Source organism: Bidens hawaiensis, unplaced genomic scaffold (genome assembly GCF_021521415.1).
Source record: "Bidens hawaiensis isolate Kalapana, Puna unplaced genomic scaffold, B.hawaiensis_p1.1 tig00017051_1, whole genome shotgun sequence".
NCBI lineage: Eukaryota > Viridiplantae > Streptophyta > Magnoliopsida > Asterales > Asteraceae > Bidens > Bidens hawaiensis.
Genome location: NW_027492582.1, coordinates 26395 through 170573, shown reverse-complemented (window position 1 = coordinate 170573; position 144179 = coordinate 26395). Strand labels below are relative to the sequence as shown.

The window sequence follows — 144179 nt, the reverse complement described above, 5'->3', positions numbered from 1 at the left end:
GAATGGATTTATGAAAGAATTCTGTGCAGAAAAGGGTATACTACAACAATTCTCAGCTCCTAGAACTCCTGAACAAAATGGTGTAGCAGAAAGAAGAAATAGAACCTTGATTGAAGCTGCAAGAACCATGTTAGCTGATGCCAATTTGCCTGTCACTTTTTAGGCTGAAGCCATAAATACAGTCTGTTATGTTCAGAACAGGGTACTTGTCAACAAAAGGCATAACAAAACTCCATATGAAATATTTCACAACAGAAAGCCTTACATCAAGTTTTTTAAGCCCTTTGGATGCAAATGTTTTGTACTGAACACAAGAGACTATTTGAACAAGTTTCAAACAAAGTTCCTGGATTGTTTCTTTGTTGGATATTCTACACACTCAAAGGCTTACAGAGTTTATGTGAAAGACCACTTAAGTGTTATAGAATCATCTGATATTATATTTAATGAGAACCAATTCAATACAGTTGATGGTGCATCATGGCTGTTTGATCATGAAAAGTTAATAAGGTCTTTCAAGATTTATCCTGAAGACTTTGATGAATCTTTCTACAAGACCAGTGAAATTGAAGAGAAAAAGAAGAAATCATTGGACTTGGAAAAATTATGGAAAAAGGTTGCTAGAAAAGAAAAGGAGTATACTTTTGTGAAGAATTCCTCATGTGATATTTGTGAACCTGATCAAGAAAACAATCACAATGTTGAACATGATCCTACTGAGAACAATCAAGACAATCAAGATGTACAGAATGATCAAGTTCAGAATGAGGGTGACACAAGCAACCAAGCAAGTGGAGAAGAAACTGCATCTACAACAAGATTTCAAGATCTATTTCAAAGATTGAACTTAGAAAACAATGGTGCATCTACTTCAGGACAACATAATGATGAAGCACCAGAATTTCATGATGCAGAAGCTGATTTGATCATTGAAGAACCAGAGCTCAATGAAACAAATCTTGACACAAATTTATCTACAAATATGATTATACAAACTCCTTATGTGGAAAAGAATCATCCTTCTGAAAACATCATTAGTGATTTGCATGAAAGAGTTACAAGAAGTCATTCTAAAATTGCAAACATCTTTCTTTGCTCCTGCTTTTGATCCCAAATAGAGCCAAAGAACATTGCTCAAGCACTAAAAGACAATAGTTGGGTAGAAGCAATGCAAGAGGAACTGGCACAGTTCAGAGACCTACATGTGTGGGATCTTGTTGATCGGCCAAAAGACAGATATGCAATAGGAACCAAATGGGTTTTTAGAAACAAAAGGGATGAAAGGGGGTTGGTAATTTAGAACAAATCTAGACTTGTAGCACTGGGATGTCTTCAAGAAGAAGGAATAGACTTTGAGGAAGTCTTTGCTCCTGTTGCAAGACTTGAAGCAATCCGGATTTTTCTTGCATATGCTGCCTCAAAGAACATTAGAGTGTTCCAGCTTGATGTTAAGTCTGCATTTCTTAATGGAAAGATTGATGAAGAGGTGTATGTAGCTCAACCTCCAGGTTTTGAGGATCCAATGTATCCAAACAGGGTGTTTAAACTAAATAAAGCCTTTTATGGATTGCATCAGGCCCCTAGAGCATGGTATGATGAGCTGTCAAATCATCTTCTTGAAAATGGTTTCAAAAGAGGAGCCATTGACAAGACACTCTTCTACAAAAGAAAGGGATCAGACTTGCTTCTGTTACAAGTGTATATGGATGACATCATTTTTGGATCCACAAATGAACAAATGTGCATGGAGTTTGAAGGGGTAATGAAGTCCAAATACAGCATGAGTTCTATGGGAGAAATGAACTTCTTTCTTGGATTGCAAGTTCAACAGAAAGCTGAAGGGATCTTCATTCACCAAAACAAATATGTGCAGGACATCTTGAACAAGTTCAACTGTCATGAGTACAAGACTGCTTCAACTCCAAGGGACACCAAAGAAAAGATGATTGCAGATGAAAAGGGGGAGCCTGTAGATGAATATGAATATAGAGCCAAAATTGGATCTCTGATATATCTGACTGCAACAAGACCAGATATCATGTTTGTTGTATGTGTGTGTGCAAGATTCCAATCAAGTCCAAAAGTCTCCCACATGAATGCTGTTAAAAGAAAATTCAGATATTTGAAGGGAAGACCAGACTTAGGGATTTGGTATCCAAAGAACCAAGCTTTTGATCTGATTGCATATACAGACAGTGATTATGATGGCTGCAACATGAGAAGAAAGTCAACCTCAGGAGGATGCCAATTTTTGGGTGAAAGGCTAGTGTCATGGCAATGCAAAAAGCATACTACAGTCTCAATCTCTACTGCTGAAGCTGAATATGTTGCTGCATCTGCCTGCTGTGCACAAGTTCTATGGATTCAAAATCAGTTGCTGGACTATGGTTTGAATTTTCTGAACACCCCTATTCTTATTGACAATACTGCTACATATTTTACTGTTAAGAATCCAGTTCAACATTCTAAAACTAAGCACATTGAAATCAGACATCACTTCATTAGAGACTGCAGTGAAAAAGGTTTGATTGAAATGCAAAGAGTTGATACAAGTGACAATTTGGCTGACCTATTCACCAAACCACTTGATAAAACCAGGTTTAACTTTCTTCTGAAAGCCCTGGGAATGATCAACTCTGATGAAATCTGATTAAGGATGTGTGCCTAACTGTGTCTCTCTCTGTGTTAACTGATTATGTTGTTAGAGATTACACATATTGAATGTTTAGTGAATATGCTTGATTATGTTGCTTAATTATGTTACTTGAGTATGCTACTAAAAATGTTAACTGCTTTGTGCTTTGACTGATTATGTGTGAAAAAATTGAAATGATTAAATGAATTTATATGTTTGCATGTTTATCAGTTAATGTGCATTTGTGATGTCAGGATAAGTGTTCTTGTTATGAATTACTTGTTGATTTAAACTTATTTGATATCATTGCTTAATTTCTTGAATATGTGCTTTATCTGATCTTCTGATGTTATTAAGATAAGTTAGAATTTGATTGTTAGTACTGTCTACTTGTCTTGATGATTTCATGTTTGATTAAGATTTGAATATGTTACAACTGTTTGTGTCAAAATGTGTTTTATGTCAAAATTAAATGATGAAATGAAGATTTTCCAATGAATTTTACATAAATACTCTATTTTGGTCAAAACATGAGCAAGTTGTTTAATGGTGTAGAGATATGATAAGATTATTCAGTTCAAGCATTAAAAGAAGCTTAAAAGAAGGATTCTTAAAGAGAAGTCTCAAGAAGTTGTTTTTGCTGAAAATTATGTCATTTGCCCAGTTGGAAGGACATGCACGTGTGTATGTTTGGTCCTTAATGTAGGTTCCTAGTCGGATCTACACGGAAATATCTCGTATTACGTAGGTGCGGAATCCCTACGTAAGGCGATACGAGTGTTAGACGCGATATACGTTAAACCCAAGTACAAAGACACGTTACAATACTCAATAGACACGTTGTATTGCAACTCCTTTAACACGTGATAGCCAAAATCACAATTACACGTACTGAACGACCACTTCAATACAAGCCGTAAGCCAAGCTTATATGGTTATCGACAACTTCGCATAACAGACTAGGCGAAGTTGTTGATAACTTCGCTTGTCCACAAGTTCGCTTATATCAGGCGAACTTGTGAAACAAGTTAACTAAAACACAAAACAAAACCAACTAACACGATTACAGACACTAGATATTGAACTACTGGCATCATGTACCAACAGACTCCCCCTTGGCAGTAGCTTCATATCTCATCTTCAATCACGTGTCTTGTAATCCCAAAAATCGAGTCACCTGTCTTCAAGCATGTACGCCTTCTCTGACACAAACCGTAACTACTCGCTGATATTTCTTGGCTTCTTCTTTCCAAGCAGGAATATAAAATATCTTTTTCTCGTTCAGCATCTGCAAATCAGCGTGAGACAAGTTCACCAAGTGCATTGGATCATACACTCTCAGCAACTCTTGTTCATCTTCATCCTCCATGACCGCTTCAGCTGTTTCACTATCGACATACCACCATTTCAGATTCTTTAGGACATCCTTGGGCATTTGTTTCATCGGCACTTCTTTTAAACACCGGATCGGCTTATACTTCATTATCATCCAGGGCTTGCCATCAGCTCTCATACCTCTGTCTTTATCTTCAACGAGCTTTCCTTTCTGCGGCTTTAAAAACTCGAACTTTTTCTCCTTGATGCTTTCTTTCCACACGATCTTTCCAATAATCCTAGCCATATTGTCATCACTCCTGTTTATCAACCCCAACTTGGCTAAATCCTTCACCTCACACTCCGGCAAGGTATTCAACGATCTCAACAACCTCTTGAAATACTGAACTCCGTCAAAACGTTTAATCACAAACAGCCTCAACTGCTCATCATATAACCAGCAAATAATCCCCTTCTTCGATTCAGCATATCCTTTGATGTTGTAACTCTTCTTGAACATAGTAGGAACCGCTGGTTTCTTTGTCTTTACGAACCATTGAGCGTAGCCTTCTTTCCATCTTGGCTGCTCTTCCCATTCCGTCTCATCGCTTCCCATATCTTGACCCATATCTGACTTATCAACTTCGGGAATTTCATGCTCAACGTTTTCTTCCATAATCTCTCCCTCTTCAATCTCACTATCAATTACAATATCATCCCCTATATTCTCAATCTCTTCACTCGGTAACACATCGTCATCACCTTCGTCCTCAACATCCAACACCTCCTCAGCATCCACTACCACCACATCATCACCCCCCGATTCACCAGTTGCACCAGCAGACTCCCCCTGAGATGTGGAAGTCCCAAGAGCTTGTTCAGTTCTTGGCAACTCACCACCTGCACCTTTAGACGCATTGGGATCATCGTCTCGATCGTTACTCTTCTTCATCCTCAGCTCATCACCCTTACAGCTCGTCTCCCCCTGAGATGCCAAGAACTGTTTCAAGGCATCAAATAGTTTACCATGCTCAATCAGGAGAGACGACTGAATCTGATGCTCTGCAACAAGGCGCTGAATAGCGTGAGTCTGGATCAGATTTATTCTCGACTGTTCTGCCACGACCCTTTCAAGAGCTGCTATTCTTTCCGAGTCAGATAAGGTTGCATCAAAATCAAACCTCATATTTGAAATGTCTTGAGCGTACGGAGGAGGGATTCCCAAGGTAACCGGCACATCAGAAACAGGCGTAAAAGTAACCACAGGTGGTATCGTAACAGACAACCCTGCAGTGGCAACCAGTGTCGACTCAACAAATCTTGCAACGACCTCCGATGGAGTAAGAGTTGGAGGTGGCAAGGACACAATTTCTGGAGCCGAGAGCTGAAATGTAGTGGGTGGTATGCCAAAGGAGGATGAGGTAGTCAACACGGCAACACCCGAGGTGATCGGTCCTGTAACTGTCAACGATGTAGGGACCATAGTCATACCAGACAGTGCGGGTGGAGAAAAACGAACCACCCCCGAGCTCTCACCAGCTCCCGATCCTTCACCCGTTCTTGCCCTTCTCGCTCGACGAACCAACCGATGCAAATCCTCCTCAAAGTCTGATTCACTGTCATCTGTGTCTTTCTTTCTCTTCCAATGAATTCTTTCTTGAGTAATCAGAATCTGACTTGCTTCAGCAACATCATCATCTGAGGAATCAGAATCAGTTCTTTCAGACTCAGCCACAGTCATAGCTGCCATCGACACATCCACACTAGAAACCTGTGCAGCCGAGACCTGTACCTCTTCCTCTGGATCAACACGTTCCATATCGAAAAATCCTTGACCGCCGAAAGCAGCTTCAAGGTCGCTGTGTTCCTCCGGTGCCACAACAGGAGCAGCAGGAAGAGATTGCTGTACCACAGGTGGTGGTTGAGGTGCTCCAGCCTGTTGCGGTGCCGGATCCCGAAACTCGTCCCCACGAGCTGCAACATACTCCGGGTTGATCAAGTACCCAAATAACGGAGTATGTCGAGGACGGAGCTCTGGTTTACTTCTAGCACTTGATGATCTACATTGGGCGAAGATTCTCTTGCTGACACTCTCCACATACCGAATCGGACGGCGCTGAGGTAACGTGGGAGCCACGTGATTCAAGATCATTTGTAGGAATCTTGGATACATCAAGAATCTCTCACGCGCCACCACTCGTCTCTGACGGTCTATCTCATAGAACACCATCTGACTGAAGCTATAACGCTTGTTGTAAGTCAGTGCTGTCATTGCCGACTGCATGGTCGCACCCATTCCATCCATACCAGCCTTTCTACCTGACATGCACACGATCATCACGTGCATGAGAAAGCGCCATTGGTCTAATAAATATCCCTTGCGTCTCTGAGTATCCCCCAATGGACCAGAATAGCCCATTCTTAAAAAAGCACCATCTCTGAATGGAGCCACGAAGTCTGTAGGATCATCTCTCGTTTCATCCCCAAACTGCAAAGCAACTCGTATCTGTTCTGACGAGAACTGCACTTCTTGATTGTTAACCGTTGCACGCATAACTGGGGGCTCGACTCTGCAATCATACTCAACTGTCTGCCAGAAATCTTCTATGTTTGGTAAAGAGATGGGCAGAGTTGTAGTAATAGCGTGGAAGATACGAGAGCGGATAAGAAAAGAGATGATCTCGCGATAATCATCAACACCGCTCGCATCCGGGTCCAAAGTGATGTACATATTATGCCGCGGGAAAAACTGACGATTGTTATCTCCTCCTTCGTCACCACCAGCACCACCGGCTCTCGCTACAGCTGCCATATCTGCACCACAAACGGTCTAAGTTAGAGAATCGTCAAAGCCGAGCATAACTTCGCCTATTACCATGAGTGAAGTTAAGATAAACTTTAGTGTACAGGCGAAGTTAGATATTGGGCGAAGTTGAGCACAACTTCGCCTATACAATAACTTCGCCTGACAATAGATTAATCTTTTAAATAAAGTAAAGCTTCAGGCGAAGTTAAGTCCAAGGCGAAGTTAAGGATAACTTCGCCTAATCATAACTTCGCCCCTTGAACAACTTCGCCCCTGATTAATTAAAAATATAAAGTAACAGGCGAAGTTAAGCCTTAGGCGAAGTTGTTCTCAACTTCGCCTAAACTATAACTTCGCCTGAACTGAAACGGCAAAGGTTTAGACGGCCAAACGATGTGAATTTGGTGAATTTGGTGATTGTGGACTCAAACAAACATGTTTTTATGGAGATTTCGACGATCAAGTTGGTTACGACCACGTAAAAACGAGTTTAAAAGAGGTTGTGTAATGGTTTGCATAAACAAGGTCTCAAATCGGACCGAAACGACATTTGATTAACACCATTAATACGAAGTATAAGTCACTCGACCTTACACACCTTTATCACGGATTAAAAACGGAGATAAACAACTAGTTTGAATCGAGATTTAACTTCGCCGAGGGTTTAATGATAAGTTCACCTGTATTTTTGAGAATATGAAAGGTTTGACCAAAAAGTTTCATTATGTAGTGTTTATATTATACAGGCGAAGTTAGGGTTAACTTCGCTTACCCCTTAACTTCGCCTGTTAAACAAGTTCGCCTTTAAAATCTGTTAAAACAAACTCACTCAAAATTTACATAACAAACCCTTAAAAATTTAGCATTATGCTATTAACTTATGAAACTTCCTTTAAAGAGTTAAATGTTACGATCAAAGACCAAGTAACCAAGTTTTCAACCATAAAACAAAATATGCAATGAAAATTTTAGAAGTAAAATACATGGGATCAAATTTCAGTCTTGACAGGGACTAACATGTTTTAGAAAAGATCCGAATAGGAATCATACTAATTAGATGGCTGTCACATAGATCCATGTTCAGCTATATTATGACATAAAGAAACAGGTTGTAAGCAGGTAAACAACTTAGTATGGTTTTCATCGCTTCTGTGATACGAGTTAGGTTCATTTAAGCTCAAAATATAAATGGACACCACATCAGAGATTGTGGTGCCTCCTATCTATTCTCAAAGCGTATTTGGCTTTCCCCAAGTCACCCCGAGTTGACCTCGACCCGTAGTGTCTGATTAAGCTGTAAATACATCTTGATCTTTTAGAGTCTTCGTCTCGTTCTCATTCTTGCCTCTTGATTGATAAGTATAACATAATAGACTTCAGAAGGCTTAAATTTTATTTTATTTTATTTTTTTTTAAATAACGATTTACATAGCTTCAAAACAGTAGACTACTGCAAGTCCCGAATCTGGATCACTGCAGTCTCTTGACAAACTATCTTCTCGGGAATCAGAACACTCACGGGCTCGTGTATGACTGGGTAATCACTTTTCTGCCTATCATTCGGAAAGATATATATGAAGACATACACAACTCTTAATGAGTTGTCCCTTTAAATCGAGAAGATTTAGTTAGTATCACTTCTACTTTTACGCACCATAAAACGCTACCGTAACATACAATGACTGTTCTAGAGTCTTTTAGGCCTAATAACTTCACTAGTTAAGCACACAGAAATAGTTTAAGTATCACTTTCCAAGGTTGGATCAATTTTCTTAGAAACATTGTATAGAAACTTCTTACAAAGTTGTAGACTTGAAAAAAAATTATATCATCTCCCTTAAAAATACTTTAAATTCTATCGCCCCGATCAAGTCAAAGTCATCAGGTAAACGGCTATCCTGAAGATCCAATGGATCAGCTGGACCGACCACATACGAATATGTGTCCTTCTAACTAAGTATGAACGACTAAGTTTCAGCGAAAGAATAAAAACACATCATAAACCGCCGCGGTCACTTTCAGTCAGTTGGTTAATGGCTATCCTCACAATATACTGGTAGAAGTGAGGACCAAACACATCCGAAGATATGTCCTTCAAACTGAAGCAACCGACATACTTCTAAGCGATAGTGACGTTTTATTTATTTATTTATTTTTTTTAAGTAAAAACGAAAAATACGGTTACTCGGGATTGATCATCTCATTAAGCTCAACAAGGTTTTGAAAACGAGTTCTGTCAAACGCTTTAGTAAACAAATCAGCGAAATTATCTAACGAATCAACCTTTTCGAGCACTATTAATTTCTTCTCAGCACAATCCCGTATGAAATGATGACGAATGTCAATGTGTTAGTTTTTCTATGCTTTACGGGATTGTTAGTTACTGAGATTGCAGCAGTGTTATCTACACAAATAGGAGTTTGAGTGAAATTCATACCGTAATCGCGCAATTGCTGTTGTATCCAAAGAACCTGGGAGCAGCAGTTCGATGCTGCCATGTACTCTGCTTCACAGGTAGAAATGGCAACTGAGGTCTGCTTCTTGCACTGCCATGACACTAATCTGCCTCCAAGAAACTGGCATCCACCTGTTGTCGACTTCCTGTTCTGATTGCACCCTCCATAGTCAGAATCCGTGTAAGCGACCAAATCCAAGTCTCCCCCTTTCGTGTACCACAATCCCAGCTTGGGCTTGCCTTTGAGATACCGCAGTATTCTCTTCACTCCCTTCATGTGAGATTCCTTTGGGCTTGCCTGAAATTGAGCACATAGACAAACTGCAAACATAATATCAGGTCTAGATGCAGTTAAGTACATTAAAGAACCTATGATTGCTCGATATTGGGTGGGGTCCACGTCTGCATCACTGTCTGAATCAGCACCCAGTTTGTGGTTGACGCAAACTAGAGTATCAAATGGAGTGCTGTCCTCCATCTTGAAGCGTTTAAGAACGTCTTCGACATATTTAGTTTGATGGATGAACATCCCATCTTTCTTCTGATCAACCTGCAATCCTAAAAAGAAAGTTAATTCACCCATTGCACTCATTTCAAACCTCTTTTTCATGACTTCTTCAAATTCCTGACACATGGCTAGTTTTGATGCAGCAAAGATGATGTCGTCCACGTAGACTTGAACCAGAAGAAAGTCTCCCCCTTTTCTCTTAACAAACAGTGTGCTGTCGATCTTTCCTCTTTCAAACCCATTCTCAAACAAGTAATCAGATAAAGTTGCATACCAGGCACGAGGGGCCTGATGTAATCCGTATAGAGTTTTACTTAGTTTGTACACGTGATCGGGAAAATCTGAGTCAGGAAAACCTGGAGGCTGCTCAACATACACAACCTCATCGACTGTACCATTAAGAAACGCACTTTTTACGTCTAACTGGAACACCTTCATCTCATTGTGTGCAGCAAATGCCAAAAACAGTCGAATCGCTTCCAATCTTGCCACAGGAGCAAACACTTCATTGTAGTCGATCCCTTCTTGTTGATTAAAACCTTTTACAACCAGCCTCGCCTTGTTCCTGATGATTATTCCTTTTTCATCTCTCTTACATTTGAAAACCCATTTGGTGCCAATCGCATGCACACTCTTCGGTTTTGCAACCAATTTCCATACCTCCATCTTCTCGAACTGGGCTAACTCTTCTTGCATGGCTTCGACCCACGAGCTGTCTTTTAGAGCCATTTGATAGTTCTTTGGTTCAATCTGGCTGATGAAGCAGGTGTACAAGCACTCGTTAATGATACCAGTTTCTTTAATGCTTGCGTAAATACAAGTGTGCTCATTCAAGCTTCGTCTTGTTTGTACACCGTTGGACAGATCACCTATCACGTTCTCCAAAGGGTGATTTTTGTGAACTCCAGTAGTCGGAACCGAACTGACTTGCAGATTGTCTTCCAGGTTCGAAGATAGTTCATCAATGGGCGATTGTTGTTGAGAGTGAAAAGGATTGAAGAATTCATCTTCTGTAGAGGCAGCAGGGGTATCAGCAGCACTTGACGAGGAAGGTTGGCCTTCGTCATACTGCGGTCGTTGCACAAAATTTTCTTCCTCATCATAAAGAATTTGCGTAGCAATTTTCTCATCAACTTCTGCACAATCCAAGTAAGGCATATTAAAAAGATTTAAAAAGCTTATCATAGTCGAAAGCCTCGGCGGGTCCCGTTCTTGGTTTTGGTGATTTGTAACTTGTGATGTCAGTGTTACACACCACCTCAACCTTGCTGGTCGATAGATTAAAGACTCGTCTGTTGGGTGTCCCAACAACATATCCGACTAAAATACCTTCGTCGGCTTTCTCACCAAATTTTGAGTTCGTCTTTAATATCGAACACGGGGACCCGAATGGTTCGAGACCATTCAAGTTAGGCTTTCTACCATGCATAAGTTCATAACATGTTTTATTCAATCTTTTAACAGTTAAAACTCGATTAAGGATATAACAGGCTGTTGCAACAGCTTCAGCCCAGAACACCACAGGAAGTTTAGCATCAGCCAGCATGGTTCTGGCTCTTTCAATTAGCGTCCTGTTCTTCCTCTCAGCCACCCCATTTTGTTGCGGAGTATACGGGGCGCTGTACTGGTGGTCTATCCCTTTCTGTAAGCAAAACATCTCCATCTGATAGTTTTTGAACTCTGTCCCATTATCACTCCTGATGTACTTGACCTTTCTCCCCACAATATTTTCAACCTTGGTAATCAAGTTAATTACCAACTGAACCGTCTCATCTTTTGTCTTTAGAAAGTATACCCAAGAATATCGAGAGTAATCATCAGTTATTAACAAGCAGTATGATGTTCCACCTAGACTCTTTACATTCACGGGCCGAAGAGATCCATGTGAAGTAGGTCTAGGGTACTGAATTAACCTTCTTGGTGTGATGAGATTTCTTGTGTTGCTTTCCCTTCTTGCACGATAGGCATTGGTCTTCAAAGTTGAAATTCTTCAAGGGAACACCAAGAACCAGCCCATTCTTGACAATGTAGTTCATTTTTCGAAGATGTATATGCCCCATTCTTCGATGCCATAGCTCGGACTCCGATTCAGTTGCTTTTGGCAGAAGACATGATTCTTCTGTTGCCATCTCAGTCGACCTCATATCCATTACGTATGTATTCTTTTCCCTTGGAGCCTTCATCACTATCCATGTCTCTGGTATCTTGAAACCAGGATACAGTACAATCGCTTCATTTTTGGTTAAGTGCACAGTGTAATCTTTGTCACAGATCTGAGACACACTCAGCAAATTATGCTTCAGCTTTTCAACAAAATTCACCTTTTCTAACTTCATTTTACCATTAGTCACCGTCCCAATCCCAGTAATTCTACCACCACTCTCTCCAGCAAAACTTATTCTACCTCCCTGAACAGGTTTCCATTCGTGTAACAAATTCTTGTTACCAGTCATGTACCGGGAACAGCCGCTATCCACAACCCATAGATTGTTTGCAGCCCTGTTCAACTGTTCCTGCCCGATTAAAGAAAAGATTAAAATCTTTGGACGCAAGACCTATTGGTCTTGGGTCGATTAAATCTGTTAAATTGCACCCTGTACTTTGGTTGTCCAAAGTCAGTTTGAGGTTGATTCCTGTAAGTCCTGAAAGGGAACCTTCTTGAGGATTGATTATGAGGCCTTCCAAACCTTAGAGAATTAACAAAATTATAACTGTAGGTTTGGTTGTTAACTGGGAAAAACTAAGACTGGTTTCTCTGAAATCTGGGTTTAGTCCAATGTCTGAGCATTGATGAGTTTGCATTCTTACCATTATAACGATTACTGTTAGGTATATTCTCAGTTTTAGGAGGCCTCATACCTCTGAATCTCTGATTAAGAGGACAATCAGCAATCAGGTGTCCTATTTGGTTGCATCTGAAACAACTCCTGAGTTCAACTTTCGTCTCAACAGTTGTTTCTGATGTTGAGGTTGCATTACTACCCGTTTGTCTAACATATGGTGGGACATACGGGTTTAGAGGGGTATTCTTTTCAGTAGGTTTATATTCCTCCCCATGTCTTAGTAACAGTACCTCTTCTTTTGTCTCACTAGATTCGGATGTCTTGTCCGAATTTGATGAGACAGAACTTGGAACATAAATCTTAACATTCGAAACAGGCTTACTCGTTTCTTTTTTACTCAATTCAGGTTTTTTAATTGAAACTTTGACAGGAACTGTCTGACTAATCTCAACATCAACAGATTTCTGATTACTAGGATCATATGTATAGTTATGATTATAAGGTGGTGGAACTTCAGAATATCCAATTCCTCCCTTTTTAACTGGGGAACGTTGATCACTTACGAGGTGATCAAGCATTGTAGAAGAATTTCTAAACTGCTCAAGTTTTCTGTTTAGTTCCACCACTTTCACCTGGTAGTCAGCTATATGTTTATCCCTTTCAGCAATTAGTTTGGTTTTCTCTTCTAACACTTCATAGCTAAGATCAATTACTTGTATTTTTTCAGCTAGACTTGCTTTAAGACTTCTGATATCTTTTTCACTAGCCTTAATCTTTACTGAATAACTATTTTCTCTAGTTTTAGTGTAATGATGATCTTCTTTTAACGTTTTAAATTGAGTGTCCAAACTAACAAACTGATCAGTTAATGTTTTCAATTGTTCAGACAAATTTTCACATTGCATACAAGGGAGTTCAGAACTTACCTCAGAGAGCTGATCATTCACCTCTGCCATATAAGCTTGATCTTCTCTTGTCTCTCTGTCGCTTCCTTCAGTTTCGATGTTAACCAGGTTGGCCTGTTCGAACAATTCCTCAACTTGCAGATTCCAATTGTATCCCCCGTTCTGTCTGGATACCATCGCCCTATTCTCATTACTTCCCCCATTCGGTTGTGTTTTCCTGTTCTGACTCCGTTCTACTCTTTCATTTGTGCATTCTTTAGCAAAGTGGCCATTCTGTTGACAGTTATAACACCGAACCTTTGACTTATCAAACCCTGGTCTTTCGCCAACGAACTTTCTACCAGTTTTCTTCATAAACCTATTAACTCTTCTTACTATCATTGGCATCTGCCACTGCAGATCCATCTCTTCCAGATCATCAGCATCGATCTGATCATAGTCTTCGTCTAAAGTTGCAGGGTCGACAATTTTACCTTTGATGTAATTTTCGTAAGAAGCAATGAAAGATGCATAGAGAGCAAACTGCTGTTCAGCAGATTTAACACTCATGGGCATCTGAGAATAGTTGTTGTTCGGAACATTTGAGGAAAAACTACCAGTTGTTGCTTGAGGTTTAGAAGAATTTGTTCCACCAGCTACAAAACACACATCACCATCCATGTTGAGAGTTACATGACCATCATGAGTTGAGTTAGAGCTCGAGTCTCCCTTTGAGTAGTAAGCAGATGATTCTGACTTTGAACTTGAACTTGAAGTAACTTTCGCACCATACATTCCCGGATCCTGAACCTGATCAGTTGGTGTCTCTTTTCGAACCATGTTAAGTTCAAAAGTTCGTAGTTTATTGACTGCTGTTTCCAAGTCGATGTTTGCAAACTCTTTATCTTCTCTCATCAGGACAGTGTACATTTCCCATTTCGGTGGGAGAGCATCAAGAAGTTTTTCTATGATCTAATCTTCTTTATAGTCAATTGAATAGTTTCTGAGTTCGGTCATCAAATGGTAATACCTTGTGATGATATCATCAAGTGACTCATTCTTCAAATACTTGAACACCAAGAATTGGGTTTTGAGTAGCTTAATCTTGGATGCACGTATCCCCACATTACCTTCATATCGATTTTCAAGCGCTTCCCATAGCTCTCTGGCGGTTTTGTATTTCCTGAAGGTGTGGAGAATCTCTTGTGGAAGAGCCATTGTTATCGCAGCATGAGCTTTGCTTTCTGCCTCATACATCTTCTTTTCTTCCTCTTCCATCTTATTGTACTTCTTAATTTGTTCACGACCCTCAAACATAGCCGTTGGTGGAATGTATCCATCTTGAATGCACACCCACATCTTAGCATCTTGATATTTAACATATTGTTCAAACCGATCTTTCCAAGCAACGAAATCGGTACCCTTAAGCATTTTCGGAGCCTTAGTAGCTGAACCGGCTTCCACCTCCATTTTCACCAGTTCCATAATATTTATAGAAGTCATCTTTGGAAGAAATACGAACGAACACTCAAAGAAACCAAAAAATTTTTTTATTATTCTGAACAGTACCAGTAGGCGAAGTTATTCTTAACTTCGCTTAAGAGTAACTTCACTTGAATACTCAACTTCGCTGAAACTCTTAACTTCGCTTTCTTCTCAACTTCGCCTGATGTTAACTTCGCTTGATGACAACTTCGCTTAAGATAAGCGAACTTGTGAGGTAGGCGAAGTTAATGATAACTTCGCTTAATCTTATATCTTCGCCTAAACCCTACAAACTGTGGCGGCAACTTCGCCTGATGAACACAACGTTTTTGCAGGTTTGATTTTGACGTATTGCGAGGTATCCAAAGGTGTAATGGGTTGTTTTTGATGGAGGGAGGTGAGTAGGACACAAAAACTCGGTATTTCAACGTAAACTCGTCCCGCGAATAGTCGAACGGAACGATTTCTACACCCGTGTGATAATCCCGAACCACACAATCACGAGCAAATTCTTTGATACCAATTGTAGGTTCCTAGCCGGATCTACACGAAAATATCTCGTATTACGTAGGTGCGGAATCCCTACGTAAGGCGATACGAGTGTTAGACGCAATATACGTTAAACCCAAATACAGAGACACATTACAATACTCAATAGACACGTTGTATTGCAACTCCTTTAACACGTGATAGCCAAAATCAAAATTACACGTACTGAACGACCACTTCAATACAAGCCGTAAGCCAAGCTTATATGGTTATCGACAACTTCGCCTAACAGACTAGGCGAAGTTGTTGATAACTTCGCTTGTCCACAAGTTCGCTTATATCAGGCGAACTTGTGAAACAAGTTAACTAAAACACAAAACAAAACCAACTAACACGATTACAGACACTAGATACTGAACTACTGGCATCATGTACCAACACTTAAATCTCTACAGATTCAAAGGATAGCCATTGACCTGAAAACTGAATGCATTTGGCGCAATTATGACTTGTTTCTTATTCCTTCACTTAAAACCATGTCAATAGCTCTGACTTTGAAAGGACATATATTCACATGTATGTTTGGTCCTGCTGACCACTGTTGGTCAAACAGGATAGCCATTAACCTGACAATGAATATTAAACTGTTTTTGTATGGTAAATGATAGTACATTGACTGCTTAGCCAATCATATGGATTTAATAGGCTAAAAGGACCATAGTATAGTCATTAACATGTATGATTGCTTTGTTGGAATTGATCTGCCCAAGACATATATTAGAGTTGATGTGGCTAGTACGTATTGATCCAAGTCGGGTCATATCCAATAACAAGCTAGACAAACACCGAGAATATTTGTTTATGTATGATATGATCATAAGTAAATGAATATTGACACTTGAGTTATTTGGAAAAGGGTTTCTAAATAAAAATGTTCTTGTGTAATAAACAAATCATATGGATGATTTATGTTTTATGAGAGAACATTACATGTTGTTAATTAAGTTGGTTAAATAACAATATGTGAATAATGGTTACTAAGCATGTCACCCAACATGTAATAAGTTTTGTTATATCTTATAAATATATATATATATATGGATATATATTTATGTTATAAAACAAAATTAATAATATTAATAATGTAAAGGAATCTCTTACACTTGATATTATTTTATTATTAAAGTTGAGGTAGTGGAGACATGCAATGGATATCATTGGTGGAGAGAAAGATGCTTTTGAATAAAACCAAGTCTTTCTCTTTTCTTCTTTCATAACACATAATTAATTATACACAAGTAACAAAGGTTTCTCTCTTCTCTTTTCTTCTTGGATTTTCGGCCAAGGAAGAAAGGCAAGGAAGAAAGGGTTATCAAGTGTTCAAATCCTAGCTAGAAGTGGTGTCTTGTTGGATCTTGGGGTATACTAGCTTGAGGAGCTTCCATATTCAAGTTCTTGCCTTTCAATCATCATCCTTTTCACACTTCTTTGGTTACTTGAAAGGTAGTTTAACATGCATGAACTTATAGTAACATGCATGTGTTTGATAGTGTGTAATTCGTATTTGGATCCGGGTTTGGGTTTTGCATGTATTGAATTGGTTCTATACACTAAAACTAACAAGATTTAAAACTTATATCCGCTGCGTTTTTGGTAAAAATAAGGATTTTATCACTTTGATAATCTTGTTAAAACCCAACAATGGCATCAAGAGCCGCTTATACGAATGCATGCTTCATTAGACCCAAAATTTTTCGGTTTTATGGTGGGTTTCACCATTTGGCAGAAAATTTTAGGGGTTTTGGTTACCCCATGGTTTTTCAAGGTTATACTTTACATGCATGTGGTAATCTTGAAAAACCAAGTCATTTGGATGATTGTTTAGTTTGTTTGGACAAAACCCGAAACTTTTGGTTTGCTTAAGCTTGGCCGAAAGTTTTGAGGCAAAAAGGGGAACCATTTTGGTCTTGTATTATTGCATATTTGGATGTGTTGTAACACCCCGTAACCGCAGCGGAAACGTACACGGGATGCAACAGACACATCTGATATCAACAGCATTGCTTATAAAGAAAACACCACTACATTAATTTAACGAATTACATTGTTCCGAGTTTCGTTACTATCTAGGTGTTATCACATAAGTTTTACCGATAGTACATTAACATATTTAATGCAAAATATAGATCCTTAATCTTCCACAAATAGCACACATCATCAAGCACGTATCACTCATTCCAATTTGGGGGTACCTAGAAAGCATGTAAAGAAAACGGGTCAACTACGAATAGTTGGTGAGTTTCACTGATTTAAATAAACATTGACAATTTATTATAATAAATCATATATTAACGATGTAATTATGCTGAGCCCACAAGTGAAACCTCTGACTATCACACACAATCCCCGTGGCATATCCCCCGCCCACGGTCCCGTGACATATCCCCCGTCCACGGAACTGCCCCAAACCGCTATGTCTAACATTACATAGCAAAATATATATAACACCCAAAATAGACATGTGCAACTGGCTGGGAAACATCAGCAAATCCATGCCGGACCAGTTGGGTTTGTCAGACCAATAGTACTATTCACACTCTACCGGCTTTTAGCTAATCACTCGTGTTGCGGGGCCTTACAATGTTAGCAACTCAGACAATTACCATCTTAGTACATTTCCGTACGATTCCCGTACAATAAAACATATATAAATACATTCATTTCCATGCGATCGGCATGTACTTAAACATTTTGATATAAACATGCTTTCCGCCCCGGGAAAATATTTAAAACAGTTCAGTAAAAGGGGCTCGTGAAACTCACCTTTTGTGAGCAAAGATGTAATACTGTGCACGGCTACCTGTCCGGATCTGTAATACGATCCCTAAGTCGTTACTACACAATTTCTATTAATATAACTTAAATTCGTGTTAACCGGTACGTCCGGGGACACTGTTAACCCAGTACCGTACACGATCCGGGGACAATGTTAACCCCGATACACTTCTCAGGACTTAGATTGTGATATCACTTAGAGTTCTTTAGTCAAAACTACCATTAGTTTGTTTTCTCGTTTTGCGTGCCTAGCACGGTTATTCGTCTTTATGTTTTCAAAAATGAGTTTGGCCACATACGACCCGAAAATAGTTGTTATTGATATTTTAATTAAAGTGGTGAAATTAGAGCTCGGTTTAGACACCCCGTTTGGCCGCGGGGCCCGTTTCCGTCTTTAATATACCGGAAACGACTAAATCGGGTAAAGTTACCCAAATCATCCGAATTATTTTCGGATGATTTATTTTTACTTGACTAACTTAGTTTCATGAAAATAGTCCATTTTTAAGGTTTTTATACACCAGTCAGCTCGCTTAGGCGAACTTTGCCGGTTTACACGTTTTAAGCTTTAAAAGTTTGTTTTTAAGTTCCATTTAGCACAAATAAATATCCGTTTAGTCTCGGATCTTGAAATTTTGCACAAATCAGTTTTTGACAGTAAGGAATTTTATAAAAATATTTCCAGAATTAATTTTTATATTTAACATTTATTTATCTATTTTTAAACGTTATTTAAACACCAAATATGCCGAAAATACCAAACGACCTTAGAAAAATCCCAAATTTTTCTGGGATGACTCCTGCCATCCACATAGTTCCTAGTAATTTTTACAGAACCAAAAACTCATTTTTCATGCCATTTTCACCAAAACCGAGCTAGAAAACCCTAGAACTCGTTTTACCGAAAAGCCTACTTAGACTTCTCCAATGGACCTGAAATTTTGTGTGTGACTTTTATATGTTATAAAAAGTTTATCTAAATTTTTCCAGAATTTTCATGATGTTTAGCTATTTTTCACCATTTTTAGCCAAAACCGAGCATTAAATTCACCAAATATTCATCCTTTATCCAAAAATTACCAACATTTCACAGATCTCATATTTTCATGTGTAGATCATCTATGTGAAATTTCATGACTCAACTCTAAGTCTACCACAATCTGTCCAAATCTTACAAATCATACGAAAAACCGAACTACCTTGTGTTTCTAGCTTTAGATCGCAAAGATCTTGCTTTCTAGCCTTTGCTAGCAACTAGATACAACACCTACAAGCACAACAACACCACACCAAGCAAGTTATACCCACAATCAAGCCATTTCTTTCATGGTTTCGGTTAAGGCATCAAAACAAAGATTTTAACCGTAAAAATTCGTTTTTGACTCTTTTAAATCCTTTCTTGGACCAAGATCCCTTGTATAACTTGTATACATCACTTGATCACGCAAGAATCGGTTTCATCTCGGGTTTTCACCCATTTTTCACTTGAAACTTCATTCTCTTGCAAACAACTTAAGATCATGGAATCAAAACTATGAATCAACCATTAAAACCATGTTTTTACCTTATAATTCTTGTTAAAAATCAAGGATTTGGATGAAGGTTGAAGAGTGTTGAGAGGATTTTGGAGTTGGGGTGTTAGAAAAAAAGAAAATGGATTGTGTGTGTGCACCACATGGACCGATCGGTCCATGTATGGTGTGGGGGGGCCCACATCTCCAACCATGGCCACACATTTGGATTGTGTAATCCGGATAATGTTGTGGATAATCTGGTTCAGTTCGTTTTTCGGTTAAACACTTAATTCGGCTTAAAACGAGGCTAAAACGGTCGTTTTTCGGCTTAAAATTTAAATTTATATAAAACCGATTTAAAAACTTTAAAAACTTAAACCATGACATTTATTGACTTAACACCTCATATTGTCGGTAATTGTGCATCTTTTTCGGCTTGATCGATCGTCTCTTGCTTGGTTTGATGTTAAAGGTTTCGTTTATCGTACCGACGTACTAATAAATCGAAATCCTTTTTCTGTGCTATAATTCACTTATCCCGAAGCTTTAATACTTCGTACACATCACTAAACATTATATATTTCGTCTATAATGTAATCCCCGATTCGTTCGGGTTTCAATAATCGTTCATCGATTAATCGTAATTTCAATACGACTAGCTGTATATTCGAGTATAATTCGTACTGTGAATCTTATATACTCGTATAAACACATTATAATTCATATACTCAGTATTGAATAACACGTAAATAGTATATTCCGGCTAGGGTATACCTGAATTTGCCGGAATCGTTACATTCTCCCCCCGTTATAGAAATTTCGTCCTCGAAATTTTACGCGTCAACTACTTCCTTTTGAGGAAATAGGTGGGGGTATTTCTTCCGAAATTCGTCTTTTCGTTCCCATGTATATTCTGGGCCTCGTTGCGAGTTCCATCTAACTTTGACCAACGAGATCTTATTGTGTCTAAGTTGCTTGATTTTCCCGTCTACTATTTCTATGGGCTCCTCTACAATGTTAAGCTTATCATTTATTTGGACACCCTCTAAAGGTAACACCGATGTCTCATCCGACAGACACCTTTTCAAGTTCGACACGTGAAACACGTTGTGAAAACTGCACTCAGTTCATCAGGCAGTTCTAATCGGTATGCTACATGACCGATTTTTGCAGTAATGTCGAATGGTCCAATGTATCTAGGGGCTAACTTCCCCGCCTTTCCAAATCTGACTACTCCTTTCCAAGGTGATACTTTCAAATACACTTTATCACCTTTCTCAAATGATAACGGTTTTCTACGGGTATCGGCATAACTCTTCTGCCGATCCCGTGCGGCCTTCAGATTGTTCTTAATTTCAAGGACTTTGCTGGTCGTTTCCTGGACCAGATCTGATCTAATAACATGTGTGTCGCCCACTTCAGTCCAGCAGAGTGGTGATCGGCACTTCCGTCCATACAATGCTTCATACGGTGCTGCTTTTATACTGCTATGGTAACTGTTATTATAGGAAAATTCAACGAGCGGGAGATGTTGATCCCAATTTCCCTTAAAATCCAGTACGCATGCACGAAGCAAATCCTCCAGGGTTTGAATGGTCCTCTCAGACTGACCGTCGGTCTGAGGGTGGTAAGCTGTGCTTAGATTAATACGCGTTCCCAGCGCTTCTTGCACAGCTTGCCAAAGCTTGGAGGTGAAATGGCTATCCCGATCGGAGATGATTGAGATGGGTATCCCATGACGAGACACAATTTCATTTATATAAATCTGCGCAACTCTCTCGGTGTTATAATTATTTCTAATCGGAATAAAATGTGCCGATTTGGTTAATCGATCCAAGACTACCCAAATTGCATCATGTCCTCGGGACGTCTTGGGGAGATGTGTCACAAAATCCATCGTGATCTGCTCCCACTTCCATTCAGGAATTTCCGGTTGTTGTAACATTCCCGAAGGTTTCTGGTGCTCCGCCTTAACCCTCGCACACGTCGTACACTTGCCGACGTATGTGGCTATATCCTTTTTCATACCCGGCCACCAGTAGAACTCCTTCACATCCTTGTACATCTTATCCGATCCCGGATGTATGGAATATTTCGATTTATGCGCTTCGTCCATGATTAATTCACGAAGGTCATGGAGGGTCGGGATCCAAATCCGATTTTTGAAATAGAGAATTTCGTCCATACGCTGTTCGAAATTCTTCTCGTTATCGTAAAGTCCTTCTTTTTCCATTTGCTCCTCTTTCAATGCCTCGCGTTGAGCGACTCGAATTAAATCCGAAAGGTTCGACTGGACTATCATCCCCAACGCTCGCACTCGCAATGGTTTAACCCGATCCTTCCTACTCAAGGCATCTGCTACGACGTTAGCTTTGCCGGGGTGATAACGGATGTCACAGTCATAGTCGCTTAATAACACGACCCATCTTCGTTGCCTCATATTCAGTTCTTTCTGATCGAATATGTGTTGCAAACTTTTATGACCGGTGAAGATGGTGCACTTTGTACCGTAGAGATAATGTCTCCAGATTTTAAGTGCAAAGATAACTGCTCCCAGTTCTAAGTCATGAGTGGTGTAATTTTTCTCGTGTATTTTTAACTGTCGAGAAGCATAGGCTATGACCTTATTATTTTGCATCAACACGCATCCTAACCCTCTCCGGGATGCGTCACAATACACGACAAAACCATCGTCTCCGTCGGGGAGACTTAAGATCGGCGCTTGGCACAATCTTTGTTTTAGCGTTTGAAACGCCGTTTCCTGCTCTTCACCCCATTCATACTTTCGATCTTTTTGGGTCAGAAGGGTTAAAGGTTGGGCAATGCTGGAAAAGTTTTCTATAAATCGACGATAATATCCAGCTAAGCCTAAGAATTGGCGGATTTCCTTTGGCGATTTAGGCGCTTGCCAATTCTTAACTGCTTCAACCTTACTTGGATCAACGTGTATTCCTTGATGGTTTATAACGTGACCAAGGAATTGCACTTCTTGTAACCAGAAGTTACACTTGGAGAATTTTGCATACAACTTCTCCTGATTTAGAAGCTCTAAAATTAATCTTAAGTGTTGCTCGTGCTCTCCTTTACTCTTCGAGTATATCAAAATATCGTCAATAAACACGATGACGAATTTATCGAGGTAGGGTTTACAGACTCGATTCATGAGATCCATGAATACTGCTGGTGCATTTTTTAGCCCGAAAGGCATAACTAAGAACTTGTAATGGCCGTAGCGAGTCCGGAATGCGGTTTTTGGGATATCCTCCTCCTGAATTCTAACCTGATGGTATCCCGATCTAAGATCAATTTTTGAGAAATAGCTCGCACCTTGCAGTTGGTCGAACAGGTCATCAATTCGGGGAAGAGGATACCTATTTTTGATTGTCAACTTGTTCAGCTCCCTGTAATCAATGCACATTCTAAGGCTTCCGTCCTTCTTTTTCACGAATAGTACCGGTGCACCCCACGGGGAATAACTAGGACGTATAAATCCTTTATCCAACAATTCTTGCAATCGGTTGGATAATTCTTGCATCTCTGATGGTGCAAGTCGGTAGGGTGCCTTAGCAACAGGGTCAGCTTGAGGTAATAGATCGATTCTGAATTCGACCTGTCGGGTTGGCGGTAATCCAGGAAGTTCTTCTGGGAAGACTTGTGGAAATTCGCGCACCACTGGAATATCATCCACCCGTTTCTCCTCATAATCAGTGGCTGTCAAGCTTGCTAGATACGCCACGCATCCTTGGCGTATGTATTTTAACACCTTGAGGTGGGATATAAATGGTATCATGGTGCCTGACTTTTCTCCTTGCACTAATATCTCTTCGTCATCGACACCCGGATCTTGACGATTTTCTTTTCACAGTTTATTTCTACTTTGTTACGTGCTAACCAATCCATTCCCACTATCACGTCAAAACTACCCAATTCTACCGGTAACAAGTCAATCGGAAGGGATTGATCGTTCAGAATAAAAGGGCAATTCCGAACTATCTGATTAACTATCATGGTTTTACCGTTAGCGACTTCTACGGTGTATTGTTCTATGGTTTCACCAATTGGGAGGTTTGCTATCGACCGGAATCTAACGGAGACAAAACTTCTATCGGCGCCCGTATCAAATAATACAGAAGCGTAATGATCAGAGACGAGGAATGTACCTGTCACTACGCTGGGGTCCTGGCGTGCTTCGTTCGCCCCCATCACGAATGCTCGGCCTCGCGCCGGATTGGACGACGATGCCTGACCCGCGGTTTGCCGCCCATTTCCTCCCTGGTTCAGCTTCGGACAGTTTCTCTTGAAGTGATCTGTGCTACCGCATTCATAGCAAGCACGGCTGGTGGTCACCATTTGGTTTCCTTGCGGGTTTTGTTGTCGGGCTGATTGGGTCCTAAATGGCTGCGCACGGATAGGTTGCGGTTGCCGGTTCAAGTTGTTCAGGTTTGTCCTACAACTCGGTGCGTAGTGCCCAATCCTGCCGCACCGGTGGCACACCACTTCTTTGCACATGCCACCATGGTGGTAACCGCATTTCCCACACTTAGGAAACGTTCCCTTCTGCGGTTCTTGCCTTCCGCCTGAACTAGTCATGGCGTAGTTCTGGGCAGTGGGCCTAGCACGTTTACCTTGCTACTTCTCCTGGATCCTATGGTCATGTGTACCCCGCTTTCCCCCAGCGGACTCTCCCGCCACCTTCAGTGACCCGCTCCTTACGAAATCATACGTGACGATACCAGCTTGCGTCACCGCACCCTCATACGTCTGGTGTCCCCCAGAATTGACTATACTCCTTACAACTGGAGTTAGCCCCCAAATATAACGCTCAACCCTCTTCGACTCTGGGGTGACCAACCATGGTACCAATCGCGACAACTCATTAAACCGGTTCGTATAACCCAAATGGTCTGCCCCCTGCATCTGCAGGTTCCACAATTCATTTTCTAATTTTTGCAATTCGTTTTTCGGGCAGAAATGTTCCAGTACAAGAGCCTTGAGCTCTGTCCAGGTCATGCGGTTTGTCGCCGCCTGACCCCGGGTCTGCACTATCGTGTTCCACCATGTCAAGGCATGGTCCGTGAATGTGCAGGTAGCATACTTAACAACACAATCCTCGGGGCAGTTGCTGATATTCACAACCGATTCTATTTTCTCCATCCACTTAACCAACCCATTTGGTCCTTCAGACCCGCTAAACTCTAGAGGTTTGCACAACATAAAGTCTTTGATCGAACATCCCCTGGATGCACGAATCGGTTCAGTACGGTTCGTCTCTACCGTAGGTATAGGGCCATTACTGTCTGTAACGACCACCCTAGGCGGTGCGTCATTACTCGGAATCGTGTTATCATTCTGTGGAGGATTAACATTTTGTTCCCCGTCATTATTGGTGGTCGTTTGTGTAACGATTCCGACGAAACCAAGTATACCCTAACCGGTAGATGTTAGTTACGTCATATGTAATGTCGGGTACATGAGTTACCATGGTAATTATACGAGAATACATGGTTCATTGTATTGATTGTACGTGAATATATAATTCACCGTATTGATTATGCGATCAAACGATCGATATTTATTGAAACCCGAACGACTCGGGGATTACATTATAGACGAATTATATGATGTTTAGTAATGACTACGAAGTATTAAAGCTTCGGGATAAGTGATTTACGGCACAGAAAAAGAATTTCGATTTAATGGTACGTCGGTACCTTAAACGAAACCTTTAATACCAAACCGAGCAAGAGACGATCGATCAAGCCGAAAAAGATGCACAATTATTAATAATATGATGTTTCAAGTTAATAAATGTCATGGTTTAAGTTTTTAAAGTTTTTAAATCGGTTTTATATAAATTTTATTTTTAAGCCGAAAAACGACCGTTTAGACCTCGTTTTGAGCGGAATTAAACGTTTAACTGAAAAACGAACTGAACCAGATTATCCTCAACATTATCCGGATTGCGTAATCTGAATGTGTGGCCAAGATTGAACATGTGGGTCCCACCCCACACATCCAATAGTCCGATCGGACTACCCTTCATCCAACAACAATTCATTTTTTTCTTTTTTCACAACTCTCTAGCTCAAATCCTCTCCATTCTCTCCAATCCTCATCCAAAAACCCGAGATTTTAGCAAGAACAACGAGGTAAAGACCGAGTTATAATCGTTTTCATAGTTCTTTCTCGAGTTAGTTACAAGAAAATGAGGTTTCAAATGAAAAATGGGTGAAAACCCGAGATGAAACCGATTCTTGCATGATCAAGTGATGTATACAAGTTATACAAGGGATCTTGGTCCAAGAAAGGAGTTAAAAGAGTCAAAAAAGAATTTTAACGGTTAAATCTTTGTTTTAGTATCATAACCGTAACCATGAATGAAATGGCTTGATCGTGAGGGTAACTTGCTTGGTATTGTGGTATGTTGTTTGTAGGCTCTGTATTTAGTGGTAGATAAGGCGGAAAGATGAGTTTGTAGCTTGTAGTGGCGGAAAACGAAAGGTATATTCGGTTTTTGTCGGTGTATGTGTTTTTGGACAGATTGTTGGTCGTTTAGAGTTAGGTCATGAAATTTCACAGAGGTGTTAAACACGTGAAAATATGAGTTCTGTGAATTTTTGGTATTTTTTGGATAAAAGATGAATATTTGGTGAATTTAATGCTCGGTTTTGGCCAAAAATGGTGAAAAATAGTTAAAAATTCTGGAAAATTTCAGATAAGCTTTTCATATCATGTATAAGTCACACACAAAATTTGAGGTCCGTTGGAGAAGTCTAAGTAGGCTTTTCGGTTAAACGAGTTCTAGGGATTTCTAGCTCGGTTTTGGAAAAAGGGCATGTAAAAGAAAAATTTGGTTCTGGAAAAATTACAGGGGATTATGTGGATGGTAGGGGACATCCAGGAAAAATTTGGGATTTTTCTAAGGTCGTTTGGTATTTACGACATATTTAGTGTTTAAATGGTGTTTAAAAATGGATAAATAAATTTTAAATATAAGAATTAATTCTGGAAATATTTTTATAAAATTCCCCACTATTAAAAAGTGATTTTTGCAAAATTTCAAGATCCGAGAGTAAACGGATAATTAATCGTGCTAATTATCAAACTTTTAAAGTTAAAACGCGTAAACCGGTGAAGTTCGCTTAAGCGAGCTGACTGGTGTGTAAAAACCTTAAAAATGGACTATTTCCATATAACTGAGTTAAACAAGTAAAAATGAATCATCCGAAAATAATTCGGATGATTTGGGTATTTTTAACCGATTTAACAGTTTCCGTAACGCCAAAGACGGAAACGGGTCCCGCGGCCAATCGGGACGTCTAAACCGAGCTATAATTTCACATTTTAAATTAAATTATCAGACAACCACTATTTTCGGGTCGTGTGTGACCAAACTCATTTTTGAAACATAAAACGGATATTCGTGCTAGGCACGCAAAACGAGAAAACGATTAATAGAAATTTTGACCATGGAACTCTAAATGACATCACAATCTGAGTCCGGAGAAGTATTTCTGGGTTAACATTGCCCCCGGAACAGGTACAGTACTGGGTTAACAGTGTCCCCAGATGTACCGATTGATAAGGTTAAAGTTTATATAAACAATAATTGTATAATAACGATCGTAGGGATCATATTACAGATTGGACGTGTTAATTGATAATGATTGTTGTTACCTGCTTGCATGTGCTAAGGTGAGTTTTCACGAGCCCCTTTTACTGAACTGTTTTAAATATTTTCCCGGGGCGGAAAGCATGTTTCTATCAAAATGATTAAGTACATGCTGAACGCATGGAAATGAATGTATTTATATAATGTTTATTGTACGGGAATCGTACGGTAATGTATTAAAATGGTAATTGTTTGAGTGTTAATATTGTAAGGCCCGAAACAGTGTTCTGGGTTAACAGTGTCCCCAGAGGTTATTAAATGTGTTTCTGGGGTAACAGAGCTCCCAGAGGTTATTGGAAGTGTTCTGGGTTAACAGTGTCCCCAGAGGTTATTAAATGTGTTTCTGGGGTAACAGAGTTCCCAGAGGTTATTGGAAGTGTTCTGGGTTAACAGTGTCCCCAGAGGTTATTAAATGTGTTTCTGGGGTAACAGAGTTCCCAGAGGTTATTGGAAGTGTTCTGGGTTAACAGTGTCCCCAGAGGTTATTAAATGTGTTTCTGGGGTAACACAGTTCCCAGAGGTTATTGGAAGTGTTTTGGGTTAACAGTGTCCCCAGGGGTTATTTGATATGTTTCGGGGTTAATAGTGTTTTTCACTTGTGGACTCAGCATAATTACATCACTTATTTATGATTATTATAAAGATTTATCATGGTTCACTCAAATTGTGAAACTCACCAACTATTCGTAGTTGACCCGTTTTCTCACATGCTTTTCAGGTACAATTAAGATGAAGTAATTGCTTACGTGCTAAGTGCTTGATGTGTGTAAGATTTGCGTGCAGGATGTTAGGATACATTATAACAAATAGAGTTATGTATCGTATGGTATGATGTGTGTATCACCTAGACGGTAATGAAATACGAGATAATGTAATTTTGAAGTATATTAATGCATTCAGTTTTCTTTATAAACAATGTGGTTGATATCAGAGGTGTCTGTCGCATCCCGTTTACGTTTCCGTTGCGGTTGCGGGGTGTTACAGAACTTGGTATCAGAGCCATTGGTTATAAAAGAATTAGGATGTCTTTAAAAGATACCTAAAATATAACCAGTAGCTCAAGTATTATAGGATCTGAATATCAACTAATAATTTATAGTGACGAGGTCTGGATGAACTTGGATGGACAAGTGAGTTGTTATGGTCCGGAACATAATAACAGACTTGTCCGCACGAGGGAATTCAGGGGAAGTCACGGGGTACATTAATAGGTAAAAATGGCAACATATGTGTAAAGTATATAATATTATTTATACGTGCTAATGTGTACATATATATATATGTGTACATATCTTGTGGGTACATGTATTGAGAAATGGGACCCGGATAAGGAACCGGGGGATGAAATAATAAAAGTACCGAGGATGCTGAAATTTCTAAGAGCATCGGTTGATGATGAGTCTGACTTATCGGGTTATAGTTATGATGGTACCAAATCAAATCTCCCGTTTGACATTAACCAGAAATGTCTAGTAACCGTCACTCCCAACCAAAAATTGATAAATCCCATACCCTACCAACACCGGTACCGCCAATTCTAATAACTTCCTATGTTATCCTTACATCCGTTAGATGTTTACACCCATGTATGCTCGAATAGAATGATTACCTATACACAAAGAAGTGTTGGAATCATTATGGCATAGTTGGTTGTTCGTTCGTAGGAGGTATACTGTGTATGCCGGATATACGAATAGACACGGATATTATAACTCCGTGGTACGTAATCGTTCGGTGCTCACGGTGAGCATGTATCGGTTATGCTGACATGCAAAAGGATATTGAAATCAAGCATATTAAACATTGATCTTTGTTGAGAAAGGTCTATATGTCAGTTGGTGACAAGGGTTATGAAACATATTTAAACGTTAACCGATGTCAGGTTAAGTCCATATGTTATTATATTTGTGGGACATATATACTAGATGCCGGTATGTGTAATATATGTGATAATATTTGGTGTGTATGTGTACCTGTTGTTATGATTGAGCTGGTAACGAGTTATATGGTGAGATTAGTATTGATTACTGCGTACGGGATGAGTACGGCAGAATGACATAAAAAGAGTAACTCCAATGATGGAGATTGATATGATTCAGTTTATTGCTCGAAGATAGCAGATGATGATACCGAATGTCGTATCACTGTTCACTGCTAGTGTTGATGCAAATGTGATCGCGGAATTATAGATCGAGCAATCACATGATTATGAATATTTCAACTCTTAATGTAATTACTAAGAGTGAAAATGTTACACCGAATGCTATTATAACTACAAGTATTAGTTATAAACTAAACATGAATAGTAGTCGTAATGAATTAGATCCGGTATGAAGGATATGTTTGTTGTTTGTGGTAAGGAAATTATTAATAGTTTACTGATGGTAAAGGGAGGAATAGATTAGAGAGTGGATGGAAAAGATCGAAATGGTTAAGGATATTGGTAAGAGTCTAGAATATTGTGTATTGAAATATGCTACAGATATGTTGGTAGATTATGTTGTATCGTGATGGAACACGATGGTACAAAAATTATAGTTGGAAAATTATTACTCAGATGATATGGTCAGGATTTAAAATTCTTGTGCTAGAGCATTTTTATTCGAGTAATTAAACTCAGAGATTGGAAACTGAGCTATGAAAGATAGAAATGTTGTGTGCTGATCACTTAGAACACGCAAATCGTTTGAAGGAATTGTCATGTCTGGTAACATGGCTAATTACTCCTGAAACAAAGCAAAGTGAGTGCTAGATTGGGGACTAACTCCATCGGTAAGGAGTATAGCCAACCCTGTAAAATATATACAACCTTTGGAAGGGTTGTGGCACAAGCCAGCATTGATATATTTGACTTTATGGGAAGCGGAATGGAAGGACGTTAGGTGAGACGTCGAGTGTTAAAGAAGGGAAATGATAAAGGTATAGTGCAAGATAGACTTGTGAATAAGTAGGTATGTCCTACCACCCAGAATTATACTAAGACTAGTTCTGGTGTGAAACCATGAACCGCATAAAGGGTCCTTCCCTGAATGTGGAAAATATATGGTTATCGGCAGGAAGAAGAATGTCGGGTGATAGTAGGCCACAGGTATGGTAAAGATGGACGTAATGCCCCATTCGTAGAACCAACTGAAGCCATGAGAACCGGCAACCCCAACCCATTCATGTACAACCACTCCGAGCCCAACAACTTCAATAACAATCCATCCGAAGAAATCAAATTATGCCAAACAGTTGTACTTGCTATGAACGTGGCAGTGAAGATGAACCTCATGACAAGCATCAACCTCTGATCAAGCAAGGAGCCGTGCTTCTGTGAGTAATTCAAATAAAGCACGTCATGATCCAAAAGTGGTGTTAAGTACGTTGTAGTTTTAAATCAATAGGCTTCAGTGATATTTTTACGGTCGTCGATAGAAGTTAGTTCCTGCTAACCTCCTACCCTTTGGAAAGATACCGATTAGTGAAACTATAGAACCCTATGCTGTAGAATCGCTAACGGTAAATCCCTAATGGTTAACTAAATTGTACGGAATTGTCCTATTATTCTGAACGATTAAACTTTCCTTATTGACCTACGACCAGTAAAGCAAAGAATTTTTGACGTAATGGTTAGCATGGATTGGCTAACTCAACATGAAGTAGAAATCAAATATGAAAAGAAGATGATTAGAAGGAGAAACACATATATATAGAAATATATATGTGTTGGGTACAGAAAAATATATAACATACAGAGAAAAGTGTACGGTATTATGTTGCCACTCAAATCTCATCTTGAGATGTTATAATATTTACGACAAGAAGACGTGGTGTATTTGACAAACGTGATTGCCAAAGTATTTAAAAGAAAACATATAGAAGATATCCCGGTGGTGCGCAAATTTCCACAAGTTTTCCCAGAAGAACTCCCTGGATTACCGCCAACCCGACAGGTCGAATTCAGAATCGATTTAACGTCTCAAGCTGGCCCTGTTGCTAAAGCATCCTGCCGACTTGCACCGTCTGAGATGCAAGAATTATCCAATCAGTTACAAGAATTGCTGGATAAGATTTTATACGACCTAGTTAGTCACCAGGGGGTGCACCAGTTTTAATTGGGAAATGAAGGACGGAAGTGTTAGGATATGTGTTGATTGGGGAGAATTGAATAAAGTGACGATCAAGAGTAGGTGCTCACTTCTTCGAAGTGAATGATCTGTTTAACCAACAGCAAGGGACGATTTATTTTTAGAAAAAAATTGATCGTGGATATAGTTATCACCAAATGAGAGATCCAAGAGGAAGACGTTGCAACAACAGTGTTTCGGACTCGCTACGGCCATTATGAATTCTTAGTTATGCCTTTCGGGCTAACAAATGCGCCGGCAGCATTCATGGAACTCATGAACCGAGTCTGTAACTTTATTTTGACAAATTTGTCATAACATTCATTGATGATATTTTAATATATTCGCAACGTAGAGAAGAGCACGAGCGATGGATAAGGAAAATTGTGGAAATGTTAACGCAAGAGGAGTTGTACGCGAAATTTTTGAAATGTGATTTTGAATAAAGAATGCATAATCCCTTGGTCATGTTGTAAAGCAACAAGGATTTCACATAGAACCAAATAAGATAGAAACCATTAAAATTGTGCCAAGCGCCGATTTTAAGTCTCCCCGATAGAGACGATGGTTTTGTCGCGTATTGTGACGCATCGCGTAAAGGGTTAGGATGCGTGTTGACGCAGTATATTAAGGTTATAGCCTATGCTTCCCGACAGTTAAAAGTACACGAGTAAAATTACACTACTCACGACTTAGAACTGGGAGCGATTATCTATGCACTTAAAATGTGGAGACATTGTCTCTACGATACGAAGTGCACCATCTTCACTGATCATAAAAGTGTGCATCACATATTCGATCAGAAAGAACTAAATATGAGGCAACGAAGATGGGTTGAGTTGTTAAACAATTAAGACTGTGACATCCGTTACCACCCGGCAAGGCTAACGTCGTAACCGATACCTTGAGTAGGAAAGATCGGGTTAAGCCATTGCGAATGAGGGCGTTGGGGATGATAGTCCAGTTGAACCTTCGAACCTGATTCGAGTCGCTCAACGTGAGGTGTTGAAAGAGGAACAATTGGAAAAGAAGGAACTTTACGGCAATGAGAAAAGTTCGAACAGTGCATGGACGAAATTCTATATTTCAAAAATCGGGTTTGGATCCCGACCCTCCATGACTTTCGTGAATTAATCATGGACGAAGCGCATAGATCGAAATATTCCATACATCCGAGATCGGATTAGACTATTGATGATACGAATATCTGAAAGGATTTTGTTAATGACCGAGTGTGGAGAAAGATATGGTTACGTATGTTGGTAAAAATTTAAGTTATGCAAGAGATAAGGCCGCATACCGAAAACCCTTGGGAACGCCACAACGACAGAAAATTCGCTAATGATAGTGGGAATAAATTACAATGAATTCTCGCCCAAATTCATGATGTTGAAATGGTAACTCGTCGTGGAGTACCATTTTCAATTATCTCAGATTGAAATAGTCATCCTACTTCCATTATTGGAAGGAGGGGAAGGAAGCATCGAGAGCTTGAAGCTTTCTATGGGTGAGGCAGTTATCTCCAATTTGTTAAATTGAAAATGGGCGTCGATCGAGCCATAAGATTTGAATTGACCCGAGAAACAATCAATCGGATTTATAGTATTTAAGGTAAGTTGAAAGCAGCGCGAGATTGGCAAAGGATTTATGCCAACATTCAAAGGAAACCATTGTCACTGGAAAGAGGTGACAAGGTATTTTTAAGGCATCACCTTAGAGAGGTGATATGAGGTTTGGCAAAACCGAAAATAACTCCGTAATATATTGGACCTCATGAAAGTATTTCCATGATTGGTCATTTAGTTTATCGATTAAAGTACTCCAGGGGATAAGTACTATACATGATGTTTTGCCATGTATACGGATTGAAAAGTGCCTAAGCAATGAGGCAACGAAAGTACTAGTAATAGAGGTACTCATAGAAGACATGTTTGATATCATAACTAATTCCGTAGAGGTAGTAGACGGGAAAACTAAACAGTTTGGACATACCAAGCTTTATTAATTAAGATTAAGTGGAATTCACAGTGAGGACCAGATTATACTTGGTAACGCGAGGGTGAATTCTGAAGGAACCCCCCCCCCACCTTTCTCTCGAAAGGAGATAGTGGGCGTGTAAAATTTCGAGGACGAAATTTCTTAACGGGGGGAGAATGTAACGATTCCGACGAAACCAAGTATACCCTAACCGGTAGATGTTAGTTACGTCATATGTAATGTCGGGTACATGAGTTACCATGGTAATTATACGAGAATACATGGTTCATTGTATTGATTGTACGTGAATATATAATTCACCGTATTGATTATGCGATCAAACGATCGATATTTATTGAAACCCGAACGACTCGGGGATTACATTATAGACGAATTATATGATGTTTAGTAATGACTACGAAGTATTAAAGCTTCGGGATAAGTGATTTACGGCACAGAAAAAGAATTTCGATTTAATGGTACGTCGGTACCTTAAACGAAACCTTTAATACCAAACCGAGCAAGAGACGATCGATCAAGCCGAAAAAGATGCACAATTATTAATAATATGATGTTTCAAGTTAATAAATGTCATGGTTTAAGTTTTTAAAGTTTTTAAATCGGTTTTATATAAATTTTATTTTTAAGCCGAAAAACGACCGTTTAGACCTCGTTTTGAGCGGAATTAAACGTTTAACTGAAAAACGAACTGAACCAGATTATCCTCAACATTATCCGGATTGCGTAATCTGAATGTGTGGCCAAGATTGAACATGTGGGTCCCACCCCACACATCCAATAGTCCGATCGGACTACCCTTCATCCAACAACAATTCATTTTTTCTTTTTTCACAACTCTCTAGCTCAAATCCTCTCCATTCTCTCCAATCCTCATCCAAAAACCCGAGATTTTATCAAGAACAACGAGGTAAAGACCGAGTTATAATCGTTTTCATAGTTCTTTCTCGAGTTAGTTACAAGAAAATGAGGTTTCAAATGAAAAATGGGTGAAAACCCGAGATGAAACCGATTCTTGCATGATCAAGTGATGTATACAAGTTATACAAGGGATCTTGGTCCAAGAAAGGAGTTAAAAGAGTCAAAAACGAATTTTTACGGTTAAATCTTTGTTTTAGTATCATAACCGTAACCATGAATGAAATGGCTTGATCGTGAGTGTAACTTGCTTGGTATTATGGTATGTTGTTTGTAGGCTCTGTATTTAGTGGTAGATAAGGCGGAAAGATGAGTTTGTAGCTTGTAGTGGCGGAAAACGAAAGGTATATTCGGTTTTTGTCGGTGTATGTGTTTTTGGACAGATTGTTGGTCGTTTAGAGTTAGGTCATGAAATTTCACAGAGGTGTTAAACACATGAAAATATGATTTCTGTGAATTTTTGGTATTTTTTGGATAAAGGATGAATATTTGGTGAATTTAATGCTCGGTTTTGGCCAAAAATGGTGAAAAATAGTTAAATATCATGAAAAATTCTGGAAAATTTCAGATAAGCTTTTCATATCATGTATAAGTCACACACAAAATTTGAGGTCCGTTGGAGAAGTCTAAGTAGGCTTTTCGGTTAAACGAGTTCTAGGGATTTCTAGCTCGGTTTTGGAAAAAGGGCATGTAAAAGAAGATTTTGGTTCTGGAAAAATTACAGGGGATTATGTGGATGGTAGGGGACATCCAGGAAAAATTTGGGATTTTTCTAAGGTCGTTTGTTATTTACGACATATTTAGTGTTTAAATGGTGTTTAAAAATGGATAAATAAATTTTAAATATAAGAATTAATTCTGGAAATATTTTTATAAAATTCCCCACTATTAAAAAGTGATTTGTGCAAAATTTCAAGATCCGAGAGTAAACGGATAATTAATCGTGCTAATTATCAAACTTTTAAAGTTAAAACGCGTAAACCGGTGAAGTTCGCTTAAGCGAGCTGACTGGTGTGTAAAAACCTTAAAAATGGACTATTTCCATATAATTGAGTTAAACAAGTAAAAATGAATCATCCGAAAATAATTCGGATGATTTGGGTATTTTTAACCGATTTAACAGTTTCCGTAACGCCAAAGACGGAAACGGGTCCCGCGGCCAATCGGGACGTCTAAACCGAGCTATAATTTCACATTTTAAATTAAATTATCAGACAACCACTATTTTCGGGTCGTGTGTGACCAAACTCATTTTTGAAACATAAAACGGATATTCGTGCTAGGCACGCAAAACGAGAAAACGATTAATAAAAATTTTGACCATGGAACTCTAAACGACATCACAATCTGAGTCCGGAGAAGTATTTCTGGGTTAACATTGCCCCCGGAACAGGTACAGTACTGGGTTAACAGTGTCCCCAGATGTACCGATTGATAAGGTTAAAGTTTATATAAACAATAATTGTATAATAACGATCGTAGGGATCATATTACAGATTGGACGTGTTAATTGATAATGATTGTTGTTACCTGCTTGCATGTGCTAAGGTGAGTTTTCACGAGCCCCTTTTACTGAACTGTTTTAAATATTTTCCCGGGGCGGAAAGCATGTTTCTATCAAAATGATTAAGTACATGCTGAACGCATGGAAATGAATGTATTTATATAATGTTTATTGTACGGGAATCGTACGGTAATGTATTAAAATGGTAATTGTTTGAGTGTTAATATTGTAAGGCCCGAAACAGTGTTCTGGGTTAACAGTGTCCCCAGAGGTTATTAAATGTGTTTCTGGGGTAACAGAGCTCCCAGAGGTTATTGGAAGTGTTCTGGGTTAACAGTGTCCCCAGAGGTTATTAAATGTGTTTCTGGGGTAACAGAGTTCCCAGAGGTTATTGGAAGTGTTCTGGGTTAACAGTGTCCCCAGAGGTTATTAAATGTGTTTCTGGGGTAACAGAGTTCCCAGAGGTTATTGGAAGTGTTCTGGGTTAACAGTGTCCCCAGAGGTTATTAAATGTGTTTCTGGGGTAACACAGTTCCCAGAGGTTATTGGAAGTGTTCTGGGTTAACAGTGTCCCCAGGGGTTATTTGATATGTTTCGGGGTTAATAGTGTTTTTCACTTGTGGACTCAGCATAATTACATCACTTATTTATGATTATTATAAAGATTTATCATGGTTCACTCAAATTGTGAAACTCACCAACTATTCGTAGTTGACCCGTTTTCTCACATGCTTTTCAGGTACAATTAAGATGAAGTAATTGCTTACGTGCTAAGTGCTTGATGTGTGTAAGATTTGCGTGCAGGATGTTAGGATACATTATAACAAATAGAGTTATGTATCGTATGGTATGATGTGTGTATCACCTAGACGGTAATGAAATACGAGATAATGTAATTTTGAAGTATATTAATGCATTCAGTTTTCTTTATAAACAATGTGGTTGATATCAGAGGTGTCTGTCGCATCCCGTTTACGTTTCCGCTGCGGTTGCGGGGTGTTACAGTTTGATTGCTCGGAGGGGTTGGATTGGCCGAATTGTTAATACTGGCGGCGATGCGCGATACTATATCCGGTATCGCCGCCTCTAACTGTTGAGCAATCAAACGACTCACGTCCACTTCCGACAATTGGGCTGAACGTTTTGGTGCCATTCTACACAACATCAAGAAAATATATATAATTAATACAAGTTCCAATCATAAAACACAACAAACATTCCATTCATTAACAAACATTAGTACATATTACATCCCTGTCAGTTCACATACTTTTCCTGTCACCATTACATAAGTTAAGTTTTCCTACATAGGGCCTATGTCGGCATCATCTCGACATAACCCACAATGGGTCAGTGCTTGAATGATACCCAAAAGTATCTATAACGATATACCCCAAAAGAGACCCCCCTAAGGGCCAGTGGTTGTATTATAACTACCCAAGATTCACTCTGTGTTAGCATCCCCACTAACTGCTTACACAGAGTATCAAAAAGCGGTTCCTGTCTACTCCCATCCTAACACAACTAAACACGGTGGTATACCAAACCCACCAACACCGCCACCAACACCACCATCACAGCCAGCATAAACCGGATCCGCGTCTCCATCTGGCCGATCATCCACTGGGAGTATGAGCACTCCCTCTTCAGCTGCGAAATCGCATACTGGTGGTCCAGTATGCAATCCCCTAGGTACATCCTCCTCTGTACCCCCACCGTCAAGGCGGCGGAGTGCTCATTCACCTGTTCGGTGAGCACTCGTAGCCACGCCGCCGCGTCCCTCTCCTGCCTAGGGAGACCCCACACAGGTGGAGTCACAGGCTCGGGCTGGGAGCGGGAGGACTCGCCCCTGCGGGTAGCAGGTCTGGGTGGGGGCGAGGTAGGTGGGACCTGCGGAACACTGATCCGCGCTGTGAGGCGGGGTCCGAATCCGGGCGGGATAGGGACGGCCTGTGGTGCGGGTGGGGTAGGAGATCTAGCAATCCTGGCAGGGGAGGACTGGCTAGAGCTCCTAACACTAGCCTCGCTAGGCTCAGAGCTGGATGATACGGGGAGGCTCCCAGAGTTCCCGGAGCTGGCTTCCTCCGGGTCCTCCTCCATCGATGCACTAGGTGTTCTTGACATTCTAACCTGCACACAAGTTAACAAACATATAGTTCTTTCCATAGCGTAAATCGTAATCAAATTATTATACACTTACTTATACAACTTGACCACACACATTTATACCACCTTGTCACATAAAAATATTATTATATACTTACACATATGTTGCCGATTTTACCTATTAAAGTCCCCCGTGACTTCCCTTGAATTCCCTCATACGGACAAGTCTGTTATTATGTTCCGGACCATAATAACTCACTTGTCCATCCAAGTTCATCCAGACCTCGTCACAATAATTTATTAGTTGATATTCAGATCCTATAACACTTGAGCTACTGGTTATATTTTAGGTATCTTTTAAAGACATCCTAATTCTTTATAACCAATGGCTCTGATACCAAGTTCTGTAACACCCCGTAACCGCAGCGGAAACGTACACAGGATGCAACAGACACATCTGATATCAACAGCATTGCTTATAAAGAAAACACCACTACATTAATTTAAACGAATTACATTGTTCCGAGTTTCGTTACTATCTAGGTGTTATCACATAAGTTTTACCGATAGTACATTAACATATTTAATGCAAAATATAGATCCTTAATCTTCCACAAATAGCACACATCATCAAGCACGTATCACTCATTCCAATTTGGGGGTACCTAGAAAGCATGTAAAGAAAACGGGTCAACTACGAATAGTTGGTGAGTTTCACTGATTTAAATAAACATTGACAATTTATTATAATAAATCATATATTAACGATGTAATTATGCTGAGCCCACAAGTGAAACCTCTGACTATCACACACAATCCCCGTGGCATATCCCCCGCCCACAGACCCGTGACATATCCCCCGTCCACGGAACTGCCCCAAACCGCTATGTCTAACATTACATAGCAAAATATATATAACACCCAAAATAGACATGTGCAACTGGCTGGGAAACATCAGCAAATCCATGCCGGACCAGTTGGGTTTGTCAGACCAATAGTACTATTCACACTCTACCGACTTTTAGCTAATCACTCGTGTTGCGGGGCCTTACAATGTTAGCAACTCAGACAATTACCATCTTAGTACATTTCCGTATGATTCCCGTACAATAAAACATATATAAATACATTCATTTCCATGCGATCAGCATGTACTTAAACATTTTGATATAAACATGCTTTCCGCCCCGGGAAAATATTTAAAACAGTTCAGTAAAAGGGGCTCGTGAAACTCACCTTTTGTGAGCAAAGATGTAATACTGTGCACGGCTACCTGTCCGGATCTGTAATACGATCCCTAAGTCGTTACTACACAATTTCTATTAATATAACTTAAATTCGTGTTAACCGGTACGTCCGGGGGACACTGTTAACCCAGTACCGTACACGATCCGGGGACAATGTTAACCCCGATACACTTCTCAGGACTTAGATTGTGATATCACTTAGAGTTCTTTAGTCAAAACTACCATTAGTTTGTTTTCTCGTTTTGCGTGCCTAGCACGGTTATTCGTCTTTATGTTTTCAAAAATGAGTTTGGCCACATACGACCCGAAAATAGTTGTTATTGATATTTTAATTAAAGTGGTGAAATTAGAGCTCGGTTTAGACACCCCGTTTGGCCGCGGGGCCCGTTTCCGTCTTTAATATACCGGAAACGACTAAATCGGGTAAAGTTACCCAAATCATCCGAATTATTTTCGGATGATTTATTTTTACTTGACTAACTTAGTTTCATGAAAATAGTCCATTTTTAAGGTTTTTATACACCAGTCAGCTCGCTTAGGCGAACTTTGCCGGTTTACACGTTTTAAGCTTTAAAAGTTTGTTTTTAAGTTCCATTTAGCACAAATAAATATCCGTTTAGTCTCGGATCTTGAAATTTTGCACAAATCAGTTTTTGACAGTAAGGAATTTTATAAAAATATTTTCAGAATTAATTTTTATATTTAACATTTATTTATCTATTTTTAAACGTTATTTAAACACCAAATATGCCGAAAATACCAAACGACCTTAGAAAAATCCCAAATTTTTCTGGGATGACTCCTGCCATCCACATAGTTCCTAGTAATTTTTACAGAACCAAAAACTCATTTTTCATGCCATTTTCACCAAAACCGAGCTAGAAAACCCTAGAACTCGTTTTACCGAAAAGCCTACTTAGACTTCTCCAATGGACCTGAAATTTTGTGTGTGACTTTTATATGTTATAAAAAGTTTATCTAAATTTTTCCAGAATTTTTCATGATGTTTAGCTATTTTTCACCATTTTTAGCCAAAACCGAGCATTAAATTCACCAAATATTCATCCTTTATCCAAAAATTACCAACATTTCACAGATCTCATATTTTCATGTGTAGATCATCTATGTGAAATTTCATGACTCAACTCTAAGTCTACCACAATCTGTCCAAATCTTACAAATCATACGAAAAACCGAACTACCTTGTGTTTCTAGCTTTAGATCGCAAAGATCTTGCTTTCTAGCCTTTGCTAGCAACTAGATACAACACCTACAAGCACAACAACACCACACCAAGCAAGTTATACCCACAATCAAGCCATTTCTTTCATGGTTTCGGTTAAGGCATCAAAACAAAGATTTTAACCGTAAAAATTCGTTTTTGACTCTTTTAAATCCTTTCTTGGACCAAGATCCCTTGTATAACTTGTATACATCACTTGATCACGCAAGAATCGGTTTCATCTCGGGTTTTCACCCATTTTTCACTTGAAACTTCATTCTCTTGCAAACAACTTAAGATCATGGAATCAAAACTATGAATCAACCATTAAAACCATGTTTTTACCTTATAATTCTTGTTAAAAATCAAGGATTTGGATGAAGGTTGAAGAGTGTTGAGAGGATTTTGGAGTTGGGGTGTTAGAAAAAAAGAAAATGGATTGTGTGTGTGCACCACATGGACCGATCGGTCCATGTATGGTGTGGGGGGCCCACATCTCCAACCATGGCCACACATTTGGATTGTGTAATCCGGATAATGTTGTGGATAATCTGGTTCAGTTCGTTTTTCGGTTAAACACTTAATTCGGCTTAAAACGAGGCTAAAACGGTCGTTTTTCGGCTTAAAATTTAAATTTATATAAAACCGATTTAAAAACTTTAAAAACTTAAACCATGACATTTATTGACTTAACACCTCATATTGTCGGTAATTGTGCATCTTTTTCGGCTTGATCGATCGTCTCTTGCTTGGTTTGATGTTAAAGGTTTCGTTTATCGTACCGACGTACTAATAAATCGAAATCCTTTTTCTGTGCTATAATTCACTTATCCCGAAGCTTTAATACTTCGTACACATCACTAAACATTATATATTTCGTCTATAATGTAATCCCCGATTCGTTCGGGTTTCAATAATCGTTCATCGATTAATCGTAATTTCAATACGACTAGCTGTATATTCGAGTATAATTCGTACTGTGAATCTTATATACTCGTATAAACACATTATAATTCATATACTCAGTATTGAATAACACGTAAATAGTATATTCCGGCTAGGGTATACCTGAATTTGCCGGAATCGTTACATGTGTAATAGATGTTCATAACCTAGCCATGGCCTTGTGTTTGGTTGAATGATTGTGTTGGTTGTTTGTTCATTCGATTTGGTTGTAATATTTATTTGGGTTTGTAATCTATTTATTCATTCATATGGCTTGTAATAATAAGTAGATTAGATGTATTTCTTTTACTAGAAAAATGTATTAGGATATATTTTGTAAAAAAAGATGCATGGATGGAAGCCCAAATAAAATGGTGAAGACCACAACACCGGGAGTAAACACTTGGAGCATATGGATGCGGAATCAAGTGGGAGTTCATCGACACAAGTGCATGTTCTTTTGGGTCCCTTAGGAGAGACTTTTTGACACACTTGTCTTCGGTCAACAAGTGTGGTCAACATTAGGAGGCTATGGTTATGAACTTGTGGTTGTGTATATTTTATGTTTGCATGGTTGATTTACTTATTATTTGCAATATGGTTTGCTTAACAACTTAAAATAAACTAGCATAAAGTTGGTTCCTTAGAAATCGTTAGGTAATAAAAATTGGTTTTATTAATAGCTAATGATTTCATAATAAAATGGGTTTTATTAAAAGGAATTTTGAAAATGGGTTTTTCAACTAAGTACCATACATTTGAATGCATGTAAATGAAAGGTACAATAAATAGTTTTCCAATCTAGAATTTAGAAAACTAAAATCCCTTTTAAAAACAAGTTAAACACCATCCTTTTATACGACACTTAGTCACTTGTAGACTTGATAGTGGGTTAGGATCACCTAAGCACTTTTAAGAAAACTTGTGATCTTAAGGTGATTTTACAAGTACTTTTGGCTTTAGGATCACCTAACCACTTGTATGAGTAAACTCACACGTGTGTATAAGTAGGACGTATTGATTTGAAACCATGACTATAGGATCACCTTAACATGGCATTCAAAGGTGTTGATGGGATTTAACATACCAACTAAACATATGATGTTTAACCGATCCCATAAAACTAGAAGTTGCAAAGGGTTGCAATTGTCAAAGGTTGACTACCTTGTTAATTCGAATAGTAGGATAAAGGTCACCTAACTACTATTTGAATGAAACGTTGGGTTCTAGATTTTAATCAATAATTGTCTTGGAGACATTAAAGGGTATTAAAGATTAAAATTTTATTAATATCGAAAATACTAATTTGAACTTTGTTAAAATTCTTTTAGATGGCCGCAAACAACGCACCGAACGCAATTATCCCATACGTGCATAATCTATCACTAAGATCCATTCTGGATAAGGATCTTCTAAACTTTAACAACTTCATGGATTGGTATCGAAACTTGAGAATTGTTCTCAAGCAAGAAAAGAAGTCTTATATTTTAGACGATCCTATTCCCGATGAACCCGATGTCAACAACTTGGATGCCTATGCGGATTGGCTGAAATACAATGAGGATTCGCTGCAAGTTTCTTGCCTCATGTCGGGAACAATGATTCCCGAGATCCAAAAGGATTTCGAGAATCATGGGGCGTATGACATGATTACCCAGCTTAAGGAAATGTTCCTTACTCAAGCTCGGGTTGAGCGATTCGAAACGGTTCGAGCGCTTCATGCATGTCATATGGAAGAAACCCAATCTGTTTCATCTTATGTACTTAAGATGAAGAGCCACATTGATCGGCTTGAACGGCTTAACTGTCCCGTCTCAAAAGAGTTAGCCACGGATTTAATCCTAAATGGCTTAACTAAAAGGTTTGAGACATTCGTCATGAACTACAACATGAATGGATGGGACAAAAGCATTGGTGAGCTTCACACAATGCTTAAGACAGCCGAGGCTGGCATGGGTAAAAAGGTTTAACCCGTTCTTGCGATCAATGAGGGTGGCTCAAAGAAAAGGCATCACCCGGAACCAAAAGCAAAGGTTGCCGTTGGTAAGGGGCAAGTCAAGAAGGGGTTCAAAGGAAAGGCAAAGGCGGAGCCAAAGCCAAAGAAGCTAAAGGTTAGCGCTGAGGATCCGTGCTTTGGTTGTGGTGAGATAGGTCATTGGATGAGAAACTGTCCGACCTATCTCAAGGAGTTGAAAGCTAAGAGGGATGCGGGGCAAACCTCAGGTACAACTTTCACGATTCACATTGATCTTAATATTATTTCTTCTAACACATGGGTATTGGATACCGGATGTGGAACTCACATATGCAATTCATTGCAGGGGTTCAAAAGAAGAAATGAGGTAAAGAAAGGAGATATAAGTCTCTTCATGGGCAATGGAGCAAAGGTTGACGTCCAAGCCCGAGGAGATTATGTTTTAAAGCTTCCAAATGGTTTGGAAATTGTTTTGAAAAACATTTTATATTCGCCTAGTTTGACTAGGAATATTATCTCTGTTTCTGTATTAAGACAATCTGGTTATGACTTTAAGTTTGTTGATAATGGTATTTATGTTTTCATGGATAATGTCTTTTATTTTAAAGCGATGCCGTTTTATGGCATTTATGAATTAATTCATGATGACTCATACATTGATAACTCATTGTACCAAGCTAACACCAAAAGACTCAAAATGGATTTGAGTAATACTTTTCTTTGGCATTGTCGTCTTGGTCACATAAACAAGAATCGTATTCATACACTTCGAAAGAATGGTCTTTTGAAATCAAATGTTGATTCATTTGATGAATGTGAATCTTGTTTATTGTGAAAGATGACCAAAGAACCCTTTAATGGAACAAATGAAAGGGCGAAAGACTTATTAGGTATCATACATTCGGATGTATGTGGACCTTTTAGGACAATGACAAGAAATGGTGAAAGATACTTCATTACCTTTACCGACGATTATAGTCGCTATGGGTATGTGTTCTTGTTAAGACACAAAAATGAGGCCTTTGAAATGTTCAAAGTCTTCCAAAATGAAGTACAAAATCAACTCAACAAAACAATCAAAGTACTACGTTCCGATAGAGGAGGTGAATACCTCAATGATGCGTTTCTAGAACATCTTAGGAGTTGTGGGATTGTCTCACAACTTACTCCACCTGGAACACCACAACATAATGGTGTGTCCGAGAGGAGGAATCGAACTTTATTGGACATGGTTCGATCCATGATGGCTAGAAGCTCATTACCTCTATCATTTTGGGGTTTCGCTGTGATCTCCGCTGCCCGTATTTTAAATGTGGCACCAACCAAGAAAGTGGACAGGACACCTTTTGAAATATGGCATGGAAAGGCTCCAAAACTTTCATATTTAAAGGTATGGGGTTGTGAGGCTTATGTTAAGATCTACACCCCTGACAAGCTTGAATGTCGATCCACTAAGTGTATATTTGTAGGATATCCCACGGATTCGATGGGATATTATTTCTACAATCCAAGCGAGCATAAAGTGTTTATTGCTCGAAAGGCTAAGTTCTTGGAAAGAAGGTTCCTTATGGAAGGAACTGATAGAACTGTAGAACTCGAAGAGGATCGAGAACTACAAGCCGATACACGTTTGGTTGACACTAGCAATCAACAAGAGGTTGTTGAGGATGATCAAATGGTTGATCAAAACACACAAAACATTCGCAAATCTGGTAGAGTTAGCACCCCACCTGAGAGATATGGATTTTTCATGGATGGATGCTACGTGGTAGATTCGGATGAACCCACCACATACCGAGATGCAATGTCGCAATCTGATTGTGACAAATGGCTAGAAGCCATTAACGTTGAGATGCAATCCATGCATGACAATCAAGTATGGGACTTGGTTGCTCCACCTCTAAATTCCAAACTCGTCAGAAGTAAGTGGGTTTTCAAGAAGAAAACTGATATGCATGGAAACTTGGATACTTATAAAGCTAGACTTGTAGCAAAGGGTTTCACTCAAACTCAAGGGGTTGATTATGATGAAACTTTCTCGCCCGTGGCGATGCTAAAGTCTATTAGGATATTGTTTGCCATAGCCGCATATTATGACTATGAGATATGGAAAATGGATGTCAAAACTGCTTTTCTAAATGGGCATCTTAATGAAGATGTTTATATGGTTCAGCCTGAAGGTTTTGTCGATCCACAACATCCTAACAAAGTATGCAAGTTGAAGAAATCAATCTACGGATTGAAACAAGCATCCAGAAGTTGGAATCACCGTTTTGATGATGAAGTTAAGAAATTTGGATTCATCAAAAACGCTGATGAAGCTTGTGTGTATAAGAAAGCTAGTGGGAGCATCATAACCTTTCTGGTATTATATGTCGATGACATATTACTGTTTGGAAATAACATTCCAACCTTGGAAGGTGTAAAAGCCTGGCTTGGAAGCTGTTTTTTCATTAAGGATCTTGGTGAAGCCGCCTATATTCTGGGAATAAGGATCTATAGGGATAGATCAAGGCGGTTGATAGGTTTGAATCAAAGTGCATACATAGACAAGATCTTGAAAAGGTTCAAGATGGAAAACTATAAGAAAGGTTTGGTACCTATTCAAAGAGGAACGATGTTGAGTGCTTCTCAATGTCCAAGCTCAAAGGATGAGCAAGACAAAATGAGTGGTATCCCATATGCATCTTCTATAGGATCCATCATGTATGCCATGATTTGCACTAGACCGGATGTGTCATGCGCCTTGAGCATGACAAGTCGATACCAACAAAATTCGGGAACTAGCCATTGGATGGCTGTTAAGAGCATATTGAAATACCTTAGAAGGACTAAGGATATTTTTATAATATATGGCTCTGGTGAGGAGGAACTCGTTTTAAAGGGTTACACTGATGCGAGTTTCCAAACTGATCGAGATGATTCTCGATCACAATCGGGATATGTTTTCGTTCTCAATGGTGGTGCTATCTCATGGAAGAGTGCAAAACAAGATGTGGTAGCCTTATCCACCACTGAATCAGAATACATCGCCGCCTCATTGGCAGCTCAAGAAGCTGCATGGATTAGAAAGTTCATTGCCGATCTAGGGGTAGTCCGTACCATTCAGGACCCTCTAGAAATCTTTTGTGACAACGAGGGTGCGATTGCTCAAATCAAGGAACCCCGCGCACATCAAAAGACTAGGCACATTGAGCGGAGATTCAACTACATAAGGGATGAAGTTGAAAAAGGAAAGATATGTATTCGCAAAGTTCACACTGATCAAAACATTGCGGACCCACTCACGAAACTCCTTGAAAGGCCGAAGCATGAGGGTCATACTTGCGCCTTAGGACTTCGATATTCTAGTGATTGGATTTGATCAAAATTTGTATTTGGATATTGGAACAATTTTATTTTAACTCAATCATATGGTTTTGGTTATGGTCATGTTCTTGAGTTATGTTCCATTTTAGTATGTTTAAATCCGTGAATAATTTGAATTATTCTAAACGTCCGTAGTCGTTCATATTTGTGGGAACAAATGTGAAAGTAAGACTATTATGAACTTGGATTGGTAGATATTCATGAGGTATGAATATAGCAAAGGGTTGCTGCCAAGGTTCATAGATATTTATGGGATAAATATTGGACTGGCCCGTTCTCAATTTTACTTCATGGAATCCTTGGGATTTGTGATCATAAGTAAACTTGAGTAAAGGCGAACTTCATAGTATCCTCCGACCTGAGATACATATTGGGTCTTGATATTCATCGACTATTATACTTTGACTTAGTTCTTCGCTGCTCTGAAATATGTCAGTACATAAGGCTAAGCTCAAGTATAGTACAAGGTGATAGTGAGAGACGTATGTAGTCAATATGGGATTTGTCCCTCTTATTTGCTGAGAGTTAAATGTCTAAGGCCTGACAAGTTAAATCAACAGAGAATGATCACTCTGTGTCTCTGGATTTAACATGACATTTGTGGCAAAAGGATAAATGATAGTTTCACCTAAATCATTTTCAAGTACAGGACTTGAAAGGGATGATGTTATTGAATGGCACTTCGTCATACGTATTAGGGGTAGTAAACCGTAGTTAGGCGGTATTTGCTACTTGCATCAATCTTCTATGTATCTTGTGCAAGTGGGAGATGGTTAGAATTGATCTGCCCAAGACACATATTAGAGTTGATGTGGCTAGTACGTATTGATCCAAGTCGGGTCATATCCAATAACAAGCTAGACAAACACCGAGAATATTTGTTTATGTATGATATGATCATAAGTAAATGAATATTGACACTTGAGTTATTTGGAAAAGGGTTTCTAAATAAAAATGTACTTGTGTAATAAACAAATCATATGGATGATTTATGTTTTATGAGAGAACATTACATGTTGTTAATTAAGTTGGTTAAATAACAATATGTGAATAATGGTTACTAAGCATGTCACCCAACATGTAATAAGTTTTGTTATATCTTATAAATATATATATGGATATATATTTATGTTATAAAACAAAATTAATAATATTAATAATGTAAAGGAATCTCTTACACTTGATATTATTTTATTATTAAAGTTGAGGTAGTGGAGACATGCAATGGATATCATTGGTGGAGAGAAAGATGCTTTTGAATAAAACCAAGTCTTTCTCTTTCCTTCTTTCATAACACATAATTAATTATACACAAGTAACAAAGGTTTCTCTCTTCTCTTTTCTTCTTGGATTTTCGGCTAAGGAAGAAAGGCAAGGAAGAAAGGGTTATCAAGTGTTCAAATCCTAGCTAGAAGTGGTGTCTTGTTGGTGCTTGGGGTATATTAGCTTGAGGAGCTTCCATATTCAAGTTCTTGCCTTTCAATCATCATCCTTTTCACACTTCTTTAGTTACTTGAAAGGTAGTTTAACATGCATGAACTTATAGTAACATGCATGTGTTTGATAGTGTGTAATTCGTATTTGGATCCGGGTTTGGGTTTTGCATGTATTGAATTGGTTCTATACACTAAAACTAACAAGATTTAAAACTTATATCCGCTGCGTTTTTGGTGAAAATAAGGATTTTATCACTTTGATAATCTTGTTAAAACCCAACATGCTTTCCCATGATGATGTAAAATCTAAGGTGATATAAACATAACGAATATGCTGATCTTTATGTGGAGATACATAGTTGTCTTTGCATGTCTCAAGATAAATCTCTCCGAATGATAGGTAGAAAAGTGATTAACCAGTCAAACACGAGCCTGTTGTTATTTGGTCAACCAAAAATGAAACATCTTTAAATATGACAAAAAACATGTGTTAGAAAAGTTGAGAAAATATCAAAAACAATGGGAATAATGAATAAATCAACCAAAAGTTGATAAGTGTTTTAAATATTTATCAAACAAGAGGGTTACAACTAAGAACTACAAAGATGTTGACAAAATCAATCTCATCTCGAATGAAAGGCCTGTTATTTAACTGTAAGTACAATGTTCAACCTCTATATATGATTGAATCTCAAAAAAATACAATAAGTTCTGTCATACAAAAACAATTTTTGACCAAATACAGGAGTTTGGAGTCAAATTGGGGTGATCTGTGGAAAGCCAAATAAGCTTTGAGAAGAGATATGAGGCATCATAGCACAGTTTTGACCATTAATGCATTATGCTTAAATTGAACCTTAATCATATCACCAAAGAAATGAAATTCATGCTAAGTTTATACATGTTGTTAACCTATCTATGTTGTCATAATAATGCTGAGAATGAAGTATTGAGAAAGCTACTTAGTCAATATGATCCCATTCTTGAGATCTTTTCAAAAAATGGAAGAAACTGTTTTGAAGAGAAATATAACTGAAATTTGATCTCTAAATGCACCATTTGCTCTTAAACTATGATCTTTAATGAAAAATATATTTGGACAAGTGGTTTAAGTCAAAAAGTGTTGCATTTTGCCTTTAATTGTCTGAATATGTAAGTTCGGGTAAGGTTTGATGTTTTATAACCTTTCCGGGGACAAAACAGTTGAATATGTTTGAATATGTTACTTCGGGTAAGGTTTGATGATTTATGACCTTTCCGGGCAAGCTTAGTCATTTTTGACTAAGTTTATGATTTTCGGGCATGCTTTGAAGTGTTTACACTTTCCGGATAGAGTACACTGTTATACTCATTTCCCGAGCAAGCTTGAAGTCTTGAGATGATTATGTGGTATAGCTAGTTTTTAACAAGATATTCTTGTTTCGGACAAGCTTTGCATTTTATATGTTGATTATGAGTTCAAGCAAACTTTGTGAACTTAAGTTAGTACACTGAGTAAGCTTTGTGATTTATGTGAATATGCTGTTAGGAAAGGTTTATTAATCTTTCCAGGCACACTTAGATATTATTAATTAAGTTTGTCATTTTCGGGTATGGTTTGACATGTTGAAATTGCCTCGAGTAAGGGCATACCTGATGATTGAATGTGTTTATCCTAGCAAGCTTAGTGCTAACATAGGATTTTCGGGCAAGCTCTTTGAAATTTTAGACTATAGCACACTTAAATGTTTATGTGTTTTAATTTCATTCTGAGCATGCTCTGTGATATGTGTGTTTATGATTTCTTTGAAATTACAAGTGTTTTCGAGCAAACTTTGTTTTCCGTGCACACTTTATATTTCGGGTACACTTTTGTTCCCTCAATATACTTGGTAATTTCAAAACTTAACTTTCCGAGTACACTGTCTGCTAGAAATCCTTTTCCGGGCACACTTTGTACAATAAGAAGGTTATTCGGGTATACTTTGCATTAGAAAGGTGTTCTGGCACACTATTCTCTTGAATGGTTGCTCGGGCACACTATGTTTTCAAGTATGCTTGATTGAATATGTTATTTAGTATGATAAAATTGATTATGATTCTTATTAGGGTTTATGCTAGATAAGTTTTAATTTGAAATTGAGAAATCTATATGGGTGCCTTGATTGATTCCTAGTAAGGATGTTTATTCGATGTTTATACTTGATTATTTATCTTGTGATTAAGTTCTCAAGAAATCTAGTATTTCGGGTAAGCTTTCTTCATTATGTCTTAACTTTAAATTAATTAGCTTGATCGAGCAAGGTTTATAAATAGAAGGATTCGGGCAAACTTTGTATATTCAAAAATGAAAATTTTCCAAGCAAAGTTTGACCGGGTAAGCTTTGTAAGTGGATGTATACCGAGTAGACTTTGGATATATTAAATTTTTCGAGTAAGGTTTTATTAACTCAAAAGATAAATATTGTTTTTAATATATCAAGTGGATAATGTTACTGTTGACAGCAAATAATTCATAAAAAGACAAAGAGCATTTAAAACCCACTTTCAAAAGGTATATAAGAGGGAGTTAGGCAAAATTTTCAACAGTATTTTTCCCTCTCTCTCCTTCCACTGCAAACTGCTTACTCGCAAAGAAACCTAACCGACTTATCGCATTTTGCTTCAATCCAAACCCTAACTTGTATCAGCCCTCTAATTCCGACTCGGGAAGCAACATTAATGTGTTTTCCGACCACGATTAGAATATTATGGGTTTTGATTATGTATCTTATTACTAATACTCTGTTTATGTGTTTAGGTTATAAATTTGTCGAAGAACAGGTTCTTGATGAAATTTCTCTCTTTCTTCTTCATTTTTATACATTGAAATTATCTAAAGTACTGAACTTTATGACTAATTTCACTTTGAATATGTTTGTTTATGTGATTCAGATATGGCAGACGATGAACCCAAATATGTCTTCGAACCAAAACACAATATGTGTGCACTGTTACAAGTCACACCTGAAAATGAGCCGATGGCGAGGATGATAACATGGATGGCACGGTCGAATGTCAGTTTCGCGTTCACTGAAAGCCCTGTGATTTACAGAAATCATTCTTTAGATTTCTGGAGATCTGCAGAACTGGTTGAAGACATCAATGGTAAAAGAATCGAAGCAACCGTTGCTAGACAAGAAATACACGTTACAGAAAGGATGATAAGAAGATGTCTACGGTTGAATGATGGTGATCATAATTCCATAAATTTCAGCACACCTCACTTAATGAAGATATTTGAAGAAACAATGGGATATCAAGGAAATGTACACGATGGACAGTTTCAGAAGGGTATGTTCCCTATGTTGTACAGGTTCTTATTCATCATGTGATACACGGATTTGCTCCAAGGAAGGGATCATGGACCTTGATGAGTCATGACTTGGCAAATGCCACAATGGGAATTATATATGATCTACCTTTCAATTTTTCGAAGATGATATTTGAAGGATTAGTAGGAAACCTGAAGAAGGCTGAAAAGAAAAGATTTTTACAATATCCAAGGTTCCTACAGATAATCTTCAACAGTGAACTTCAAAATCTACCCACTATTGGAACTACACACCAACTGCAAAACCCTGATACATACAGAAGAATCAAGAATCCAGGTGTTTCAAATATGTACAACTCAAATGTCCCATTTAAGATATTGCCATGGTTGTTGGACCATGATCTGAATGTGATGCCAGTACTTGAGTTAAGCTCAGAGGAGGAAGGAGTTGATGATGATGAGAGTGATGATGATGACTCTAATGATGGAGATGATGATGTGAATGGAGATGACGGAGGAGTTGGGGTAGCTATGGACATTGTTGCACCTGATCATGGGGAGAAACTTGAGCAAATAGAACAACCTATTCCAACACCACCACAATCACCACCACACATTGACCAACCCATTATACCCTCACCACCACAAACTCCACTACACCAAATCACTCACACACCACCAACAACAAGCCCAATCCATACTGATCCATTCATTCCAAGCCCACCCCATACAAAATTACCACCACAATCCACTTTCCAAACTCACACCACAGAACAACCTGAATTTGAACCTTTTTCTACATCACCACCTACAACTCCACATACAGACACCTTTCAAAGAAATTTGGACTCAATGTTAGAAAATGCTGAGTTGAGAAGAAGAAATGAGGAGGTGACAAATGAAAATACTGAGTTGAGAAGAAGAAATGAGGAGTTGACAGATGAAAATGTGATGTTGATTGAGAAGTTGGTACAAGCTGAATTGAGAATCAAATCCCTGGTGTAGGAGGTTGAGAAAACCTCAGCTGCCCCAAAACAGGGGGAGAATGAAGAAATACCAACTGTCTCTAATGTGAATGTTGATGAAACTGTAACAGTTGAGGAGACTACAGACAATTTAAAACTAATTATGATTGATTATGATGATGGAGAGGAAAGTAGTGAGGAGAGGAGGATTGATGATGATGACTATGAAGGAGATAGATCAGATGTTAGTGAACAAGACTATGATTACAATGAAGAAAGAATTGATGAGGAGAATGTTGAGAGAGTGGATAAGGTTGAAAAGATGAATGTTGAGGAAAATGTAGAGAATGTAGCTGCAACTGATATGGCTACTGATGTCTTAACTGACATGCAAATTGGAGTTAAGACAACTGAAGTGTTAAATGAAGGAGATACTGCTGCTGAGGAGCCCATCACTCAAATTGAACAACCAGAAAGCTCCAAGAGGGCAGAGTATGATCCTGAGTTAGAGGCTTTAGAAAACGAAATTGATGACTATGAACAGTCTGAGGATGAAGAGGATGTAAGGAGGAGGATTGAGAAAGGTAAGGCAAAAGTCAGTGTAGAAGAGCCTGTTGAGGCATATCAAGAAAAAGATGTGTTGTTTACAGATGATGATACTGCTGATGCTAATGCTCTGAGAGAACAAGAGAACATCTTAAGAGAACAAGGTATAGGGAAATTCTAGCCCAGTCCATGACTCCTGAAGAAATTGCAGAACAAGAGATCTTGATCAAACAAGCCAAACTTGCAAAAGAAATTTCTGATGATATGGCTGATCAAGAAGTAATTGAAGCCTTGATGAAGCTGAGAGAGCAAGAGGAGGCTGAAAAATCATTGGCTATGGTGGTTAGCAAGTTTCAATCTGAAAGTCAACAATCAGAAACTGCTGAACCAACCAATCTGAATATTGGTCTGATTATTGAAGAAGAAATTGGTGAGTCCATTGCTTCAATGGCTACCAAGAAATGGACTGAGCAAGTAAAACAAGATCTGAAGAAGAATCCTACTGACAGTTGGTCAGAAAGGGTGAATGTTCCTGAACCTCATGAAGAATTTACTAAAAAAGTCAATAGGTTTGCCAAGACCTACATGAGGAGAAAGAGGACATATGAGCAGCCTGAGCATGAAAAAGCTGCTAAGAGGGGCAAGTGGGATGATAAGAACAAGTATTTTGTTGAAACACCAGAAGATGAAGCTAGTCCTATAAGGGCTGTCCCACTACAAACCTTGCAACCAGGTGAAAGAGTTCAAGGTGTCCCTGATGTGCCAAACAGAAGTGAACCAGATCATCCACCTTCTGATGAACCAAAAATTGATGCAATGAATGATCTAACTGAAGGAGAGGATGAGTCTGAGGATTCAGATGATGATGATGATGACCCTGAAAATAATCAAGAGAAAAGTGTAAAAGCTACTAATGTTGTGTCCCCACAAGTTGTGATGACTGATGAATAGAGGGCAAACATTGAGTTGAGTATGAGAGAGACTAAGAACAGTCATCCTTTGGTTGTAAAATTGAGAAAATATGGAATAATTTTTTACTCATTGGCTGATCTTGATGATGATCAATTGCAGAAAAGACTTGATAAAGAGAGAGATGCCCTGAAGAAAAAGATGGAAGAGAAAAACAGAGAGAGTCAAAAATTCAGGGATTATCTCAGAAGGCACAACTATTCTGAAAAAGATCTGTCTCATTTTAACTTTGACCAACTTCAAGATTTATACAACAGTGAGAGAGAAAAGGTCATTGAAAAATGTATAAAAGAGAATGAGAAACTTGAAAAGACAGAAGCTTTGAAGAAAAAGTTTGGAGGAATGTGTGGATACCTGCTGGAGAGAGGTATGAAGCCTGAAATTGTTGAGCATCTGTCAAGAGAATCAGTGGTAGACCAGTATAATAAATTGAAGAGAAAAGAAAAGCTGAAAAGAGCTCAAACTGAAAGGTCTACCAAACAGGCTGAAGAAACTGATGAACCTCATGCTAAGAAAAGAAGAATTCAAACCCTGAGGGAGAAGACAAAAGAACAAGTCAGATCAGTTGAAACCCCTACTCCTCAAGAAGTAAAGCCTGAACCTGAAGATGAACCACTTGTTCCTTGGGAGAATGAAGAGATGATCAACATTCTGAGGAACATAATGATCAATCAAAGAGGAATGAGTGAAGCAGACTTTAATTTCTTGGAAAAGGAGGATCTGAAAACCCTTTTCTATCTTCAAAAGAATGAATGGGAAAAAGCTTTAAGAGAAGGTGAGAACCCAAGATACTATGCAGATGGAAGATTTGTACCTGCTGGGTTGGCAAACACTCCTGGAATGACAAAAATGTTACAAGAACTTAAAGAACATGGAGAAAATATTGTTGAACTTGCCAATCTTCCAACTGAAATGGTAGAGGCCATCTACATAAAGTTTTTCAACTTAAGGCCTAGGAAACCAAAAAAGTCTATTCCTTTTAGGCCTCCAATTTCAAGAAGATTTCCATAAGGTGGAAGAGGTCAAGGAGGAAGAGGTGAATCAAGCAGCTCTGCACAACAAAGAGCCAGACCACAATCTGATATGGATCTACCAAGAGAACTATACTTTGATTCTGTTACTGAGTCATTGAATGTGATTATGGAAAGCAGACAATTGAGAGAGATTGTTGTTAGGAGTGACTTCCGTGAATACAATGAAGAACAACTGAAAAGGATGGTGACTCTTAGATTGTATGATTATCGAAATAGAAACAGATTGGCAGGTAGACAGATGAATGATCTGTCAAAATTCTTGTATGAAGAAGCTGACAAAGGGTTCTCATTCTTAAAAGAAAAGAGAAGCTGGAGAATGATTCGGCTTCACAAGTCAAAGAGGACAGAAAAATTGAAGAGAATGGACATTGCTGAAAGAGACTTTGTGATGAATGCCAAAGATAGGAATCCGCTATCAAATATGAACACATGCATAAGTCTTGAAAGAAGAATGACACGGCCCAACTCCACTGTGCAAAGAAATGGTATCATTGCTGAACTAGAATACATAAAAAAATGTCGGTCACTATGTACTTAAAAATTCTGATGGAAAGGTTCTGGCCATAATCAAGAAAGATGCATATTTGACCTACTTGCATAATGAAGACTTGATGGATATAAGAGATTTGGTGATTCCAGAAGGGCACATTCACTACCAAATTCTCAATATCTTTAGGGAAAGAGTTGCATCTGTAATAGCAATGAGAAGACAAGCTGCCTACAATGAATGGAAAAGACAAAATTTATAGAATAGGCTTTCTTATGTAATGTCTACGGACCGTTTTTGAATATGTAATTTGTTTATGTTATTTGAATATGTAATTTGACTTTTGATTTGATGTGTATTTTGACTAAGTTTAAGTAACCATAGAAATGCTTTGGGTCAGCTGAGGTGTTCCAATCTAGGGGGAGATTGTTGAGTCAAACAATTGACCTAAGGGGGAGATTGTTGAGTCAAAGATTTGACCAAAATGAAGTACATGGAAGATTGGAATCTTCTCAACCTCCTCAGAATTCGCTAAGTATGGATCCGGGCACACCTTAGACTTCCGAGCAAGCTTTTACTTAGCCAGGTACGATATTTTGTCTATCGGGCAAGGTTTACTTCAAGTAGTCTTCTTTAGTGAATAACCGAGCAGGGTTTGCAAATTAGTGCATTGCCGGGCAAGGTTCACTAGTTTATGTAAATCCGAGCAAGGTTCACTTTATCAAGCAAGTCTGTTCTTCATAGCCAAGTAAGGTTCACTCCCGAGTAAGCTTTTGGCTAACCAAGTCCATGAAGCCAAGTGATTGGAAGACCGGGCAAGGTATTCTTTAATAATTATGGTCCGAGCAAGCTTGATGTATAAATGGAATATCTCTAAGTAACATCGGTCAAGGTTCAACTCAAGCTAGGAACAGTACTCCCGAGTACACTTTGCTAATAAGTTATTGTATAGCAAGGAGTTGATTGGTAAAATACTCTTCAAGTAAAGTCTACCCGGAAACTAATCCCGAGCACACTTCTATGTTACCAAGTCTAAGGCAGGCAAAGCACACAGTCTACTCGGAGAAGTTTACTTATCCAGAGCCTACCCGGAAGACTTGTTTTACACTTAGAATATTTTCTGATTATGTAATTTGAATATGTATGTACGTATGGGGTTTCTAGAAGGAATGACAGCTGTCCTAGGGTAGCAGGCCTATAAATAGAATGTTTTAGGGCACGCCGCCTAAGACGAAAAGACGGATGGGGAGCCTTTACACTTTTCGGATAAGAAAGAATATTTCTTGAAAGTGACGGCTGTCCTAGGATTCGTACGGATATAACCCTCCTTCAATAAACCCTAAATCGATTATCCTAGTTGTATGATGAATGTTATATAAATGGAAATCTTTTGAGTGAATCTTGTTTGTGTTGGTTATCATTGAATACTTATTAAGAAACCGTATGTTTGTTATTGATTCCGCCTTTAACAAACGGATATCTTTCTAAATATAGCAACCAGTCATTAACTCCCTTGTCGACACATCAATCTGTGTGAGTTATAACATGATTTGAATAAGATCCAGCTGAAATCAAGAGGGACCAGACAGACACTTAAAATGTAAATCATAATAAATTAATCTATAAGACATGTAGTTGTTGGTGTCCCATTATGTGGTAATGTAATAGGACACTTTATCACTGGAGGTCTTATTATAACATAAGTTAATAGGGCACTTTGTAGTTAAGTCATAAATATTCGGTGTTATAGGACCCTTTCAAGTCGAAGTCATATAAGAACATAACTTAATATGACATTTTACACTATGGTATTATAACCTTTATAATACGCATAATCATTGCGGTGTTATTATAATACACTGTAATAAGACATTTGATATTTTAGTCATAAAACATATGTTTTATAGGACGCTTATTCGCTAGAGTTTTATTACATAACTTAATAGGACACTTGACACTTGAGTCTTATAACTTTAAATTTTATAGGACGCTTAATCATTCTGGTGTTATTATAATACACCTTAATAGGACACTTGATATTCTAGTCATAAAACATATGTTTTGTAAGACGCTTATTCGCTAGAGTTTTATTATAACATAATTTAATATGACACTTGACACTTGGGTCTTATAATTTTAACCTTTACAAGATGTTTAACCATTTTGGTGTTATTGTAATACACCATAATAGGACACTTGATTTATGAGTTATAAAATATCAGTTTTATAGTACGCTTATTCGCTAGAATTTCATTGTAGTATACACTAGTACAAAACACAACTTTTAGACGCGGTTGAGTTTTCTTTTTTGACACGGTTCACACAAAAAACCGTGCCTAAAAAGGTTTCCTAATACCCATAAAAGTTTTTTGTGTAAGAAAACCGCGTCTAAAGCTACGAAACCTTGTAAAATATTATGGAGCTCCTTTTTAGCCACGGGTATAATAAAAATCGCGTCTAAAGCTCTACTTTTAGAAGGATGTATCTATATCTAATCTAACTATTTACATAATTGTCTACCATAAAATCCTATGTGTCGCTCTAACGTCGTTCCCCACCTCTTCTAGAACCATAAGATTGTTTGATTTCTGAATAGAGAGCTCTTATTGATTTAGCTTTTTAATTTCGCGGGTACGGATCTTCATATGGGTAGAGCGATCCATATGAATTAAACGGATTATATACCTTATTTTATATCCCCTTGTCAAACCAAATTTCATTGAAACCCTAATTCTTTAGTGTTGCTGCTATACGCGTAGTTCTCTAACTTGATATTAACGCTTTCAGCACCATCAAAATCAAATCCATAATCCCTTTCATCCCCATCATCGCCGCCTTTACATGGGTCATAATATCGATCTCCAATACAGAGCACAATATGACAATTCGGTGTCGCCCTCTGTTGCAATCGATTGTCATGCTTGAAAGGTAACCCTGAATCAGTGTCAAACGATTCTTAACCATCATTTGATTTTTAGTTTGGTTTATTTTGTTTCTTGCACAACCCTAATTGCAAGGGTGTAACAGTTGGTTTGATTAAGATAGTTTTGGATGTAATCTGATTATCAAGGGCTGAAGTCTCATTGTAATATTCAATGCAATCCATTTGTTGTAGTTTTATAAAATTTATAATTTCTGTTTTGTGCAGGTGGAGTACTATGGTTCACCTGCAAATTTGAAGACCATTGCACAATTAGCACTCCTAATTTGAGCTCTCTCTTATCGCAACCTTAAGCTTATGATAAATCTGGGTAAATAAATCTTTTGTAAAATTGGGTAGGCTAGACGGCTTGGATAATGGGTCAAATAGACTGGGTTGATCTGGAACACCTTTTTGCTCAATTGTTTTTTCTAAGATAGTATATATATTTTTTTAAGGCTATCATATTTTCTTCAACATTATAAGCATTAAAGATTTTGCATATTTGGTAGCATCAGTGTTATCTTTGATGGTGTTTGACTTTTTTCAGCTTAAAGGCTATTCAGAAGGCAATATATGCAACTCTGATCTTGGTATGACTCCAAGTAATGATATGATAAAAGTTATGCGATTATCTCTTCCACAACTCACATCGGAAATGAGAAAGGTGCTCCCTTTATAACAATCGGTAAAGATTTCAATGTTTACATGTCCGGTCTAATATTTAAAAACAATCATTGCACTAATCATTCTTACAATGATGCTATAAATCTTCAAATGAACAGATTTAGCAAATTGTATCCATCGTCATATTATTTGGCCCGTTGCTCTTGTAGCTAAATTTTTATTTGACCCGTTTGATTAAAACAAAGCCCAAATCAACTTGATAATATGTTTATGATATTTAATATAATTTGATTATGCTTAAACACAGGAGTTGTCAAAAATTGTCGCATAGCAGGCCGAGGAAGGAAAGGTAGGCTTTAATATTATACAATATTAACTATTTTTTTTAGAAAATATATTATATTAACTATTTTTATGTTAATAAATCAACATTTTCATTTTTTTACTATGAAAATATGAAACAGGAGAATGGTGGATTAGAAAACTAAAGACATACATTAATCAGTGGTGTAGCTCTATAAATATCATATGCTACCACCAATAATTGGCAACCTGGTGATCTTTTAAGATGCTCTAGCCAATGTTAATAAAAATGTGTTATGTAGGTACTACAAAACTCAAAGTGAATAAAGGTGACCTAAAGGTTAGTGAAATTATCTATTTGTCTCTTACTATCATTTCAAATTATTTATCATATTTATGGCCTTATAAACGAACCGAACGTTCATGAACATTTGTATATGTTTTCTTTTGTATATACTTATCAAAACAGTTCAAGATTGTATCGGTGCATCCATCGCTTGGTCTTGTCCATTCATCTCGGTATGTATTTGTTAAACTTGGGATACTAGTAATTTTATTAACATGGAACTTAATGCTCATACATGGATGGTTTATTTGTAGGTAGTCCGTGAGGATTGAGGACGCATGATGACTCGAGATTTTTTGGTGCTTGTTTCTTTTATTGCTTTTAATTTCTTTGTTGAATGTTACAAGAGTTTATGTTGGATAATGTTATAACTTATTTACGTTCAGTGTTTTTGTTATGAATAAGCTTATTTAATATAATGAAGTTTTATTTATTTCAATAGTGAAGTTATACACAATAACTATTAGGATTATATATGTTGATGGTCTTTTTATTGTTTAATAAAAACCATTATTTAGATGTCTATAACCGTATCTTAAAATTGTGTGTGTGGACTTTTAAAAAAAGGGTTTTATAATTAGGACTACATATTTTTGTCCTATTAAACATTAGAACATTGTAAAAGTGTCATAAAATGTTTTTTTAGGACGCTATTTAAGTTGTTCATAAACATATTATGCGACTATAAAATTTAGTTTCAAAATCTTGTTTGGGATATTAGGACCCTTTTCTTGGTAGTATAATGTTCTATCATAAGGGTCCTATAAATTAATTTTTTAGCACGCCTGCATGTGTATCAAAAGATTAAAGATATGTAAGTACATGTTAAAACATTGTAAAAATGTCATAATATGTTTTTATTGTGACGCTTTTTGGGTTGTTAATGGATATATTATGCGACCATAAAATTGGTCTTATAATCTTATTTAGGATATCAGGACGCTTTTGAGTTCCGAGACTTATTACGACCCCTTTATATGAAACGTTTTTCTCGTTGGTTCTATTAAATGAAAGGTCCTATAAAATAGCAATTTATGGCGCTTTTGTGCGTACTAAAAAGCCTTTTTTGTTGTAGTGCACGCAAGTAAATTATTAGAATGAGGAGGTACCAAGCCTCAATCTTGCGTTGAACCTCATTTTCCTTTTGGCATAAAACATATTCAGGTTTCCATGTTGGTAACTCCCCAACAGGAACCTTAACACCCTTCACCTTCTTCATAGCATGTTGATGTAACTTCTAGAATTGTCTATAAGTCAAAGTTTCCTTCGACCTCTAAGTCAATTCAATTCAACAAGAGTTACATTAGTTTTGAAAACAGTACAAACAGGTTTAACAAGCTTAACATGTTTGATGTCAACTTTCTTCTTCTCAATGCTACCCCTAACCATCTTCCTATGATTAACCACATCAATCACAATTTTATTCCCACCATTGTTTTGTGTAGGTTGCCTTTTCAAAATACTTTTAATCGCAAGCACATGGTCCTTGATTATAGGCTTCTCAGTCATTCTGACCTTAGATTCACACAATTTTGTAATTTGACCTCGTTCACCAAAGGAAAAACAAGTTCTCCTATCCAGAAACAGTTGTGGTGAATGATATCTATCATATGAATCTTCATGTTGAAAAGTCACAACCCTCATATGAGATCCAACCAACTTATCCTCACGCTTTTGTTTATGAAACTCCAAGTTAGAACACTCAGAAAAGCTTTTGAGTGTATCCGAACCATATGATTTTACAAATTTGATAGGTTTTAGTAAAGTTGGTTGAAATTTCTTTTGAGGTTTAGTATTAACCGTCTTTGTTTCCCCAAAAGAAATCTCAGTCTCATGCCCATAAGGTTTCCAACAATCAAACACTTTTTCAATAGATTTTGGTTAACCAAACTCAAAGGGAATACTTCATCAGCAATAAGTTTATTAACCCATTTTAGTTTGTAAACTTTTCCTCTCCTAACTTTCTCACTCCTAACTTTCTCACAAACTTTCTCAGCTCTTCATCTGAGACCACTTTCTTCTCAGATGGCTATGAAGCAATAGTATTATCATGCATAGATTTTTCAATCTCTTGTGGTTCACAAAGAATATGATTTTCAAGTGGGATATTCTTATCTTTGTGAATCACAGTTGGTTCATACATGTCTTCAATGACAACACCTTCATCAGTTTGAGTAAATAAAAGATTACTCTTAACATGAGTTTTGGAGTTAAGATATTTTCTAATTTCTCAACACTTTTCTTTGTAACAACTTTCTCCTCATTGATTTATTTTACCTTACTAACAGTAACAGGATGATCTACTTTCAGTGGATAATTAATATCCACTTCTTTTAGATTCTCATTGTTTGGTATCTTGGTATAATCCTACACCAGTTTTAGCACCCTTTTGATTATTACCATTTACTTCAATAATTTATTCTAGTAGAAAAATGAGTTTTTAAATGTACTCAATTTCTATTTCAAATCCAATATCTCACTTTCAAGTTCATGAATCTTGGTTTTTGTTCTTCATTATTTCCTCAACCGAAGTCTCACTACCTCTTGCTTGTTAGAGATATCAGCTTTTTAAATCATGATTACTATCGGATAAAGCAGCAAGTTTTTGTTTGTAATCCTTATCACTTTCAAGCATTATCTGATAGTTATCTCTAACTATAGCAAGATCGATGATCAATGTTTCATTGTGATGATGAATCTTTTCAAGTTTAGAATTTGATTCATCACAATGAGAGCATACGAAAGTATGAGAATCATCAAAACTGCCACTTTCTGGTGAACTTGAACTTACATAATCAGAGGAACAATTAGATGAAGAGTTAGAACTAATCTCTTCATTTTTTGTCATACATGCAAATATTTCCTTCTGGTCTTCACAAGACACTTCTGACTCAAATTCAAAAAACTTCAATTTCCTCAGTAACCTTCTAGATCTCATTACATCCACTTTCTTCAATTTTAACAATCACAACCATGTTTGCTTGTTGTGGGTTCACTTGAAGCTTCTCTCAACAATTTTCTTGACCAATCTATACCCACTTGAACAATCATGGCCCGAATCACCTTTCTTTGGGTGTTCCGAAGCTAACTTGGCTTCTCCTTTGACTCATTGTTGTTACACTTCTTGTTTAAGTTTCTATCTTGAGTCTTGTAATCAGGAGTATACTCTTTTATAGGTTTGTCACATTCTTTAGAAAAGTGACCAAATTTCTAACAATTATAACACTTCACCTTTAGCTTATTAAACCCTATCCTTTTGCTCATGGTCGGCAAACCATTCCCGGTCCTTTCCATGAACTTCTTAATATTTCTGACTATCATGAACATATTCCATTTAAGATCCATCAGCTTTGTATCATCAGGGTTAATCTAGTCGTAATCTTTATCAGTTAAGTCACAAGTGGTAACTTTACTGCCCACCAATTGTTCATAAGAGGACATGAAGGCTCCCAAGAAAGGAAAATGTTGTTCTACTTCTTTCATGTTGACATTTGGTGGTGAGGGAGGAAGAACTAAACTAGAACTTGTAAAAGTTGGGCTTGAAAACATTTAAGGCTCGGTAAAAGCTTCTTGTTGAGGAATTCCATGACTTGCTTGTGTATGAAATGTTGTGATAAGAATAGAAATACTCTTGCTGGAAGGAGGTGCTCCACCATATAAAGTCGGATCTTGATTAGCTTTGGATGAATTTTGGCACTTTAAATCATACTCTCTCTTCTCTAATTTTATCACGAAATCCATACATTTGAGATTTGGGTTTTTTAAATACCCTTTTTCAGTTAGCACAAGCACATAAGTTGAGTATGAATTTGGAAGAGCATCCTTTAAAGTATCAATTCTATATGATTCATCATCATGCAAACCAAACCGATTCAGCTCAGCCTATAAGTGACAATATCTAATAAACATTTCTCCAACTGTCTCATTAAGCATGATATTGAAATTTTTATATTAACACTTCAGCATTGACTTTTTGCGTTCATGAGTAGTACCAAAACTCCTTGCTTTTAAAGTAGCATACAATGGTGTCGTAACTTTGATATTATTACATTAATGAAATATATGCTCAGGTAAAGCAATAGTAAAAGTGGAATATGTTTTTACTTCAATGTTATAAACTTTCTTTTCGGGATCAGACCTAGTCTCAGGAGCTTTAAGAGTTTGACCAATACCGGGAGCATCAACAACTAGTCTCACATATGAACTATCTAAACTTGTTAAACAATCTGGATCAATTACCCCCAAATGAGATATGAATCTTAAGTCCCAACTCTGGAAATAATCAAGACTATTAAGCTTCGATGACTTTGCATGAGAACCAATCTCAGTTCGTAGTTAAGGATTGATTGCATCAGAGCATTCTAAGAAGAAAGGGCATAATAATTTTTCATCTTAAAAATTTTGGGTTTAACTAGTTAAAAATTGAAAGTTTAAGGATGAAAATGGACATACCTTGAAACTAAGTTCAAGAATGAGTAACGAATGAAAATAGCGAATGAGCGATGAATGATTTATAATGAATGAGCTTTAGCGAATCTGTGAACAAATGAAGACAGTAACGACTAAGTATGGCGAATTAGCAGGTAATGATTAATGAATGAAGTGTTTTAGCAAATGAACTCTTAATGAATGAAATGAAAGGAACAGTAGCACGAATGACTTGGTAGCGAATGGATTAAAATAATAGCGAATGGGTTGTTAAATCATTTATAACAAATGTATAACCGTCTAGTGAATAACATATGAGCATAGCGAATGAGTTCATCATGGCTCAAGAAATTAACGAATGAACTCAAACCTTCAACCCTCAAAACCCAGTATCCTTACTAATCCAAATCAACACCAAATCACTCGCAGCCATAGCACAACCAATCTGAAACACATCTGAACACAATTCAAACCACAAATTGATCAACAACTTAGCCAATTTTGACTAATTAAAGTCAAACATCAACGTTCAAACTACTGTAGACTCCCGCTTAAATCTGAATTCAATCAAATTGAACAATTCAGGCAAATCAGACCTAAATCCAATCTATTCGAACACTCTGTAACTCAAATTACACTCAATTATCACTTCAGTTGTCCCAAATTGTTTACTATAAAGTCTGTTTAAAGTTCGTACTCGTTGTACAATCAAATTCATCTCAAACACAGTTAATTAACCTAATCTAGTTTACGAATTGATCAATCAGACGTCCAAAGCTCTGATATCACTTGAGAATTCATGAGCAGTTCATGATTCGTTATGCTATGAGGATCTAGTTTTGAGATATGATCAAATATTAATGGAAGAGGGTTACGGTGTGTGAACGTATGTGTATTGAGAGAGAATTTGGGCAGCGTAATGAGAGGGAATTAACAAATACGCATATCGATAGATTATCATAAGACTACAGGGGTATATATATGAGATGACTCATTCGCTATACATGCATAGAGAATGAGTCACATTCGCTACGCTATTCGCTAGACGTCCCCCTAGCGAATGGCCTTATATATTAACCTCTCATTCGCTAACATTCCCTAGCCAATGGGGAAACAAAACAGTATCCATTTGCTATACATTACATAGCGAATGATACTTTACATTAATTGCGAATCAGTCCCTACACATTCAAACTATTGCAAAATGATAAACAAGGAATGAGAGGACTATAGATGTATCAACAATATAGATCATGGTCATGTCTAATCTACGAAGTTGAGCCACAACCCAATCACCTCGTGGTTGGCTAATTAAAAAAATTGTTATTTTAACCTTTAAAGAAAGTAAAAACAGAACATGAATTCAAATTACCCAATATTTACGTTGTTGTTGTGAGAACCGCGTGAATCACTATACTACTTGATTCACATAGTTTTGGTCGGTTGGAACAAGATGTTTTATATACAACATATTGCAATTTGATTGTATTCGTGAAAAATTTCTTTAGCACAAGTATAGGTTAACGTAAACGAGTCATAACTATGTAACCCTATACCTAATAGATTGACCCCAAAATAGTGTATCGAAATTATTAAAAAGCCTAGTGTTGCCACAATTGTGGAATTTTCTTGTTGCAAATTTTTATTTGTTCGAGTATGCAAATAAATTTCGAATACGATCTAAGTATTAAAGGCCTACCATCCTTTGGATCCCAACTCCAATATGATCCTCATGTTTCATTAGACCATACTGCTCCTCAAAGTACACATAGGGTTAAAAGGACAAATCCTAGGCTAATCGCACAATGACTCCAATAATCCAGTTATTGAATAAATTGGACCTTAGGATAATTCTTATCAAAAAGAAATTCACAATATTGTTTTTTCATTCGTGTATTGGATTTCAACAAATGAAAATGACTCATTTTAATGTTAATATATTATTACAGATACAAAGAAGAACTACATAGCTCAATATCAGGTTACTTACATGCATTACAAACTAGTAGGATTGTAGAGCGGGTACAAATATTATGGGCTAGCTTGTGTATTTTATTTAAAAGACTCGACGTAGCAAAGAGTTGGATAAAAATAGTACTTGGGGCAGTTATTGTGGTTATATAACTTTTTTCTTTTTATTTTGATATAAGACACTATATGAATAAGAAGAAACTCCATAAAAGATTAATTATTTATATAATCCTATTGAACATTAAAATTAATTAGCTATCAAAACGTGTTAAAGTTCATTTTCCTTTATTCCATGGATGTGTTCACTTAGGGTTGTTACTTTTATCCGAAACCCGAACCCAGTTTGAGAAAACATGTATCCTAACTAGCCAGACTTGAGAAACCCGAACCCGAACCGAAGTAATTCTTATTCACACTAATAAGAAAATACGCAGTGGAATACAAAAACGAGTAATCACTATTTAACGGAACCGTACAGGATACGGTTACAATCAATGCGAGTACGAGACAAATACAACCAAAGTAAATAAATAATATACATGACATTATATATTTTTACCTTGGTTAATAAATAATTGGTTGAGACACCGAGGGCTAACGGACGACGCTAGGTGACCAAACGAGATTAATGACCAACGGTGGCGGTGCACGAATGGATCTGCAACGATTATGGCGCAGGCCAGTGGTGGTGGTGTGTGGGTGTGATGGTTGCGGCTTGGCTACGGCTGGCTATGGCTTGGCTTGTAGCTGGCTGCGGCAGTCGGCGGTGGTTGGCCGGCGACAGTAAGGAGCCGAGAGGGAGAGAGAGCAAAGGGGTGGTGGCTATGGTTTTGTGTTATCTCTTAATTAAAACCTAATGACATATTAACTAGTTTATATAACTAGTTAATCATGTCGGGCCACCAAGCCCATCTCAAGCCCAATCCTTTTAAAGTCCATATCGCGTTCATTAGTGGTAACCGGTTAACTAGTGTAAGCTGTTTATGTTCGTTACCCACGGTGTAACTCTTACGGGTCATAACCCGGTCAGACGTGTTGACTTAAGCGGACCGGTCAATATTTCCAACAGCCTCCCACTTGGACGGATTCCGGTTAAGTTTCTCAATGCTAACAACCTACGGTGCTCTAGCTGCACATGGATTCCCCCAATCGGTTATGACATTTTAAATTCATTAACCAAAAGATCTTGGAATATACTATTGCAAGATAATGAGAATATAGTAATCGTTGTCATCTATCCTTTCCGTATAAGACACCAATTGAACAATGAGACATGGATCAAATCAATCTCATATGACGTTCAATAATTATCCTTTCCGTTCTTGAGTCAAATTGGTCCTATCAAACACACAGTAAGTTTGGGTGTGGCCTCACACTTTACCAATTTGAATCAACGAAGGCGTCAATATGTCTAACTGTTACATATCATGTAGGAGTACAGAATCCCATCTTGATTACATAAAACCCCCCACTAAACTTCATAATATTCCAATGCCTTTATGACTGGCAGTTACGCGACAGATGTTGACACTGATCAAAGAATACCTTTGGTAAACGAGAGTTCCAATATGTATCTCAGGTCTAAGGATACTAAATGAGCATACCAATATCAAATGCATCTTATGACCAAGATCCATGAAGATAATTTGATGCTAGTTACATCCAACGTCATTCTAATGAGGTCTGTGAGTTTGGAAGTCAACTCCTTGAGTCCAAAGTCAGAAAATTCTTAATTCAGAATTGTTCCCACGAGTATGACCGACTACGGATGATTTAGAATATAATATTCATGGATTAAACGTATTAAAATGAACACAATTATAATATTCAACGTTTGCATTTAACCATTAAATCAAAAGTGAAGTCAAAAGTATAATTGTTTAAATGTTCATACATCCAAATACTAAATCAAAACAAATTACTAGCTAATCTAAGACCGATAGCATCCATGTGTCGGCCATGCTTGTCATGGGTCATCGGCTTAGTGAACGGGTCCGCTAGGTTTTGATCTGTGTCTATTTTGCTTATTATGATGTCTCTTCTTTTCATTATTTCCCGAATAAGATGGAACTTCCTTAAAATGTGCTTGGCTCTGTGATGAGATCTAGGCTCTTTGGCCTGAGCAATAGCACCTGTGTTATCACAGAACACCTCGATTGGTTTGCGAATACTCGAAACCACATCGAGATCAGCGATGAACTTCTTCATCCAAGCCACTTCCTTAGCAGCATCTAATGTAGCTATGTATTCAGACTCAGTGGTGAAATCTGCCACCACATGCTACTTGGAGCATTTCCAGTAAATAGCTCATCCATTGAGAGTGAATACAAATCATGATTGTGAGCGATAATCATCTAGGTCAGTCTGAAAGCAAGCATCAGTGTAACAGCTTATAGTGAGCTCTTCTTCCACTCCTCCAAACACCAAGAATATGTTTTTTTGTCCTTTTCAGGTACCTCAAGATGTTCTTTACTGCATTCCAATGGGCAATGCCAGGACTCTGCTGAAAATGGCTAGTCATGCTTAAAGCATAAGAGACGTTAGGTCTAGTGCATAACATAGCGTACATGATAGAGCCAATCGCTGAAGCATATGGAATTGCTTGCATGTGCTTTGTCTCAATGTCCGCTGCCGGAGATTGCGATTTGCTTAACACGGTTCATTTAGCAATGGGAACAGCTCCTTTCTTGGAGTTGTCCATTGAGAAGCGTGCCATGACCTTGTCTATGTATGTACTTTAACTTAGCCCTAGAAGCCGCTTAGACCTATCTCGGTAGATCTTGATTCCCAGAATATAAGCAGATTCACCAAGATCTTTCATTGCGAAACAAGATCCCAACCATTGCTTAACTTCCTTAAGCATAGAAATGTTGTTTCCAATGATCAGTATATCATCCACATACCATTTGAGGAATGATATATTGCTCCCACTAGCCTTTCTGTAAACACAAGGCTCATCTTCATTTTTGATAAAACCAACTCTTTGATTTTCTCATCAAAATTTAGATTACAGCTGGGAGATGCTTGTTTGAGTCCATAAATTGACTTATTTAGTTTGCACACCCTATTAGGATATTTAGGATCGACAAAACCTTCAGGCTGAACCATATACACATCTTCCTAAAGGTGTCCATTAAGAAAATCGGTTTTGACATCCATTTGCCATATCTCGTAGTCATAATACGCGGCAATGGCAAGTAATATCCTTATTTACTTAGTCATAGAAACGGTCGAAAAGGTTTCATCATAGTCAACCCCTTGAGTTTGAGTAAAACCTTTCGCTACTAGCCGTGCTTTATAGGTCTGTACATTTCCATGAATGTTGGTTTTTCTTTTGAAAACCCACTTGCTCCCTACTGCCCGACCATCGGGGGTAGCTCAACCAAGTTCCAGACTTGATTGTCATGCATAGATTGCATCTCGGCGTTCATGGCTTCTTGCCATTTCTCAGATTCCGAATCTAAGACAACAGATTTTTAGTTAGTAGGTTCGTCATTTGACTCGGCTACTAATAGGACTTCGGGACCATCCAGATGCCATAGGTATCTAGGGTAGGGTTGGCAATTGGGTACCTGTTAAAGACACGATAAGACCTGTTAATCATAAAAGTGCGGTATGCGATTTTTTGATTTTCTTAAATAATTGAAATTAGTAGGCTAGACTCCCTCATTACCCCTTATTGGTACACAAAACTTAAAATTGTCTTATAGTCATAACTTATAAAGTAGTTAAACGAGTCGTATTCGAGTTTGATATTTGTGATACGCGCGTCGTCTCTTACCTGTTAAACCTGTTAAGACACGAATTGACAGCCCTAATCTAGGGTTTGGTACGGGAGTTCTACTACTTCTGCAAACACGCGTGTTTATTTCTGATGTATCAGCAACAACACCTTGTTGATCAGACGCTCCAACTTCCTCAACGGTTGTTTGTGGTTTTCGAATTTCTTCAAGATCGACAATATTATTCCCAGTTCCTCGATCGATAATTTCTTTCTCGAGGAAGTGGCCCTTCCTTTTGATAGAAATCAAATTTGTATTAGGGTGGAAGAAATAATATCCGCTTTGGTTATAGTATCCGACGAAAACAACTTTTACGCCACGGGGATTGAGTTTGTCATTAGAATCACTAGTGACATATGCATCACATCCCCATACTCTAAGGAAAGACAAATTGGTTTTACGCCCATGCCATATCTCATATGGGGTTTTGTTTACCTTTTTAGTTGGAGCCAGATTAACAATGCGAGCGGCGGTCATAAGGGCATAGCTCCAAAAGGAGTGAGGCAAGTTAATTCTACACATCGTCGATCGGACCATGTTTAGCAAGGTTCAATTTCTCCTCTCGCTCACGCCATTATGTTGGGGTGTGCCAGGTGGAGTGAGTTGTGAAAAAATTTCACGCTCTTTTAGATGATTGATGAACTCTGAGCTGAGATACTCTCCACCTCGATATGATCGAAGCATTTTAATAATATTTCCGATTTGGTTTTCCACTTTGTTTTGAAACTCTTTGAACTTTTCAAAAGTTTCATGTTTGTGTTTCATAAGATACACATAAGAATATCTACTATAATCGTCAATAAAAGAAACGAAGTATCTTTCATGGTTTCTAGACATGGTTCTGAAAAGGCCGCATACATCAGTACGTATAAGTCCTAACAGATCCCTTGCTCGTTCACTTTTATGAGTGAAGGAGTCCTTGGCGAGTTTGCTAGCTAAACAAGACTCACAATCGTCAAAAGAGTCTGGTCCTGTGGATTCAAGAATCCCTTCGGATCAGAGTCTTTTAACTCGTGCCTTGCTTATGTTACCAAGTCGGCAATGCCATAGAAACGTGTCATTGATGCCAGATCTGATATGTTTAGAAAGATTAAATACATTATTGTTAATTTGCACATCGATCTCATAAATACCATTTCGAGGTTTAGCCTCAAAATAAAAGATATCATTCAAGTAGGCAGAAATAGCAATACCATTAAAAGCGTACTTAAATCCTTATTCAAAAAGTAAAGAAACTAAAATAATGTTTTTGGTCAAACCAGGTGCAAACAGTTATTCAAAGTAACTACAAGGCTAGACAGGCAAGCAAAATGATACGTGCCAGTTGCAAGAACTGGGACTCTCTTCCCATCACCAACGATGAGTTCCATGCTGCCTTGTTTCAGTTTCTTCCAGTTTTCAGGTTTCTGCAAGACATTAACGATGTGGTAATCACATCCGGTATTAAATACCCATGTGTTGCTAGAAACAGTGAAAAGTTCAATAACATATATGGAAATACCTTTAGAGGATCCTTCACCATTGGCCCTCTTATTTGCTAGCTCAGCTAGATGCTCGGGGCAGTTACGCATCCAGTGCCCCCATCTTGTTGAACTTGTAGTACTGGCGCTCCTCAGGATTCAGCTGTGGTACCTTTGCAGCACTCTTGTTAGTGTTGGTGGCATGCTTAGCAGCAACAGTACCCTTCTTCTTTCCTTTACCGTTATAACCTCGGTTCTTGGGTTTAGGCTTCTTGACACCAGCAGATCGAACCATCAGAACTTGATTAGTTTTAGTAGGAATGTTCATCTCAGCCGTTTAGAGCATACCATGAAGCTCCGGCACTGTCTTCACCTAGGCATTCATATTGAAATTCATTACGAACTGGTCGTAAGAGCTGGGGAAAGAGTTCAAGATGGACTCCGCTGCCATTTCATCTGACAGGGGATAATAAAGTTTCTTCAGTTGGTCGATGTACCCTTTCATCTTGACGACATGCGCACTAACAGTGGATCCCTGTTCCATTTTGCAACTGATAAGTTGTTTCATGGTTTCGAAACGTTCTTGACGGGCTTGTTTCTGAAACATACCCTTGAGTTGCTCAAGCATCTCATAGGCATCAAGATCTTCCAAGCCCTTAGAAAGCTCAGATGACATGGTGGCTAGCATAATTCAAGCGACTTCAGTAGAGTCGTCATTATGCTTCTCAAGAACCTTTCTGGCAGCAGCTGTATTGTTTTCAGGCTCTAATGGAACCAGTCCATCAAGAATATAGAGCTTTTTTGCCATTTTGAGAACGAGTCTCAAATTGCGGTTCCATTCAAGAAAATTAGTGTCATTCAGTTTTTCTTTCTCGAGAATAGTCTTGAGGGTGAATGACAAGTTATTTCAGTTGACATCTGCTTAAATAAGCAAAAGTAATTTAATTAGTATTTTCGATGTTATAATCCTATTATTAATGACCCAATTAACATTAATAAAATAGGGATTTGAGAATCTGGCTTCCAGTTAGTAATGGCAGATGTAGCACATAACATTAGTAAGTGGTTAGGCAAACTAACAACGATTGCCAATTGTGAATAAAGCACAACTCTCGGTTATGAGGCCTATTAAGACAACAATTGCCTAAGTAGATACGTTTGGCTTCATCTATGCCCACTTTAGTATTCAGACAACTGTAGCACGTAACAGAAAAGTAAAGTAATAATCCAGTTTTACTGTATTAATCGAGACAGCATGATGAACTCTTTCATCTCTCAGGACACTTAGTTTTAAATAACCTATTAAAAACTAAGTTTGTCGTGATATGACTAACCAATTTTAAGTTAACAGAAAATCTATTAAGTTATTAAGTCTTTGGAAATTAAATGATGTTTAATTTGCAAAAACATAATTGGTTAATTAAAATTTATTTTAATATATTTGGTATTAGGTTGGTGGTATTATAATATATTATAATAAATCAAACAACCACAATAGCAAACAAGAATATGTAAATCTTAAATGGCCAATAAAGGTGATTGGTCTTGCTAGAGCCTATTAGCAAGACCAATCGGGTCAAGGGGTCACAACATAAAACAACCACAAGGATGGACTCTTGGTGCATCTCGTCATCTTTGTTAACTCCCACTGACTTCAAGAACTCCATGAGTTCATCCTCGGTTTTCCTTCGGGTCTTCTTCATTACAATATTTTAAATACATATAATGAAAAACAAACCCTATCTATTACAATTTTGAACCATAAAAGTGGCAAAAAACCATAAAATAAAACCGAAAAATAAATACAACTTTGAACTATCCATATGGCCAAAAAATAAAAACCAAACAACCAAACACACAATGGTCGGGCCAGATTTATATATTCAATAAAAATAAAATCGGGCAATATTTTGATCAAATAAAATAAACGTAACCTTTGACCAAACCAAGATTGCCCTAGAAAATTATCTATATCAAAAACTTCAACTAGCTTAAAGTTTATGATGTAGATCCGGTGAAAAGACCGGATTCGACTCGTATGTTGTAACCTTGATCTGATACCACTGATGGGTTCCAGTGGTGATCAGTCAACGGTTTTAACTTTTAAACCCGGTTTAATAAAATTGGTTTCATAATTATTATTCACATTAATAACAGAATACGCAGCGGAATACAAAAACGAGTAATCACCATTTAACGGAACCGAAAAGGATCCGGTTACAATCAATACGAGTACGAGACAAATACAACAAAGAAAATAAATAATATACATGACATTATTTATTTTTACCTCGGTTAATAAATAACCGGTTGAGACACCGAGGCCTAACGGACGACGCTAGGTGACCAAACGAGATTAACGACCAACGGTGGCGGTGCACGAATGGACCGGAAACGATTATGGCGCAGGCCGGTGGTGGCGGCGTGCGGCTGTGATGGCTGCGGCTTGGCTTGCGGCTGTGGGTGGTGGTTGGCCGGTGACAGTAAGGAGCCAAGAGGGAGAGAGCAAAGGGGTGGTGGCTCGGGTTTTGTGTTATCTCTTAATTAAAACCTAATGACATATTAACTAGTTTATATAACTAGTTAATCATATCGGGCCACCAAGCCCATCTCAAACCCAATCCTTTTAAAGTCCATACCTCGTTCGTTAGTCGTTACCGGTTAACTAGTGTAAGCGGTCTATGTTCGTTACCCACGGTGTAACTCTAACGGATCATAACCCGATCAGCCGCGTTGACTTAAGCGGACCTGTCCATATTTCCAACATGCGCTTCCCCGAAAATGTATAATTTTATCATTATCAAGGGAGTGGAGGTTATCAATACTTCTAGAAGCCGAGAGTTTCTTTAAGGTAACTAAAAAAAAACCGGCAACGTAATGTTTGACATCACTAACATATTTTCTTATTATGTGCAATGAAAGCAGCTTAACAAGCATAAGGCACCGTCATGTTCAATTGGTGTTGCCAAAACAAAAAACCAAACCAAGCCAAACATAAAACGTACACCCAAGATTGAGCAAGAATTCTTGTTTTTAGCATAAACTAAACGAGATTTAGTTGTCTCAAGGTTACACATGACCTGTTTTGTCATCCCAACTTCCAAGGTAGCTAGCTAGGCACCAAGAACATAAAACCACAAACCACTTCATGATCAAAGATCCAAAAAGATATGCAAAACTTCTTCCTTGACAAAATCAACATGAAACCAAGATTCTAACTTTAATTAGTGCAATGTCAGTATGTGTAGGTCAGATTATATATATAACTATGCAATTTGATTTTCTGTATCCAACAGGAAATTAACTAGCATATATATAAAAACGTTATCTTTCACTATATAAACCCCTAATAGAACTTAATTCTCATGGGCTCCACAATTAGTACACGAATTTTATTTTCTGAAACTTGTTAAAGAACGTGCACACTAATTTAGTTAGGAACTGGAGAAATAAATAAAATAATACATAATCCACATTATCTTACCTAACCCTAATGTATAAACTAATCAAACTTTATAATAGCATATATTGTAACCAAACTTTAAAATTCAATTGTAAAAAAGCAGGACACAAACGCCAAAAATAGCACTTGAAAGCTACTTTCAGATATCAAGTATTATTAAGTTGAAAAGGAGGTGTGACAACCAATGTTGTCTCCTCTAATTTATTGACCTCCACCATATTCCACCTGCTTTAATTTATTAACCATCATATCTCCAATGCACCAAACATTCAGCCTGTTTTGAACTTGTTAACCAACATGCATGTGTTCATATTCTTTCAAAGAGATGGACAACCTTATCCTAAAAAGTACCATGAAATCACTTTTTCAGAAACTTTTTACTTATTGTTAACCTAATCAATCCTAACCCATAAAGTTTGCTGCTGTAAAGTTAGATCAGCATATATTTTCAAAAGTGAAAAACACACTAAATTTCATCACATGCATCTTCTTGGTTTTGTGTTTCTCTCAGCTCAGCACATGTTTAAGTGATTTTGCAAAAATCTTTATGTTTGATTTTCCTCATTTCGCGTCCTTTTACATACTTAGTATGTTTGCTTCATTGTTTTATATATATACTAGGTTATATATCCGTGTATACACGTGTTGGGTAAACTATATTAACAAAAAAACAAAACAATGTAAAATACTTATACTAATTTGGTATTAGATGAATGATAAGAATATGTATTACACGGGTTGGGTAAACTATATTTGAAGATTGACTCAATCTCTAGTTTTAATCTAGAAAGTGCGACATAAATCTAAAAAAACTTTCCTTGTATGTAATGTTCAAAATTTATTTAATTAACTTTTTTTACTAATAACACACTATTGTTACTAAAACCATAAATCATTTAGTACTAATGTTAATGTTATATAGGAATTTATATTTTTAAGAAGAATAGTGTTTAAAAAAATATTGATACTACTCATACAAATACTTAAATAAACAACACACATAGTTAAAATAAATATATTATATTATTAAGCAATATAAATTAATATTTGTGTTTAACATTCAAACAAAAATATAAGCAAAACACCGGATACTAAGAGTTTAAAACAATGTTAATCTACAAAAACTTAAAAGGTACTTTAAAACATAAAACACATTATCTTAAATATAAAAGTTAAATAAAAAAAGTAGTTTTACTTTTTCAAAACAACAAAACATCTCAAGCAAAATGAAACTATTATATGTGTTAGATAGCAACGACCGTCACATATTTTGATCATATTCACATGTATATTTCCTGAAAGTTATTTATATAGATTTGATGCACATTAACATTTAAAACCGCATGGCCGATAATGAAAATTACCGTTGTTGGATGGCTCCCCAAAACTTATAACATTTAAACATTTGTTATTTTTCTGAAATAAACCAATTTTAATAAAAAAAAACATAGGATAGTAATATATAAAAATTAGTTCTAAGCTTTTGAGCATGTTATTTTTATTATTTATTTTTTAAAATGTAATAGAAGTTATAATTATAGTTGGAAAGTGAAATATTTTAAAAATTATGAATGGTTTTCTAGAATTAAAGTTTTAAATGTAGTTTATAGTTTAAAGAGTGAAGTTGCGATTTTCGTTACTATGGTCTGTCCAAATCTGCGGTTTTAGTCCAATAGTTTCAAATTTGTAATTTTCGTCCATGAGGTTTCATTTCACTTGCAATTAAACCCGAATTCACTAATCTCGTTAAGTTTAGTCGTTAATCTTATCAGTGTGCCCTTCACATGAGGGGTAGTTTTGTCCTTGTGTTTCCTTTTCCACCAAATAAGACTAAGGTTTATTTGTGGAGAAAATGACAAAACTGCCTCTCACGTGAGGGGCACGCATATGAGTTTACCAATCAGACTTCATGAGATTAATGAATTCGGGTTTAATTGCAAGTGAAATGAAACCACATGGATGAAAATCGCAAATTTGAAACTATTTGATTAAAACCATAGATTTGGACAAAAACCACGTGGACAAAAATTGCAGTTTACTCTAGTTTAAATTAAAAAATAATATTAAGAATAAAATTTTAAAATTCACTTTTTAATATGAAATTATTAAGACTATTATTTTGTATAAGTCATTAAATTGTAAAAAACAATGGAATGCTATATTAAAATTTTAAAAAAATATTGTAAAAGGATATCATTAATTAAAATTATATATTATTGGGAAACATGTTAAAATTATAGTGCTTTGATGTGATAGGAGGATAAGTTATGGAAGCTTTTAAATAATTTATTTTAATAAAATAATAAAGTTTTAAAGATGAAAAGGTAAAGGTGTCACTTGGTAAAATATTAAGCCTATTAAAGAATATGTGGTTAAACCATGATTTATATTTATTATAATAGTAGATGCCTAAAACATTCTTAGTACTTGTGTTTTATGATTTTTCTTCATAATGTGAGATACTCCATTACCCTAATTCTAATGTAGTTTGTAGTATGCAAATCAATATTGACTTATGTCTTGTAACGGAATAAATATAGACTCATTAGCTAATGCCATGGAATTCTCTTTTAGTTGAAGTATAAATAGAGTGAGTTACACTTTGTCTCTTTACATTTCTAAATTTCTAATTAAAATTGTTTAGAAAGCTAAAAATTAATTGTTTGATAATAGTTTTCTGAGTTTTATTGTAAATAAATAAATATTATATATATTTATATATGTATATATATATAGGGTAAGGATCCTAAGAGAACCCTTTGTAAATTGAGAACTTTGAGAACCATTTTTGACCACTAAAAACACCTTTAAAAAAATATTAAAAATCATAAAACAAAAAATAACAAAAATTTTAAAAAAGTAAAAAACCAAAGTTCTTATATTTCATTCCAGTTTCATTAAAAAAACGCTGTATTATACACATATGTATAATTTTATTTAAACTTTATTTATGTAATATACACATATGTACAGTATCATTTATCTTAAATTATACGCATGTGTATAAAAAAACATGTAAATGCACATATATGTATATATTATGCATATGTGTATATAATTTAGCTAAACCGAATTGAGTTTTTTTTTATGAAACCGGGATGTTAAAATAAGAATTTTGGTTTTTTTACTTTTTTATTTTTGTGTTTTTTTTTTATTTTATGATTCTTTTTTTGGGTTTTTTGTGGTCCAAAATGGTTCTCATAGTTCTCAGTTTCAAAAAGTTCTCTCATGATCCTGATCATATATATATATATGTGTGTGTGTGTGTGTGTGTTTATATATATCAATTTTTTTATTTTTATATATAATGTAACACTATTACACATATATATACAATACAAATGATTGCATATATGGTATTTAACAATGTTCCACATATCAAAATACACACTATTGCATATATGCATTATAAAAGAAAGTCGATGTATTGCATATGTGCACTACAACGAGGTTTTTTTTTTTGTATTTTTGTTTGTAAAGAATAACAACATTTACGAAGTATGAAAGAAAAAAAAAATTTAAAATATTTTTTTAGCTAAATTAAAAATATCCATATATATATATATATATATGTGTATATATATGTATATGTACTAGTTTGATCCTCCCGTGTTACGAGGGTTTATTTAAAGCATTGTTTTTAATCGTTTTGTTATTTTATGCTGATTATTTTATTTTTTAAAGTAGTTTTGTTTTAATTTAATGCATATATATTAGTTTGTTATTATATTTTTTAACGTTTGGGTTTTATCATTTGAGATGTTTAGGTTTTTAGAATTTTAACGAACAAACATAAACGAACACGAGCATGTTGATTTTTTTAATGTACAAAATGAACACAAATATTTGTCTAATGAAAAAAGAGACGTTGATTTAGTTAACGATGGTGGGTAGTATTTGAAGTTAACCGACGATGGAGATGATAGACCGACAATGAAGAACATGTAAAACAAATAAATTAAATTAGGGCTTGATAATGAAAGTGTTTAATAAATGAGATCTTATAACCCATTTGAGGGATATTAGAGTTTGGTAAGACACATAACCCATGAAAATTATTCTTTGAAATTAAGGGGCTATTTCACAAATAAATAAGATGTTATAACTCGTTTAAGGGTTATCCGGGTTTGGTGAGACCCATGACCCGTGAAAATTATTGTTTGTTTATGAAATAGGTTTACAATTAAATGAGATGTTATAACTCATTTAAAGACTATCCGGGTTTGATGAGACCCATACCCGCGAATTCGTGTCAAATGCATGAGAAGTCTCCATTTATAAATCAAGCAATCTAGTGGCTCTAGAGAATGGGAGGAACAACCTAAGAGTGACACATAGGATTTTATGATAGACAATTATATAGATAATTAGATATATATATATATTATATACTATCTTAAAATGCATATATGAAGGACGAGATAGTAATTTTATCTCAATCTCTTAAAATTAAGAGTTTTACAACTGTTATAGCCTATTGCACAAGTCATAATGCATGCTTTGAACCCCTTTCAAATAAACCCTAATTCTTCCGCGCTCTCAAATCAAATTCAGCTCATTCAAAATTCAAATTACGGGATCTGATATTCCTCTCTCTCTCTCTCTCTCAAATTCATTCCACAAAGGTACATTGAAATTTTTAAGCACCATCGCCAACGCTGCCGGAGTTCGCCGGCCTACCACTGGTTTCCCTCCTCTTGTGAGTGTGTCACTGTCGTCATTTATGGTCGACCGTGGCCTATTTAGTAGCTGTGATGGAAACAAGGAACACCGAAAGAAGATGAGATTATGGATCTCCATATCGTGGGAAGAAACTGAAGAATATGTGTTCACATTTAGTGGATTGAGGTTGTCATGGGTAGTTTGGCCACCAAATCAAGGTCAATCTCTTCAAAACATTTCGGTTAACATCCATAAACTTATTAATTGGATTAGTTTTGTTGTTAGTTGATTGATATTCAGGTTGGAGGGGGGGGGGGGGATATCATAAGATGATGATTATTATTATTATTATTGTAATAACTTTTAATATTTGTGCTTTGCTAATAATTTATCTTGTGTAACTTATAGGTCCCTGGAAAAGAAGTGCATGGATGACTTTGGGACTGTCACACGGTGTATCGCACAACACGAGTGAACATGTATTCTTAAGTCAGTTTGTAAGTCTTTGATTTATTGATGATTTGATTATGAAATCATCACTGTTGTTAATCGTTAAGAATTATGATCGTAACAAGGAGGATTTCATGAAACAATACAAAGAAAAGCATCCGAATAACAAATCCGTTTCGGACGTGAGTTTTGCTTTCTCATCATTGTTAAATTTTAATATTTTTTTTTATTTTATATTTCATAATTTGTTGTTAACCCAAAAATGTGTTTTTTGGGACTTGCTAATATTGTGAATTGCAGATAATTCCCTAATGTTGTTGATGCCAACAAAGTCATTTGTGCGCAGGTTCAAAAGTGTGGTTGTGTACACTCATGCAATCTCAAGGTTTGTTGGTATTTATGTAGCTTCTATGTCAAATGTTAAAGTACAAAAAATAAATTGCCTTATATTAAACATAACAGGTAAATAAACAAGTTTCTTGGTAGGCTTTTATTTGAGTTTTACACTTTTATGGCATTTTTAAATGTCGACCACATTAAATAGATGACATTGAATTTGAGTTAAAACTAGAATGAACTGAAATTAGGCTAAGAACTGTTAACTGATATCAACTTGGATGCATATGTTGTCTTCTGCAGTAGGCTACAAACTGTTGTTTGATGTAATTATTTCTTTTAATTGCAGGCCGGTTCGGTGTTATTCTCGGTCTATTTCAGAAAGAAGCCCTTAAGAGGTAATATAGTTTATGTTTTTTTGTGGGGTTATATGTGTGTATGTGATTGTAGAGATCAACTTTTAGAGCTTAGGTTGCATTATTATTTACAGTTTTATAAAACCAATGGTGTTAACTTCTATTATATTTGCTTATTTTGGTGCAGGTTTGTGAACTCACCGCCTATTGAACTTGTGTGGTAAGCTTCTTCTTATGTTTAGGTATAATATTAAGAACTAAATGGGGTCTATAGTTTATAAATTGTTTTGATAACGTTTTGCTTGAAGTTAAGATGAAAGTGCTACGTTACAACAACAAAGTATAAATAAGAGAAAAATTAATGAATGGAAGCATAATGGGAGCTGCAGGCTAATAGCAGAAGCACAAAACCAGCTAACAGACGGATTGAAATAAGAAAATAAAAACTATAATTTCAGCCAGAGGTGGCAATATGTTTTCATGTAAGCCTTGATTCAAGGTACGGTCATTCGTTTATTTAACATAACCTAACAAACGAATGAAGACGAAATTTAAATAACAGGATTTTTTTGTTCATGTTCGTTCTGAACATGTACACACTTTTAAAAAGGTTTTAACTTTTATCGTTCATTTATGTTCGTTTGCTTATATTCTAAACGAACATAAACAGACTTAAGTAAACAACAGAAAGCTACATATTTGATTCGAAAATATTTTGGTCACACATACAGAAGCATATTTCACGGTTGTATTTCCGAGTTAATTTGTTCTTTTCTGTTACAGGCTACAAAATCTGGGTCTCAAAGTTTGTTTTTGGTACACGGATGGACTGAATTAGTAAGAAAGAAAAAAAATACAGGTCAGATTTTTCACATATTTTACTTATATTTATTTGTTTATACATTGTTTTTCTTTTCAGGCTCGATGTTTAAGTATTGTGTTTGACTCATAAGTAATTTGACGAGTTAAGCTTGGTTTCCTTTGGTCCAAAACTGAGGACGGACTTGAACCTGACGTGTGGCTAAATTAGGAATAGCTGACCAAGTATTATATATAATATCGGTTTGAAATGAATTCTTGGTCCAGTTCTTGTATATATTCGGGTTGACCCAAATTCTGCTCTCCCCTAAGGTCAAAAATATATAATAAATCATTTGTCCAAAATCCATAAGAGTGTTGTTCAAAAATGAATTATTTCGATATGATTTTTCAGTTTACAATCTGCTATTTGACTCCCTGGAAAATAACGTCGCGAGATGGAATAACCACTGAAAAAGAATTTGCGAACTGTGGACCACTGTGAAATTTGGCGGGTCAGTCTGTGCCCATCCGTTAAATATTTTCGTTAAAGGCTGTTGAGTTGGAGGGTATTTTAGACTTTTTACACATATAAATTTGGCCGGTCACATCTGTGCCCCTCTGTATGTTACTTTTTTTTTAAAGCTTGAAAAAACCAGCTTGCCGGGAAAAATGACAGTTCAACCACCGGGTATTATCTTCTTCCTCCTTCCTCCATACTCTTTCCCCCTTTTCCACCTCTCCTTCCTCCCTCTTTCCTTCCTTCGTTTCTTACCCAACACCATCACCAACATTTTCCCCACTTTATCTATATATATACACCACGCCATCACCATCACCCATCACCAACACCATCACCGACGCCATAACCAACACCATCATCGACACCATCTCCATCACCATCACCGACGCCATCTCCATCACCATCACCGACGCACACATCACCATCACCGCCACCGACCGACGCCGAGCCGACGCTGCCATCCACATCCGACGCCGCCATCACCGACACCACCACCGCCGTACATTGGTTTTGGTGTTCGTTATTCGGTTCAATTGTTTAATCGGAGTCCCACTTGGATTGAGTCTCTGAATCCGGTTTCGGATCCGTAGAACGTGGAATCTTGACCCGCTTCTCCTACCGTAGTGTTCGGGGTCGGGGTCGGCGCGTAAAATCCCGAAGATTATAATTCGGGTGTTTTGATATATGTGTTTATGTTTTGTGTTTGTGTTTATGGTTAACTGCATTAGTTTGTAAAGTCCCCTAACCTTGGAAGGTTAATTATTATATTCTTTTGTACCGAGCCAAGTATTTGATTTGTTTAACTTTCATAGAGTTTTAACTTGTCCTGTTTCAAGCTCTGATATTATTACGCGAGCACGGCTCTTGTGTATTTTTTCAACTTTATTGAACTAAAATAATTTCGATGAAAGAACAGTTGGCTCCTATTGATTTGGTTAATCTTCTATACACAGTGTTGTTATCAATGGCATTGTGATGTGGTGCTCTGCTTATTTTTAGCGGGAGGTATTGCTGGAGCAACATGGGACATAGTGGGGTCTCGTTCAAAAACCGAACTGAGCCAAGCCACTCATTTTTCTTAACTAGCTCAAAATGTGCGTGACTCGTGTTCAGGTCGTTTATAAACGAGTCGAGCCCGGCCCGTCTCACAAGCCAACTTGTTTATTTAAAAATGATTAATTTTGTTTTCTTTACACATTCATTTACATAAAAATTGAACATCATAAGTTTATTTTTTTAATATTTGCTTGTTTGTTTGTTTGTTTTACTTTGTTACTAACTTGCATAGTATTTTCCTGTTTGTTAACAGTTTGATTCAGTTCTGCAGATTGTTGATGGACATCGAGAAACCGGTGTCGGTGGGTTCAAAGTTGCTGCACTTCAAGTCTTCAACAGTGAATATTTAAAAAAAAATAGAGTTGTAAAAGGGTTTATGCAGCTTTTATCAGTTTAGGGGTAATATTGATATATTACAAAGTCTAAATACCAGTCCGATTGTTTCGGGTCAGATTAAGGTGTTTTGGAGCATTTTGTGCGAGCGGACCGAAGTGTTCCCGAGGCTGTTATGATGATGATCCTCTGAGCATGGCAAAATGACAATATACATGGATCCTCTACAGATGTTTTATGAATATTGCTTGGCTTTAATGGAGCTGTTAGACGTACCAGCTAAATCAAGTCAAATGTTTATAAATATACGAGCTAATAATTTCTATATGTATTTACATTAGTATCTATAACTTAACTAATACAATAGTATTTTGCAGCTTTTGATATTTTGAGTGGGACGAAACCGATGGATTGAATCTGGCTCTGCAGGTGTGTAGTAAACTTGTTTATTTTTATGGTTCATATATGTATAATCTGCTTTCTACAGGAAGCTGGAATGATTTCATGACGTACGATTTAAGATGTTTGACAGCCAAATTCAAGGTTCTATGGGTCAGAAAAGATGACCAAACAACTAAAAATATGTAAGGCACCGTTACCGGTAGCCTTACTTTGGTGTTGGATTTACTCATAAACACAGTTCTACAAATCAGAGTTAATTAAAACTTTATGCGGAATATAAAACTTCAACCATAATATCTTACATAACCTCCAAATCTTGTCTTATAAAACATTCATAGTCATTTAAAACAAAACATAGTCTTTAAAACTTCACAACATTTCTTTGAGATGCCAGTATCTTCGATTCCATGCCATGTGTCTTCAATCACACGAGCTGCCTCAACCTATTTGCCTGCGTGCATACTAAAAGTCAGCTACGCTGAGTGAGTTCTAGTTAATCACATAACTTACTTTATATACACATATATGTGCCCGAAGGTACGCATTACATACTTAACCTGCCCATCAATCTTTCATACACATACATAACTAACCTTACGTTATAAAGAGCATTCGTCCTACATACTTCGGATATTATTAGGGTCCGGTACCCTCCATCCTCGGATATTATTAGGTTCCGGTACCCTCCATCCTCGGATATTATTAGGGTCCGGTACCCTCCATCCTCGGATATTATTAGGGTCCGGCCACCCTTCATCCTCGGATATTATTAGGGTCCGGTACCCTTTCTTTCATACATTAATAACATACTTTCTATATACATAATCGTAAAGTTTCGCACATACATACATCATTCATTCTTCATTTACAACATACATATACCATCAAACCATTTCCTGGCAGTACATGCAATTCTGAAGATCGTTCATGTACCAACAAGAAATCATTCATACATTTCACATAATACATATATGGCATACACCTATCACTTAGGATAAGTGTATTAACTATTCACATCGAGTATGCACACAGCCCCGTAAACATAACAATGAATGGGGCTAGAAGCTCACCTGAATGCGGTTACGTTCACCGTTTATGGTTATTCCTTTCTTGAGTTGTGCACGACTAACTGTATAACAATTACACATATCAATTAACTATCACTACTTATATCGTCTTTCTAGTCTTAGTTATTACTCTCAACGAACGGGGGTCCAGGGGCAGCGCCCCTGGCAGCGAGGTCTAGGGGCGGCAGCCCCTAGCAGGGTCCAAGGGGCAGAGCCCCTGGCTGGGGTCGAGCTGGCAGGTCAGCTTGGAAAAATTTTATTTCTATTAACCGTCGTAACACATTTTCCATTAGAATATTGAATCATTATAAATTTGTTAACTTAAAAAGTTCAAGGGCTTCTTTGTAATTTAAATCATCCTTTTCTAAGTTAAGGGACCATTCTGTCATTTCATAAAACTTCTAGTTCGTCCCAGTCCCTTAACGAAGAGGGTTCATAACGAATGAACCCATTCGTTGCTTTATAACGAATTAGACCTTATTCGTTTGGTCTGGTTAACGAATTGAACTTCATAACGAACTGAACCCTTATAACGAACCAGTCCTCATAAGGAATTAGATCTTTTAACGAACTGGTCATCATAACGAATTGGACCTTAACGAATCAGAACTTATTCGTTACTTTTTCCTTAGCGAAATGATATAACGAATTGGGGTTAATTCGTCCCTTCCCGCTAACGAACTAAGGCTCATTCGTTAGTTCCCCGCTAGCGAATTAGGGTTAGGTCAGAGAATGTCAGAAACATTCTCTGACACCTTAACCTCGTACCTAACTTTTCCGGCGGCGCCATTGCTGGAAAATCGGGTTTTCGCCGGAAAAACGAGTTTTGGCTCGTTTTTCACCGTTTTTTCGCCCCGTTTGATCCAGATCTGAGCTAGGGTGGCCCCTAAGCTCATCTTAGGTTCGGTTTATACCCGATTCCATCCGGACCTCGTGACTTAAATGGTTTAACGGTGTCGGCTCGTCGTTTCGTGACCATATCTAACGGGTTTAAGTTAATAAAACATCATACTAGTATTACCTTGGGTCGGTGCTCGGTTCCTTCTTGGTTTCGGTTTAGAGAAAGGAAGGGTCTAGATAGAAAGCTTAAGTGTGTGTTTTGGTGGTGTATGGAATATGTGTGAAATGAGGGATTTAATGGTGATTATGGTTTATATATTTAGGGATCATGGGCTTAAGCACATGGTCTTTCCTTCTTTCTTTTATAACCCAAGTCCATAACCCATATCCATTTAACCCAACACTAGCCCAACTCATATTCTATTTATCTAAAACGATAACGACCCACTATAAAATAGACGAATTTTATTTTATTATTATAACCGAAAGTAGGATGTTACAAAATAGTAGTTGTGGCGGTTGCCAGAATAGTACCACAAATGGCACAAGTTAGAGTGTTTTCTGTCTCCGGCTGTATCAAGATCCACGAGCCGACTAACCCAGCTGACCAGTGGGAATGGCTAACTAAAGATCAAAACATTAGTGTTTAGTTAACCTGGTGAAATCGATAGTCAATAAGTGGTAGACATTTAGTTACCTTGTTGTATGCTACCAAATAATTAAAAGTGTATGGTTTATTTGCTTGGATTAAAGTGTTTTATGTGTTCGGATTATTTCTAAATTACTACGTTTATGGATGATATTATCTTATTCGTATGTTTGATATGATTTAATTAAAATCTATAAATGGCATGGATAGATCACACTGAAGTTATGAAAAAAATAAAATAAAATAAAAAACTAGCATAAATGCTATACAACATATCACGAGATTGAAAATTTAACAGAAACCAGTACCACGTTGTAAATCGTCGTCGTCGCCGCATCGCGCGGGTTTCAACTAGCATATATATATATAGAGAGAGACTTATTGAAAAATGTGTACAAGGAGGAAAAAAAATAATTTTACATAAATTTAAGTTTTTAACTAATTGTAAGTGTTTAAACACGATGTAAATCATATAAAACATACAATAACTACATTTGTTTTTTCAAAGTTCAAGCATTACGTATTGTTCCTTTATTCCGCACTGGTAAAGATAATGAAGAGAAGATCACCTACAAAGTGGTAATCCAACGCAAGAACTAGTAAAATATATAACTTACCTGTCACACCCCGACTTAGGGCCTAGGCGTGTGACCATAAGTTGGTACCTGTTTTGTAAATATATCAGAGTTTATGGGTTTATTTTAGTGGAAGACTTTAAGTTTAATACAATATTAATTTATATTGAAAATTCACTCGGGAATTAAATACCCGAGTATTAGTTTACAAAATATAAGTTTCATATTACAAGGATTTTATATCAAAAATGAAGCCATCTTGTAACGCACTTCTATCTAGACTCCAATCCTTGCTATTGCTACTTATTCTTAATTACCTGCAATGGGTTGGAAAAATACGTCAGCTATATGCTGATAAACACGTATGACTCGATAAAACATTTGAATGACATTATAATAAAAATATAGTTTTCTCTACAATCTCAGCAGAAACATTTATACTTCTGGTCTATGTACCACTGCCCTACACACACAATTATTCCCGAGCCACGTAGCCCTTAAATGGGAAACTAGTTATGACCATTAGCCCGCGGCCACGTAGCCTTTGAATGATTAGGCTGAACGGTTATGTTTGGATCCAGACACATGTGTATTCGGTTTGAGTTGATTTTATTCTCTACTTTGTATTACAACGTGTTAGAGATCACATAATCTCATGAAAATATTGACTGACTCTTTAAGACAAACACCCGTTCATCTTATTGAGTATAAATATATTTTGACTAATTAAAAAGGTTAACGTATTCACCTGTACCGTCGGTGTTGTAAACCTTGACTAATTGATTGATTGATTGTGAATGATATTAACCTATACATAAATAGGTTTGTATGAATTTTTTGAATGATGTTAAGCTATGATTGTAAGCTTAACCTTAAAATTGTTTATCTTTGATTGTGAATGAAAACACTTGTTTTATGTGACGTTTGATATAGCATGCTTTGGCCTAATAGGTTCAACACATTGGTATGTTTCTCCAGGTAAGTAAACGGATCCCTCGGTTGATTGGGATTTATATGAATTACTTTTCCTTAGGCAAGAAACTTACTACTAGTTGATATCCACCTTCCAGTTACTATATGCCCGTCAAAATATATCTTTTTGTTTAACATTACTTAATCATGAAGTAATGCTCCTGAAAACTTGATTGTGAATGTTTGTAAAATACGATCAAGGTTAAAGGCCATAGCCTTGATTAATAGTCTAAGCTATAGTGTAAATAACTTAAACATAATCCCTACCTTAACGCGGATACTTAGATTGTTAATAAGAAAAAAAGGCAGGGTCTTGATCTACTCTGTTATACGATTGCTACTTGATTATTACTTCGTTCCTTGCACGAACTTCGAGTAAACAGCACGTCGGTTTGTTACGGTAATGGGGCACGCCTTTCGAGGTTAAGTTTGTGTAAATGGAGGTGTGTTTTGGGATGAAATGGTTCAAACCCGTCACCCCCTTTTTATAGGCTGATTTTGTACCCCGTCGCGGTACGCGATGGGGTTCTGGTGACCCGTCGCGTACCGCGGCGCCGAAATTTTACGCCTCCTTATGCAGTGGTGACACGTGGCCTGTCGTATCGTTCCACGTGTTGGACACATGTCCGGTGACTCACCAAGTCCATCGTGCTACGCGATGGGTTGAGTATTACCCCGTCGTGTACCGCGATGGGATAAGATTTTTAGAATTTGAAATTTGGTCCTTATACATATAAAAGTTAGTATTTTTAAACTAAAACTTATAGGGTTTGAGACGTGGTGTTACATCCTCCCCACCTTTTGAATAATCTCGTCCTTGATATATATTGGAATAGATAGGGATACTTTTTCTTCATTTCTGACTCGAGCTCCCATGTATACTCGGGTCCTCGTTTTGAATCCCATTTAACTTTCACAAGCTTGAGTCGTTTGTGTTTGAGAAACTTAATCATGCTATCTTCTATTTGAATTGGCTGTTCTACAAACTTAAGCTTCTCGTTGACTTTAACATCTTTTAATGGCATGGCAGGAGTTTCGTCGGCTAAACACTTGCGAAGATTGGATACGTGAAACACATCATGTATACCTTTCATTTCATTGGGTAATTCTAGTCGGTAAGCAACAGGTCCGATTCTTTCAAGTATTTTGAATGGTCTAACGAATCGTGGACTCAGTTTTCCTTTCTTTCCAAACCTTACTACACATTTCCAAGGCGATACTTTCAATAACACTTTGTCGCCTTCTTTGAATTCCAATGTCTTGCGGAGAACATCCGCATAGCTTTTTTGTCTATCCCTTGCTGCTTTTAATCGTTCACGGATTTGTATAACTTGGTCAGTAGTTCTTTGAACAATTTCGGGTCCTGACAACTGACCATCACCTTTTTCAGACCAACATACAGGTGTTCTACATTTACGCCCATACAAAGCTTCAAATGGTGGCATTTGGATACTCATATGATAACTGTTGTTGTACGAGAATTCCATTAGAGCAAGATGGGTATCCCAACTTCCTCCTAAATCAATAACACAGGCACGAAGCATATCTTCTAAAGTTTGAATCGTACCTTCACTTTCGCCATCAGTTTGTGGATGATATGTAGTACTTGGGTTTAGTGGAGTCCCCATGGATTTTTGAAAGCTTGACAAAAAATTTGAAGTAAAACGGCTATCTCTGTCGGATATGATGGATAGCGGCACACCATGTAAGGATACAATGTTTTCGAAATATAAGTGTGCTAACTTATCCATGCTGAACGTTTCTTGGATTGGAATGAAATGAGCAGACTTGGTAAGTCTAACTACAATAACCCAGATTGCATCATTCTGGCGAGAAGTTTTAGGTAACTTCGTGATGAAATCCATAGTTATAATATCCCATTTCCATATTGGTATTTCAGGTTGTTGAAGTAATCCTAACGGCTTTTGGTGTTCAGCTTTTACTTGAGAACAGGTTAGGTATTTGGCTACATACAAAGCAATATCTTTTCTTCATACCAACCCACCAATAATCATTCTTGAGATTGTGATACATCTTATCACTTCCTGGATGCATCATATATTTTGACTTGTGTGCTTCTTCTAAGATTTTATCTCTCAATTTTCCGACCATTGGTACCCAAATTCTTGTACCAAGTCTAAGTATTTCATCACTTCCTTTGACTAGTCAATTGTACCATTTTCTTTTTCAGCTTTTACATTCCCTTCTTCTAGTGCCAACTTCTGAGCTTCTTTGATCTGACCAGCTAAGTCAACTTTGAGTTCTAATCTAAGAGCTCGAACTCTCTTTGGCTTTTCATATTCTTTTCTATTTAAGGCAATAGCCACTACGTTGGCTTTCCCTTCATGATATACGATCTCACAGTCGGAGTCATTGAGTGTTTCCATCCAATGCATTTGTCTCATGTTCAACTCTTTTTGATCAAATATATGCTTCAAACTTTTGTGATCAGTATATACTATGAATCTTACACCATACAAATAGTGTCGCCATAATTTCAATGCGAAGATTATAGCGCCTAATACAAGTTCGTGCGTGGTGTAATTCTTTTCATGAACTTTCAATTGTCTCGAAGCATAGGCAATCACTTTCTTTCCTTGCGTCAAAACACTTCCCATTCCCGTGTGTGAAGCATCACAGTAAATGATAAAGTTCTCTAGTCTTTCTGGCAAGGCCAGAATAGGTGCATTAGTCAACTTTTGTTTGAGTGTTTCGAATGCTTCCTCTTGCTTCGGTCCCCATTCAAACTTAATTGACTTTCTTGTGAGTGAAGTTAATGGAACAGCTATTCGGGAGAAGTCTTGAATGAATCGTCGGTAATATCCGGCTAAACCTAGAAAAATTCGGACTTGAGTCGGTGTCTTCGGTTTCTCCCATTTAGTTATTGCTTCAATCTTTGCAGGATCTACTTGAATACCCTTTTCATTTATAACATGACCAAGAAATTGAACTTCGGACAACCAAAATTCACACTTTGAGAATTTGGCGTACAATTTCTCATTCCTTAGGGTTTCGAGTATGATCTTAAGGTGAACTTGATGATCGTCTTTGGATTTTGAGTAAACAAGAATGTCATCGATGAAGACAATAACAAACTTGTCCAAGTATGGCTTGCAAATACGATTCATCATGTCCATGAAAGCTGCTGGAGCATTAGTGAGTCCAAAAGGCATCACGGTGAACTCATAATGTCCGTATCGGTTTCTAAATGCTGTTTCAGGTATATCTTCTTCCTGTACCTTCAACTGATGGTAACCCGATCTAAGATCAATCTTTGAAAAACAGCTTGCTCCTTGGAGTTGATCAAACAGATCGTCGATTCTTGGTACTGGATATTTGTTCTTAATCGTGACCTTGTTCAGCTCCCGATAATCTATACACATTCTCATTGATCCGTCCTTTTTCTTTACAAATAAAATTGGAGTTCCCCACGGTGACGAACTCGGTCGTATGAATCCTTTCTCTAATAGCTCATCCAGCTGTTTCTTTAACTCTTTCATTTCCGTTGGTGCTAGACGATAAGGTGATTTTGCTATTGGTGATGTTCCTGGCATGAGGTCGATTTTGAATTCTACTTCTCTATCAGGCGGGGCTCCTGGTAACTCGTTAGGAAATACATCTTGAAATTCGGACACGATTGGTACTTCCTCCATCTTCTTTGGTTCGGGTTCCTTAGTTACATAGGCCATGAATGCGAGGCATCCTTTACCTATGCAATGACTTGCTTTAATCTTGGAAACGATTCTTACCTTTCCTCCTTCTTTATCTCCAGTTATACGAATGGTTTTGTTATTAGGTATTCGAATGTCGATGGCTCTATAATTACATAGGATACGGGCCTGATTAAACGATAACCAGTCCATACCTAATACTACATCAAAACATGCTAATGTTATGGGTAACAATCGTACAGGTATGACATGATTGGCTAAAGAAATTGTGGCATTATCTAAAGCCTTGGTTATTCTACTTATACTTCCATCAGCAGTTTCTACTTCATAATGTTTATCTAGTTTAACTAAGGGTTCATTTAATAGACTACAAAATTTATAATCTATAAAGCTTTGGTTTGCACCCGAGTCAAATAATATCCTAGCATAAACATTATTTATAGGAAACGTACCAGTGATCACGTCCGGTATGTCGGCTGCCTTCTGAGTGTCTTAATATAAAGACACGGACATTTCCTTTCTTGGCATTGGTCTTCGTACCGCTGCCACTTGTACCAACCGTCACCGTCGTTGGTTTCTTTTTCGAACACTCATTGCTATAATGTCCCCTCTCACCACACACGAAACATTCCACTGCTTTCCTTGTGCAATTTGCTTCCACATGACCCGGTCTTTTGCAAAAATTATATGTAACCGAGTTGTTTGGTCGAAGACATTTTCCAAAGTGTCTCCTACCACATGACTTACAAATAGGGCGACTATACACAAACGCCCTTCTCTTTTCTTCTCATTTTTCCTAACTTTTCCTCCAACTGGCGTCTTTCCATCATCTTTCTTCCTCTCATCCCGATTCCTTGTCATCCAGTCTATCAAATACCTGGCCAACTCCATAGCAGATTCCGTCGAAGACGGCATATGTGAATGGACTAAATCACGGATTTCGATTGGTAACCCGTAAATATATCGCGTTACTTTATTAATTTCAGGAGTGACCAAGTGAGGCACGATCCTACAATACTCAAGAACTTGGTGTTATATTCCTTGAGATTGGTTCCCACAACTTTGTGATTCCACAACTTAGTTTGTACTTGATCCATTTCATTAATCGGACAAAATTTCTTTAGTATCATGGCTTTAAATGTTTCCCAATCTATATTGTACAAATTTTCTCTACCCTTTATCCCAATCAGGGTATTCCACCACTCTAATGCCTCCCCTTTAAACATCTGGGAGGTATATTGCACCTTCTCACTTTCTGTACACTTGCTAATCAATACAATCGATTCCATTTCCTCCAACCATCGGAGGGTAACTATCGCTCCTTTGTCCCCGTGAAATTCCTTGGGATTGTAAACCTTAAACACTTTGAAATCACAACCTTCGTGTATTTTTTGAGTTTCTTTGTTTTCTCATGGAGGTCGTTTTCAGCAGTTGAGCTTTCATCACTTGCTTCTTTCTTTCTCTCGGTTTCTTTCTCCTTCTTTTTACTTTCTTACTTCTTCGACTCCCTTTTAGATTCTTTCTTTGATTCTCTTTCTAAAGTAGCAGATTCGCTTATGCTTTGACTTGCTCTTTTATTAGAGTGTGATGCAGTACGACTTTGATCGTTTTTCAATATTTCATAGATTGGATTCACAGCTTCTTTTATTAAATCGCGGATACATGCACATAATTTTGAGGTATAGCTTGTATGTTTTCCGCAATAGCCTTTTCTTGCATGATTTCTTTGATGGTCTTTCCTTTGTTATTTATTTGAGTTTCTTGATTACTGTTTGCTTTAGACATGCTGTTACATGAATAAAAACAAATTTAGGGAAAGACACACCTTATATTACATTATTTATTTTACATGAAGAAAGCATAACAACAAACAATGATACATCACATGATTTCTAATCCTTAATCCATTTCTTAACAAGATTTTTCATCTTGTCACATTTCTTAACTATTTTCCTTCCCATTTTCTTCTTATCCACAACCTCATTTCTCAGCTCGTCCACCACCGAATTTGGCGGGTTCGGATATCCCGTTGGTGCAGATGCAGCTGGGAAGAGATATGCATTTTCTTGTGGATAGAGATGCGGTTTTGCAACGTATGCATGCATTTCTTCATCGGGAATATTGGTAGTATAAAATTCCTCGATAAGATTTGCCTCCTCGCAAATCTCTTTGGCTTATTGTGAAATTGATGGTCTCGGGCCTAAGTATGGAGGAAAATCAGGATTCTCGTTCTCCTTATTTTCTTCCTCGGGATCCTCCTCTTCTTCGGGATCCTCTTCCGATTCATAAGGGTTTTTTATTGGCGTTTGGAATGATATCTTTTCATGTGGCATGGTAACCCTCGTCTTTGGTTTCTGGCTTGGTCCTGCAGTGGTCGGTGGGATTTAATATTGATAATTAGACGGTGGTGATCCAAATTGCCATCTTCTTTGATCAGAGTGACAATTCATCCAACTTGATGATTCCGATTCAATCTCTTATTTGATCCTACTTTGTACTTCCTGTTCCTCGGAAGGATGGTAAATCGGAACCTCGGATGGATAATATTGGGGAATGTTGTTCGGTGCTGGGAGATACACGGGTTGGCTCCCGTAGGGTATCACTGGATTGATTGGTTGATTGTGACTGAAAAAGCTAGTATAATAACTATTGCTACTCTCCAAATCGGATGGTTCGTGAATGATTGTCGGTTTTGATCGAATGGCTACTCGGTGTCTACGGCCAAAGTAGTTAGTATAAGACATCTGCATTTAGTTAGATTAGGGATAGGAAGTTTACCAATCCTATCTTATCCCTACGAAATAGGAATAATAACAATATTTTAATGGTTAAAACTTAGGTACTAATGTTCAATACCTAATTCGCTGAAACCGATGGCTCTGATACCAACCTGTCACACCCCGACTTAGGGCCTAGGCGTGTGACCAAAAGTTGGTACATGTTTTGTAAATATATCAGAGTTTATGGGTTTATTTTAGCGGAAGACTTTAAGTTTAATATGATATTAATTTATATTGAAAATTCACTCGAGAATTAAATACCCGAGTATTAGTTTACAAAATATAAGTTTCATATTACAAGGATTTTATATCAAAAAGGGAGCTATCTTGTAACGCACTTCTATCTTCATATAGACTCCAATCCTTGCTATTGCTATTTATGCTTAATTACCTACAATGAGTTGGAAAAATACGTCAGCTATATGCTGGTGAACACGTATGACTCGATAAAACATTTGAATGACATTATAATACAAATATTGTTTTCTTTACAATCTCAGCAGAAACATTTCTACTTCTGGTCTATGTACCACTGCCCTACACACACAATTATTCTCGAGCCACATAGCCCTTAAATGGGAAACTAGTTATGACCATTAGCCCGCGGCCACGTAGCCTTTGAATGATTAGGCTGAACAGTTATGTTTGGATCCAGACAGATGTGTATTCGGTCTGAGTTGATTTTATTCTCTACTTTGTATCACAACGTTTTAGAGATCACATAATCTCATGAAAATATTGACTGACTCTTTAAGACAAACACCCGTTCATCATATTGAGTATAAATATAATTTGACTGATTAAAAAGGTTAACGTATTCACCTGTACCGTCGGTGTTGTAAACCTTGACTGATTGATTGATTTTGAATGATATTAACCTATACATAAATAGGTTTGTATGAATGTTTTGAATGATGTTAAGCTATGATTGTAAGCTTAACCTTGAAATCGTTTATCTTTGATTGTGAATGAAGACACTTGTTTTATGTGACTTTTGATATAGCATGCTTTGGCCTAATAGGTTCAACGTTGGTAAGTTTCTCCAGGTAAGTAAACGGGTCCCTCGGTTATTTGGGATTTATACGAATTACTTTTCCTTAGGCAAGAAACTTACTACTAGTGATATCCCCCTTCCAGTTACTACATGCCCGTCAAAATATATCTTTTTGTTTAACATTACTTAATCATGAAGTAATGCTCATGAAAACTTGATTGTGAATGTTTGTAAAATACGATCAAGGTTAAAGGCCATAGCCTCGATTGATAGTCTAAGCTATAATGTAAATAACTTAAACATAATCATTACCTTAACGCGGATACTTAGATTGTTAATAAGAAAAAAAGGCAGGGCCTTGATCTACTCGGTTATACGATTGCTACTTGATTATTACTTCGTTCCTTGCACGAACTTCGAGTAAACAGCACGTCGGTTTGTTACGGTAATGGAGCACGCCTTTCGAGGTTAAGTGTGTGTAAATGGAGATGTGTTTTGGGATGAAATGGTTCAAACCCGTCACCCCCCTTTTATAGGCTGATTTTGTACCCCGTCGTGGTAAGCGATGGGGTTCTGGTGATCCGTCGCGTACCGCGACGCCGAAATTTTACGTCGCCTTATGTGGTGGTGACACGTGGCCTGTCGTATCATGCCACGTGTTGACACGTTGTTGGACACGTGTCCGGTGACTCACCAAGTCCATCGCGCTACGCGATGGGTTGAAAGTTACCCCGTCGTGTACCGCGATGGGATAAGATTTTCAGAATTTGCAATTTGGTCCCTATACTTATAAAAGTTAGTATTTTTAAACTAAAACTTATAGGGTTTGAGACGTGGTGTTACATTACTAATTCTTTGTCTAATGAAAGTTTTATTTTTAGCCCCTTGGCAAAATAGGTTAAATTTTTGGCATTATAATTATAATTATAAATTAGTATAATTGATAAGTTTGGTGCCACAAAAGTTTTAGATAAGACATTGAGTATTTATATAATTAGTTTCAAGAGTTATTCAAATTGTTGTGTTGGTTTGATGGTTGATGCAAAGCTTTCTAAATCTTGTCTCAATTATACGTCCAAGTTAAGTCTCTCTTTAAGTGGTAGCTTTCTTCTTTTTTTTTTTTTACTTTTTTTAAGTTATCCATCTATGTATGTATTGATTAGGTTTTTAAATTTTGTTTTATTTGTTTATTTTTTTAAATATGACAAAATTATTTTTTATGTTTAGTTTTTGTACACGTAATGAATTTAATTCATACCGATGGAATTTGCATCCAGTTGTCGCGGTAACGCCGATGTTTTTTTCTTAATATTGGTAACTTGACGTAACTACTTTTTAGGTTTAGTTCCGAAACATAACAAACGTAGATGGTACCGACCAAATGCAATGACTATGTTTAATCGACCGAATAAACGTTGTTTTAAATATGTATAAATTTTGTATCATATGTTATAAGGGTATCACTACCATACTAGGTGTTTACTAATGTGTGTTTTGAGGTTAATGTATGTATAAGTACGAACCTAGCTGATACCAACATAATTTGTGTCTGTCGCCGCAAAACGGCGAGTTGCAATCTAGTTTATGATAAAATACGTTCTAAACTCAAGACAAATTGAGTCAAGTGAGCTAGCTCGACTCTTAATCGAGTCGATCTCGAGTTTAAGATCCTAGTTTGATTTTGATTTTGATTTTGAGTTCAGCCAAGCTAGCTCTGTATGATGTTTGAGTCGAGCTCGAGACAGCCTTAAGTCAGCTCATTAATAGCCTTAAAGTGTTGTTTCCTGCTGTATCACGTGAACACCTCACTAATATAGTAAAAATTATGGTACAATGAATTGTAATTTTATTAATTTGGCTTTTCTTTTAATTATTATTATTATTAATTTAAATTGTATTTTTGTTTTATCTTATAACCTTTAATATATAAATTTTTTATAAAATTTCAGTTATATCATTAATACACGCTTATTTTTATCCACGCTCAACATACTTTTTATCTTTGTGTTCATTTTATACTTTATTTTTGTGTTCTTTATACAAATTTTATTATTTCGTTCTTTATTTGTTTTTTTTGTTTTCGATCGATTTAAATCACAATTGATATCCTTTTGAGTATATATCACGACTTTATTTTGTTTTTATCTTTGAGTTGTTATAGTGAGTGTTGATAGGGGAAGTCCAATAGTTATTCACATCGACAAGAGATAACTTTTAGGAATTCAAAAACTAAATAAAAAGACATTAAAAGTTATAATAATAACAAATATCATTTGTCGTAGACATTTTGTTGCATCCAAGCCAATCTAACACGTACCATTTGCCTTACGTCACCGACCAGGGCTTCTTGAGCCACTCTTCAGCGATGTTGACCTCGAACTCAGCTAAACATGTGTTGATGTCCATGCCCAGCTCCGAGAAAGCAAAAAGAGTTTTGGACCGAATGCGGAAAAAAATTTGGGCCTTAAGTAAAATGAGTATTTTGTGCCGAATGCGACCAGAGCTTCTTGAACCACCTTGCCACCCCCAAGGGTCGGCCCTATTGACGTCTTCGAGACAATGAAGTTATGATCCGTTAACTCTTTGAGAAAAGTGTAATTGCGATGAGACCGATAATTGTTAAAAAAAATATTTATATTTTATATATAAATTTGTTTAAAAACAAAAGCTTACAAAATGAGTTATTGGTTGAATGAAAAGAGTGTTAGATTATGGATTTAAAAGGTCATGGTTCAATTCTCACAAGTGGTGTTTTTTTCTTATAGAAAAACATTTTCATTTGTGCTTTGTATAAGTCATTTTAGTAACTTGTTTATTATTATTTTTTTGTTTTGGTCCGTGTTTGGCTTTTAAAAGGCAACCATATTTGGTAAAGTTGTGAAATTATCTATCACACAGTTGAGACTTGAGAGCGTGGTTTTGGAGGACTTTTTTCTACTTATCCCAGACCCCAAAATTTTAGTGGGTTCTCGGAGACGGCCCTTGTGATGAGCTTGGCGATTTGATCGGAAACCAAGGCGATTGATTTGTGCACCTAAGCACATAGGCAAAGTGAGGCAACACCAAACCGCCTTGCGGCCATCTTAGCACTCCAATCATATTTAGACCAGCTCCTGTAATTTTTGACAATAAAAAAAAAACAAGCCTGCTATGGTTAAAAACATGTGATAAAGAGGCCGTATGGTTCTTTTCGTCTTTCTTTGCAGCAGCTCTGTTGCTTCTCTTCGTCTTAAGAACCGATAATGTGTGTGTAGGAAAGATGATGTTAGAACTTAGAAGAGTGAGAGTGGGATGTGTACGTGTTGTGTGTGGTGGTAAATAACTATTTTTCTTAGCAAATGAATAATGATTCATAAATATTACTCTATATTCATAAAACAAATTTAATTGCATTTTTTGTTCTCAAACCTTGGCTTTGTCTGAACCTTGCGCCTTGAATGCACCACCTAACACCTATGATAACTATGTCAAAAACTTAGCTTGAAGATGAAGTTGCAAATGGTCATACAAGTTATATGAATTTGTTCTTCTTTTATGAGACTTACCATACAACAACAAATATATTAGTGACGTCTGAACAGTATGTTAGTGGTGCTTCCGGACTCATGCTCTTGTTTCAGCCCAGATAAACCCCCTGCAAACTTTACAAAACTTAGTTGTAACCAAAACAACCCAACATGTTACAATAAACATCCAAACTCTGATATGATGGTACTTGTTTGTATGGACGTTTTGAGAAATCACAAACAGTATCAAACAACAAACCCGGGTAGTATTTGGGCCATATACAACTACCTAACCGTCTAGCTTAATTGTTGATCATCATTTTATCCTAAAAGAACTGTGTCCTTGTACACCGCAGAGTGAAACTTGACATCATAACAGCCGTTGCTTCCCCGTTACAGAATCAACAATAGATTTGTAACCTGCACAATCAAGATCAAGATTTAGCAAGATTGTGATATTATAGGTGGGAAAAAAAGGTACAACTCCATTATGTAGTTCTCTACATTTTTCTGGTTTTGATTAGACGTCTCCCTAATAATTTCTACCATTTAATATTATAATAGCACTAAGTATCCTATTTTTGAGAATTGAGATGTTTTAATCTCTATGCAACTAAAGAAGCTTTATGCATAAAAATACAATGTGGGCAACTTTCGACCCATTTGACATGTTTACTTTTAAACCAATTTATTATTTATTTTTGCCACTTTAGACAATATAACGCAGATCAACCCAATCATAAGTAAAAGGGTCAAGATTCGGATACTAAAAACAAACATACATTTGATCTGACCACAAACATTAAAGCATCATCTTTAATAATTGAATCATAAAAGTATATCAAGAAAATATGAAGGGAAAAAAAAAAAGAGAGAAACAGCATACCAGGACCAATAGCAAGAACGGTTTTTGACCCTGCGGAGACCTGCGACAAGCAAAAATAAAGAATAAATAAAAAAACACATGATTTCATAAATGCATTAATAATAACGTGCGTTCGGATTCAACAAAAGCTATTCATACAATATTTGAATTAATAATTGTTGTTTTGACTTTTAATGGTCAAAAGAGTCAATTCAGAAATTGTAATAAATTTAGTTACATTACAACGAAAAACAAAGTGTAATAAATTTAGTTACATTACAAGGAAAAACAAAGACAAATCTTTGGTTGATTTAAATCATCATCATCATCATCATCATCATCGTACTCAGTATATCCCACCAATAGCAATGCTATGGTAGGGTCTGAGGAGAGTAAGATGTAGACAGTCTTACCTCTATCCCATAGGGATAGAGAGGCTGCTTCCGGTGAGACCCCCGGCTCGATAGTAGTTTTGCATCAAGCCTTGGACATAAGGCACATAGCACTCAATCATCAGGGACACCGGCTGATTGGTGCATGTGCCCTTGTCTTTCGGCTATCAACGCCACCACATGATGCCTGATTAACCTTCCGCCACTTTTAACGTTATTTTCACGAGATTAGTAAACTAACGTCAAAATTAGTGCACTTTTACTTTTGCCCACCCGAGGGTTCACACATATATACATTATATGCGCGCACCGCAAGCAGGGCGTTTGGTTGATTTAAATGAGGCATAAAAATATAGTCTTCAAAAACAATACAAATTCATGTCAATATGGGATCAAAAAATGACAGGTTTGACCAGAAAGAGGTCATTATATACATCCTATTTCCCAATCATACCTGGGTGCGTCCTGCATCGGCAACAACATAAGTTGGAAGACCGATCCGCTCAGCTTCTTCCAGCAGTTTATTCCTAATAGAATGCAAATTGCGTGATAAACACCATGCTCAAATACAAAATGCTGTGAAACTAAGTTGTAAATATTGAATTATAACACCTGCTTACATTTCCTGTTGATTTTTGCATGTCACGACGATTTTGGCTTGCCCACAACGCTCCCACCGACGCAAAAGATTTTGATGGCTAAAATTATACACAATTGTGTTTGTCAAAAAAACATATGTAGCTCATGTCCGAAAAGTTCAACAAAAAACTAATATTTTCAATTTTCAGTTAGTAGAAAATGGAATGATGGAATATAACATACTTCATTCTAATCCCTTCTTTAAGTGACATCAAATGTTTAAAGTGTTCCTAAGTAACATAAAAAAAGGTAAAAGGGTAAACCTTTGCATGAGTTTAGAATATAATCCAGTGGCAGCATCTGTAGTTTAGAATAATAATAAGGGTTAGAAATGAAATTGATATATATATATATATATATATATATATATATATATATATATATATATGTATATTTCATTTCTTACGAGCACACTGAGATGCAACCTTTCCTTGTCCCATCTTCAAATCTTGTCTAACAACCAGAACCTAAAACCAAGATATATAAGTTGGGCCCAAATAGTAATAATAATAAAAGACAGTGAGTGACCATTTTGAGATTTTGATCTTGAGGGTTGGTTGAATTGGAATTGGAATTGGAATTGGATAAAAGGGTGGTTGTGAATGGTTTAGTTAAATCGAATAAGATGCCGAAAATGAAACCGATTACGAGTCCTGGAATGAACTTCTCCGGCTCAAAGCTCCTCCATCCTCTCTGCTGCTGCTGCTGTCAGGGGTAGGGTTAGATTGAAATTGAAATCCAGGATATTACAAACAAACAAACAAAGAAAGAATGATACAGTTTTTGTTTTTGAGGGCTGAGATTGGTTTCCAATTGAACTGCTGCTGCTGCTGCTACGGAAGAAGAACAGTAGTTATTTATTCAACACTCGCTACAACTAAAATATACATGAAAAGATAACATACCCACACCACATACGAACCTTAGCATTTTATCATGAAATGTCCGGGTTCTAGACATTTTCTTCGGCTAAGCCTTACACGCTACCCCCAATTAACAGCTAGGGCTTACATGTTTCCTCTCACAAGACATATGATAGTAACCCTTTAAACGGGTTACACTACAAAACAATAATAAAGAGAACGAGACATTGGTTTAACAATTTTCTTCTTCATCAAAAGAGTGCTTAAATACAATTCATGCATCCTAAAGTAAAGGGAAACATTGGATGGATGTAAACTATCAATTATACGTGGGAAGATGGAAACATAAATAAACAATGCAACTAACTAAATTAAACGTGGGAATTGGGACATGAGTGAAGATATGGCTACGTGGTACGTATCAGCATCTACGCAGGTCGGCTCCGACAAGGCGAAACATATTTTAGGTGGAAGGTGAAAAATAGTTTGGGGCTCAAGTAAAATTAATATTTTGTTGGGTTTAAACAATTTTTTGCAATTCACATACTTGATTATGATTTGGGTTGTCTAAAAAAACTTTTGTATAAAAATAGACTACATGTCTCGAAGAAGACTATAACCCACAACATTTTGGTTATGAATCATATCATTCGTCACTAAGTCAAGCTAGTTGTTATGTAATTGAGTTTAAACATTAGATATACATATTGTTTTTCATAAAAATACATATATTTTTTTTATAAAAACAACCGGGGCTAAAAGGGTGTGGGGTCGGGTGTGGGCGTCGACCATCCAACCCTCCCTAAGGGTCGGCCCTGCATCTACATAGACGTTTCCTCTAAAAAATGTCACGTGTCCACAAGTCGTTCGTCTGTCTATGGGTCCCACTGTCAGAGGAATTGAGAGGCAATGGAGTAGAGAGTGAATGAAATGAATCATTACCATTCTATCTTATTTGGTTAATGATGTATATAATTTATACATCTTTTCAACACTAAAATATCTCAAAAATAGCGTAATATCGACAATAATATTAGAATAAATAACTAATAACGTTTATAAATTCTATTCTAGATAAATATAGCCTTGAAGAATAAAGAAGAAAAAGGGAGAAAGTACAAGCATACGAGGAAAAGACAAATATCAAAAGTCACAACATGACTCATGTTGACACCAAGACACCCCCTAGTGAAAGTACAAGAGGAAAAGACAAACAGATGTAAAAAAAACGGGGCCATGTTAACATCAACACACCCCCTAGTGATAATACAGGAGAAAAGACAAAATAGAAGCTTCCTGACTCACCACGGGTGTGCCCATGCTAAACATCTCTCATGTTGTATTTTCTAACAACAAGCATTTAATATAATCAAACAACTGGTTAACATGGCCGGACCCATGTCAACATGAGTCGTGTGGGTGCACTGGTCAGCCTATAAATTGAATGAACATCCACAACATTCAGTGAACAATCACACACCTTGAAGAACACTTAATACACTTCACCCACCTCCTTTAATCACCATTAATAAGAGGAATTATCTCATCCATCCACCTTTTGAAGATCAAGGAGAATAAGCTTTTGGAAGAAGTCATTAGCATCGAATATCATTCATCTAAATTGGTTAGATTGTTCTAATTTGATAATGTTTGTATCTATTACATTGATATATAACATTATTCTTAGTATTGGCTAAATTACATAATATAATCTTGGTTTATAATGAATCTTAACTAAATTTAAAAATATTTAATAAACATGTGATTGGTTTATAAAATATAAAGGTTATGTTGTAATTATCACTTGATGAGAAATGGTAAAAAAAAACTCTTAAAAGATACACCAAGTTCCGAGCTTGACGACAATTCAGGTAACTGCCACTCTTGTGAGGCCTTGGATAATATAAACTTTAAAAGAGATACCAAGTACCGAGCTTAATGATAAGCCAGGCAACTACCACTCTTGTAAGGACTTGGTTGATAATACATAAATCTTAATAGGACCAAATGGAGTATTAGTAGTAATTAATCATCTTTAAAATGTGAATGTTGACAACAATGAGTAAACGGATTATTGATGTTAATCCACTAAAATTGGTTAATTACTTGTCGAGTGTGTGTGCAACATAATCTATTTTAAACAACTCTTAGATGGTTATTACAAAGTTCTATAATTATCCACAAATTATGTGAGTTAATACTTGTTAACTCAAGTTGATCCTTCACAACTTAAGCGATTTTGTTTTTTGACATTTTCAGTCCTTGCAGTTCCCAAAATTGCGTTTTTTAGCCAGTTTAAGCGATTTTTTCTAAGGACCATTTGGCATATTTGAAATTTATGAAATCATAAACTAAGTTAAACACAATTAAATACTAATAGATGCACGATTTTGTTGATACGAAATATCCGAATTACATTCCTGAATCGGGTAAACAAATACGATACGAAAGCTCCGAAATGTTACATTGTGTGTTTAACATAAATACTCTGGCATTTCTTTCTTAGCACCGCTTCCATTTACGTAAATTGTTCTTTTTGGACAATCGGTGCTGAAATGTCTTTTTTTCTCCACAGTTGAAGTAGACAACTGTTTTCCTTCTGCAGTCATCTTAAGAATGACCGAATTTCTTCCAACATGTACATGTGGTCGATGGATTGTTTTTGGGAATGTTGGTTGGTCTCAAACATTTCCCATGATACCTTTTGCCACAACTCTGGCAGAGTGGTCTTGTGAATTTAAATGACCCTTCCTTCATTTCTTTGATTTTCTTGGTTTTCTTTTCTTCGTTTCTTTTTTACTTGCCATTTTTGTCTTCTTCTTGGTTTCTGATAAGACAATTCATGAGATAACCAGCCAATTCCATGGTTGAATCAGCGGTTTGAGATAAATGAGACCTCACCATGTTTCCAATCTCCCAAGGTAATCCCCAAATGTAGCGGGTTACTTTGTTAGATCCAGGTGTTACCAAACGTGGTACCAATCTATAATATTCTTGCAACTTAGTATTGTAGTCCTTGAGATTTCTGTTGTAACAACGTGAAAATTTCGAGTTCAAAGTATCACCTTTCCAAAGTCTAGGGACTAAAATTGCCAAATTCCAAACTTGAGGGTTAAAAATGAAAAATATGATTTCTTGTCCTATCGCGCTACGCGATGGACAAAAGAATAAGCTCATCGCATACCGCGATGGGGCTTCTGACAACGTGTGCCACGTGGCACACGGTGGCACTATGTGCTGCCACGTGTCACCACGTGGCAACACTGCTGCCACGTGTCGCCACGTGTCGCAACGGCTGCCACGTGGCAGACCTACGTGGTGACTCTTCACACCTATATCGCGATACGTGATAGGTGCTCAGGAGCCTATCGTGTAGCGCGATGGGGTTCCGAGATTTGTCTATAAATAGCAGCCAAGGGATGGATCATTTCCACACAACCAAATCATCTCCTACTTCTCTCTGGTCTCTCTCTAGAATCCCAACAATCATATAAACGATTTCCTCGATAAGCGTGCCTTGAATCTTTCATTTGTGTAACCAACGTTTCCTTAGAGTTCATACCACCCTCCACCCACATACCAAGAAGGTGTTGTTGAAATGGCAATGAATCTCGATAAGCGTGTCAACGAGTATTGAAGTTTGGTGTACTCATTTGACGATTGAGAAGTAAAGCAGCGTGGGAGTGCTGCCCAAGTCTCTAGGATTTCGGTACGCCACTAAGGTTAGGCGTAATATCGAATTCAATATAATTGAATATTATATTCAAGGCTTAAGCCTTAATTCGAGGTTATACTCGATACCTCGATAAAAGAAAAGATAACATAACAAAGAAATGAATAAAAGTATGATTATTGAATATTGTGAATTCATATATATGTGTGTAAGTATATATGATTATATTCTTTGTTATGAAATTATTATTTAATGAATAAAGGGTATTCTTAAATAATAAAAGAAAAGATTACGTTTCTTGGAGAAGAAGAAACGTCGGGTTTTAATATAAACTAAAGGTTTATAATTTACTTTTAAACAAGAGGTTTTCAAGTAAATAAGAATTGAACTAGAGGTTCAATCGAGGATTGAGATATAAGACTAAAGGTCTTAAGCCGGATCGTGTATCCGACTAACAAAAATTTATACTCGTAACTATAGGTTCGAGATAAAAGAAAGGGAAAGACCCTTGGACGGTGGGTAAAGCCGATCCTAAAGAGATAAGGTGAATACGCCCCCAAACTTTTAAACTTGTTTTCAAATGAGTCAACTTGTTATATGAAATTGTTTACAAGGGACTATGTGTTCCTAAAACCATTATAACTATAGGTATAAACCTAGCCCTCAGGCTGTGGTATACATATGTCTGGATCCTTACATAGGTGGTACTATGCGATGTATGGGCATGATCGCACCACCCTTGGTCGTAGGACGCTCTCCTGCAGGGAGTACGACCGTATGTGTATATTTACGGGTACTTAATGAAGTCGAACATTGCGGTGTTTGTGAGGTGACCTAGTGTAGAGGCTCTAGTTTATAATGTTTTATTTGACTTTCTTACTCCTAAGCCATGTTGGGCTGAGGCAGGCGTAGCCTCGAGGGGTAATTAAGTAAAAGAAGTTATTTTGCGTCAGCATGTTCACCAGCATTCGTTGCTGACGTATTTTCTTACATTTTGCAGGTGAACAAGTTTAGCACTTGGAGTGACGAAGTGCTTAGATATATCCGATGGCTCGGATTATTTTGTAATAACTAAATATGGTGGTTTGTAAAACATAAACAAGAAATCTTTTGTACAACTTAAACGGGTGTCTTTATAATCCCGTCTTTTGATTATATATATAAAGTTACACTTTCGATCCTTAAAGTTTTATAAGTCTTCCACAACTAAATGCAACTCTGATTTATTTACAATCACGATACCAACTATTGAGTCACGCTCCTAGGCTCTAGACGGGGGTGTGACAGGTTGGTATCAGAGCCATCGATCTTAGCGAATTGGGTATCATAAAACAATACCCAAGCTTCGATCCAAGTTTAGGAAATAACTGCTAATATGTTTTAGGGATAAGATAGGCTGCTAATACATTCTAAACCACCCCTAATATAAATGTCGTTTAAAGCTCACATCGAAGACTTTATGCGCAAGGCAAAGGAAGCTGGAATTCCCGAACCCTACCCCGAAGACAACATGAGCGATGGTTACTATGAAGCATACTACAACCAAGATGTGGAACACGACTTGTCCAAACCCGTGTACTACCCCGGAAGCCAACACTACCCAATAGATGTTCCCGATAGTCCACCAAGACATTCAAGCTACCACCCACCGACATTACCGATGTCTCAACCTTCCGAAGTACCCACATACCATCCAACAGAGATCTTCACTTACCAACCCTCGGAGACACCACAATGCTATCCAGCCGGATACCTACCGAATTCTCAACCATCTTCCGAATGGATGAAATACCTCTCTGAACAACAGGAGTGGCATGCCGGAAGCTCCACTCTCAATGAAGTCAATTCCCAACCAACCAATAATGAAGGGCCGTCCCGTAGACCCAAGATGAGGGTAATGATGCCCACTGAGACTTTCCAGATGATCTCAATAAACGATGAAACCACACAACCCATGGAGGAAGATGAACTGGAAGAAGAGGAACCAGAAGAAGGAGAGGAATCCGAAGAAGAGGATCCTAAAGAAGAAGAGGACCATGAGGAAGAAATTGAGGAAGAAACGGAAGAAGAGCATCCTGAGAATCCCAACGAGATGTCAAGCTCAATGGAAGGATCACTCACTTCCCACCAACCAAGCTATGGGTCCTTTGACCCGTATGTTCAACACCTTGAGAAACTAAGGAACCAAGCTTCGTTAAGCTTCCCACCATTTCAAGGAAAGATTCCGACAATCCAAGAGCAAGCCGATGAGATTTGTGAGCAGAATCAGGCTGCCAAGACCTACCTCTACCTTTCATCCACCATGGATTATGTTCCGTATCCAGAGCCGAGGAACCATTACGAGATGGTGACATTGGGTTACCGTGACCCACCTCCGCAGTATGGATACTCCAACATAATCCCACAGTTATATGAAGAACACCTGGATCGCGCATTGCACGACCGATGACTGGAGGAAGAAGGTAGACGAAGAGGAGAAGAAAAAGAATAAAGTCGGAGAAACAATCCTTCGTAAATGCAACAAGATATCAAAGTTTGTGAAGAAGTTCTTGAAGAACTGAAGATGGTGGCCATGTGAAGATTGTGTGTAAAATAGTCCTGTCTATTATGTGTAATATAAGTACGAATAAATAAAGAACGTTTGAAACGTTCTCTTGTAATGATAGGACTAGTTATATATATCGTTGGAATGATATATATACTTATGTGTAATATGAAATATACATATCCTTTTGTGATATGTATATATGAAATAAAATGTGTGTTTAATATGAGAAATTGCTAAATTTCAGTTAAAAGACATATTAGGAGAAACTGTCTGAACAAAGCAATAATAACGAGAATGCTAGTAATGAGAGAGAAATGAGAGATAAAGGGAAAGGTCCTGAGAACGAGCGAGAGGAAGAAATTCCTGAGAAATACATGAATAGAATCCAAAAGATGATTAAAGATACGGTTAGGGAAGAATCCGCGTTTAGATCTCAATCTCGACAATCTAGACATTCCCGAACTGTTAACCCTTCCGTTCATCCCCTTAAATCTGTTAAATCTCGTCCTAAACCATTCCATGATGAAGAAAGCGATCATGGGTCTAATGCCGACGAAGGTATTAGGCAAAAGTTTAAAAGGATGAAAGTTAGTGGGTGTACGTTCAAAGATTTTAAGTACTATGGACCAAAGGAGTTCCATGGTGACAAGGGAGCCATCACAACCGTGAGGTGGCTCGAGGAGATGGAAACTCTTGTTATCACAAGAAAGTGTTCCGAGGAGGAGAAAATTCAGTACTCTGCCCTAATGTTCAAGGGTGAAGCGCACGAGTGGTGGAATGCGCTATTGATGAGTAAGGGAAGAGAAGTGATGTACGGCCTGACGTGGGAAGATTATAAGGCCATGGTAATGGGGAAGTTTTGTCCGATGCACGAAACTGATCAAATCCAAACTAAGTTCCTTAACCATAAGGTCGTAGGGACAAACCTTCGAGAATACAATACCAAATTCCTTGAATACTGTCGCCTAGTTCCCCAGATGGTTAACCCTGAGTCCAGCAAGGTCACAAGATACATTTGGGGACTGCCACAGGAAATCCGTGACATGGTAAGGTCACACTTGCCTCAAACCGCTGACTCTGCGATGGAGTTGGCTGGTTACTTGATGGGCGGCATGGTCCGCAACAAAGAAGAGGACAAGAAGGTGACAACAACTGCTGCTCAAGGAAAGACTGGAGGAGGTTCCAACTTTAGAAGCAAAGGCGTAAACCGAAACAACTCTACGCCATGCAAGACTTGTAGGAGATACCACAAGGGTAGATGTAATTTCGCCCCGTCTCCTAAAGTCTGTGAGTCCTGTAATCGTACAGGACATGATGCTGCTAATCGTAGGAAGAAAAAGATGACTTGCTTCAACTGCAAGGAAATGGGCCATTTGAGCTTTGAGTGCCCAAAGAACAAGCCTGCCGCTGGTGGTGCGGGTGGAAGTGGCCAAAACCGAAAAGGAAACGCTCGAGTCTTTGTACTCGACACAAAAAGAGCCGCTGATGTGCCGGAAACCAATACCTGTATGTTTCTAGTCAACGACACTTATGCTAGAGTTTTGTTTGATTCGGATGCCAATTTGAGTTTTATAGATTATAGTTTCTGTAGTCTATTAAACGAACCATTAACAAAATTAAATAAAACTCTAAGCGTCGAGACTGCTAGTGGTGAAATCGTTAAGATCTCCGAAGCTCTTGAAAACGGGAAAATCCTTTTAGCTGGTTATATCTTGCCTATGAGTCTGGCTGGTTTTGATATTGTACTTGGTATGGACTGGTTATCCGATAACCATGCACGTATCATCTGCAATAGCAAAACCATGAACTTCAAGCCCCCGATAAACGAACAATACGAATTGAAGGGGACAAAGACGCTGGCCAAGTTAGCATAATATCTATGATTAGAGCTAACAAATGTTTAAACCAAGGATGCCTCGCATTCATGGCCTACGTCACTGAAGAATCAAAGCCAAAAGAAATCAAAGACGTTCCTATTGTTTCTGATTTCTCTGACGTCTTTCCTGATGAACTTCCCGGAATCCCTCCCAATCGTGAAGTAGAGTTTAGGATTGATCTTATTCCTGGTACTGCTCCGATCGCCAAAGCTCCGTATCGTTTAGCGCCGACTGAAATAAAGGAGTTGAAGAAACAACTCGATGAGCTTTTAGAGAAAGGTTTTATTCGACCAAGTTCGTCGCCTCGGGGAGCACCAATTCTATTCATCAAGAAGAAGGATGGTTCCATGCGAATGTGTATCGATTATCGTGCGTTGAACAAAGTTACAATCAAAAACCGATATCCACTCCCTCGAATTGATGATCATTTTGACCAACTTCAAGGTGCTAGCTTCTTTTCTAAAATCGATCTTCGTTCCGGCTATCACCAACTCAAAGTTCAATCCGAAGACATTCTGAAGACTACTTTTCGAACAAGGTATGGACATTATGAGTTCTGCCGTTTGGACTTACTAATGCTCCGGCCGCGTTCATGGACATGATGAACCGTATTTGTAAGCCTTACTTGGATAAATTTGTTATCGTCTTTATCGACGACATACTTATTTACTCTAAGTCAAAGGCTGATCATGAAGTTCACCTTCGAACTTTGATTGAAATTCTTAGAACCGAGAAGTTGTACGCCATGTTCTCGAAATGCGAGTTCTGGTTACACGAAGTGCAATTTCTTGGTCACGTCATTAACGTTAACGGTATTCAAGTGGACCCCGCTAAGATTGAAGCTATCTCTAAGTGGGAGGTACCTAAGTCGCCAACTGAGATCCGAAGTTTCTTAGGTTTGGCCGGCTATTACTATAGGTTCATCGAGAACTTTTCTCGAATCGCCGTTCCCTTACCTTCCTTAACTCGTAATAATATCAAATATGAATGGGGAACAAAGCAACAAGAGGCGTTCGATATACTTAAACAAAAACTCACCCAAGCACCTATCTTGGCTTTGCCAGAAGGTACTGAGGATTTTGTAGTCTTTAGTGACGCATCTCACTCGGGTTTGGGATGTGTACTAATGCAACGCAAGAAAGTAATCGCCTACGCCTCTCGTTAACTCAAAGTACACGAGAAAAACTACACGACTCACGATCTAGAGTTACGCGCCATAATATTTGCACTTAAGATATGGAGGCACTATTTCTATGGAGTAAGATTCACCGTGTACACTGATCATAAGAGCTTGAAACATATCTTTGATCAAAAAGAGCTTAACATGCGCCAACGGCGATGGATGGAAATGCTCAACGTCTACGACTGTGAAATCGTTTATCATGAAGGTAAGGCCAACGTTGTGGCTGATGCCTTAAGTCGCAAGGAATATGAGAAACCCAAAAGAGTCCGAGCGTTGCGTTTAGAACTTCAAATTGATCTCATTGAACAAATCAAATCCGCGCAAACTCAAGCAATCAATGAAAACCAAATCGCCGATGAAAAATGCAACGGCACCATTGACTCGTTAGTCAAAGGTGACGATGGTATCATTAGACTCGGTAATAGGATTTGGGTACCAATCATTGGAGGATTGCGTGAGAAAATCTTGAACGAAGCTCGCAAGTCGAAATATATGATGCATCCCGGAAGTGATAAAATGTACCATAATCTCAAAGAGAATTATTGGTGGAATGGAATGAAAAGAGATGTTGCTTCGCACGTTGCGAAATGTTTGACGTGTTTGAAAGTCAAAGCTGAACACCAAAAGCCTTCGGGATTGCTTCAGCAACCCGAACTTCCCGTTTGGAAGTGGGAGTTAATCACTATGGATTTCATAACCAAACTCCCAAAGACGACTCGACAACACAATGTTATTTGGGTTATTGTGGATCGATTAACGAAGTCCGCACACTTTATACCCATCAATGAGTCGTACTCAATGGATAGACTAGCGCGTATTTATATGAACAACATTGTCGCCTTACATGGAGTACCGCTGTCTATAATATCTGATCGAGACAGTCATATTACGTCTCATTTCTGGAAAAGCTTCCAACAAGCTCTTGGTACGAAGTTAAACCTAAGCACTACCTATCATCCACAAACCGACGGGCAAAGTGAAAGGACGATTCAAACGTTGGAAGATATGCTCCGAGCTTGTGTGATCGATTTAGGTGGAATTTGGGATGACCACTTACCCCTAATGGAATTCTCGTACAATAATAGCTATTGTACGAACGCCCGTGTGTTGGTCTGAAACTGGAGATAATCAATTGTCTGGACCCGAGATAGTCCAATAAACTACTGACAAAGTTCTCCAAATCCGAGAACGACTTAAGATGGCGCGTGATCGCCAAATGAGCTACGCCGATGTTCGTCGTAAGCCATTAGAATTTAATGTCGGTGACAAGGTTCTGTTGAAAGTCTCGCCTTGGAAAGGCATTGTTCGCTTCGGTAAGAAAGGAAAGTTAAGTCCTCGATTCGACGGACCTTTTGAGGTACTCGAAAGAATCGGTAATGTTGCATACCGTTTGCGACTGCCCGAGGAAATGCAAGGGATACATGACGTATTCCATGTTTCGAATCTACGAAAGTGTTTGACCGACGAATCTTTGGCAATGCCATTGAAAGAGGTAGACATAAACGAAAACTTAAAATTCGTAGAACGTCCAATTAAAATTGAAGATTCGAAAATAAAGAAATTGAAAAGAAAAACTTTGAAAATTGTGAAAGTTAAATGGGACTCGCGTAGAGGGCCCTAATATACTTGGGAACTCGAATCGGAAATGAAAAGAAAATACCAACACTTGATCGAGTAAAACAATCTCGAGGACGATATTTGTTTCAAGGTGGGGAGGATGTAACAACGTGAAAATTTCGAGTTCAAAGTATCAACTTTCCAAAGTCTAGGGACAAAAATTGCCAAATTCCAAACTTGAGGGTTAAAAACGAAAAATCTGATTTCTTGTCCTATCGCGCTACGCGATGGACAAAAGAATAAGCTCATCGTGTACCGTGATGGGGCTTCTGACAACGTGTGACACGTGTGCCACGTGGCACACGGTGGCACTATGCTGCCACGTGTCACCACGCGGCAACACTGCTGCCACATGTCGCCACGTGTCGCAACGACTGCCACGTGTCGCCACGTGGCAGACCTACGTGGTGACTCTTCACACCTATATCGCGATACGCGATAGACTATCGCGTAGCGTGATGGGGTTCCGAGATTTGTTTATAAATAGCAGCCAAGGGATGGATCATTTCCACACAACCAAATCATCTCCTACTTCTCTCTAGTCTCTCTCTAGAATCCCGACAATCATATAAACGATTTCCTCGATAAGCGTGCCTTGAATCATTCATTTGTGTAACCAACGTTTCTTTAGAGTTCATACCACCCTCCACCCACATACCAAGAAGGTGGTGTTGAAATGGCAATGAATCTCGATAAGCGTGTCAACGAGTATTGAAGTTTGGTGTACTCATTTGACGATTGAGAAGTAAAGCAGCGTGGGAGTGCTGCTAAAGTCTCTAGGATTTCGGTACGACACTAAGGTTAGGCGTAATATCGAATTCAATATAGTTGAATATTATATTCAAGGCTTAAGCCTTAAGTCGAGGTTATACTCGATACCTCGATAAAAGAAAAGAAAACATAACAAAGAAATGAATAAAAGTATGATTATTGAATATTGTGAATTCATATATATGTGTGTAAGTATACATGATTATATTCATTGTTATGAAATTATTATTTAATGAATAGAGAGTATTCTTAAATAATAAAAGAAAAGATTACGTTTCTTGGAGAAGAAGAAACGTCGGGTTTTTAATATAAACTAAAGGTTTATAATTTACTTTTAAACAAGAGGTTTTCAAGTAAATAAGAATTGAACTAGAGGTTCAATCGAGGATTGAGATATAAGACTAAAGGTCTTAAGCCAGATCGTGTATCCGACAAACAAAAATTTATACTCGTAACTGTAGGTTCGAGACTGGAGATAATCAATTGTCTCGACCCGAGATAGTCCAAGAAACTACTGACAAAGTTCTCCAAATCCGAGAACGACTTAAGATGGCGCGTGATCGCCAAAAGAGCTACGCCGATGTTCGTCGAAAGCCATTAGAATTTAATGTCGGTGACAAGGTTTTGTTGAAAGTCTCGCCTTGGAAAGACATTGTTCGCTTCGGTAAGAAATGAAAGTTAAGTCCTCGATTCGACGGACCTTTAGAGGTACTCGAAAGAATCGGTAATGTTGCATACCGTTTGCGACTGCCCGAGGAAATGCAAGGGATACATAAAGTATTCCATGTTTCGAATCTACGAAAGTGTTTGACCGACGAATCTTTGGCTATGCCATTGAAAGACGTAGAAATAAACGAAAACTTAAAATTCGTAGAACGTCCAATTAAAATTGAAGATTCGAAAATAAAGAAATTGAAAAGAAAAACTTTGAAAATTGTGAAAGTTAAATGGGACTCGCGTAGAGGGCCCTAATATACTTGGGAACTCGAATCAGAAATGAAAAGAAAATACCCACACTTGATCGAGTAAAGCAATCTCGAGGACGAGATTTGTTTCAAGGTGGGGGGATGTAACAACGTGAAAATTTCGAGTTCAAAGTATCTACTTTCCAAAGTCAAGGGACTAAAATTGCCAAATTCCAAACTTGAGGATTAAAAACGAAAAATCTGATTTCTTGTCCTATCGCGCTACGCGATGGACAAAAGAATAAGCTCATCGCGTACCGTGATGGGGCTTCTGACAACGTGTGACATGTGTGCCACGTGGCACACGGTGGCACTATGTGCTGCCACGTGTCACCACGTGGCAACACTACTGCCACGTGTCGCCACGTGTCGCAACGGCTGCAACGTGTCGCCACGTGGCAGACCTACGTGGTGACTCTTCACACCTATATCGCGATACGCGATAGGCTGTCGCGTAGCGTGATGGGGTTTCGAGATTTGTCTATAAATAGCAGCCAAGGGATGGATCATTTCCACACAACCAAATCATCTCCTACTTCTCTCTAGTCTCTCTCTAGAATCCCGACAATCATATAAACGATTTCCTCGATAAGCGTGCCTTGAATCATTCATTTGTGTAACCAGCGTTTCCTTAGAGTTCATACCACCCTCCACCCACATACCAAGAAGGTGGTGTTGAAATGGCAATGAATCTCGATAAGCGTGTCAACGAGTATTGAAGTTTGGTGTACTCATTTGACGATTGAGAAGTAAAGCAGCGTGGGAGTGCTGCTCAAGTCTCTAGGATTTCGGTACGCCACTAAGGTTAGGCGTAATATCGAATTCAATATAGTTGAATATTATATTCAAGGCTTAAGCCTTAAGTCGAGGTTATACTCGATACCTCGATAAAAGAAAAGAAAACATAACAAAGAAATGAATAAAAGTATGATTATTGAATATTGTGAATTCATATATATGTGTGTAAGTATATATGATTATATTCATTGTTATGAAATTATTATTTAATGAATAGAGAGTATTCTTAAATAATAAAAGAAAAGATTACGTTTCTTGGAGAAGAAGAAACGTCGGGTTTTTAATATAAACTAAAGGTTTATAGTTAACTTTTAAACAAGAGGTTTTCAAGTAAATAAGAATTGAACTAGAGGTTCAATCGATGATTGAGATATAAGACTAAAGGTCTTAAGCCGGATCGTGTATCCGACTAACAAAAATTTATACTCGTAACTATAGGTTCGAGACTGGAGATAATCAATTGTCTGGACCCGAGATAGTCCAAGAAACTACTGACAAAGTTCTCCAAATCCGAGAACGACTTAAGATGGCGCGTGATCGCCAAAAGAGCTACGCCGATGTTCGTCGTAAGCCATTAGAATTTAATGTCGGTGACAAGGTTCTGTTGAAAGTCTCGCCTTGGAAAGGCATTGTTCGCTTCGATAAGAAATGAAAGTTATGTCCTCGATTCGACGGACCTTTTGAGGTACTCGAAAGAATCGGTAATGTTGCATACCGTTTGTGACAGCCCGAGGAAATGCAAGGGATACATGACGTATTCCATGTTTCGAATCTACGAAAGTGTTTGACCGACAAATCTTTGGCTATGCCATTGAAAGACGTAGAAATAAACGAAAACTTAAAATTCGTAGAACGTCCAATTAAAATTGAAGATTCGAAAATAAAGAAATTGAAAAGAAAAACTTTGAAAATTGTGAAAGTTAAATGGGACTCGCGTAGAGGGCCCTAATATACTTGGGAACTCGAATCAGAAATGAAGAGAAAATACCCACACTTGATCGAGTAAAGCAATCTCGAGGACGAGATTTGTTTCAAGGTGGGGAGGATGTAACAACGTGAAAATTTCGAGTTCAAAGTATCAACTTTCCAAAGTCTAGGGACTAAAATTGCCAAATTCCAAACTTGAGGGTTAAAAACGAAAAATCTGATTTCTTGTCCTATCGCGCTACGCGATGGACAAAAGAATAAGCTCATCGCGTACCGTGATGGGGCTACTGACAATGTGTGACACGTGTGCCACGTGTCACCACGTGGCAACACTGCTGCCACGTGTCGCCACGTGTCGCAACGGCTGCCACGTGTCGCCACGTGGCAGACCTACGTGGTGACTCTTCACACCTATATCGCGATACGCGATAGGCTATCGCGTAGCGTGATGGGGTTCCGAGATTTGTCTATAAATAGCAGCCAAGGGATGGATCATTTCCACACAACCAAATCATCTCCTACTTCTCTCTAATCTCTATCTAGAATCCCGACAATCATATAAACGATTTCCTCGATAAGCGTGCCTTGAATCTTTCATTTGTGTAACCAGCGTTTCCTTAGAGTTCATACCACCCTCCACCCTCATACCAAGAAGGTGGTGTTGAAATGGCAATGAATCTCGATAAGCGTGTCAACGAGTATTGAAGTTTGGTGTACTCATTTGACGATTGAGAAGTAAAGCAGCGTGGGAGTGCTGCTCAAGTCTCTAGGATTTCGTTACGCCACTAAGGTTAGGCGTAATATCGAATTCAATATAGTTGAATATTATATTCAAGGCTTAAGCCTTAAGTTGAGGTAATACTCGATACCTCGATAAAAGAAAAGAAAACATAACAAAGAAATGAATAAAAGTATGATTATTGAATATTGTGAATTCATATATATGTGTGTAAGTATATATGATTATATTCATTGTTATGAAATTATTATTTAATGAATAGAGAGTATTCTTAAATAAAGAAAGAAAAGATTACGTTTCTTGGAGAAGAAGAAACGTCGGGTTTTTAATATAAACTAAAGGTTTATAATTTACTTTTAAACAAGAGGTTTTCAAGTAAATAAGAATTGAACTAGAGGTTCAATCGATGATTGAGATATAAGACTAAAGGTCTTAAGCCGGATCGTGTATCCGACTAACAAAAATTTATACTCGTAACTATAGGTTCGAGACTGGAGATAATCAATTGTCTGGACCCGAGATAGTCCAAGAAACTACTGACAAAGTTCTCCAAATCCGAGAATGACTTAAGATGGCGCGTGATCGCCAAAAGAGCTACGCCGATGTTCGTCGTAAGCCATTAGAATTTAATGTCGGTGACAAGGTTCTGTTGAAAGTCTCGCCTTGGAAAGGCATTGTTCGCTTCGATAAGAAATGAAAGTTATGTCCTCGATTCGACGGACCTTTTGAGGTACTCGAAAGAATCGGTAATGTTGAATACCGTTTGTGACTGCCCGAGGAAATGCAAGGGATACATGACGTATTCCATGTTTCGAATCTACGAAAGTGTTTGACCGACAAATCTTTGGCTATGCCATTGAAAGACGTAGAAATAAACGAAAACTTAAAATTTCGTAGAACGTCCAATTAAAATTGAAGATTCGAAAATAAAGAAATTGAAAAGAAAAACTTTGAAAATTGTGAAAGTTAAATGGGACTCGCGTAGAGGGCCCTAATATACTTGGGAACTCGAATCAGAAATGAAAAAAAAATACCCACACTTGATCGAGTAAAGCAATCTCGAGGCCGAGATTTGTTTCAAGGTGGGGAGGATGTAACAACGTGAAAATTTCGAGTTCAAAGTATCAACTTTCCAAAGTCTAGGGACTAAAATTGCCAAATTCCAAACTTGAGGGTTAAAAACGAAAAATCTGATTTCTTGTCCTATCGCGCTACGCGATGGACAAAAGAATAAGCTCATCGCGTACCGTGATGGGGCTACTGACAACGTGTGACACGTGTGCCACGTGTCACCACGTGGCAACACTGCTGCCACGTGTCGCCACGTGTCGCAACGGCTGCCACGTGTCGCCACGTGGCAGACCTACGTGGTGACTCTTCACACCTATATCGCGATACGCGATAGGCTATCGCATAGCGTGATGGGGTTCCGAGATTTGTCTATAAATAGCAGCCAAGGGATGGATCATTTCCACACAACCAAATCATCTCCTACTTCTCTCTAATCTCTCTCTAGAATCCCGACAATCATATAAACGATTTCCTCGATAAGCGTGCCTTGAATCTTTCATTTGTGTAACCAGCGTTTCCTTAGAGTTCATACCACCCTCCACCCTCATACCAAGAAGGTGGTGTTGAAATGGCAATGAATCTCGATAAGCGTGTCAACGAGTATTGAAGTTTGGTGTACTCATTTGACGATTGAGAAGTAAAGCAGCGTGGGAGTGCTGCTCAAGTCCCTAGGATTTCGGTACGCCACTAAGGTTAGGCGTAATATCGAATTCAATATAGTTGAATATTATATTCAAGGCTTAAGCCTTAAGTCGAGGTAATACTCGATACCTCGATAAAAGAAAAGAAAACATAACAAAGAAATGAATAAAAGTATGATTATGGAATATTGTGAATTCATATATATGTGTGTAAGTATATATGATTATATTCATTGTTATGAAATTATTATTTAATGAATAGAGAGTATTCTTAAATAAAGAAAGAAAAGATTACGTTTCTTGGAGAAGAAGAAACGTCGGGTTTTTAATATAAACTAAAGGTTTATAATTTACTTTTAAACAAGAGGTTTTCAAGTAAATAAGAATTGAACTAGAGGTTCAATCGAGGATTGAGATATAAGACTAATGGTCTTAAGCCGGATCGTGTATCCGACTAACAAAAATTTATACTCGTAACTATAGGTTCGAGACTGGAGATAATCAATTGTCTGGACCCGAGATAGTCCAAGAAACTACTGACAAAGTTCTCCAAATCCGAGAACGACTTAAGATGGCGCCTGATCGCCAAAAGAGCTACCCCGATGTTCGTCGTAAGCCATTAGAATTTAATGTCGGTGAAAAGGTTCTGTTGAAAGTCTCGCCTTGGAAAGGCATTGTTCGCTTCGGTAAGAAAGAAAAGTTAAGTCCTCGATTCGACGGACCTTTTGAGGTACTCGAAAGAATCGGTAATGTTGCATACCGTTTGCGACTGCCCGAGGAAATGCAAGGGATACATGACGTTTTCCATGTTTCGAATCTACGAAAGTGTTTGACCGACGAATCTTTGGCTATGCCATTGAAAGACGTAGAAATAAACAAAAACTTAAAATTCGTAGAACGTTCAATTAAAATTGAAGATTCGAAAATAAAGAAATTGAAAAGAAAAACTTTGAAAATTGTGAAAGTTAAATGGGACTCGCGTAGAGGGCCCTAATATACTTGGGAACTCGAATCGGAAATGAAAAGAAAATACCCACACTTGATCGAGTAAAGCAATCTCGAGGACGAGATTTGTTTCAAGGTGGGGAGGATGTAACAACGTGAAAATTTCGAGTTCAAAGTATCAACTTTCCAAAGTCTGGGACTAAAATTGCCAAATTCCAAACTTGAGGGTTAAAAATGAAAAATCTGATTTCTTGTCCTATTGCGCTACGCGATGGACAAAAGAATAAGCTCATCGCGTACCGTGATGGGGCTTCTGAAAACGTGTGACACGTTTGCCACGTGGCACACGGTGGCACTATGTGCTGCCACGTGTCACCACGTGGCAACACTGCTGCCACGTGTCGCAACGGCTGCCACGTGTCGCCACGTGGCAGACCTACGTGGTGACTCTTCACACCTATATCGCGATACGCGATAGGCTATCGCGAAGCGCGATGGGGTTTCGAGATTTGTCTATAAATAGCAGCCAAGGGATGGATCATTTCCACACAACCAAATCATCTCCTACTTCTCTCTAGTCTCTCTCTAGAATCCCGACAATCATATAAAAGATTTCCTCGATAAGCGTGCCTTGAATCTTTCATTTGTGTAACCAACGTTTCCTTAGAGTTCATACCACCCTCCACCCACATACCAAGAAGGTGGTGTTGAAATGGCAATGAATCTCGATAAGCGTGTCAACGAGTATTGAAGTTTGGTGTACTCATTTGACGATTGAGAAGTAAAGCAGCGTGGGAGTGCTGCTCAAGTCTCTAGGATTTCGGTACGCCACTAAGGTTAGGCGTAATATCGAATTCAATATAATTGAATATTATATTCAAGGCTTAAGCCTTAAGTCGAGGTTATACTCGATACCTCGATAAAAGAAAAGAAAACATAACAAAGAAATGAATAAAAGTATGATTATTGAATATTGTGAATTCATATATATATGTGTAAGTATATATGATTATATTCATTGTTATGAAATTATTATTTAATGAATAGAGGGTATTCTTAAATAATAAAAGAAAAGATTACGTTTCTTGGAGAAGAAGAAACGTCGGGTTTTAATATAAACTAAAGGTTTATAATTTACTTTTAAACAAGAGGTTTTCAAGTAAATAAGAATTGAACTAGAGGTTCAATCGAGGATTGAGATATAAGACTAATGGTCTTAAGCCGGATCGTGTATCCGACTAACAAAAATTTATACTCGTAACTATAGGTTCGAGATAAAAGAAAGGGAAAGACCCTTGGACGGTGAGTAAAGCCGATCCTAAAGAGATAAGGTGAATACGCCCCTAAACTTTTAAACTTGTTTTCAAATGAGTCAACTTGTTATATGAAATTGTTTACAAGGGACTATGTGTTCCTAAAACCATTATAACTATGGGTATAAACCTAGCCCTCAGGCTGTGGTATACATATGTCTGGATCCTTACATAGGTGGTACTATGCGATGTATGGGCATGATCACACCACCCTTGGTCGTAGGACGCTCTCCTGCAGGGAGTACGATCGTATGTGTATATTTACGGGTACTTAATGAAGTCGAACGCTGCGGTGTTTGTGAGGTGACCTAGTGTAGAGGCTCTAGTTTATAATGTGTTATTTGACTTTGTTACTCCTAAGCCACGTTGGGGCCGAGACAGGCGTAGCCTCGAGGGGTAATTAAGTAAAAGAAGTTATTTTGCGTCAGCATGTTCACCAGCATTCTTTGCTGACGTATTTTCTTACATTTTGCAAGTGAAAAAGTTTAGCAATTGGAGTGACGAAGTGCTTAGATATATCCTATGGCTCGGATTATTTTGTAATAATTAAATATGGTGGTTTGTAAAACATAAACAAGAAATCTTTTGTACAACTTAAACGGGTGTCTTTATAATCCCGTCTTTTGATTATATATATAAAGTTACACTTTCGATCCTTAAAGTTTTATAAGTCTTCCGCAACTAAATGCAACTCTGATTTATTTACAATCACGATACCAACTATTGAGTCACGCTCCTAGGCCCTAGACGGGGGTGTGACATCTGTCATCCACCTTATGGTTTAGAAACTTTGTTTGAATAAGATCGTTTTCATGCATGGGACAAAACTTTTGTATTACAATTTATTTGAATGCTTCCCATTTTAATTGATACAAGGTTTCTCTAACCTTTGACATGATAAGAGTGTTCCACCACTCTAAAGAAGGCCTTTAATTTTCTGAGAAGAATACTGGATTTTCTCGGTTTCAGTACATTTACTAATGATAATAATGGACTATATCTCCTTAAGCCATCGTAAAGCTGATGTGGCACCTTTGTCGCCATAGAATTATTTTGGTCAATAGGCTTTGAAGTTATTGAAACTATAACCTTGGATTACTAACTGGTTCTTAAAGTTTTGATTATATTTGCTATTAGCATTGGAACTATGAACACTTTCATCACGATGAAAAGGATTTTAATAACGATGAGTTCTAACACATTTGTTTGAATGCTGAGATTTAATTTTATGTGACTCTCCTTTCATTGCGTTGATGCGAGGAGTCATGGCGTTATGAATCATCTTCTGCATTTTGAGTAGATACTGCTCAGGAATCTCCTATGCAGGTTTTGTTATGTTCCGTTTGCTTCTTTGACTTGAAGTTTCATCATTTTTCGCTAAATTGTTTGGGTTCGACATTCTGAAAATAGATATGATTTAGTGTGAAAGAAACTTTTACTTATATAACGATTGAGTGTTCGCAACAATTGCATGACACTGAAACAAACGATACAAGCACAAGAGATCTGTTGTTTATGAAGCGTTTAATAAGTCTGTCATATTTCTAAATGAATTTCTTTCTAACTTTGCTTTTACCTTTTTCCTGACCTCAACTAACTCTTTCTTGAGGTTATCTATCTCGTGCAATGCACGATTTATATGTTTTCCCTTTTATTGGGAAATGATGTTGGGATAATCATATGGAATGATAGATCCATGTATCTCTTCATCATTTTTTGATTATCCTAGTGATGATGGTGGGTGAAGTTCTTGAGAGGCTTCAATAATTTCTCTTATTGTCTGTTCTTAAAACGGCTAGTACATACCTTGTGAACAAGCGAACCACGAGAATTTCTCTAATTCTCTTTTTAGGTATGTTTCTGTTTCCTTTTTCTAGATCTTTACTAACTTTGACTTATGAATACGTGGAATATATGAGTTAATAATCTTTTGGGTTCCGTCAGTATACTGGTTTTCTAGAATTTATCCTTAATCTCATTGCTGCGATTCTCTCACCTTCAGATTTACTGAACGAATTACTCAGAGAGTTTACCCTATCTTTTCTTGACACAAATTTTAAAGATAAATTTAATATTTGAGGAAATTAAAACATATGTTTTATTTATGTCGTGTTCCAAGAGTGCACAAAATTATTACAGTTATACTATTTAAAACTATTAAGATCTATTGTCTACTTTTTCCAGGAAAAAAAATCAATTTCTTGATCTTATTGTCCTTGTTGGTGCTTTCACATATCTCTTTCTCTTCGGTATCTGTCACACCCCAACCTAAGGCGAAAATGTCAGGGCGTGAGCTGATTGCTCATAGATCTCAAGGTACTATCATGCCATATTCAACGTGACAATATTAATTATTTAATTTCAAATATTCCAACAAGATTCGAATAACAAATACAAAAATCCATAATTAACATAAATAAAGACAAAATATAAATCAATCTCTTTTTATCTTTTCTCTAACATGCAACCCTAAGTTTTCTTCAAATGAACTTGATAATCATATCACACGATAACTTGCATATGCGTTAAAACTACAATAATTTTGTCAACACTAGGTTCAGTGAGTAAAACACCATATTTAAGACACTATAATAATAATATAAAAGAGCAAACTATGTAAAGTGAGATAAACAATTTAACCAATGAGCAAGAAAATAAAGTTGTCGGTAAGCTCGATGCCAGATGAACTGGACGATGGCTAACACGACGGGCGTATGATCATACTAGTCTGAGAATATGTTGGACATCTCCGACATGTATTCAAGTAAAGTATATAAGCATATAACACGTTAGGTATAAATTGTTAAACACACAAGACTAACAGTTGCAAGTTTGAGTATTAAATAATAGTAAAATATCTACGAATGCATATGTCCCTAAAAATGGTATAAAATGAGTAAAAAGGGAGGGGGCGAGATACTCACATGATCGGATGAACGAAATATAAATGATGATGTGAGAAAGATAAATCATTCGGAATATACCGTCAAGGATTCCTAGTTAAATAATATTAATGTGAATTAATTAATAATGAGACAACACATATAATGAATTTAGGATTTCGATGTGATTTGAGTTATGATGGGGTTTATAATATTATGGATTTGAACGATTGACTCCTATAATAAAGATTAAGATTATTGATTATTATTTATAAGAAACATTACTTTTTATTATTTATAATATCACCTTTGCTTACACTTGACGTGAAAAATATATAATCAAATTCAATTAATAATTTATATAACTAATTCTAATATAAAATATAATAAAAATTATTAGAATAAATAAAATATAGTTATATAAATATTCAAATAATTTATTATAATATGTAGTAATACACCTAATAATATTTAATAAATATCTATCTTGAATCTTTAACGAGATTTAATGGTAAAAATATAGGTAGTTCGTTTAACACGTTTAATACATTTTATAATAATTTTATTTAAAAATAAGGAATAATACATATATATATATATATAATATATATATATAGAGGTGGGTTAACATACATTAATAGGTTATCGTACATTAGGTACGCGAGACCCTGCACCACCAGATCCTAATTGCAATTAAAACTACGCGGTGACATAATTGTAATTAAATCAAAAAAATACTTCTCGCACAACAGATCGTCATTTGCTGCAAGCCTTCAACCATAATCAATTCATCCACAAAACTAAAGCATAATCAAAATCGATAAACCCATTATCGCTATAGTTTAATAATCTTCAAATTGATCAAAAATTGTTGATTTAATCAATAGAATTGATGTGTAAGAGGCTTTAGAATCATCAATCGATTATGAAATTGCATAATAATACACTTAATTGAGCTATGAGTAGGGTTCATGTTTAAACGTTCTGCACAAAAACTTTAAACGTTCTGGACTTTTTGTACAGAACTTTTAAACTTTTTGTACAGAACTTCTAGATTTTTTGTCTAGAACTTCTAAAGTAAAATTTTTAGACCAAAATGAAGAAAAAGTTTAAACGTTCTGACCAAAAATGAACAAAAAGTTTAAACGTTTAACTAATACGTTCTGATCAAAACGAACACATTTAAACGTTCAAGTTTAGATGTTCTGTACCAAAACTTTAGAAGTTCTAACAAAAGGTTTAGAAGTTCTATACAAAAAACTTTAGAAGTTCTATACAAAAAACTTTAGAAGTTCTATACAGAAACTTTATACGTTCTGTTTAAACGTATTATACGTTCTATTTAAACGTTCAGAACAAAAATCAATTAAACTTTAAAAGTTCAGTACAAAAAGTTTATATGTTCTGTTTATACGTTTTAGGTTAATGTTAATACGTTCAATGTTAAAACCCATAACTCAAACTCAAAATTGATAACTGAAAATTCAAATTGATGATTAATTGGATCAATTTCAAAGTTTAATTGATCTATTAGTTCATCAACTTCAATTTCAATTGATCAATTTGATAAACTAACCTGTGAACAACTTGTGATGGAGGAAGATGGTGTTCACGACGGTAACGTCGATGGTCGTGACGGAGAATACAATTGTTGGACGGTGACGAATTGATGAACGGTGATAGTGAAGGCGGACGGAATCGATGGGAGCAGTGGATCATAGTTGATGAAATTTACAATATTGCCATCGCGTGATTTTGAAATCAACAGTGTATGAACTCGCGTACGTAATGTACGATTAGGGATTATTGTATTGGATCTTTTATATATATATATATATATATATATATATAAGAAATTTGTAAAAACTATTAACGACAAGAAACGTCAATAATGATGTTCGGGTTTTAATAAAGTAACGATGATCTATTATTATTAAAATGTACTTATAATGCATATATATATATATATATATATATATATATATATCTATATACACACACACATGATGTGATGCGTTGAGTACTTAAAATATGAAAGATGGATTGGATGATTTAGCTTTCACACAAGATCGTATTTTAAATTTATAAAAGTGATTTCTACTAACACTAAACACACACAAAATAGGCAAGTGTACCTTTCGCAAATGTAGAATAGTATTGGTAAGAACCAAGTATCGATCCATGGACACAAATTTTTCTAATAATGAATCTTTTTCTTACTTTAATCGGAGGGTTTAGTCATTTTGAGATTGATTTTCAAACTTTTTATAAAATAAAAATACTTATATATAATATGTAGGTGCAAGAAGAGAAATTCTAGGTGAGTAATTTCAATTATATGAAGGTTACCATCTAAGATCAAGAATCCACTCCATTATTTCTTGATGATTATTAAATAAACATGTGATAAACTTATCCTAATAATATATGATAGAATAGTCCCCCATTTCTAAGTGAACGTATTCTATGACATAAAAGAAAGTAGCATGCACAATTTAAAGTCCACACTTCCCTAATGTCATGCTACCACGAGAATGTCAATTTAAGTAGACAAGCAGTTTGGTATAGTAGAACAATTAGGATTAACTTCGATTTCTCAAATACCAATCCTAACAACTTCAAGTGGTTGTAGTTAACTCACACAACCTCCCCTTGGTTGATTTAATTATGTTATAATTACACATTACATTAACATATGATTTCTTTAACTAGCATGATAACCTAAGCAATCGTGTTAACAATGTTATTTTAGAGTTGTCAAAACTAGAGAAATAGATCATAACTTATATCTCATCATTTCTAAGTACAACATAAGTGTCCATGTTTTATCTTGAATAAGTTATCAAGGAATTCTTTTCACCATTTTGTAACATCCTACTTTTGGTTATAATAATAAAATAAATTTCGTTTATTTTATAGTGTGTCGTTATCGGTTTAAATAAATAAACTAATAGAAGGTGGGCTTGGACTTTAGAAGATGAAATAAGAAAATGGAATGGCCCTTAGGTCTATGGGCTTAAGGGAGTATAAATACCCCTTAAACCCTAAACCTTTCCATTTTTATATATCTCTACACCATAGCCTACACCATCAAAAACACACACAAACACTATCCTATAACCCGAACCAAGATCTGAAGACGAAAACTCGTGCTTGTTGGTGCTGGAACGTCGTGACAAGCCAAACCAAAATCAAGACTTGACCGTGTTCGTAGTTCGACTCGTTTAAGGTACATTTATGATTAGGAATCGTTCATTTAGGTTTGGATTAGTTGGGAAATCATAGATCTGTATGAGAATAATAAAAACGAACCCAACACAACAAATCTACTAAAATTGGTTAACATTCGATGGGTTAATTGAATTATAAACGAGTTGCAGGGTATATGTTAAAATCGCACCCTATAGACACGAATGTTTGAACGATTGAATGGTTAGGGTTTGTAGGCACTGGGTAGACGAATCCATTGATACCTAAATCATGTTATTTCATCGCGAAATGTGGGTTTAATTGCAGATTTGATGGAGGTTGACTGCGTATGTTCTTGATGATTTTGACTTTGACCCTATAGTCAAAGATCTGGATAAGAACTGTTGGTAGTTCGTTATGAATGATCAATTCGTTACACATACATGATGAATGGGACACATTCGTCTAAATGGATAACGAATCTATCCATTAGTTATACTAAGATAACGAACTAGACAACTAACCAGAATCACGAATCAGCTAACGAACCAGATAACAAATCAGGTGATTCGTTACTCGCCAATTCGTTACGAATAAGGTAACGAATCAGGGCATGTTCAGATAACGAATTGGAATGATGAATCAGATGATGATAAGATAACGAATTAGGCTATGTTCAGGTAACGAATTAGGCTTAATTCGTTATAGCGAATGAGTTAACGAATTGGATAATATTTTAAAATCCTAATGAAAAATGTGTTAAGACAGTTAATGGAAATAAATTTTTCCAAGCTGACGTGGCAACTCGACCCCAGCCAGGGGCTCTGCCCCTTGGACCCTGCTAGGGGCTGCCGCCCCTAGAACCTGTAGGTTCCCAGCCGGATCTACACAGGAGTATCTCGTAACACGAGGGTGCGGAATCCCCACGTAATACGATACGAGTGTAAGATATATAATACGTTGAGACGATACACAAACACACGTTACAATACTAATAAAAACGTTGTATTGCAACACTTCAACACGTGATCTCAAATATCACTTACACGTACTGCCCAAAGACCTTAAAAAAACTATGTCTAAACAAGCCGAAGTTAGGCATATATAGGCCTCGACAACTTCGCCTAACAGACTAGGCGAAGTTGTCTTAACTTCGCTTGTCTACAAGTTCGCTTACATCAGGCGAACTTATGTGACACCATATCTAAAACCAAAAAAACCAATCTAACACGATTACAGACACATACAAAACACTAGATACTGAACTACTGACATTATGCACCAACAGACTCCCCCTTGGCAGTAGCTTCATATCTCTATCTTCATTCACGTGTCTAGTAATCCCCAAAATCTTGTGTCACCCGTCTTCAAGCATGAACGCCCTGTCTAACACAAACAGAGACCACTCTCTGGTACTTCTTGGCTTCATCTTTCCATGCAGGAATATAGAATATCTTCTTATCGTTTAGCACCTGCAAGTCAGCTTGAGACAAGTTCACCAAGTGCATGGGATCATACACTCTCAGAACTTCTTGTTCATCTTCATCTTCCATAACCGCTTCAGCTGTTTGGCTATCAACATACCACCACTTTAGATTATTTAAAACATCCTTAGGCATTATCTTCATCGGCACTTCTTTTAAACACCGAACCGGCTTATATTTCATCACCATCCAAGGTTTGCCATCAGCTCGCATTCCTCTTTCCTTATCTTCAACTAGCTTCCCTTTCTGCGGCTTTAACAACTCAAACTTTTTCTCTTTCACACTTTCTTTCCACACAATCTTCCCAATAATTCTGGCCAAATTATCATCACTTCTATTAATCAACCCTAATTTTGCCAAATCCTTCACCTCACACTCAGGCAAGGTATTGAGAGATCTCAACATCCTCTTAAAATACTGAATCCCATCAAAGCGTTTAATCACAAATAACCTCAACTGCTCATCATACAGCCAGCAAATAATACCCTTCTTTGACTCAGCATACCCTTTGATATTGTAACTCTTTTTGAACATTGTCGGAACCGCTGGCTTCTTTGTCTTAACAAACCACTGAGCGTAGCCTTCTTTCCATCTCGGCTGTTCTTCCCACTCAGACTCATCTGACACATCCATATCTTGACTCACATTACTTTTGACAACATCCGGAATATCATGTTCTACACTGTCATCCACAATCTCTCCCTCTTCAATCTCACTATCAATCACAATCTGTTCTCCTATCTTTTCTATCTCCTCAACAGGTAACACATCATCATCACCCACAACATCATCATCCAACATTTCTTCATCATCCACAACCACAACATCTTCACCACCTGATCCACCTGTTGTACCAGTTGACTCCCCCTGAGATGTGGAAGTCCCAAGAGTTTGTTCAGTTCTTGGCAACTCACCACCTGCACCTGCACCTTTCGATGCATTGGGATCATCTTCTCTATCATGACTCTTCTTTGTTCTCAACTCGTCGCCCTTGCAGCTCGTCTCCCCCTGAGATGCTAAGAACTGCTTTAGAGCATCAAAAAGTTTACCATGTTCAACAAGGAGGGACGATTGGATCTGATTCTCTGCTACAAGGCGATGGATAGCTTGAGTCTGGATTAAATTGATTCTTGACTGTTCAGCAACGACCCGTTCAAGAGCAGCTATCCTTTCAGAATCGGATAAGGTAGCATCAAAATCAAACCGCATATGAGAAACGTCTTGAGCATAAGGTGGAGGTATTCCCAAACTAGCTGGAGTGTCAGAAACAGACTGAAAAGTAACCGCGGGTGGTATTGTGACAGATAACCCCGCAGTAGCAACCAACGTCGACTCAACAAATCTTGCAACAACCTCCGATGGAGTAAGAGTAGGAGGTGGCAAGGAAACTATCTCCGGAGCCGAAAACTGAAACGTGGTTGGTGGAATACCAAATGATGATGATGTTGTCACCACGGGAACACTGGAGGTGATCGGTACTGTTACAGTCATCGAAGCCGGAACCATGGTCATACCAGATAACGAGGGTGGAGAGAAACGAACCACCCTTGAGCTTTCACCAGCTCCCGAACCCTCACCAGTTCTGGCCCTCTTTGATCGACGTATCAACTGGTCTAACTCCTCCTCGAAGTCAGATTCACTGTCATCTGAGTCTTTCTTTCTCTTACCATGTATTCTTTCTAGTGTGACCAGAATCTGTCGTGCTTCAGCGATATCGTCAGCGGAGGAGTCAGAGTCGGTTCTCTCAGAATTTGCTACAGACGTAGCTACCATCGAAACATTCACACCAGATGCCTCAGCTTCTGGGGCTTGAACCTCTGCAGCTGGATCAATCTGCTCCATATCAAAGAACCCTTGGCCACCAAAAGCAGCTTCAAGATCTACATGTTCCTCTGGAGCTGCAACAGGATCAGCAGGCAAAGCCTGCTGTACCACAGGTGGTGGTTGAGGAACATCAGCCTGTTGTGCCGGGTCCCGAAATTCATCTCCACGAGGAGCAATATAAGCAGGGTTCACCAAATAACCAAACAATGGAGTGTGCCGCGGACGAAGCTCTGGTTTGCTACGTGCGCTTGACGACCTACATTGCGCAAAGATCCTCTTACTTACACTCTCAACATAACGGATGGGACGTCGTTGAGGTAGTGTAGGTGCTACATGATTCAAAATCATCTGTAAGAATCTGGGGTACATTAAAAATCTTTCACGAGCGACCGCGCGTCTCTTACGATCGATTTCATAAAACACCATCTGACTGAAGCTGTAGGGCTTGTTGTAAGTCAGGGCTGTCATAGCAGACTACATCGTTGCCCCCATACCGTCAGTACCAGCTTTTCGACCCGACATGCACACGTGCATCAGAAAACGCCACTGATCCAGCAAGAATCCATTTCGCCTTTGAGTGTCACCCAAAGGACCCGAATAGCCCATACGTAAAAATGCACTATCTCTGAATGGAGCTGAAAAATCTGTAGGATCATCTCTATTTTCAGTCCCGAACTGCAAAGCGACTCTGATCTGATCTGCTGAGAACTGCACCTCCTGATTGTTCACTGTGGCGCGCATAACCGGAGGCTCAACTCTACAGTCATATTCTACCGTTCGCCAGAAATCTTCAATATTCGGTAGAGAAATGGGGAGAGTTGTAGTAATAGCATAAAAAATACGTGAGCGAACTAGGAAGGAGATGATCTCGCGATAATCGTCGATACCACTAGCATCCGGATCCAAAATAATGTACATGTTGTGACCCGGAAAGAACTGTCGGTTGTTGTCACCACCTTCGTCACCACCAGCACCACCAGCTCCTGCTACAGCAGCCATATCTGCACAACAAACGGTCTAAGTTAGAACATCGACAAAGCAGATCATAACTTCGCCTGTTACCATGAGCGAAGTTATGATAACATCTTATGTGCAGGCGAAGTTAACCATATGGCGAAGTTGAGTGCAACTTCGCCTTAACCCTAACTTCGCCTGAGAACAACCAGGCTAATTAATTAATTAATCATGAGCAGGCGAAGTTATCCATAAGGCGAAGTTGAGAACAACTTCGCCTAAGTCTAACTTCGCCTGAATCTGAAACGGCGAGTACAGAGGTCCGATCCTGGGTTGTTTGGTGAATTTGTGATTGAAAACAAGAAAAGATGTTACTATGGATATCTAGACGATTTACTGAGTTACAAACACATTAGAAACAGATTGGTTTATCAATTGTTTAAAAGTTAGCATAAACAATGTCACACATCGAATCACCACGGCCCTTGATTATCACCATTAGTATGAATTACATGTAATACCGAGCCTACACACCTTTAACACGGATTGGAAACAGATAATACGGATTCAAGGATTAAGTACGCCGAGGGTTAGGAGTGTATATAAGTTCGCCGAGGGTTTGACCAGGTTGACCCTTATATAGGTTTGAAAATGCAAGGGCGAAGTTAACCTTAACTTCGCCCCTGTGACAACTTCGCTCAAGGTCAACCATGGTCAACTTCGCCTCTTTACAAGTTCGCCTAAAGTGTACTCGGAAGCAAAGTGTGCTCGGAAAACAAAGTGTACTCAGAAAACAAAGTGTGCTCGGAAGTAAAGTCTACTCGGAAAGCAAAACACTTGTATTTTTCAATTTTTAACTAGCACAAAGTGTACCCGGAAGCACAATGTGCTCGGAAAACAAAGTGTGCTTGGAAGTAAAGTCTACTCGGAAAGCAAAACACTTGTATTTTTCAATTTTTAACTAGCACAAAGTGTACCCGGAAGCACAGTGTGCTCGGAAAACAAAGTGTACTCAGAAAACAAAGTGTGCTCGGAAGTAAAGTCTACTCGGAAGGCAAAACACTTGTATTTTTCAATTTTTAACTAGCACAAAGTGTACCCGGAAGCACTTTCCTAGCACAAAGTGTACCCGGAAATCAACACACTTGTGATTATTCAATTTTCAACTAGCACAAAGTGTGCTCGGATTACTTAGTGCTCGGAAACAAAGTGTGCTCGGATTACTTAGTGCTTTTTCATTTTCTTTCACATAACACCAAGCATGCTCGGGAGCAAAAGTGTGCTCGGGAGCAAAAGTGTGCTCGGTAGCAGGGGTGTGCTCAGGAGTACTTGTGATTTTTCATTTTCTTTCACTTAACACCAAGCATGCTCGGGAGCAAAAGTGTGCTCGAAAGCAAAAGTGTGCTCGGTAGCAAGGGTGTGCTCGGGAGTACTTGTGATTTTTCATCTTCTTTCACTTAACACCAAGCATGCTCGGGAGCAAAAGTGTGCTCGGTAGCAAGGGTGTGCTCGGGAGTACTTGTGATTTTTCATTTTCTTTCACTTCACCAAGCATGGACAACTTCGCCTCTTTACCTTAACACAAGTTCGCCTAACTTAATTTACAAAACAGGACCTTATAAATTTGATCAAAGTGCAACTGTCTTTTAAAATCCTCCGTTAAAGATTTAAACTTTACGATCAAATACCCAAGTGACCAAGTTTTAAACCATAAAACAAAATATGCGTGTGAAAATTGTAGTACGTAAATAAAAGGGATCAAATTTCAGTCTTGCCGAGAACCTGCATGTTTTAGAAAAGATCCGAACAGGAATCATACAAATTAAGTGGCTATCACATAGATCCATGTTCAGCGGTATTGTGACATAAAGAAACAGGTTGTAAGCAGGTATAAAACTTAGTATGGTTTTCATCGCTTCTGTGATACGGATTAGGTTCAATTAAGCTCAAAATTTAGATGGACATCACATGAGAGATTGTGATGCCTCCTATCTATTCTCAAAGCGTATTTGGCTTTCCCCAAGTCATCCCGAGTTGACCTTGACCCGTAGTGTCTAATTAAACAGTAAGTACATATTGATCTTTAGAGTCTTCTTCCCGTTCTCTTTCTTGCCTCTTGGTTGATATTTGAAATAACATAAGCTTCAAAAAGGCTTAACAACATTTTATTTTTATTTTATTTTTTTTAAATAAAGATATTAATACAGCTTCAAATAGTAGACGACTGCAAGTCCCGAATCTGGATCACTGCAGTTACTTGACACACCATCTTCTCGGGAATCAGAACACTCACGGCGTGTATGACAGGGTAATCACTTTTCTGCCTATCATTCGGAAAGATGTATATGGAGACATGCACAACTCAGAATGATTCTCCACATTAAATCGAGGAGATTTAGTTTGTATCACTTCTACTTTTACGCACCATATAAAGCTACCATAACTTACAATGGCTTTTCTAGAGTCTTTTAGGCCTAATAACTTCACCAGTTAAGCACACAAAATTAGTTTTTCTATCACTTTCCATGGTTGGATCAATTTTCTTTTAAACATTGTATTGAAACTTCTTACGAAGTTATAGACTTGAAAAATTATATCATCTCCCTTAAAAAAAATTTAAATTCTATCGCCCCGTTCAAGTCAAAGTCTTCAGGTAAACGGCTATCCTGAAGATCCAATGGATCAGCTGGACCGACCACATACGAGTACGTGTCCTTCTAACTAAGTATAAACGAATACTTTTCAGCGAAAGAATAAAAACCCATCATAAACCGCCCCGGTCACTTTCAGTCATCTGGTTAATGGCTATCCTCATAATCTACTAGTAGAAGTAAGGACCAAACATATCCGAAGATGTGTCCTTCAAACTGAAGCAACCGACATAATTCTAAGCGATAGTGATGTTTTTTTTTTCTTAAGAAAAACGGAAAACAAGGTTACTCGGGATTGATCATCCCATTTAGCTCAACCAGATTTTGAAAACGGGATCGGTCAAACGCTTTAGTAAAAAGATTGCCGAAATTATCCATAGAATCAACCTTTTCAAGCACAATTAATTTCTTCTCAGCACAATCCCGTATAAAATGATGACGAATGTCAATATGTTTTGTTTTGCTGTGTTTGACGGGATTGTTAGTTACTGAGATTGCAGCAGTGTTATCAATGCAAATAGGAGTTTAAGTGAAATTCAGACCATAATCGCGCAATTGTTGTTGTATCCAAAGAACCTGGGAGCAGCAGTTTGATGCTGCCATGTACTCTGCTTCGCAGGTGGAAATGGCTACTGAGGTCTGCTTCTTGCACTGCCACGACACCAATCTTCCTCCCAGAAACTGACATCCACCGGTTGTTGACTTCCTATTCTGATTGCAACCACCATAGTCAGAATCTGTGTAAGCTACCAAATCCAGTTCTCCCCCTCTCGTGTACCACAATCCCAACTTAGGCTTGCCTTTGAGATACCGCAATATTCGCTTCACTCCCTTCATGTGAGATTCCTTCGGGCTTGCCTGAAACCGAGCACAAAGACAAACTGAAAACATAATATCAGGTCTAGATGCAGTTAAATATATTAAAGAACCTATGATTGCTCGATATTGGGTGGGATCCACGTCTTCATCACTGTCAGAATCAGCACCCAGTTTGTGGTTGATGCAAACTGGAGTATCAAATGGAGTGCTATTATCCATCTTGAAGCGTTTGAGCACATCATGGACATATTTTGTTTGATGAATAAACATCCCATCTTTCTTCTGATCTACCTGCAATCCCAAAAAGAAAGTTAATTCGCCCATGGCGCTCATTTCAAACATCTTTTTCATGACTGCTTCAAATTCCTGACACATGGCGACTCTTGATGCAGCAAAAATGATGTCATCCACATAGACTTGAACGAGTAGAAGATCACCCTCTTTTCTCTTGACAAACAGCGTGCTATCGATCTTTCCTCTTTCGAACCCATTCTCAAGCAAGTAATCAGACAGAGTTGCGTACCAGGCACGAGGAGCCTGATGTAGCCCATATAGAGCTTTACTCAGTTTGTACACATGATCAGGAAAATCTGGGTCAAGGAAACCCGGAGGCTGTTCAACGTACACCACGTCATCGACTTTACCATTAAGAAAGGCACTTTTCACATCTAACTGGAACACCTTCATCTCTTTGTGTGAAGCATATGCCAGGAATAGTCGAATTGCCTCCAATCTTGCCACTGGTGCAAACACTTCGTTGTAGTCGATTCCTTCTTGCTGATTAAACCCTTTTACTACCAGCCTTGCCTTGTTCCTTATGATTATCCCTTTCTCATCTCTCTTACATTTAAAAACCCACTTTGTACCAATAGCATTTACATTCTTTGGTTTTTCAACTAATTTCCATACTTCCATCTTTTCGAACTGTGCTAACTCTTCTTGCATGGCTTCGACCCACGAACTATCCTTTAGAGCCATTTGATAATTCTTCGGTTCAACCTGGCTAATGAAGCAGGTGTACAAGCATTCATTTATGATACCCGTGTCTTTAATGCTTGTGTAAACACATGTATGTTCATCCAAGCTTCTTCTTGTTTGAACACCGTCAGACAGATTACCTATCACATTCCCCAAAGGGTGATTTTTGTGAATTGCAGTAGTCTGAATCGGACCGACTTCCAGATGGTTTTCTAAATTCGAAGAGAGTTCATCAGTGGGTGATTGATGTTGAGAGTGAAATGGGTTGTAGAATTCTTCTTCAGTAGAGGCAGCAGGAGTATCAACGGCACTTGACGAGGAAGGTTGACTTTCGTCGTATTGCGGACGTTGCACAATAATCTCCTCCTTGTCATACAGAATATGTGAAGCAATTTTCTCATCAACTTCTGCAAAACCCAAGTAAGGCATATTAAAAGATTTGAATAGTTTATCATAGTCAAAAGCTTCATCAGGTCCCGTGCTAGGCTTTGGTGATTTGTAACTCGTAATGTCAGTGTTACATACCACCTCAACCTTGCTGTTCGATAAATTAAAGACTCTTCTGTTGGGTGTCCCAACAACATATCCGACTAAAATACCTTCGTCGGCTTTTTCACCAAATTTTGAGTTTGTCTTTAATATCGTACATGGGGACCCGAAAGGTTCAAGACCATTCAGGTTTGGCTTTCTACCATGCATGAGTTCATAACAAGTTTTATTTAAAATTTTAACAGTTAAAACACGATTAAGGATATAACAGGCTATGGCAACAGCTTCAGCCCAGAACACCACGGGAAGTTTAGCATCTTCCAGCATGGTTCTGGCTCCTTCAATTAGCGTTCTATTCTTCCTCTCAGCTACCCCATTTTGTTGCGGAGTATACGAGGCACTGTATTGATGGTCTATCCCTTTCTGTAAGCAGAACATCTCCATCTGGTAGTTCTTGAACTCTGTACCATTATCACTCCTTATGTACTTAACCTTTCGCCCAACAATATTTTCAACCTTGGTAATCAAGTTAATTACCAACTGAACTGTCTCATCTTTTGCCTTCAGAAAGTATACCCTAGAGTATCGAGAGTAGTCATCGGTTACAACCAAGCAGTATGACGTTCCACCTAGACTCTTTACATTCACGGGACCAAAGAGATCCATGTGAAGTAGGTCTAGGGTACTGACAATTGAGTTAACCTTCTTGGAGTGATGAGGTTTTATGTGTTGTTTTCCCTTCTTGCACGACAAGCATTGATCTTCAAAGTTAAAATTCTTTAAGGGAACACCAAGCACCAGCCCATTCTTGACAATGTAATTCATCTTGTGAAGATGTATATGTCCCATTCTTCGATGCCATAACTCTGACTCAGACTCAGTTGCCTTTGACAGAAGACATGATTCTCCTGTTGTCATCCCAGTTGACCTCATATCCATTACATACGTATTCTTTTCTCTTGGAGCTCTCATTACCACCCATGCCTCTGGTATCTTGAAACCAGGATAAAGGACGATTGCCTCGTTTTTAGTAAAATGCACCGTGTATTCTTTGTCACAAATTTGAGATACACTCAGCAAGTTATGCTTCAATTCTTCTACAAAATTCACCTTCTCTAACTTCATTTTTCCATTCGTCACAGTTCCAATACCACTGATTCTACCTCCACTCTCTCCAGCGAAACTAACCCTACCTCCTTGAACAGGTTTCCAATCACGTAACAATTTCTTGTTACCAGTCATGTGCCGGGAACATCCACTGTCCACAACCCACAGATTGTTTACAGCCCTGTTCGACTGTTCCTGCACAATTAAAGAAAAAGATTAAAATCTGGGGACCCAAGACCTACTGGTCTTGGGTCGATTAAATCTGTTGACCGGCATCCAGTACTTTGGTTGCCCAAAGTCAGTTTGAGAATGATTTCTGTAAGTTCTGAAAGGAAACCTTCTCGAGGATTGACTATGAGGCCATCCAAACCTTAGTGAATTAACTGAGTTATAATTGTTGGTTTGGTTGTTAACTGGGAAAAACTGAGACCGATTTCTTTGAAATCTTAGATTAGTCCAATATCTGAAATTTGATGAGTTCTCATTCTTACCAATATTATAATTAATATTCATTTTATTCTCAGTTTTCGGATGCCTCATACCTCTAACTTTTCTCTGGTTTAGAGGACAATCAGCAATAAGGTGTCATACTTGATTACATCTGAAACAACTTCTGTGTTCAACTCTCGTCTTAACCGTTGTTGTAGAGGTCGAGGTTGCATTACTACCCGTTTGTCTAACATATGGTGGGACGAACGGGTTTAGGGAAGAATTCTTTTCATCAGGCTTATATTCCTCCCCACGTTTTAGTAACACTACCTCTTCTTTTATCTCACCCGATTCGGATGACTTGTCCGAATTTGATGAGACAGAGATAGGAACAGAAATCTCAACATTGTAAATTGGCTTACTCGTTTCGCTCTTATTAACTTCAGGTTCTTTAGTTGAAATTTTGACTGGAACTGTCTGACTAATCTCAACATCAGCAGATTTCTGATTACTAGGATTATAGGTATAGTTATTGTTATACGGTGGTGGAACTTCAGAAAATCCAATTCCCCCTTTGTTAACTGGGGAACGTTGAACACTTATGATGTGATCAAGCATTGCTGAAGAGTTTCTAAATTGTTCAATTTTTCTATTTAGTTCCACCACTTTTACCTGGTAATCAGCTATCTGTTTATCTCTTTCAGCAATCAGTTTGGTTTTTTCTTCTAACACTTCATAACTAAGATCAATTACTTGTATTTTATCAGCTAGACTTGCTTTAAGACTTCTGATATCCTTTTCACTAGCTTTTATTTTTACCGAGTAACTGTTTTCTCTAGTTTTAGTGTAGTGATGATCTTCTTTTAACGTTTTAAATTGTGCATCCAAACTAATAAATTGATCAGTTACTATTTTCAATTGTTCAGACAGATTTTCACATTGTATACAATGAGGTTCAGAACTTACCTCAGAGAGCTGATCGTTCACTTCTGCCATATATGCTTGATTTTCTCCCGTCTCCCGCTCACTTCCTCCAGTTTCGATGTTTACCAAATTAGCCTGTTCGAACACTTCCTCAACTTGTATATTCCAATTGTATCCACCATTCTGTCTAGATACCATAGCTCTATTCTCACTACCACCCCCATTCTGTTGTGCAGTCCTGTTCTGACTTCGTTCGACTCTCTCATTTGTACATTCCTTAGCAAAGTGACCATTCTGTTGACAGTTGTAACATCGAACCTTTGATTTATCAAACCCTGGTCTTTCTCCAACGAACTTTCTACCCGTTTTCTTCATGAATCTCTTTACCCTTCTTATTATTATAGCCATCTGCCACTGCAGATCCATCTCCTCCAAATCATCAGCATCGATCTGATCATAGTCTTCATCCAAAGTTGCAGGGTCGACTATTTTACCTTTGATGTAGTTCTCATAAGATGCAATGAAGGATGCATAAAGAGCAAACTGTTGTTCAGCTAATTTAACACTCATGGGCATCTGTAAGTAGTTGTAGCTCGGAACTTTTGACGAGAAATTTCCAGTTATGGCTTGAGGTTTTGAAGGATTACTACCTCCAGCTACGAAACATACGTCGCCATCCATATTGAGAATCACATGACCATCACGAGTTGAGTTTGAATTTGATTCTCCCTTTGAGTAGTAGGCGGAGGATTCTGACTTTGAACTTGAACTTGAAGTGACTTTCGCACCATACATTCCCGGATCCTGAACCTGATCAGTTGGTGTCTCCTTCCGAACCATGTTAAGTTCAAAATTTCGTAACTTTTTGACTGCTGTTTCCAAATCAATATTGGCAAATTCTTTATCCTCTCTCATCAAAACCGTATACATTTCCCATTTCGGTGGAAGAGCATCAAGAAGTTTCTCTACTATCTCTTCTTCTTTGTATTCAATGGAGTAATTACTGAGTTCGGTCATCAAATGATAATATCTGGTGATGATATCGTCAAGTGATTCATTTTTTAAGTACTTGAATACAGAGAATTGGGTTTTTAGAAGCTTTGTCTTGGAAGCACGTATCCCCACATTACCTTCATAACGATTTTCTAGTGCTTCCCATAGCTCTCTAGCAGTTTTGTACTTCTTGAAGGTATGAAGAATCTCTTGTGGAAGAGACATGGTTATTGCTGCATGAGCTTTACTCTCTGCCTCATACATTTTCTTTTCCTCCTCTTCCATCTTACTGTACTTCTTAATTTGATCACGACCTTCAAACAAGGATGTTGGTGGAATGTATCCATCTTGAATGCAAACCCACATCTTAGCGTCTTGATACTTCACGTACTGTTCAAACCGATCTTTCCATGCAACGAAATCGGTACCCTTAAGCATTTTTGGAGCTTTAGTTGCTGAACCGGCTTCAACCTCCATTTTTACCAGTTCTGTAATGTTTATCGAAGTCATATTTAAAAGAAGCATGTCTCGAAATACAAAGAAAGTATTTAATTTTTCTTTATTTTGAACAGTGATCAGATGGCGAAGTTGTGCTTAACTTCGCTTGAGCTTAACTTCGCCAGCTTAACTTCGCTGCTTCTTCCTATCTTCGCTTGTCCTTAACTTAGCTTGCACTATAAATTCGCTTAACAACTTAACTTCGCTTAACTTCCCAACTTCGCTTTCTCTATAACTTCGCTTAAACCCTATAAACAGTGACGGCAACTTCGCCTGATGAACACAAGGTTTTTGCAGGTTTTAATTGGACGTATTGCGAGGTATGCGAGGGTGTAATGGGTTATATTTGACGGTGGGAGATGGGTAAGACACAAAAACTAGGTATTTCAACGTAAACTCGTTCCGCGAATAGTCAAACGGAACGATCTTAACACCCGTGTGATAATCCCGAACCACACAATCACGAGCAAAAGCTCTTATACCAATTGTAGGTTCCCAGCCGGATCTACACAGGAGTATCTCGTAACACGAGGGTGCGGAATCCCCACGTAATACGATACGAGTGTAAGATATATAATACGTTGAGACGATACACAAACACACGTTACAATACTAATAAACACGTTGTATTGCAACACTTCAACACGTGATCTCAAATATCACTTACACGTACTGCCCAAAGACCTTAAAAAAACTCTGTCTAAACAAGCCGAAGTTAGGCATATATTGGCCTCGACAACTTCGCCTAACAGACTAGGCGAAGTTGTCTTAACTTCGCTTGTCTACAAGTTCGCTTACATCAGGCGAACTTGTGTGACACCATATCTAAAACCAAAACAACCAATCTAACACGATTACAGACACATACAAAACACTAGATACTGAACTACTGACATTATGCACCAACAGAACCCCGCTGCCAGGGGCGCTGCCCCCGGACCCCCGTTCGTTGAGGGTTATAATTAAACTAGAAAGACGATTCGATTAGTGATAGTTAATTGATATATGAAATTATTATACAGTTAGCCGTGCACAGTTAAGGAGAGGAATAACAATTAACGGTGAACGTAACCGATTCAGGTGAGTTTCTGGCCCCATTTCCTTGTTATGTTTTCGGGGTTGTGTGCATACTCGATGTGATAGTTAATACACTTACCTTAATGGTAAGTGTATAACATGTATGATTTATATGTTAATTATGTATATCTTGAATGTGAACGAAAGCTTGTCGGTACGTGAACGATCTTCGGATATCGCACGTGTTGACAAGGGAGGTATGAAAATAATAGATGAATGTGTATGATAGATATATGTACAACATATGAATATGTATGAATGAGTAAAGAATGTATATGTATGTTATGGTTATGTAAATACTGAATGTACGAAGATGAAGAAGTAAGGGATCAGACCCTAATAATATCTGAGATAGAGAAGAAAGGGATCATGCCCTAATAATATCTGAGATAGAGAAGGAAGGGATCGGACCCTACTAATATCTGAGATAGACAAGAAAGGGATCATACCCTAATAATATCTGAGATAGACAAAGGAAAGAGGGATCAAACCCTAATAATATCTGAGATAGTAAAGGAAGGGATCAGACCCTAATAATATCTGAGATAGAAAGGACTAAAAATATATAGTATGAAAATAATAATGTATGTATGTATGTATGAAGTTATCTAATGAAAGGAAACTAGTAAAGTAATTATTATGTATTTTCGGATGCATAATTGAATGTATGTGTACGTATTGTATGATGTGTGATTAACTAGAACTCACTTAGCGTAGCTGACTTTTAGTATGCACGCAGGTGAGTAGAATGAGACAGCTGGCTTGAGTGGGGACACATGGTGGAAGAATAAGAGTCTGGCATCTGAAGACTCAAGATGTTTTATGTTTAAACGTTTGATTTTGAAAGACAAGACGTTTATTTAAGACATGTTTATGAATTAATATGTAATGTGTTATGAAAGTTTTATATTCCGCGTAAAGTTTTAATTAACTCTGATATTTAGAACTGTGTTTATGAGTAAATCCAACGTCCAATGTAGGGCACCGGTAACGGGGCCTTACACATTTCTAGTCTCCAAGTGCATGAGTTAACATGAATGATGTTAATCATCAACCTTGATATATTGAGTTAAAGTGATAAACATTTCTTCATCAAAGAATAATTGCAAAATAACCATGTATTATACCAAGCTAAACCACATGTTTCACATAATCATCAAGTAAAACAAAACTTCTTCATAGATTTTAGATGGTAAATGAAGTTTAGCTCATAATGAGCATTGTATTGAACATTAAATGAGATGATGATAAGAAACGCATGATTAAACTAGAACAATCTAACCAAATGTGATGAATCTTCCTTCTTAATGATGATGATGATGATGATGATGATGGATAACAATGCTAACCTCCAAGCCTTCAAACTCCTCACAAGATCTTCAACATGGTGTAATGTGGGTGTTTTTATAAGAGAACCCGTTTAGAGATTTTATTCAAGAACACCTTCATCAATGCAACATGCTCCTCTATTTATAGACATTCTAGAGAGGCGGGCACGGCCCCGTGCTTCTTGAGGCACGCCCCCGTGTCCAGGTATCCAGCTGCATTAAATGATGTCAGATCTTACATGATGACTCACCACAGAGGTGTGCTCTCTAAGGCACGACCCCGTGCTTTTTTTGTGACATGTGATAATTCTTTTGTCTTTATCTGAAATGTGACCACGGCCCCATGGTTGCTAAAGCACAGTCTCGTGCTTCTTTGTCCAGTATTTGTCTTTTCTTGCAGATTTTTGTCCTTTCTTGTGTTCAGAAGCATGGGGGCGTGGTTAGGGAGGCACGTGGGCGTGGTTGGGGGTTTTCTTGGGTTTTCTTGGGTTTTCTTTCGTTTTTCTTCGTCTTTTCGCTTGTTTCTTCGTTTAAGGCTTGGTTTTACTGAAATTGCATTTTAATGTGATAAGTAGCCTTTTGAGCTGTGTTATTTGATTGAAGTTGCAGTTTTTAGAGATTATTTGATACTAAAAAAATGTATAATTTTATGTACATCAATACATAAGCGAAAGCTTCTAACGAGATTTATGGACAAAAAATGTAACTTAGTGATGTCGGTTTGATAAAAAAAAATTGTTTATTTTATACTTAATATTTATTATAAACCATTTAAATGTTTTAAAACCATTAAAATATAAAAGAACAAAACTGGGCTGGCCAGGGCTCAAACCCGCGCCCCAGGTTGGCTTAGAACATGAACATACACACACAACCAACTGCGCTACCATGCCAGTTGGTTAAAGAATGAAAACAATGCGCTACCTTGCCAGTTGGTTAAAGAATGAAAATAAATATTTAAATACAATATCAGTTAAAACCCCAAATTGAATATAAACCCTAGGATTTACAATTCGTTAATCGCTTCGCGTTTGTTTAATTAGAGTTAGGGTTAATGAATTACAGGTCAAAACGATCACAAATCATGTACCAATTACCTGATATGGTTATGATTTGATAGAGAACGGGGAACCAAGGCCGACGGCCAAAAATCCGATTACGAATGATAGCAACAGGCCAAAATAACACAATTAATCATAGGGTTTAGATTGGCGACGGGGAGAAGGTGTTGTCTGTAGGTTTAATTGAGTTTTGGTGATTGATAAATTATATATTGATGAACGGATTTAGGATGGTAATCGAATTAGTCAATACACATTATAACTGATCTAGTTTCCTAATATGATTGTCGGTAAGGACGTTTTTTAGCATAATAGTAGATTACAACAATCAATTCCAAATATGCTACGATAATTAAGGGCCAAGAAAGAAAACGGGTATATGGGTTTGTGAAATGGATCGAGTAAACGGATCGGGTCAAGGGTTAAGAGTGTAATAAAAATATAATATAATATAATTTTCACTTTAGTCCTCGAAGAATGTAGATGAAAACATATTTGAACAAACACCTGGTTTAGGGTTAAGTTTGTCATAATTTGAAAGTTATATATATTAAATATAATAAACAAATATTAATAAAAAAATATTATCTCGAATAACAAGACGTTTTATTTATTGAAATTTCCCGAAAATGAAAACGGGTCAGGTAATATGTAAATGAAATAAAAAAACCCAAGTTGTTACGGTATCCATTTCTTTCTTGAGCATTGTTTCTGCTAATTTGGTAATATTGATTTCATAATGAGTTGAGTCATCTTAAAAGTTGTACATTCCTTTTGAGGAATTATAATCCGTGTTCAGACTTTCACCTTGAGTGTGAGCGAAGTAAAGATCTTGAATTGCAAGAAAATTACAATACTCCTATCCCCAATTATATTCTTCTGGATAATTCATTATT

The 144179-nt window shown here is 37.5% G+C and overlaps 1 protein-coding gene across 1 annotated transcript; it reads right to left on the bottom strand.

Annotated features, from left to right (window-relative positions):
• Window positions 1-98915: 98915 nt before the first annotated feature.
• Window positions 98916-101512, bottom strand: LOC143552940 (uncharacterized; the record flags this gene model as incomplete). Its single annotated transcript, XM_077043040.1, has 8 exons — window positions 98916-99189; window positions 99656-99695; window positions 100481-100553; window positions 100647-100724; window positions 100929-100965; window positions 101072-101132; window positions 101194-101370; window positions 101444-101512. Coding segments are annotated over 8 exons (585 nt in total), but the record flags the coding sequence as incomplete, so codon positions are not given.
• Between the last annotated feature and the right edge of the window lie 42667 nt (window positions 101513-144179).